The sequence below is a fragment of the Megalops cyprinoides genome, chromosome 24, assembly GCF_013368585.1.
Source record: "Megalops cyprinoides isolate fMegCyp1 chromosome 24, fMegCyp1.pri, whole genome shotgun sequence".
Taxonomy (NCBI): Eukaryota; Metazoa; Chordata; class Actinopteri; order Elopiformes; family Megalopidae; genus Megalops; species Megalops cyprinoides.
Window position 1 is genome coordinate 17,140,183 of NC_050606.1, and position 126,418 is coordinate 17,266,600.

At 42.4% G+C, this 126,418-nt stretch overlaps 1 protein-coding gene across 1 annotated transcript; it reads right to left on the bottom strand.

The window, feature by feature from the left end:
• Positions 1-48,165: 48,165 nt before the first annotated feature.
• On the bottom strand, positions 48,166-121,566 carry cdh7a (cadherin 7a). The gene is made up of 11 exons (XM_036519021.1): positions 121,333-121,566; positions 92,696-92,990; positions 86,911-87,030; positions 77,354-77,521; positions 75,944-76,131; positions 74,351-74,604; positions 71,967-72,103; positions 65,516-65,637; positions 57,912-58,029; positions 55,855-56,106; positions 48,166-48,671 (listed from the first exon to the last, which is right to left on the bottom strand). The coding sequence occupies exons 1-11, from the start codon at positions 121,564-121,566 to the stop codon at positions 48,166-48,168; spliced, it is 2,394 nt and encodes a 797-aa protein (XP_036374914.1).
• Positions 121,567-126,418: the final 4,852 nt, after the last annotated feature.

Sequence of the window (126,418 nt, forward strand, 5' to 3'; positions counted from 1 at the left end):
AAATCAGGCCAATTGCTCAAGAATGTAGAAGAAAACATACTTGCTCAAATTCATCGCTCAAAGATATGATATGTTTTCTACTCGCGTTTCATTTCTTTGGTATTATTTTCAGGGTATGGCTTTTTTCCAGAAGACATAGGCACCTTCTCATGCCCAACAATACCAGCCGTACAAAAAAAAAAGGGAAAAGAAACAATGAAAAATCACTGTGAACTGACATGACATTGTGCAAAGCCCCAAAAGGCGCTGTGGGCAGAGCATGGAACAAAGTCCCTACAGGGGAAATGCCAGCGAGAGCAGAGGCTTGCTGTTGTACACAAATCCGGCCCTGTCAGAGCAGGGATTATTGCATCCAGCTCCCATGATTCCAGTGTAATTGATGTATTCCAGGTACCGCTGGCTGCGCGCCTCCATTGGACGAGGCGCTCGCTGTGGTCCATCATGGTAAGCCAGTGTTGGCATCGCTTGTGTTGTGCAGGGTTAGACACCACCTCCCTTTTTAAAATACTTTCATACTCGTGATCTTAAACCTGTTTTCTTTGTCCACTTTTATTAAATATATTTCTTAAAATATGGAAATTTTAAAAAAATATATTTATTGCATTTATCCTGAATTGCAAAAGATGTCCCTGTTTTTTGCTATTTAAATGCTTGATTAAATAATAGGATCAATTATTAGCCCACATGAATGGTGGCAAAGGCCCAATGAGGGAGATAGAATCCTCTGGCAATGGCATACTGTCCTCTTGTCCATTATTCAAACCAAATATTTAACCATCCTCCATTATTAAATTACAAAGAGTACAGAAACGTCCAGCCCCCACAGGTCACCAGCCAGGATGGGTACCCAGAATGTTGGAGGGGGTGGGAAAAAATTCCTTTAAAAATCATCGTTACCATATCATCAGGGTTCTTTTATCTCTGTACTTGGGGAGAAGATTCATTAGTTCCTTTACTGTATTGAAGAGCCTATTTGTGAAACAGCGAAACGAAGTCTGAAACCTGCATTCATTGTCATACTCAGAAAGTACGACAATCGTTTTATTTCTACAGTCGGCAGCATTTATTTGGAATAGTGCTTGTTCAGGTTGTCAGGTCATGAAACCCAAACTGTTTGAAGTAACTTTGCTTCAAATATCCATACATTTAATTGTAGATAATTGCTTCGCAAGGGTTTATTTAGTGATTTATAGATAATATGTGCTTTGTACATGTAATTTACCATTGTTGTATTCTGGATATGGGTTGTTTATTATTGTATGGCTTGGCAGGACATAGCCAGCAAATGCACAGTACAAATACTTAAGACTCTTTTTTTGATTTTCCTACAGACATAACCACAGTGACAATGAGGTCTAAACCATTACAAATGTTAAGTAAACAAATGACCTTTTTTTCATCTTTTCCTGCTACATTACATCATCAGAAATATTTCAGAAATGCAACCCCAAATTATGATTTGGGGATACTTTCCTCATCGACACTGAGTTGCTACATCTCTTCTTTGTACCCAATTGCAAGACACTTAGTGTCCTTGGCAGATAATGGATGATGGCCTTCTTGGTTGTGAGCGAAAGCCAGCTAACAGCTCCAAACGAAAATACTAATTGTTCTGCTAATATAGAAATATACCATGTATAGGATCCATTGCTACCTACACAGAAACCAAGGCAACACTGAATCAATGTTTGTTAAGTGGGTCAGTTGTCATCAATCAATATTCATTGGTGGAGTCAACATTTATTTTATGATTGATATGGCAATGATGTCTTCGATTGAAAATGAAACATTTATTCTGTGCTGATTTCTGCTTGTTGAATGTTGAACCTGTCATTTGGAGCTTTCATCAGTGTATCGTGACATATATGCTCTTTATTATTTCAATGTTAAAGAAGGAATTCGCTCACCCTCAACGCCTTCACCCTTCTTGGACCTTCCAGGACTAAGTGTAAGTAACACTGCTTACCACTTCAAAGTGAACATTATAATGTATCCCCTCAGAGGTGTTCATCATTAGGAAGGGAAAAATAATTCATGTTGTTTTTGGTTAACTTGACGGTTATGTCTAAGCTACATATGTACCACAGTTGTATGTCTGGTGTTATCAAATCAAGGATCGGTCCCTTGACCTTTGCAACATGAGATTCAGTCAAATCACACTGCAGATGACCCAAGTTCGTTAAGATATTTGACTGCAGTAATTGTTGTCCGTAGAGGAATTTCTATGCTTGAAATCACTGAAGTGTATGAATTGCAAAAACGTGTTTAGATAATTTAAACGGTTCAGTAAGTTTTCACATATTTTCTGTGAGAATGTTTCAAATCGGTCTGATATTCTGATATGATCAGAGGATTTTCAAGGTAGTGAATACGCCATGACACTGCCTCTTTCCAACTCCTGCTTTTCACATTAGTTTTATCTCTTTTAACACAGTATGTTTCAGTGGTTTAATTATATATTTAATAGGTATGACTAACATATATCACTAATATATCAGGTGTTGAAAGAATCTCTGCAAAATCCAAAAAAGTTTATTTCACTGCTGCTCTGTTTTGACCTGCAAATTTACAGTAGGACCTGGTTTAACCAGGAAACTCTAAAATGTTGATCAAACATTCAAATACAACATTTAACCAGTAGTCAGCAGTTTAGAGTTCAGGTATCCTTCAAATGTGAACCCCCCCCCCCCCCCCCCCCCCCTTTCCCTAAAGTAGGTAATAAAATGATTTAAGTAAATCATTTGAAATGAATATCTCAATTAGTATCATATTCTAAGGAGTCATCCTTTTTCAGGGGCACAAATTGCTAATTGAATAGATCAACGAACCATTAGTCAACGTTATTGAATTAATCAATCAATACATGACACTGTTGTAGAACTGTTGTTGAAGTCAGAATATGTTTCTTAGCTACTGTAAATCCCTTTATAACCAGTGAGGTAGACAACTTTCCATTTTTGCGTGTTACTGCAGTTCTATGGAGGCATATGAAACAATTTTGTGTTTGGGCGGAAGATTTGCTTTTGTTAAACATAGGATAATATGTATCCAGGCTGATGGGAAATCTTTTATTTTTATTTAGGTTTACTCACAGATCAAAGGGGAAAAAACAGACAAAAATTGCTCAGCAAATCAAAGAGAGTATTGCAAAATGGGAAAAACGGGCATGTATGTAGCCGTCCAAATGTCACTGACGTTGCAGCTGGTAATCAAATTGTAACTCAAACAGCCGACAGGATAGATACGTTATTTTAGGCTTATGGTTAAGACAGCCTCCGCGGGCATTCACTTTAAACTGCACATCCCAGGATAATTAGGTTTTGAGTGAAGGACCCCTTTGTCTTTAAATGCAATTTAAGTGATGCAATGTCTCTTTGCTGGTGCACCCCAGAATACACACTATTAGTCTCCCTGTCGATTGCCCACGCCAAAACAAATGGATTCTGTGTACGCATCCCCCCCTTCAAATCATTCTAGATTCCAGGCTTTTTCCAAAGCAATTTGCTCTGAGTTAGGCATATGTTAATGCATTTGACTTCAATTCAGTAGCCTGATTTAGAGCGCTCAGGCTTGTCAAACGCCATTCCAGCTGCTTATTATTTTCAAGCCCCGGGAGATTAGGGTCAAGGTGGCTTGTGTTCGATACTGCAGACGCACTTAGGGAATGTAGATTTTGAGGAAGCTGAGTGCCCAGTTTTTTGAATGACTTTGGAGCGTTCTGTTGTCATCGAGGACAAAGACGGAGATACGAAACTCGCACGTTGTGGCCTGTCCTTAAATTTGACTAGCATTTCTTTGTTACCTGGTTTGTTACCTATTTTGATATTTTAATGTTTTTTATTATTAATTTTGTCTGTAAATTACTCACGCTTAATGCCGTATCACATTGAAACTTTCATCCTACTTGGCACTGAAACAAAGATGAAGCAAAACAGCCACTAAATATATTGTTTGTGTGGTTGGTTGCTTAATATTTGGCTTTATCACACATGTGATGATACTGTCTTGTGTTTTACCTTTAACATAGAATAGCGTTATTTACTTTATCACTTAATGCTTTTTACATTCTTTTCACTGACCCCCTGAGCTCATAATATTGTGCAAAAAAAGCTGGTTAAAAGTTTGGATCAAGCCAAACAGTAGGCCCATAAAAGTTCCATGATTATGCAGCAAGAAGGTAATAACATGCTGTGTTATGTGTGTCATATTATTTCACATTATCTAAAATCAACAGCCTCAGTTATACAGTCTAGAAAGCAATAATAACAACGATCTACTGTCTGAACAAGAACGTAAAAATGTTTCATTAGTTATTATTATAGTGAATTACGCTCATTATTTAGCCACAGGCTTTCAGTTTCAGATGTTTTCAGCAGAGTCTGTTAGGTACTAGGAAAGTACATTTGGCTGCTGTGTAGCAATTTGGCTGTAGCTTTTCTAAAAAATGCTGAGCTGCCCATGTAAACAGATGGATAGTTAACTGGGCATTTTGTGTAAACTTTGTTCAAGGGTACAGCAGCAACATTCTGGTTATTCTACAGAGGTCCTTGCAAATTCTGCATCCTCTTGCTGTGGTTGGTTAAAAAAGGTTGATAAAAAAGAACTGAACAGAGTGAGCTGAATCATGTTATGATGTTTGGTGGTAATACCCGACAGTGTACACCACCCAAAAACATTAAAATCTTTTCCTTATGTCAAACAACCCACAATATGAAAGAGAGATGAGTTTTTTAGGCAAACAAACAAAACTGGATTCTGATGGGGAAAAGTTAGCATTTTTTATTACTTATAATCCTTCTCTGAAGACAAATGTGTGAACATGCATATAATGAAGAGATTACTTTCTCCAAAGTGTTATGTTTACCAGATGAGCTTTATCTTATGAGTAATTGTACTCATACTTTCGTTTTTTAACACGTATTCAAAATAAGCTGATAGTTTCACAGTCACAAAGAGGTGGTGGTTTATTATGTTCTGTTTTATAATTAATCTATCATATTCATATTGAATTACCCTGAGAAAGTAATGTAAAGGTAATAAAATCAATGTAAATTTGTAAATTCTGTGATGCAAGATTGTGATGCTATGAGGTCTTGTTCAAATGGCCATGACCTGCAATGAACGGATCAATATTCATATCATAGAATGCAATGGCATGGATTGTAGAAATGAATCCTCTCTGATTCAACTTAAGGGTCATGGTATGGTATATGAGAAGGCAGGGGACATGAGGTTAGTCGTCATTGGCCCAATAAATATCCCATGGCACACATTGCAGAGAGTTGGGGGTCCCCTGGTGCCCTTGTGAGCTTAGCCCCCTGGCTAAATTTCCAATCAGTCCCTTTCAGCCTGGCCATCTATTACCCCCCATTTTAATAGGTTAAATAAATCCCTCCCTTGCCACGTTAGATGAATAGCAGCAAGTGTCCTACCAAAAAATGGCTGCCCTGCATTGCCCATGTGAGTTCTACACATTGGTGGTTGAGTTGACATGGTCCTCCATCACTGTGAAGCACTATAAGATCCTTAAAATGAAGTGTACAAATTCAGACCATCATCGTCATCATTTTTATCCATGATAGAGATATGTTGAAGAGGCGATTTGGCGCTGAAGGAGGAGGCAGATTGAAAACATAGAAGAAAGGATAAAGAATACAAGTGAAAAAAAAAATAGTGAACTGAACATTCCTGTGTATTTAGTTAACTCTATAACTACTGTTTATGAACCTCTTATTCATAGGTACTAATTATTCATGGGAAAAGCTGGTGGGTCTTTATAGTTTGTACATGAGTAACAGTCACAAATTTAATCATAAATGCAAAGTTTGCTTCCATTAGTTTCTTTAACATAAGTAAGAATTAGAGTCGCCAGTCATTCAGAAACAGTGACATTCTGACTTTTGAAAAAAGTCTACTTATTTCATTCCTTCACGTCCACATGTTATCTTTTTTTATAGATTCTATTATAGTGTTTATTACAGTTTATTATAGTAAAAGTGAAATAGGATTATAACATACAGTATTTATTATGATAATTATTTGTTATGGTCTCTATTACAGTTTATTATAGTATTGTAGTTTCTTTGTAAAATGTGCTGTGAGGCATCAGAACTTTGCAGGAGGGAAAATACACCTGCCTGTGCTGCTATGCTTTGAAACTATCTTCTGTGTCCTACACAAAGGCACAGGAACGTTACAGCTTGTTCCACCCACCTGTCTTTGTCATTTGTATCCATAACCTGGGGCTCCCTACTCTACCAAAGGCGCACATCCCCCACTTGAATTACATTATCTATTTGCCTAGCAGATGCCCTCATCTGTTTTTACATGGTATCTATTTATACAGCTGGATGTTTATTGAAGGGATTCAGGTGTGGTACTTCGCTGAAGGGTACAACAGAAGAGCCCCACTGGGGAACTGAGCCTGCAACCTTCTGGTTCGAAGCCGAGTTCCTTAAACGCCACTGCCCCACTGATAGCTGTCTGTCTGCTTAGCCTTAGGCCAGGTGTGCACACTCACCTGTGTCCTCACGATCTCACACTGCCTAAATGCTGCCCCCCACCACCCTGTCTCATTACGTCCCTCTCCATCTGTCTTGGCAAATGGCGGTAACATTTGCTCCTGGTTTGCCCTCAGCCAAGAGTGCATGCTGAGAGCTTTTGAAGAAGAGCAAATTGTGTGAGCTTGTGAGGGTCGTCCTGCAGTTTTCAAACGTGTAGACAGACACTGTCATTCAGACTGACTAGCTGGACTAAGCACTGAGGTTTTGGCCTCAACTTTGAACACAGAAAATACAGACTCGTTGCATTTATTTTTTCATTTTACTTTTTTGCTGTTGTTTCTTAGCATCATAAGTTTAGAAAGCAATGGGTGTAAAAATGTTCTGCAAATAATGACAAAAATATAACCTTGCGCTGAACAGAAATGGGCATGTCTCTGAGCAGGTAGTGATCATGTAGGTTAACATTTCTCTCACGATCATCTTTTTCCTCCTTGTTCTAAGTGGCTATATTTTGCTTCAAGACGGTAGATATTTTTTGCTCGTGATTTAACACATAGGCTTGTTGATAAGGTGCACAGCCTTCCTCCTTGTTTTGTCTCACCACACCTCCATATTTACATTCATCCTGTGGTCCAATTCGGGTTTTTCTTTGAGAGGGTATGTAGTTTGTGTCAGTGTCAAAACCCAGGGGCATGCTGATAAGGTGCAAGGTCTGCCACCTTGTTCCACGTCACCACATAAATCCACTCCATATTTACGTAGGAAACAGTTATGTAGCCAGCATATCCTTTTTCTTTTTGCCAGAAATTTTCACCTGCTCACCTGCTTTCACCTACTCTCACACTTCACCTACTGTTTGTATTAGCACATGAATGAAAGTGAGCCGTTACTGGGTATCTTAACATTGAAGATAAAATTTGTCAACGAAGCAGAATAAAATGACTTTGTGTTAAATTGCTCATTTCTCCCCAAATTAATATTTATATCGTTGTGTAATTTCCAGTGATTAGAAATAATCTCAATAACTCTCACTTATCTACTTTTGGAGTCAAAAATATTGAAATATTAAATATATATATATTAAAAGCTTTTACTACAGCCTACCACTGCTAAGCATTAGCTGTTCAGATTATTTTAATTCAATCAACCGTTGGCAAAGCTATGATAGATGTACAACCAGGAAGGTTTTGCTGGGAAATGTCAATCTTTTGATCTTGCAAGGGAGAAAGCTGTTGGTTTTGCAATTCTGGTGACCTTTGTCACCTAAAACATAGAACTTGAATATAACTCTGTGAACACTATTCAAATGTTAAAGACTTGCTGCCTGTTTTGACATCATTTTCTGCGCCTCAAATGATCATCCTTAGCTCCATTTTCAATCTTTACCGATGTGAATTCACAACCTGAAGAAAGTGGCAAATACCAGTACTATCTCTGTGTCTTGTTTATCTTGGGGGACATTGTGAATTGTTACATTTGTGGTAATTGAAATACACACATAAAACCAGGAGATATCTGTTTAGGATATACAAAGCAGGGGCTGTCAGTCACGTTTTAAAACTATGTGGTGTTATAATGGTTTATTACCTTTTTATTCCGCTGTCCCACTAAGCTTCTGTAAGGAACATATGCTGTTATTTTTAATACAAAACCACCGCTTTTGTTCTCTGCACCATGCCTCTTGTGTTCCACATGTTGTTTGTTGTTTCCATTTTCTTGTTTTTCACTTTGAAGGGGCTGCCTTTTCTGATTCTGCCTCCGTGTTGTGAAGCCTCACATACAGTGCTGCATAATCTCTCTCTCCCTCCTATCTTCATCTACATTTGCAGCGGCCCTCAGCTGCTTTATTTCTCCCTCTCTCTCTCTTTCTGCCCCTCTCTCTCTGCCTCTGTCTGTCTCTCCCATCTCTATTTGCGGTCCTCAGATGCCTCATATCCTCCATTCATTGTCAAGACAGAGATTGCTGATGAGCAGACAGGCACAACCACCGGAGACAAACAATTATCGCTTATTTCTCATCTGGTGCCACACAACCTCCATTTTCCTCTCTGTCCTCCCAAGACAAACCCGCTCAGCACAGGAGCGAGAGACCTAGAAAGTGTTTGAGAATCCCTCCCTCCCCGAACCCTCCTTGTGCTTTTTTTTTTTTTTTTTTTTTTTGGGAGGGGGAGGGAGGGAGGACGGTAATGACTCCAGGTGGGAGAGCCGCTCAGCTCAGACGAGCGTCTGTCATCGAATTTGCAGGGAACGCCGTGAGGGCGAGAGGGCCCTGCCCGCCTCCCGCCCCCACACACCTCAAAGGCAGGAGGCAGCAGGGGCAGAGATGGAGCCAGCCGGGGGCTTGACAGAGCCTGACATCCAGAGAGGCGACGCTTTCCTCCCCCACTCACCCCCTCCCCACGTACTGCGAGGTGAAGCAGCTCAGGTGTGCTTCTGAACTAGCCCAAATCAAAGCAAAGTGAGCTAAGTTTTCTTCCACTAGGGACTGCTGCCTGTACATACTCATAACATCAATTTGCAGGCATCTTCTGGCTCGGTGCTGGAGGAAGAAACTTTAAGGAATAAGAGTGAAATCAGGAAAATGAAGGGAACAGCTGTATCCCAGTCATTTGCATGCATTGTTCTGTGCGTATTATACTCTCCATAATGCACATTGATCTCTGCTGCATATTTTATCATTCCTCTACCTTACCAACATGATGTGGAGTTTTACTTTGAACAGATTTGTTCAGATTATAACTAATACCAGAGATATAATTGTCTTGCATTTCACACCAATTTCTGCGCTGACTGAAAACCTGAAACTCATTTTTATATCAGACCCGGTTTATTCAAATAGATGTGAAAATGTGTCAGCAATAGTATGATTCTGAGAAACTTCTCCACATGCTGCTGCGTGATTTTTGCCTTTTGCCATTTTTGAATCCATTTTCATTCTTTCAATGCCATTTTTATGTATTATGTCTTTTATTTTCCTGTTCATGTGGAACATTGGTGTAAGTGATTACCTTGAGGAAGCTTGTGGCTTAGAGATGCAGAGGGGCAAACTCTGTTTATGGCATATTGACAGTCCTTCATTTTGAAAGCCTGTTGTTTTGTTCCTGCTTTTCACGGTGAGCTAAAATTCACTAGCAGTTCAACTTAGACACCATGTGGTTGCCTGCATCCTGTACTGTTGAAAGTTGAATTTTTTTGCTATTTTCAAAGAAATTATTAAATATAAAATGAACATTTAAAATTAAGTCTGTACTGTTCAAGAAATGAGTCACATTAGAAAAAAAAAAATTTTTGATATGGCCTAGATTGCTCAATGCAGTACACTGTGCTGTAAAAGCTATGTGTCACACTGGAAGTTTGTTTCAACAGTTTTCATCTGCTGTTACAGAGTTCAGCATTCTGAAAACTAATGCTGGAACATGTAAATACAATATGTATAATTTAATGTTTGATAAAAAAGATAAATTGCCTCTTGAGGGCCTCTTGTGATTTCTGTCTACCACTGACATTTTAAAAGAAACACCAAAGGCCTCGTTCCCTTAAAGAAGCAGGATACTTATGTAAACAGCACTATGGACTTTGATTTTCTGGTATCCTCAAAGTTGTGTAAACATCTGCAGTTCTTTGACACAGATCAGAACCGCACCACTTTTTTTTCACTGTTTATGAAATTACTCGTTTAACCGTTTTACCTAACTATGCCCTCCATCAAGCTCAACAGAGGCACATAAATCGTGAGTCCTCTTCCAACGCAGTGGTCCATTATAAATGTGGCAGGTCAGGAATTAATCAAAGCCTTGACCCACGCTCCAACAAATTGTGGTGACAGAAGAGCCCCCCGGTAGGCGAAACAATCACTCACCGCTCCTTGGGCCTGCTTCCTGTCTCTCAGCAGTCAGAATCCATTAGGCGGCCTTTGTTGGAAGGCGTGATCAGCCGCTCATTAAACACCGGCATCCGCAGCAGGGACCTGGACCCATAACAGTGGAACGCTAACCTGCTCCTCACCTCAGTGTTCGGCCCCACTGAGAGCCGTACCTGTCTGCCCTGCTACGGTTTGAGGGGAGGCCGTGGGGGGGACTGACGCACTGTTGCTCTTACCTGTCAGCCCCGATTAGACAAGGACCAGCTTGCGTCTCATCTGCATCTCTGCCGGGTCCCCACGGCAACCCCTCACGCAGCCCGTGTCACCGGTGACTCAATGGCCACAAGGAAATGGGGGCGAAATAAACAGGTCCAGCAGGATGCCGCCGAGTTCCCAGAAGCCGTTATGTGTTTTTTTTTTTTTTGCTCCGGATGAAATGGGGTGGCATTTGAATTGCTGTGCATGCAGCCTTCCTGGAAATCACAGCTGTTCCTCTTTGTCTTTGGAGTCACCGTTGTTATAGAAACAGTCTGAACTTCATGCTTTTTTGTGTTTTAATAAGTCTTTGAACTTATTTGTTGAAAGATAAACAGAACAACTGTGTCCATTGTCTTGTATTGAAAAGGTACTATAGATAGCACTTTTGGTTAGCATTTCTGTGTGTGTGTGTGTGTGTGTGTGTGCGCACGTGTGTGCGAAAGAGAATATGAAAGAGGACACAAAAAAGCCTCCACAGAATCTGTACAGCTCACTTCATGCAAAGTTAAAATTGATCATTTAACATCTTTTCATGTAATTTCCAATATTACACATTACTGAATCCTTCCCCCTTGTTACACATGTTGTTTCCCCTTGTAGGCAGGTCACACTAAGACAAGCAATCAACAACACTGTATTGTGTATGTGATTCATGTGGGCAGAAAACATCACAACAGACATCTTCACTTCAGGGTCTGGCTCTTCATTTTTTGAGAACATTTGACACAAAAATGTGTCCAAAAGAAATGAACATTCCAGCTACCATTGTATTTAGCGGGTGATTGATACCCTTGAAACTGATATAAAATGTGTGAAAAATGTGAAAAGCTGTTTTGCACAACTATGTAGAGGGCAAATATCTACTGAGCCATTCTGGAATTCTCTGCGGAGGCTCTGAGGGCTGTGTTTCAAAACAAGTCTGACAATCGCAGGAGGGCACCTGAAATGCTTTTTGCCTCATGCAGAAAATTGCATCGCAATGCAGTCTGTGTTTTAATGACCCCATTACCACTCTTCCACTTAACTTGTCTCTGCATTGGAAAGTGCATTTTCCCTCAAAAGCGGGGAAAAGATGAGTGAAAATGTCAACATATGAAGTCATTACTAATTAATTCAATTCCACTTCATCAGTGGGTGTGCGGATCTATTTCTGAAAGCAGGAGTTTAATTTTTCATACTAGATAGACACCTCTGATAAATACATCTGATAAGCAGTCAGTCTGGTGGGGCATGAAGCAAGAAGATGGGAAACATTCCTTTGTCAGAGGAAAGGAACGTCAAGTGATCACCATTGCATTCATCCATATGAAACTCTCATGGTTGCCGTTCAACACTACCTGTGCATACTATGACCATTTCATTTGTTACATTTAATATTGCAGACTTTTTGTTTAGGTATTGAGAGTAATATCTCATTCTGTGTGATATACTGTGATGTTATAAAATCAGACCCCCATATACTCTGCAACATAACATGTCCTCACTGTATCTATGTGAGATATGTCCAAGGAACAGTAACTTCCTTCTGCAACTGTATTTTAATTGATATAATAAAATAAAGACAAGGAACAAAAAAGAACATCTGCACTGCCAGAATCATATTTCTGCATGTTGTTCTGAGCAACCAGCTTCTGCCCTGTGCATGTTTGGTGATATCTTAGAAATATCTAGGAAAAGAACCCAACTTAAAATGATTTGCCAATAGACTTGGATAGCATCAGCATTCGGATATGGTTACAGCTGTCATACAACTAAAGTAGGAGGACTGCAAACAGATTTAATTTGAGATAATACCCTGTTTCACTACAAATATAAATTGCCTGGACCTGCGGTAGAAAAAAGCACAGGAGAAACCAAAAAAAGAAAACAATGCGGAAATTGCAATTGACAGTTGCTGAGTCTTTAGCAATATTGTGTGATACAGCAGACTGTCTGCGTGAATCAGTGAGGTCCTGGAAAATAGAATATTGTGTGGAAATCTGCTAAAGGATACTATGCATTTTTACTTTGATTATTTAGTATACACCTAGCTGAGGGATACTCTCACTGCGTGTTTAAAAAAATAACGCTGGCATTATTGTAACGTCGTTGTGTTTGACTGGGCTTGAGGGCTTTACATAGCTCTCAGTGCTTTTCAAATGCAGATCAATATTCTTAAATGTGCCTATTGTCTAAATTATATGTCCAAGTTCACAATTCCTGCCAAAATGATGAATCCTAAATGAAAAAAAGTCCTTGTAAGTTTTTCAGTGTTTACAGCATCCAGATATTATAAGTACTTGAGTGTGTACAGCATGCAGTTATTGTTAGTACGTTAGTAGTTAGTAAGTGTGTGCTTTCAGGATTTTCCGCATGTGAATTTTGAGTGACACAGTGTCAATGTTTTCAAAACCCAATGCCTCATTCATATAGGCACTGCTCAGGATCATGTACACAATGATTCAATGAGAGGAAGGTTGCCTGTGTACCAGAGTATTGTGCATTTTAAGTTGTATTGACTGCATTTTCGGTACGTACATGTGTTTGGCTCATATGGATTTCCACATTCATGTTGCTCAAGCAGACAGCAATACATAGAGACCACACAGGGAAAAAAAAAAAAGAATATGGAATGCCATATTGGAGTGAAATACTTGGCATGGTGTCTTATACAACAATAGAATGAATGGCACTTTGCCATTGGTTAGCAGAATACAATGTAAAGATTTTGTACCATCTTTCATTGCCACGCACATAATTTCTCCCTGCATCCAATTAAGACAAACACTTTCTTCCTTTGTGATCTCAAGAGCACTTTATATAGTAATAAAAGCCTTTCACCCACCTACTGAATAAACAGTAGGATACAACCAAAAACAAAGACAAAGGTAGGATATGGTGGTGAGCAAAACTGAATGGGGACACAGTCCAACTGTATGTCGCTTACAAAAGAAAGAAGGTAATCCAAATATTTCATCCGGTCGTGCATAAAAATACAACGCGAATGCCATCGTCTGTGACATAAATTAGTTTGTAGGCATCTCATTTCGAGGCTTTTGGAGGCTTTGTTTTACCAGTCTGCAAAATCATAATTACAGTGCTGGCTGGGTCTTACATTTACATTTATTTATTTAGCAGACGCTTTTATCCAAAGCGACGTACAAAAGTCTTCTGTGTACACTGTATGCCGTTTAGCTTTGAATTCTTGCCTCAAAACAGCAAAATGTAGAAGTAGAATATGTCTATCAGTAAATGCAGGAAAAATATATATACAGAAGTAGCAATACGTACTTTTTAAGTATGTTTAAATATTTCTATGTATTTCTACCTTCTGTTTACAGGTACATGCATCATTTTTGTATACTCGTTTCTGAGCATTGATGTTAGAGTTATTATCTATGATGCTCTGGGGCAAAATAATATTAGTGTTAAATGGATACATCTCTGAGAAAGGGAAACTACTGCTTTGACTGGGAGCCAGACTTGGAAACTATTAAGTAACAAAGAAATTTTAATTTCCGTTGGGGAAAATCACCTTGAGAAATACAAAATCCATGAGATTCAGGCAAGATTTACCTCTAATATCTTTCCTTGTGATTTGATGCAAATACCCTTCACTGTGATCTGGATGGAGATCCTTGATTATTTTTAGACTTTGCACTGTTTGGAATTGGGTGAATTTGTGCTGCAGCTGCAGCAGTCTGTATGCGCTTCTCTGAGCAGACCTGTCGCTCTTTCAGCTGACATGAAGGCTCCAGGTTAAAGCTGGATGCATACAGCATAAGCACACAGCTGACATATTGCGATCTGATATTTGCAGAGATTATACCGTTTCTGTTGCACAGTAGCATGTTAGCCGTTATTGTATATATACCAAACTGGAATGGATTGGAGTGTTACACTCTATTTATGTTTCAACAGAAGGTTAATACATCACATTTAGGTCCGCTATTGTGGCAAACATCAAGCACCAGTAGCAAAGGTAAAATAACAGGGATGCAAACTGGTCACCAGGTTAACCACAGTTTTATAGTGAGGATTTTGTTATACACAGGTCACACTCACATTGACATGTGAAACAGGGAATCAATTACAGCACCCTATGCTTTTACACAGACCACAAGGAGTTGTCTTTTCCAATCTGCGATGACCAGGACCATAAGCCAGCAACATTAACATCCAGTTAGGAGATGCATTAACACTGAATGTTTTCCATTAGAATTGGTTTGTGTATATCACAATCTTTGATTAAATAGTTCATGGGTTTAACCCCGGGATAGGTTTCCTGTTTCATCTGGACCAATGGGCAGAGATTAGCTTCCTGTTTCATCCAAAGAGCAATGGTTGTTGAGTGACCTTTAGAAAGTTTTTTTTTTTCTTAAAAAAGCTTTTTTTTTTCTTCTTTTCTCTCTCATATTCCTCCCGCACCACTGGCTTCTTCACCTCTGAGACCACCTGAGCAGTCATGGAACTTGTGTCTCAGGGACAAGACAGGGCAAGACCCTCTCACAGCACCTGTGTGAGAAGAAAGAGCCACAGGGGTCTCTCTCCCTCTGCATCCAACAGGAGGAAATGACTGATGAAGAACCCCCAAGTCAAACAGAAACCCCTGAAACACACCAGAAAATCCTGAAATTTGGCCCACGTATCAAATTGTGTAGGCATCAGTGTCACGATTTACATAGACTATGTTCAAAGTGAGGATAATGCAATTATCTTTGGTGTTCATGCATTCGTTGAGAGATTCATTCCCTGACTTCCATCTTGACGCTCTGGATTTGATTGGTTTCACTGGATAAGCTAAAATAAGACTTTTTGGGTATGTGATGAATATGTTCTGGCTTTCCACATTTTCAAGTTACATGGTGCTAAAAACCAGACATCATGTGATTCCTCACTCAACAAAGAAAGCAGAAACTGAACCAGAAACTGAACAACCCTGAATGCAGTATTCTCATTAAAAACTGCATAACAACATATGGTCTTTGAATGGAAACTACATCTAATTTCTTTGACTCAGTAAGTGCAAACATTGTATATGTTGCAAGACATACTTATTAAATGTATATTTATGCTATCGATTGTTGAAAATGGATTTTCTTGGTGGTTGCAATTTCCTTAAATGTATATTCACTCTATGCCAAACAGATTATATTGCTGCCTCAATGGACAGGCACAAGGGGTTTAAACAGGATTAATTGGCATCTAAACATGCATGTGCACACTAATTCATTATTTACTTATTTGGATTTGGATTTTGATCCAAAACTGAGAAAAACAATTACATGATTGTGAGATTAATAAACTAATTGTCAGAGCCCCCACCATGCTACAGCGACCTGAATAATATTTTTTCTGTATTTATTTGACTAAATGTGTCCAGTGCAAAATCATATTGTTCACAATAAATTCTATTACAGAGGAAAGACAGTCAGATTTATTTAAAACTTTAAGTAAACTTTACTTTTAAATAAAAATTCAACAGAACAAATCTATAGCCAATTTTCTGATGTACAGTGGGGGCTTCTGGAAGAAGAAGAAATGCATTATTCACATGCATCGTCATGGTGAAGGCAAGGCCACTCTACAAAGGTAAAAGGTCTGCAGCTTCCCCACGTTCTTTTAAAATAATTTTTAAAAGCAGTATTTACCACTTTCTGTGGAATGTATTGTCCATTACTGAGAAATGAAAAGCTACTAGTACAGTACAGTGCAATGCTGCCAGGTTGAGGTTGTGTCTTGCCACCACATGCTGTGAGACAAGTTGTTCAGGAGACAACCACAAATAGAAAGGCATCAGTCTGAGATCGCTCACACAAACTAGCATTTTCATGGTACAATGTGTCAAAAAGTAAAGTTTGAAATATTGCAGGGGTTTATTATGCTTGGGGATGTTTTGTACCTGCAGGTCCCGGAGCTGTTAAGATAGAGTGAGTCACAAACTCGAAAATTATACCAGGACGTTTTGACAAAAACCTCTGCCAAGAACCTCGACCTTGGCCACAAACATGCATTTCAGTGTGACGAAACCCTAAAGCATTCATACAAAACTACAAAGGATAACTGGGCACAAACCAAATATTCTCAAATGATCTCGGTCCTATCTAAAAAAAAAAATCTAAAACTTGTGGTTTGAACTCATGAAAGCTGTTCGCAAAACCAAAAGATCTGAAGGACCTAGGGTGATTTTGCCTGAAGGAGTAGCTCTTCAGAAGTGTCAGAACTTCATAATACACTTCAGACAGCATCAGTGTTGTCCATGCCAGAGGAGGTTTTGCACAACACTAGCCACAGAGGTATGAATAAATCTGACCCTTAGGTTTCTAGAATGAAATTCATATAACAACATGACTTTGCCCTGTGCAATACTTTGACGATGAAAGGATGCATCTTTAAATGTATTATGCAGACATTTCTATAACACCATGTTTTGTTCCTGTTTGATCATGGGCATGACCAAATATGAATGGCACTGTATATTGGTACACACATTCACACTTGAATCTTTTAAACAATTTGATTTTGTGACAGTGTCTTTTTACAACCTTTAATTAAAATAAATATAATCTGACATACTGTATTAAAGACAAGTTTTCCTGTGGTCAGAATCTGCTGGATAATATTGTCCAAAAGCCCTTGAAAGTATGGCAACTCATATTGCGAAGTTGTTAATTGGTAGAAGGACAGACAGCACAGAGATATAATCAGGCTCACCTCATGCTGAATATAAGTAGTTGTAATGTTTAAAAAAAAAAAAACTAGTCTGCAAGTATTACATAAAAACTGGCTAACTCACACAGTGCAAGAACGCAGTGTACCGCAGTAAAAACGGGTAGTGACAGCTGGCTCTATCCATAAATTCCAGCAAGTATAAACACAGGCCATTTCTGAGTGAAACCTTCCTACTGCAGTGTCCTCTACTAATGTTGATTGGTGGCAAAAACAATCCAACAATTAAACTAGGTACTTTCTTCTGTGTTAGCGGCAATTAGAGGAGAATTTCACCTGTCAAATCTAAGCATTTAGTTATTCATCATGATTCTTGTCTAGTAAGGTTTTCCTCCAATACAATAACAATTGACAATAATCGTTTAGGGTCTGAAACGGTCTGAAATTTGGGTAAGGCCCTTTTTGTAGCCAACAGTCTTATATCATTTGATCCAGCTTAGCAGAATTGATTGACCTGCTATTTTTGGTGCACTCTATCATTCAACACCGTCACGTCTTCACAGCGATTGCTTTGTCCTGGCTGAACAGGGCTGTCCTTTAAAATTGTTTGTCTGCAGTATTTTATTGCCTGCCAGTGGGACAATTCCAGTTTGTCAAAATGAAAAGCAGACCCCTGTACATGGCAGCTGTTCTGCACCATGACTTATGCTCATTTATGCACACGTGAATATGTGAATTTACAACCCAGCTGGAAAAAAATTCTCTCCCATCCACACAATTTTGGCAACTTGCAGACTACTTCGGTTCTGAATGTTGAAATTTCACAATCAATGTGCAATAAAGTGAAGACAGTGACTGATTTAGTCAGTTGTAGAATGGGAAAAAAAAAAACAGGAACAAGAATGGAATTTAAATATCTCTGCTGCTCAATTTTGAACTGAGGTCCAATCATGCAATTATTTTCGCCTGCTATACGTGTACATGAACAATAAGTATATACTAATTGCAAAGCTTCATTCATTTTAATGGCATTTTTGTGAATAGCTCAATCTTGAAAATATAATTTCAAAACACCTGCTGTTCAGAACCTTTCAGCGTCAGATGCCATAGTCAGTACTATACATCCATTACCTTGTGAAATAATTTAATAAAGATGAAAAACCAGAGAACTTTCCACCTTGAGTTATTCTGTAAAATTCTCAAAGATCTTACATGTATGTCCGTTAAGTATACTACTGTTGCCCAACAACCCCAAAACAAAATGAGTATGCTGTATACATTTCAATTGCCTTGCCATTAAGTATGCTGTATAAATGTGGTTGGTATATGAAAATTTTACTATGGAATTAAAATACTGCTGAAATTGATTTTGGCTACTTCATTGTGTGTCTGTCTAAAGAAATGATTTTTGTTGCAACTGATTTTAGGGTAAAGATAGGCTTGCATGTAGTTATGGTAACCTAACTAAATGAACACAAATCAGGGATAATCTTCATCCCATATAAGTAGATGATCAAACTCAGGATGAAGAAGGTTTGTGATCACTGCCATTGGATATTACATGCTGAAAAAAGGATTAAATCACATGACTTTCCCAGCTAAAGATTCAGATTTTTCTACTGCAATTTTAATTAAAAAGGCTGAGCTCTTAAAATGCTATTTAATACTCACTGAGAAAATGCCTCTTCAACATGATTACCTGTTCACCTTGACATTATTATTTTAATTCACATGTATAATTCTTTTGAGGAATTTAAGAAGTATTTAAACAAGGAATGCCAAGGATAATGTGAGGTTGGAGTGTGAGTGAGTGAGTGAGTGAGTGAGTGAGTGAGTGAGTGAGTGTTAGTGAGTGAGCGAGTGACTGTGTGAGTGAGTGAGTGAGTGAGTAAGTGTGTAGGATGGTACCAAGCTCCAGTGAGATGAATACCATATGATTCACAATCTCTAAGTAATGATTAATACATTGAGGGCCCCATACCTGTTAGAGAACACATAAATGATGACTAATAGCCCTTTTTAAAATTATTTTAAAATTATTTTAAAAGTTCGTGTGCCATTTGAGAGGGTTTAATGATATGATTACTTCTGCAAATAAAACTGCTACTCAATGGTCATTGACGCTTTCAACATGACCAGTATTCATGACGTCAAGTCTTCATGTCAGAAATATAGAGAGACAATCTAAATCCCACAATTACACGTCTTGTTTCATCTATGAACAATTTATAATTTGATACTTTTGACATAGTTTAAATACAGTACCTTTAAAATGCCATTTGACACAAATATATTCGTAATTTCAAGGCCTATTATTCATAATAGAAAGGCATCATAACATATTTTCCTCATTTTCATTTTGAAGCTTTGCTTAGAAATCGTAAATTGTAAAATCTTGAAATAAAGAATGGGTACACAATGACTTGATGAGCTTCCAGCGCCTGAGAATGTATTGGACCACGTAGTGTCCCATTATGGTGATAAACCCAATATTTTCATGGGCAGATCATGACTGGAACAACTTTGATGACCTTAGATTGTATTAACTGTATCTCCTAAGGTACAACCTGGTTTAAGATAATCTGCCAGTAGGTGAGGGCAGATATTTGTTTCCCAGGGAGGACTTCATGCCTGCAGGGAAGATGTCAATCTCAGAAACATAAAGAATGAAATGCCTGCAAGGGAAATATTATCTTCAAGCTCCTGGAATGATCTTAGACCTTAATCATTAAAGACACCCTTGAAAGTCAAAACACCTTCATTAGACCAGTGTTGTTTGTTTATGTTGTTATTTGGGCAACTCTCATTGGGAATGTAATTTAAAAGCGAGTAGGTATATTAATTGTCCACTGAATAATGCAGCCAGGTAAATTACACTGGACAGCAGCTGGGAATTATATTTTGCCTTGTCTGATGTCTGAGTAAATCAGCTGCAGAATGCTTCCCATTGTTCTGGTTGACAGACTGCAACTGCCTGTCCATCTATCAAAGGAGCATATTTGATCATCGGAGGTATGCTGATCTTAATGTGTTTGCTGTTCTCATTTTAAGTAAAATTCACACAGTGACAGTACCTACTGAGAGGTTATAGGAGAATAATGGACGTACTACTGTATGTACTACTTTTTTTTGTGGTGTGTATGTGTAACGACCTCGCCTCCTCCCACTCTAGCTTCAGCCATTCAGTGCTCAGCGTTGCCGACCTGCTAATCACCAGTCTCATCAGCGATTATCTCCCTCACCTGTCTCCACCTCGTTAACTTTGTTCCCCTATTTAAACCCTTGTGTTTCGTTCTCCTGTGCGAAGTCTACTCTAAGGGTATGCTAAGCTTGGTTTCTTGAACTCTTGTTTTTGAATCCAACCAGTTCTTCGATTCCCGCCTGTCTCCCATCTGATCTTCTGTTCATGCCCTGTTTGTATCCTGCCCCATTCTAGAATAAAGTTCTGTGTTTCCGCACTTGCGTCCAGCTCTCATTGTAGTGTGTGACAGTATGCGTGCACATGTTTTGTTATATTAATAATATCAATAATCAAATCCGTTCTGAAAAGATATCTATAGTCCTGTGCAAGGCCAAAAAAAATGACAGTCCTGAAGTGCGAAGGTCACAAATTTTGTGTCCATGTCCGGTTATCTAAAGTTGTCTTGTTCACACTATGTAGTCGCAAAAATTGATCGTAGCATAAAATGAAGGAAATTTAATTCTGATGCCAAAGCAGAAGCAGCTGAAGTCATCCTTTGCGTAAGTTATTGTGTGCAAGTGCGCGTGTGTGCATTGGAAAAGGGGGGGGGGGGGAGGGGGATCTGAAACAAAGTGTAAAAAACATCGGGGGGGGTGGGATCTGAAACAAAGTGTAGAAAACATCAGGCTTCACAGAGCCAGAAGAAGAGGAAGCACGATCCTTTCATCATAATATGTACACCGGAATATATGAAAAGACACCGCCATGCTGTTGTCATGTTTGATTCATCTGCTCACTTGCCTTTCCGTGTCTGTTCGTTTATGGATTACCAGAAAGTGTTTGAGATGCGGTTTACAAGCTCTTTCACAACAAATTGAGGAAGGCTTTGTGAGGAAACATTAAAGCAGCAGAAAATGGCCGCAAAATCCTCACAGACACAGAAAGAGATCCTCAAGGATACTGACTGTTCTTATTAAAATAATCATTAGAGTCAGGTTTAAGGCTTCAGGCAGCATTAGGGAAAAATGGAAAAAAAAACAAGCCTGATGCCTTCAGACCTGGGAATTACCTTGATCTGTGGTTGAACTCAAACACTGTGGGGTGTAACGATTAGTATTTTATGGGTGTAATGAGTGAATTTTGTGTAAACAGGTGTCCACTGCCAATTCACAGTACATTGTTATTTGAACGTGAAGTTCTTAGTTAGAATACACATGATTAGTACCAAGAATATACAAATGATTGCAACAAGACATTTTACTGAATGCATTTGCAACAAATGTTTTTTTTTTGTGATAACACATTGCAGTTTACCAAATATGCCAACAGCAGTTTTGAAGCTTGACAAGGCCACACACTTTTCCTCCATCTATCGTATCCTCTTCTGCCGTCTACCACTCCCCTTTCACTCCATTCCCCTTCTTTTCATCCCTCTTTCCAGAATCCATTTCTTTTCTACCCAACTCTACCCTTCTTTCCATTCTTTCCTCCTTCCCCTTTCTTATCTTTGTCTCCTTTTATCCATCACTCCTTCCCTCTTTCGATCAGTCCACACCATTTGTCTATTAGTATGTTTTCCGTTTAGGAAGAGAAATTTTAACATAGGAATTTCTAATAATGCATTTTATTGCAATTCACTACAACATTTTCTTAGCAGATGTCCATATCAAGGGCTTGCATATCATTCATTTTATACATCTGGACATTTATTGTGGAAATTCAGTACCTTGCTCAAGGGTACTATAGTGTGCCACCTGGCAACTCTGAACTTTTTCGGTCATAAGCCTTGCTCCTTACCACCACACCATGCTGCTGCCCCGGCAATAAAATGTATAAAAGTCACGATGTTGACCGAGGCAGTGTGCACAAGAATGCACAAAGGGGCAAAAGCGAGAAAAACAAATAATATATTTTAGAAATGAAACAAAACAAGCACTTGGAAAGTGTCAGTGCTTTCTGCTATTCCCCGGATGCTTTCCAACTTTCTTTGGATGCCAAATGGTCATATTAATCAAAACCAAATCGATTAACTTTGCATAGCATAACTGAGAGCATACTTGAGATTTCAATGGAGCCATTCATAACAAAAATGCCTAAATCATGAAAGAAAAAAATTCTTCAGCTCTCCGGAAAATAGAGTAAAAGCCTTCAGTTTTGTCAGTGAAAGACCAATATCTGCAATGTAAAAGGAAAAAAATGCTGCAATTATGTTCAACATGTGGGGAGTATAGCAGTGGTCTGAAAACAGCAGAGAATTGCAGTCTGAATTGGCTTCTGGATGTACATTCCAGCTCGCACATGGCACTTATGCGCCAGCCACAAAGCAATGCCAATGCAGTAATATCACACGCACCAATGACCACCAACTACAGCTAAATGGCTTCTTCTGTTTTGATCATTCACTTTGTTCCAGGTTCATTTGTTCCTGTGTAATTCCTCTCCTGACTCATGTGATGTCCTATTAAGGCTGCAATTGGCTCTTATGTCAGACCTTCTCCAGGATGATTGGTTGAATGTCAATACATTCTGGTTGCTACTTCAGATGAGCCCATTCCCACCATGATATTTTTCATATTGAACACAAATCACATGGCTTGATCACAGGATGCTCATTATCATTACTAATTCTATGCATAAGCTGGGATATGTTAGTGCATGTCATGCTTAATAATTGTAGTTACAAACAAACAAAGCAAAAAAGGAGGAAATGCTAATTTGGGCCAAGCGATTTGGTCTTGTGTCTTCCTCTGAACTAATTATTATAAGAAGAATTTATGAGCAGTAATTATAACGTGAAAGTATATTAACGAAGGACAATGTGCTTGCATAGCAACACACAAAATAAATGTTCTCCTCGCCAATGACACCAAAGCCAAAAAGGTCATATGATATTTTGTCCTAAGTGCCAACTGAATATATATGTGATATGAATGAACATAATTTGACCACTTACCTAAACGTACAACATGTTCTGTGTTTCATAAAGTATTTTTGCTTCTGACCATAAGTTGTGTTCCATGTCACCGCAGCAAGCTGGTCTGGGACACATCGCCGCGTGGAGCACAGATGCCTCATTTGTGGCAGCCAAACACATTGTCCCTTTAATTTGAGCCGAATTTCCACGCAAGGCCCCTGGAACCTAAAAGTGTCCAGAAAAGCCAATAAACTCAGCCACTGCCACCAATGTCCATCTGACAGGTCTCCCTTAATGAGGAACAGGTGACTGTTCCCAATGAGCCTCAGAAAGCAAAGTGACATTGGACAGAGCCACTTCATTATTGATATGGACAGAAAGCATTGGTGCATCAGGCTCTCATCCTGTAAATGAATGTTCCAGAGGCACTAGCAGGGGTCAGAAATGGGACAGTGACAGGGGTCAAAGTGGGGATTTGAGAAGAACGTGACAAATAGGCCATTTGATATTGTTCATAACAGCAGTGCTGTTGTCCGCTCATATTTTCAAAATGTGTCAGTGATTCTGAAACGTGTGTAATAAGATGCCATGTTCAACTTGCCTTGTTTTCCCCAGAATATCACTTGTCATTTGTCTGTACATCCACTGAGACCCATTGCAGATGTACCCATCTTTTTTAGTGTATTAAACTGAGTCTATTAAATTTAGTCAAATTTAGAGGATATTCCGTCTCCATTTCTTACACAGTAGAATGAGTTTGGTGATTGCTAAAATGACCAAAAATGCATCACAAACAAAAAAAAAAAAAACAGATAATTTTTCCAAATTTTTTCCAAAGATAAGGAACCTTGCAATTAGTCAGAATCTGGGCTGTATTTTTAAGAAGTAATGAAAAATGTGGATGACCAGCATTTTGTCTTGTGGTTTCAGGAGATAATGAATTCTTACCAATGGCTCTGTACGTATCTGTCAGCCACAAGCAATTTCAGCTGAGATCACATCAACCAGTTATTAGCGCTAAATGTTTCACCATGTTTTGCTCACCCGAGTTCCCTCTGTACTTCCTCCCCTGTGTCCGGTGATACCTTGTTAGAGTTGCAGTCGTCTCTTAGCTCAGACCTTTCCTATAGTAAACTCCTTTCCAAACTCTGGGCCAAATAAGCTTCCTCCTACAATAATATGAGTAGATCTTACCAACACTTATTATAATCACCTGGGACATGACAACCACCATCATAGTTTGGTGCATTCTTTTCATCCCAAAACAACATGACCTGATTACAGAAACACTTTATTGTTACAAATATTCCACACGGATGCTGAGATATGCTTGTGTACGTTACACTTTACACTCTAAGTCATACATATTCAGAGTGAAAATTGAAGATACACCAGTTTAGACAAAGCCGATTGGTTCTTGCGTATGCCAGCAAAAAGTGATTATCAGAAGAATGCTGCAACTACAGACATAATTAAAAGTAGAATAATGAGGTACCCTTTTACACAATTGATAAAATATACAGCAAAAGTCAGTAATCATATAAATTAAACTTTAAATTACCCTGTTTCACTATTACACAATAATGTTTTGTTTGTTTATTTTTTCTGTCATCTTGAAACAAATATTTGCTCATTGTTTCAAGATAGAAAAAAAAATGCATTTAGTCATGAAAATGTTTCATTTCTCAAAGCCGCTTCTGTAAATTGCTTCTAAATGCAAATAATTTTCCAGAAAGGAGTTAAGATGCATTTTCTCACAAAAACAATTTAATGGATGAGAGCCTTCATCAAGTGTGTGAAAAGTTAATTAACTTTTCAAAGGTTAAAATTAGAAAAAGACCATTCAAAGGTCAGGGTGGGGTTGACATTTTGTGGACACAGCTTAACAAGACAAAGGTGGGCAGGACCATTAGTTGATATAACAGCTGAGTAGCAGTTCTTAGTTACACTGCGTATCTGAAGCGCATTATATTTGCTTAGCATACACACACTTATACAGAGTAGGCTATATGTCATATTCAACTTAAAAAAAAATAAATAAATAAAAATACCACATAGGCACAGCTGCCAGGAATGTGATGGAAAAGCTATAATTTGCAACTGGATAATTTTGCTTTTTATAAACATAACCACTGTTCTGCTCATCTGAACGTTCTCTGATTTAATGCAAGTTTTTGGTGTGACACCAAATTTCAAATGAATCTAACCAGTTGTTTCCTCTGATTTTTCAAGTAGCTTGACAGAGCTATTTTAATATGATAATGGTATTGTTACTGATGTAATTGTTCAGGCAAGAGTTTGTGTCTTGTTGGCATCTTACATTAATATGATATTAATGTCCTGTTTTGACATCAAAACTGAGCCACTAATATAGGTGGACGTCAGCATGTCATTTTAACACACACATACACAGCATGGTGAAAAAGCTCAGGTTAACCTGCCCCTATACTGGCCATTATAGCACTGAAAGGACAGGCAAATACTTCTTTTGAAAACCATTTAATAAAACCCTATGCACAGATAGTCTAAGCAGAGAGCAAAATAACTTGGCAGGAATAGGTCTTAGAGATACCGGAAATTTCCAAGGGTCTCTACCCAGCAAATGATGGTGACCATATGGATGCAACCTAATGGAGTGGATCTGTCTGACTAATGCCAGACTGGATCAATGGAGCCATGTTTCAACAAAGACAGAGAGAGAGATGGAAAAAAAAGAAAAAAAATGTGACCAATTACATTGTCCATGGTCCAAGATAGACCCTGTTAAGGCCATGCCATTGCTGTGGCAATCAGGGCCGGCGAGCTCTGAAGATTATTATTTACGCCGATGACACAACAGCGGCAGTCTGATTCCACTCTCAGTGGTAGAAGGACAATGGAGCGTTGATTGGCAGCACTTAATAATTCCATCTTTTGGAGTGGGAGCGGGAGACAAAAGGCAGGCCCAGTGCCTCCGAATCAATATTCATTCCCCCCTCCAAGTGCTAATAAAGGAATCATTGTAATGGGCCAAGCCAGGCTGCAATCATGGGGACCGCTCGCCTTTTGTTCTTGGCTGAATTTTAAAGTGTGCTGAAAAATTGAAAACAGTTCTTTTGGTGTGTTTCCGAGGCCACTCGTGCCGCACTCGGAATATTTCATTTGCAGGGGTACCTCTTTGGCCCTTGGAGCCGAGAGTTCGTGGGGGCAGGCAAAATGGAATATTTCAGCTCGGAGAGAGGACTTTCTCGAATAGTTCAGTGAGTTGAGAAATTCTAGAGAGAGGATATGAGTGGCATATTCCACATATTAGCCTGGACCCTGTGAGTCCTCACAGTACCCCAGGAACAGCCAGAGTCTGATCTCCATGTCAGTAGGTTTTCTGTGCCTTGGGCATTATTCAGCTCCCAGCTATATACTGTGACAGGTGACCCGTGAGCCAAAATATGACCTGGGCGTTGAACAATAACCCTTGGACTCAATCAAAATTTGCCATTAACTTTGACTCAAAATTAAAAACAGATGTTTTGTTTCCCTAAAATATATTCAGTGGCAAGTTCAGCAGTCATCAAAAGGGAAAAAATGCCTTTGTATTGGGAATAACTAACACTCTTTTATGTCAAAGTTAAGAACAAAATCGGCTGAAGTAGATCTACCAGAGGAACAGCGTGGCCGTGTCTCTAATGCACCAGTGACAACAGCCTCTGTTCAATCAAGCAACAATAGGCTTTGCTACTTCACTTTAAAAAACAAGATTGCAACTTTGCAGTCTGAAGTCACAGAACTTTAGAGGCCAGTTAAAAGGAACAATTTTCATTTTAAGTGATTTTCAGGTAGTCATTATATAGTGTTAGAAATGAAAAAAGTAACATGGGTATAAATGTATTAAGAACAAAAATTGCCCATTAAATAGTAAAAAAATGGAACTTTTCCTCTGGCTCACATTGAGGCCAGAAACATATAGCATCTAAGAAATATCAATATATAGCAAACAATTAACTTCAAAACAGTCATCAGTGATCAACATCTACATTCCAGGATTGTCTTCAAAACACTAACACTTCTTTTCTGAGGAAAAAAAGATTGAGTGGTGACATTCTGACAGTAACAAAAGCCTACAGATGCATTTGGTATGTGTGTGTACCTGAACACATTACCTTCTCTTGAATGTTCAATGGGGAAATTTCATCTTTCCTCCATGCATTTTCCTGACCGTGTTCACTTCAGATTTGCAGGCAAGTGTGAGCAAGGTGAACTGCCTTTTTAACATGTACAGTGTGCAGAGCGACCCCCTCTCCATCCACTCGTAAATAGAGGTGCACTCGAGGGCGATTAAAGCCAGCTGTTTATGTATTCCTGAAGGGTGCACTTATGCTGCTTAATCCATCAGCAGGCCTCCAGAAGCCTCACGTGTCTCTTACTCAATCAGAATGAATGATGCTGCTGTGATCTAGAACTTGGGTCAGTTTGTTTCCAAAGCGCATGTCAATGAAATCTCATGCCAGGGACTCATGCATCTTCAGCTACTGGCACGATCCACACAGTGGCATAAGCATCACTTGCCACTTGGCTTTGAGAACCCTACAGGACTGCCAGGACTGCAGTTCAACCAGAAGAGCCTTTTTGCATGACTGTGTATTGACCGATAAACCATACTAATAACTGTGTTGGGTTCCATTGACAGTAACATTTTACCTAAAAATGCCATCAGTGCACAAAAATGCCAAGTGACTTCACATGTACTAAATACTTACAGTAAGTATTTAGTCTGTACAAGTCTGTCGTAATACTTACAAACTGGGTCTGCCATTAAAAGTATTAACATGAAACTACATGAATCTACTAACATGAAGTTACACTAAACAAGCTGGGCGATATTACCTCACACAAACTTGAGAAGCACTATTTGAAAGCAAATTTGTCCAATGTTTCCAAAATGCTTCATCATAACCTGTTTTTTAGTGTTAGTACTGAGTCATAGAGAATATATGTAAGTATGTGTGAGTAATATTATATATACACACATATGCATACAAATATAAAATATTTAAATATATGTATATATTCATATTTATTGGTGTGCTTGATCCAAAACATGAATGTATTGTGATGGATGTTCTGCTAAAATCTGATTTCTTTTCTATATGTGCAGCCACTTCTATTTTTATTTATAATATCCATGCACAATATGTACATGACATATAACCAGACGTCGCAGTATAGTTTGCCTCTCCTGAGAATTTTACTTCCAGTAAGCACTTTAGCATTCCAGTGATATAGAACTTATTAGCATGGTGCTGACAGAACTGCTGACGAGCTGTATTCAGATCAGTGGAGAAAGAGAGGTTTTTGAATTATGAACACAGCCACAAAGGCACAATGACATGATTCAATAGATGTCCAAGATTCGCATCCCCGACACGAGGGGATCATTTTAATGAAGCCAGCCAAAAAACACAAGTCCAAATCGCCAAATGATGGCACACGCTCAGAGATAAAAGGCGTCTTTCAGCCGGATTTATTTGTTGTATAATTACTGCATCTCAAATGAGCAAGAGGTTTCTGAGACAGACCACTTAGCAAGGGCTGGAAGGGAGGGCAGCTCTTTGGAACAAACTACAAACGGCACCGTTGGCTATTTGTTGGTTTATTCATACACATACTTCTCAGGCGTGAACGCAAAGCACTGAGCTAAAACCTGTCTGACACTGAATTTTGAAAAATCTGGGGGCGTTGGGGGGGACTACAGTATATTTCTGTGACTGTAAATTACAGTCTTTTCCAATAATTGAAAGTTAATTGCCATCTTAATAAATAATATTCTGTTCATTTACTGACAGAGACCATCATTTCACAGAGACTGGCTTTTATGTCAAATTCAAATCTAGTTTACATAAAGATCTATCAATGGGTTAGCGTCCAGGTTTTTAATAAGAATGTAAGCTTTGCAAAACTTTCAAATCTAAATACCATTTTAAGATGGTTATTTGAGCTGGAAATTCAGATGAAATTTAGAGATTTATTCTGTAATTACATTGATTTTTTTTTTCAAATTATTAAACAGAATTTTAAAATTAAATGGTTGAAATGTTTTATTCCGCTTAATTATGCTAATGTACAAGTCAGAAATCAAGCCACATAATCAGCAGCACATGGAAGTAAAACCTACCTAAAACAGATGTGGTGAGTACTCCACCAAAAAGACAACATTTCACATGGACCAACCTGGTGAATTGCTTACACTTTTTACACATGAACACAGAACAAAGACTTGGACCAAGACGTAAAAATATTAATTGACAATACTCCAAAAGAGACAATGTATAGCCTTTGCCACACACTCAATGCCTGCTGGGAAAAAAAGTCAAATTTGACAGAAAAGTCTGCTCCACTGCTACAACATTATTTGAACTCAGTGTCATAACTGCATGAGGCTGCTGAACTTGACAAAATGCAAAACCCCTTTTACAATATAGCTTGTCATTCCAGATGCTGTAAATTGCACAACTGTTTAGAAACCAAATCGTAACAGCTCAAAGAACCCCAGATTGTGAGATGCAGATCTGCAGCTGTAACTCCACTTCAAGTTTGTATTGTTTGGCCTTGTGAAAACCCAATGAATGAATGCTGCCATTGTCCTAATTTTATCGTTTTGCAGTGCATTTATTCAGCTTTGTCCACAGTCACATTAATTAAATGAAAATGCATTGGTTTATAAGTGAAAACTTAGACCTGCTCTTGTATTTGATGGTGTTTGGCTTGAAATATTACAGTTATGACCTTTTAAAGAGGAGTAATAACCTTCAAACCTTTTATTTTGTATTTGTGGAAAATATGTCCGGTTGCATTATAAGATGGATGTTTAAATAAGACTTGCTTCTGTAATTTCTGTAACCTTTCACCTTATTAATAATATACTGTTCCATATTTTTCTTCAACCAGTATCTCAGGTAGACTTGGCTTCGTAGTGAAACTGTATACACATCAGCATCATCCATTACAGGTAATGGTACAAGTGAAATGCACTTGCTCTGAATGCCACTGTTATCCCACCATAATGGTATTTGTGTATGTGTGATGAAATGACTATTTGTGACAAAGCAATTTAAATGTGAATAATGACAGAAACTGGTGAGATTTGCATTTACTGAACAACAGAGGACATGTGATCATCATCATTGTTGGGAACAGGAATAAAACCATATATTCTGCATTGTGAAAGCATGCAGGGATAGTATACACCACTTCAGAGATGTTCAAGTGGTGGAAAAATAAATATCAGTGAATAATGGGACTTGACTGTTTATTTTTTAATGAAATGGGTGTCTAGTTCTTTGTAAGACCCTCACCAACTTGTTGATTTTATTCATAGCTACAAGGTAAAGCAGATTGTGGTATTGTAGCAGGATAGGGTTCAATAAATGCAATGGAAAGCTCTTTTAGACCATTTTATTGACCCACTGCATACAAGAATATGTCAGGGACAACACTCTCTCCCTCCCTAACACACCTGACCCCACTCACACTCAGCACTTTCACGATCACAGTCAAATAACTCAGCTGACTCCCTCACACTGCCATTCATCCTCTAAGTCATAAAAGCCAGAACTTAGAACTTAACGACAATAAATTAACATTATTAACACAGAACCTTATAAAAGTATTTCACAACACCCGATAAACCAATTTCCCACAATCTCCCTCTGTCATCAGCGGCTGTCATTTGCTACAGTATGTTCTCGATAAATCAGCATGCATAAAATGGCTAATGGACATACAGAATGGGATTTCTGCTTCTTTGATTTTCACTTGATGCCTTTCGCCAAACAAATTCCTTATAACCAATGTAGAAGCTGCTCTCATTCTAAGTGATTGAATTTCCAGGGAGAATTCAATCAATGATCATCTTGCAACACAAGTGTGCCAGTTGATTTTTATCATTAGTCAGGTGAATATTCAACTTTATCCAGGTAGATTTACACAGATACGTTTTAAACAGTGAAATGGCTGAATGTCAATCAAATCTTCCGTTGCCTTGATAAAGATTACAACAGCCAGCTTGGGCCTAAAACATGTAACCTTCCAGTTGCAAGGTGGGACATGAAAATCGATAGCAGTGGGATCTGGTTTTTCACTTATGATCAGAGCCTTGGTGGAGTAACATGTTTTTCAACTTATAATAGCTGAGAATTTTCATTTCTTTCACACTCCCTTGCTGCATCAGTGCCCTTGGCTTGCTTCACATCCCAGGCTCAGGAAAGTGAGCAATTTTGACAGCTGTTCACAAGAGAAATGTTATACATTGAAAAGGTCTGGAATAAGATACAGTACATTTGGGTGCAAATGAATACATCTCTTGTATAAAACTAGAACTGCGGAAGGGTGGAACGTCAAATGTGCCACAAAATATGTCCTTAACCTTGGTGTAAGACGCTTATGCAAGTGTTACTCTCATCATTTTGTTGCCTTGACAGTAACAGAAATTTAGCAATGTTTTGAAGAGAAATAATAATAAAAAAAAAAAAAAACTTGCAATGAAGGACAAAGTACATTTATACGATCCCTTCGATTAAACAGAGGTCAGCAAATATAACATGACAATGCAAGGTTTTTTTTTTTCTTTCCAAAGATGATGTGCTTGAAAACTGACTTGAAAAATCATTTTCTGTTCCCACCCAATTGGTGCTCACAGAAGCACTCCCAGTGATGTCTGGAAAAGGTTTTTCATGGAGTACAGCTGAATTTCCATCTTGTTTTGTTTCAAGGTGAATAACCCTGGATATAAATTGCCACTTGTATATATAGATAAGTGAAGACCATTTCCCTGGATGACCTCTGAGTATAAATTCGAGTCTTCTCCTTGGTGGACTTGTCAAAGCTTTTCTGGAAATTGCCATTTGTGGAGAGAGAGGGGCGCTCAGCACTTTTGACGCACCAAGAGATATTTATTTTCTTGAAGGTCATTTCGAACACACGCAGCGGCGACCCTACGATATTAAAAGGATACGGCCGGTGGGGAAGTGGTCTGCAAAAGAGCGACAGGGTGTTTTGCTGTTCGTCTTTCTCAAAATGATGGGTTTTGAGATGAGAGGTGCTCTCTCTCTCTCTCTCTCTCTCTCTCTCTCTTTCTCTCCAACAAAAAAAGAAACACTGTTTGGCTTCTCCTCCTCCTGCAAATGATAGGGTTCATTCACTCTACATTCATTACAGTAAAATGCAAAAGGGAAGGAGAAACACAGGGAGCCTGTCTTTTTAATGCATGGGGAAAGATAGAAAGAGGCTCTTTGGAAAGCGTAGGTAATGTCTCTTAAACACAAACAGATAAACATCTCCATGCACATGAGGAAATTTTGTGGTTTCCCCTCCTGCTCTAAGCCCCCTTTGCTGCGCATGGGTGCCATGTCAATTAGTGAGACCCAGCTTGTGAGTATAGTTGTATATACACAGTCCTTGAGGTGTTGTAGTCCTTGAGGGTTGCAGTGGGACAAGTCCAGCATGCATTTTGAGCTTCCAAATTAGGATGGAAAAGGGAGAAAATATGTAAAGAAACATATATACACACACACACACATATACTATATATAAATGTGTGTGTGCGTGTGTGTATTTTCTGAATTGACCCCATAGTGTGAATGGTATATATATTTTGCCATGCTGCCAGTTTACCTCCATGTCACATTGATGTGGGGCTGGATTATGATACTGTAAAGCTGTCACACTGTATTACAACCGTTCAGTGGCTTAGTGTCCCCCTTTCTGTATCTGTTTTGCTGAATGTTGTTTTGGCTGTTGATTGTTGAAAAAAATAAATAGATAAATAAATAAAAATAAATTACAATAGTGTTTTGTCGCAGCTAATTTCTCTTCAGCTTAATTTTCAGTTCATCTTAATTATGAGAGATACCAAATTGCCAGGTTGTTCATAAAGTTTACCTTTGGTTTGTCTTTGTCATAGCACCAGTCTGAGTTAAGGAGAGCAATCTGAGGTACACTGGTTGACCAATAAGTTTCTGCTGTATGGAGGCCCCACAGCAAACCCCTGTGGTGACAAAGCTTTTTAAGTACTCAAATGTTGTATTCAAAGTGAGTATAAATACCAACCCTGCTAACATACAAGATGCATTTTGTGCAGTATTTACGACCAAAAGTCCCGTATTTACAGCCCACAGGCCAAAATAGGAAATACACAGAAATATGAACAAAAAGGGGGGAACATTCCAAAAGGGAAAGCAATGAAACCAAATACCAAATGAGTGGATAACACCTGCAACTTGTAGCCTGCCATGAAGATCTTGGGCTTGGGTTCTTGGACTTGTTTGAAGAAGGCCTTCCAACCAATCACCAAATAACTGATTTTTTGTTGAATTTTTTTCGTCTTTTGGTTTTCCTTTACATTAAAATTTTCAACACCAAATCATCAGTGGTTGAATTGACCATCGTATTTGACTCAGTGACACATCAATGGTTTAGGAGTTTTGTCAGGTTGCTCTCATCAGGCCATAAATAAGGAATGGGAATTGTCTCTTTTCCTGTCATTCTAGGGGGCACCCAGGACTCTTGCCTACACCTCCAGGCAGGTGAAGGTGCTTAGAGGGGATGTGCCATAAAAGTTGAATGTAAATGGTCCTTTTGACACTTTATCAACTGGTAATTACATATAAGCATATATTGTTATGAAACATTTTGCAAGAAGACAGGTTTAACCTTGCAAGGGTTTTATATTAAATCATGTTTGTGCTCTAGGGAAAAAAAGACACCTTCATGTGGAACTGAGGGGAAATTTTTGTACATATTTACCAGTTCTGGTTTAAATGGTAAAATTGTCTGATTAATTGTTTATATTTACATTGATGTATTTCTCAGATATACTACTAAAATATTTGGGACAAGTTATATCTCATCGATGTGTTATTATCAAAAAAACTGAATGTAATATAAAATTTAGGAAACGATGGGACTATGTAACTGAAAGCAAAGGCTGGCACTAGAACCATATGCACAAGCAGCCCATTACAGAAGCCTGCCACCTCTTTTATTGATGTCTTTGCTGGGGGTACACAGTCTGATGGAGCCACCCCAGGTTCAAGGCACGGACCCACACTGTGAGATCATTTTCAGGAGGGTGGCAGTCAATAGCAATTTCAGACCGAAGGTCACATCATCCCAAACCTTTGTCATCCTCCTTAATTCACTGTTTACAAACTGATAGCAAATGGTGGGTTAAAAGCAAGACTTTTCCATTAGATATACTGTGAGTCAAAGCCTATCTAACCATCAAAAGCTAATCAAAACGCCTGTACTCATTGTTCACTTGTCAAAGAGAACTCCAGAGTATGGGTGAGTGAGCAAACTTTAATTCTGTCAGATAGGATATTGCTCCTCTTCATAAACCGGCCATCAGCACAGACTGATACTCCCCCCTGCCAGATTTTCAGATGATTGAAACAATTTGTCAGGTTCAGGGCAAGAGTCCCGCTGTCTACCACACCCAGAACCTCTCCTGTGTGATGTCAGTGCAAACATTGATTTTGAAGACTCAAAAGTGTAAGAATTGCGCGTGTGAGGTGACATGCTGGAGACCTCGGTCACCAAACTTAAACTGTTTCCAAAGTGGGTTTACGTCCCTCATAATGACTCCTCCCTGATTGCTCTTGAGCTTCCTTGAAGGCTGAACTCCACTTCCTGCCATCACCTCAGTGTTTTCTGCAGGCCAATTGGTTGTTGGATCCATCCTACTTTTTCCATAATGGGCATAATAAGTTGATCATTTTGTCAGATTGTCAGCAAAGGTCTCCATGCCTTTATCTCATTGGCTATCTCAGGCACTCCTCAGCCAATGGAAATAGTAGTTTTGCATTTAATTTGATTTAAATCTACAGATTGCAGTGGCCTATAAAGGATGTGGCACTGTTTATCTTTAAGCACCTGTCTCTTGTCACCATTCATTTTTTTTCTTTCTCCGGTCTGTCATAATTACTTTGTCTTTAGAATACATGTGTCTTTCTAGGAGTTGAGAATCTGCCACTGTTTGCACATCTGCCTGGTATGAGTATAGGTACAGAAAAAGCTGCCTGTATGAATGCTCAACACTATTAACACTTAATTCTTAAAAGAGATTTAGTCATCAGCCACTGACAGTGGATCAAAACATTATACATTGGGTTCAAAATGCTAATATTAAACAAGATACATTTTTATTTTTAAAAAAAAATTAAAACTGTCACTAAAACTTTTCTACTAAAACTGTTACTTAAACTCTTACTTTCACCTGTTTCTAGTTACAAAGACACTCAACATACCAAACTTTATAAGGCCACATACAGGCTCGTTGACTGGGTGCATGCTCCAAGTTAATCATTGCCCTTGTGTTCATATCACAGTGCATTTAGTCTGAAAAACCATTAAATCAACTTCAAGCTCCAATCTGACATATGTTCATTATAAGGTATCTGATATCTCAGTTCTGCTCTTTGATGTAAATAAAATGCACCACATTTTTTCATGTCTTGTATTTTTTCTGTCATACTGTATACATTAACAATGTTGATACATTAACATGCACTAAAGTACATTTTCATAAGAACAGCCATGCGTATATCTGAATATGTTTTCACACAATGTAAAAACAATTCTTACCTCATAAACAAATTATATCAGATGGACAAGTATATGGTCTTTAATTAACTTATTTACCTGGCATTTACCAGTATATTTGTGTTTGTGCAACAGATGTACACTATAAATAGTAAGGGCTATTGAAGGTAGCGGGGAATGTTTTCCCAGCTGCGGCACCTTGCCGTATCTGACCCCCTGTAGGGGTGGGAGAGATTGTGCTTAATGATTCCTTCATCTGCCTCGGAGTCACAGCTGGGCAGAAGCACACACAGGTGGGCCTGCCTCCGGACTCTGTGCCTTGCATCCAATAGGATGAGTGGCTTTGATTGGATGAATCCCCTGTCACTCTGAACACAGGTGATATAACCGTGCTGTTGAGAAAAAGTAATTAAAATCCCTAATGATGGTAATTTACAGGCTGAATATTGAGATCTTCAGCTGTTAATTATCTTTTAACTACTCTGATCCAGAAATAAAGATAACCTGAAACCTTCATTTTCAGCTGTAGTGTATGCTTACTACTCAGATCAGGTACCACACTTTGAAACTCTAAAACATTCCAACTTCTTAACATCACATCTCATTAAATTCCGTTAATAAGTCCTTTATTTTATTCTTGATGGTCTACAGAGCTACTGTGTTCTACGGCCTTAGACAATATTCTTTCCGTTCATTTTAATATAAATAATTCTTATCAAAGACCGGGAAGAACAGGACATACATCAATAATTTATTGGACAACCTGGGTTACACGTGTCAGCTACAGATGGGCTTTGTCTGATGGCATTTGATAGCAAGGCTGCCATCGGAGTGGCTGTGTAAACAGGTGTGGCTAATCAAACACTGTTGCCGGTAGCAAGAGCCGTGTGCACGCGGGCGAGTGGGATTAAGATCTGAATAAACATAAGAAAACAGGCGTCTTCTGAAACAGCCCTCTCTCCCCCTGCGGTGCCTCTCATTATTCACCTCTGGGCCCCTTTTGTCCTCGAGCGCTCCAGGTAGCTCGTTTTCTGCGAGGAAATGCAAAATCCTGTTTTTCAGTCCAACTTGTCATTTCCAGAAGATGGAGGCACTTGAGACGAAGGCGCAGTAGTCTCTTGCTCTACCGAATGATTCCGTAATAAATACACAAAACACCTATAGTTATCAACAAGGAGGCTACATCGGAGTCACAGGTTTACAATCCCTGCTTGAGAAAAAGGAGAGGTTCAGCAAGAGAATGTTGTTTATGTAAATAATATTCCATACACTTGTGCTGCAGACTTGCTGGTTTTTAATCCAAGGGATGTCTCGGTATCTGAAAACAACCCGGAGGAGACCTGATTTTCCCCCAAAAAATGTCTTGATGCCTCATGTCATAGATATTTATTCATTGATCCAGTTCCTCCAAATAACTCCCTTATGTGATGCATATCTTAAGAAACAAACACCTGTGCTTCGGGACCTCTGCTGTTTGCAGGTTTAGTGCATTGTGGGAGCTGCTTTTTTTTTTAGCTTGCTCACAGCGTCTTATAACGTAAGTTTCTCAGAGCTCCCAGAGAGGAAGAGTAGCTCACCTCACCTAGGGATCAATGCGCTCTGTGTGTGTGTGTGTGTGTGTGTGTGTGTGTCTGCATGTGCGCCTGTAAATGCCTGTGTATGTGTGTCTGTGAGTGAGCAAGTGTGTGTGTGTGCGTGTCCTGAGTGTTTGTGTGAATATATGTATACCTTTGTGCGTGCACATGAGTGTATGCACACATGAGTATATGTGTGTATGTGTGTCTATGTGTAAACGTGTATGCCTGTGTGTGCATCTAAATATATGCATACCTTAATTGTGTGACCGTGTGTGCTTTATCACTCCAAAGCTCAGCACTACACGCATGTCGAGGGGTAGACGTGTGTTCTGCATGTCCATGCATGTCCTGCATGTCTTGGCACATGGCACATGCACAGACGTACAGTATTTGCCCTAACATGTTACTGAACAGGCGCCATAACACACGTACAGGTAGGGGCCAACAAGGGTTTCTGGGGCTGCCCCACTCACTCTGATGGCTGATGGCCTTGTGACAGATATGCACCCGAAAACATCATGATCTTAATTCACTTGCTAGGTAGATGTCCTTATATTTCACTTAAACAATGCAGCTCTAGCACGTTTCTCAAGAACAAGGTAGCAACAGCAACAGTACTGACTTGTGGGAGAATTCAAACCTGTGCCTGTCTGGTTAAAATCCTAGTTCCACTCCCCTGATATGAATAGTAAGCACCTTTTCAAAGAAGGAGTAATAGTTGTAATTTGTAATACTTCCACATGCCACATATATCGTTTCTTTCATGATTTGCCTGTTAATGAAATCTTGGGCAGCAGTAAGGACTTCGCTGAATTTAGCTATGGTTCATGACAAAACTAAATATTGCCATCTGAAAACATTGCAAATGGGTCATTGCTACAGGAAGCTGAATGAGACACAAAGGTCTTTGTTATTATCTGTATTACTTTTTCACTTCCGCATGTAAAGATTTCTGTTTGCCAGGGCTCTTATGCGGCTTGAACTAATGTGATCTTACACAAGCTATCTCTGTATCAGTTCAAGACAGTGTGAAATCCTTTCAAGTTTCATACACATTGGTATTCATATTAATCAGATTGAATGCATTTTTTTTTACACCTCCTCACTTCTTAATACCTTGTGTGAGTGCTACTCTTGTGATAGCTGTGTGCAAGTATGGAATGAGAGTAGGTGCCAATACAGAGACAAGAATGGCTGCATAATATGGTATTCAGCCTTAAAGCTGAAAGTGGGCATGGAGCCTTACACCGGCTAAAAACAGAGCAGTGGGTTTATAAATTCCCAAGAAATTCTTGAGCATATTCATACTATGTGTGCCCGAAACTAGTAAATTAATTTGACACAATTAATCAATTTAATTCAAGATAATGTTAAGAAGTAAGGAGCATCATTGCATCTTCGAGAAATGCAACGCATGTGTCCATGTGTGAAGTGGAGGTACAGCACAATGATCGATCTTCCTTCAGCGGAGGCTCCTTCACCCCTTTGCCATATAACCCACCTGCTACGAAAGGTTCAAGTAAGACTGGAATCAGTCATGTCCTTCCTCCCATCTCTACGGGAACATGCCTCCCAAGACACAAACACATGGATAAATGATTACAGAGAGACCCATGGTAAAGCGATATTTGTAATTGCTTTTTATAAGTCATTGGTCCCTAAGGACTGGTGGTAAATGGTGGGTGGGTCATCCTGTTACAACTTGTCTCAAAGGTTTCCACCATAACAACAAAAGCCTGTTGGATTAACACGGAGTGCATTTTCTAAAGGGTCAGCCCTTTTGCAGTGTTCTCTACCTCGACACAAAAGGGCCACCGCTCGCATGATAATTACAGGATTTTAATGAGTTTTTCCCAAGCTTGTGCGGGGATAATTGGATTTTTCTTACAGCTATTTTGTTAAATGTATGAAATCCTATATTTAATTCTGCAAGAAAATCGATCGCTTTGCAAAAATCGCTGGCGTGGAGAATGACTTAACTGCGGCGCGGAACAAACAGACATAGGAGAGGGAGAGGAGGGGCGTTCAGGCCTCGGGAGCACGGCGTGCGAGACACAAAAAGGTTGCGTTTTCATGCTTCGAATGTGTGCGGGAGGCCTTTGTATGAGCCTGCTGAAGTGGGATGTATCAAGGATAATGATGCGCTGTCAGGGTGATCGATCACCAGAGACAGACTGGAGAGCCTGTACCGGAGAGAACGCTGTAAAGCTTTAATTGTCCGCCGTTGCCGCGGGTCATGGTGCGAGGCTTGGAATAGCCTCACGCTGCGGGGGCATCGCTGTTTTGCCTCCCTGGAGAACGTCAGCAAGACACTGACGCAGCTCTGACCCTCTGTTGCATTGGGTCAAAGCATCAGCATCTGTGTGGCTATTATGTGATGATCTACCCGTTTGTACTGGTACATCCAGTGCACTTAAAGAAGGGGCTTTGCATTATTTACACAATGGAAGCACATTGTGGGTAGAGAAGACATGTCCACTAGAATGAATAAACACTCAAAAAGATTTCAAGGATATTTTATCAAATGACTCAATCGTAATCTGTAATTGCAAGATGTAGTCATTTCTAAGAAGAGAAAATTGTTCCTCCATATCATATCAAGTTGAGACATTTTCCATAAAAAAAATGCTGCACGCTGTGTGTGCTAGTAAGGACGACAAGCATTTCAATTTTCTTTCAGCAAAGCTCAGCTCCCACGCTACGACAACTTTCTTGCTAGCTTACTATCCTTACCATCACATCTTCATGTAGCTAACATCTTAGCGCATGGTTAGCTGTCAGGTAAGGTAGTAACTGGCATGTTTTTGTTCTATGGTCCTCTTTACCTCCATCATGGTTCACCCCTCATCGGACTCTGCTGTGATTGGATTCTTGATGTTTGCTTATCATGCCACAGTAAATAAAACACAAAAATGTTTTATTGTAGACATTGTATAGACTGCTTTCATTGACAGCCTAACACCTCTGTGTTTTCAAATGGTGCCATATGCCCTTTCTACAGTCTTGCTGTGGTGTAGACTCTAATGTTGACCAGATGCAGATATTTTTAAGGCACACGCTTCAAATGACTTCAAAATGGCTATGGCAGGCAAAAGCTCTCACAAGACTTTTCGAGAGCTGTTGTCCATAGCCAATATGGCTTCTACAAGGTTAACACACAAACAGACGTTTATACATATATTGGGGCCCATCTCATTCCATTTGACAATCTTTAAACAGAACCAATTGTAGACAGATTAAACTGCTTCCCAGCTGAGCAATTACTATTTAAACAGTATTGTGGCTTGTGTGAGGTGTGGCTGTGTACTGACATCCTCAAGTTATTTATTGTGTTAATTTGCCAACTCTAGTGTCTAATCAGGCATCATTGCCTGTTTAAATGCATTTCCAAGAGGAGCCACTGGCTGTGCTTTCTGAGTCTCAGTCTTAGGAGGCTTCCAGCAATGTACCGTCTCCAGCAGTTAAAGTGATCCAGCTTTAAAGCCAGCAAATTGCCATGTTTTGCCTTCTTTTCCCATTCTCAGTAACAAACTTAACACAGAAAACTGTGTTAGGTGACAGCAGGCAAGTGTAGGTGTGAAAGCAAAAGCACTTTGCGTACGGCTCATGCTGGGCTTCTGTTAAGACCACTGGATCAGGTCATCTCTTCTGCCCCCTGTTGTCCTCTTGAAAGGCTCCACAGGACCTGCAAAGGAGAACTTTCCTCGCTGCCTACCTTAGCATTTTACTTCCTTATTGTGGAGCAACACACTAAATAATGTCAAGCAAGAAAGGACCATCAGTGTATGTTCCTATAAAGCTGTGATGACACGGTCCTTTTGCTGTAAGTTAAAGCTTCTAGTAGGCCTATTACTGATAAAAATCAACGATGTTAGTTCTGTTGCTAGCTACCAACCTCACCAGCAGGGGCAAATACAGAACTGAAGAAATCTGGAATCCTTTATTTAGCATGCAGTTTTTATTGTATTTCTTGTCAGACTTCAATCTTCAGGCTTCATGCTCCCTTGCATAGGCAGAAGTGACAGGTAATTAGCTAGCCATATGATGTGATTAAATAGCTTTGAGACAAACCACTGCAAAATGTATGTTTTGAAGTAGAAGACAATTAATAGCGAGCTAACTAATAAAAAAATAATAAAAAAAAAACATTAAAAGGGTGGTAAATCAACAGCAAAAGCTAATTAGTCAGCTAGCTAGATGGTAAACAAGCTAACAGTTGTGACCCCTGCATTTTTTTGTGCATCAAAATCCATCTTCACTATACAGATCTATACAGTATTTTCTGTAAACTGATTCTACATTACGCTTAATTTGTTCATTTGTCATTGTTTTTTCAGAAGGTAAAATTAGCTAGCTTACTTTTAGTACGGCATTTTTCTAAGAGTTTCAGGAACTACTGTCTGCCCATAACTTCCTAAGGTCACGGCCAGGGAAAAATTCCAAAGTCTGATGAAAAGACTTCAATTACCAGCAGTGTTACTGCTATCGATTTTTGGGTTGCTGGATTTTTATACAAGCCCATTATCCTCCAGAGTGGCAAAAGAGTCTTTTCTTTTTCTTGTGATATAAAACAGTATGAGACAGAGAGGCTAAGTGGCATCTCACCTAGAACATTGTGTATTCTCCCAAGTCATCTTACGCTGGAACAAATGAGAAAGCAACCACAAATTGCTTCACATAATCCATTGCTCCACCTTATACATGATTTTTGGGTGCAGCTTTGTCATATTTCCTCTCTCCTGGAAGATAACCACTGTGCACCCAAAAGTGATGAATGTGAAAGTAATCATTTCTGCCAGTTCCCTGATGCTAAGTAAAGGGAAGCATCCAAAAATCAAGTACTCGGATACAATGAGCAAAGCCTAAAACAGAATGCCAAGTTTCCCAGATTCCAACATGTAAAAAGTGATCTGAAAGACAGTTGTTTAAAGGGTGATAAATGCTACAAATTTTGCTCATTCATAAAACAAATATATAAAAAAATGAAAAATTAGTTTATAAATATTTTTTTGAAATAGATACATTATCTCTGTTCTGGAACATCATTTGACACATCAAATGGAAGGGTCTAATGCCCTCAAATTACTGGACAAATAATCAATAATTCACACAACACAATTTGACAGAAAGACGCAGGACTCTGAATGAAACCATTTTTACCTCTTTATTGAAAATTATACACATGACTTCAAGTCAAGAGCAATTTTGAAATTTCCAATACAAAACTCAGCAGATTACATTTCTATGTACAAATGAACAGAGATAGCTGTGAAACATGAATCTGTGATTGTCTACCAGACTGCATGGGGCTTGGCATGTTATCAGCCGATTAAGCTCGATTTTGTTCTCTCTCGGTACAAGGAAGGCCACTTGGATATCGACAACATCCTACTCAAGCTGTCAGAATGTAAACAGGTCTGTCATTTCATCAGACATGTTCTATAGTTTCGATGCTCTCTCCCTAAAAGACTTGTCTCAAGTTAATTGGCTACACACGGTAAACGTCAGCTGAAAAATCAATGAGAAAGACAGCATCCAGGTAATATCTGCTCATCGAGTAGTTTATCAGAGATTACTGTTAGTTGTTGATATACTGTATATCACGGGGAGGCGCAGAGTAGACTTCAGTTGTGCATGGAATAATATCTACCGGAAAGCTCGCTCATGGTGATTTTGATATTTCATACTTTGAACCGCGCTGTACTTCTGGGTTATATAACCCTTGCCTTGGAATGCCAATGACCTTTGCGGTTGTTATTCTAACTGAACCCTTAATTGCTGTCATTTTTAGGGTGAATGTGCATGTCATTCTGACTTTCACCGTACAACAAGACACGAGTTGCCTTCTTGTGCCGCTGATCAACTAAAGACCACAGCAATATTGCTCCACATGAAGGGATGTGACCGCAACTGTAAAACAACTGTCACACAGAATCTGTTCTCAGATTTATTTTCAAAGACTGCATGTCATATGCTAATGTCGCTATCAGTACGTGTGTCTTAAAATAAAAGCCTACTTGTAATTGCAATAAAAAAGCTGTTTCTGCTACAAAGCACATGTGATCTTTGTTCACATGCCAAAGCCTATATATTTCATATTGTATTCATGTCATAAAGTCCACTGTAGAAAGGGTGACTGTTTTTTTTTCTTTATTTCTTTTTCTGATGCTTGGCCTCCTTCACTAGTGACTAGCTGGACTCGCCAAGAAGAAGTAGAATGACACCTTGGCGCAGAAGTAACAAAATGTACTCCTGTAGCAGACTCAGGAATGCCTGTTGTAACTCTCACCTGCATCTTCCCTCACAACCCTGTGACTACAACCAAGCCACAAGTTTGTCTTGTGTAACACGCAGCACTTCCCAGAGAGCTTTTGAATGTATGGCACAATGTGTGTAGAGCAGTCTACACACCAGAACAGTGCACAGCAAGAATGCTGCTAAATTGAAATTCTACATATTGAGAACCGCTGACTTAATATTGCTCCTTTAATCTGAAGCGATTAATGACACCCACAGAAAATTCGCCCCTCCCTTGCTCTGGAAGAGAGAGAGAGAGAGAGAGATATGACATGAGACCTCCTGGTCTGTGTCCCGTGTCTTAATTAGCCACTCTCATTTCTGTCTGCAAAACTGGCAACAAAAACAGTGGGGTTTTTTTGGTGTCGACTGGAAAGGGTTACAAAAAGACCCCAGACTGCGTACTCCCCGTGCCGAAATGGAAATCATCACGCTCATCAATCCATGTAAGTGTTCAGTCGATCTGCCCCACACTGTGACATCCCCAAGTGTTAGCCACCAGGTGAAATGGCCTGCACTCGAGTTGCCAGCCTTCAGAGCCTTCACTTACATGATCTTGCTTCAGAGCTGCCATAGACTGCAGAGTTTTTTTGGCCGCTCTAAGTGGTTCAGAAAAAAAGTATTTTATAATTTGGAACTTTGGTTTATTTCCAACCTACCCTTAATCTTTAGGGTAGCCACCTGCAGCCCTGCTGGAAAGATCGACTGCAGTGCAGCATGGATTTAAGTCTAGAACATCATCCTGATGGTACACAATCTCAGCAGCTATGAGAGATACAATATCACTGTCAATTACTTTTGAAGCATGTGTACATATGAACAAATATATCCCAGATCTTATCCCATATATACCATATATACCTGTCTTATTTCTGTGACTGTGACTATAATAATACTGGATAGCATGTGTTTAGTTTGTTTGATGAACAGTTCTGTTTATGATTGCATACTAAAAGTGTCTAGGTATATCTGAGTATGTTACGTAATATTAAATTGATTTTAAAAAAAAAGCTCCACAAATGCTTTGTGGAATGCATATTATGTATTTTTATATGTTTTTGACCTTCTTTAAAATGTCACTTCTAGAGTTATGTACCAAGGAAGTCAAAAACTTCTCCTTGAAGTTCCTCCCCTTCTAAGCTCCTGTATGCCTATCACAGCTCATCCCTGCTAATTCTCTTAATTAAAATGGTATTTATTAGGACTTAGTGCCAAGGCGAATGAGATTTCGATTGCCCTTTTAGATTTCGTTTAGCAAACCAGTTAACAAATAATTAGATTTGCTTTACGACGGCAGCGGTTCTCAGACAATATTCTCAATCTTCATTATCTCCCCTTTGCAGCAAAATGACTAAATTATTCTTTGAGGTAATTAAGAAATCGCATTAGCAACGGGGTAAAATGCATGTCTTCAAAACAGAAAAGGGTACTGGAGACAAGATGGACACATTTGCAAAAGTGATTATGACTCTTTTTTTTTTCACCTTTCCATTTTTTTAATGTTGCGGGGGCGGGGGGATGGGGGCTGGGAGGCCAAAAAAAAAAATCTTTGAAGCCCCATAATTTACAGTGTGGAACAGGCTGTGGCAGAGAATTCCAAGAACCAATCTTGCTCGACAGGCAGCCGATGCACATTAACTGAACACACGTCCTACAGAGGCAGTTTTATTACGTGACAGTGGCCATAAATTGACAGTAAACTGTGAACAGAAATACACCCCGGCGTTTGCAGCTTTTTGAAAGCAATGGGTCATGGCCTTTCCGATACCATACCGCTCCGCCTGTGATGGACATGAGAGGTGTGCTATTATTTAACTGTCGCAGGAACCGGCTCTGCTCTGACAGCACTGCTGCAGGCACTGAGCAGTGGCATGATGGGAAAAGTACCTGACAAGGTAGGAACAAAAAGAGTGACAAAGGATGGGCAGCCACCGCCTATTATGTTCCTGCAGGACTCGAGACGATTCGCCCGCACAGGCTGTCTGTGTGTCATGCCGAATCCATTACGTCTCTCTCGTCTCTGTTGGCTTATGTTAAAGTTTGGGAAAATGAGAAGGAGCCTGAGAGCCCGACTGGGCACACTCGGGAGGATGACGTGATGACACTCTGCGAGTTCTGCTCTCTGTTGCTACGGATTTTTCCCTCACGACGGTAACATCAGATGAAAGATCAAGGGTGGCACCATTTCCCATAGTTACGGCAGGAAAGAACAGAATTGAAGGTATTTAAACAGATCAACAAAGCGTGTGCCCAAAGTACTCTCTCTGAAAAAAGAAACGGCAACAGATCCTTAGTTATTCTTAATTGATATTTCACTGCAGCCCACCAGTTTCAGAGGGGAATCAGCTGTGCAATGTGTGCTTCTTTTAAGGAGTTTGCTTCTGCGTGTGTGTATGTGCGCACGTACTGCGAAACGACAGTCTCATCCTTCATGGTGAAGCGGCTGGCTTATTTGCAAAGGCTTTCTTAACCAGTCTGATACGGCGGGCGCCATTTATCACGAGGGGCGTCTGCTGCTTGAGGAGCCTCAGATAATTCAAGCGCGGGGCTCCTTCCGGAGGAGAGGAACAGACGCACTGCCGCGCCCGCCAGCGAGCTCGCCACAGGGGAGGCTTCCACCCTGCGGGCAGCGACCTCGCCTCCCTCCTCTGTGCGAAAGGAGCGCTCCCTTCCTTCAAGGAGAACCTGCCACTCCTCTGTAAAGAAAGCCATCAGAATATTTCTCTTCTTTTTCCAAATAGTTGAAATAAATGTCATCTTCCTTCTGAAGAACCTTGAACGAAAAAGCCGTTGTTAAAGTAATACTTTAACAGAGGTAATCTGTCTTCTGTCTTTGCGGGGTATGAAGCGTGAGCTGGTTATGAGCAACTCATCGATGTACTTCACCTGCCCTGGTCTCTCTCTAAAACAGTCATTTTTTTGCCAAGCTTTGTTGTGTCTCCTTGAAATCAAGGACTTCATTGTGCAGACTGCTGATAGTCTGTGTCTGGTAGCCATGTGTACAAGTTATTATGAGTGCAGCCCAGGTAGAACAATAGCACCCAGCGGAACCTTGAGTTCAAGGACCATTTACCCTCACTACAAATAACAGTGTTAAGATCTACCCACCTGCTATAACAGCACAGAAAATATGAGATTTTTTAAATGAGGGGGCTTCAACTCTTTAAAAATCATTAAAAAAGATGGAAGCCTAAAGACTCCTGCCTGTACAGCATCCGTCAATGCTCAACTTCCCACAATGCACCACTTTCAGTTACCTTTATGATTCCGTATCAGGACTAAGCAATCTCAAAGGGCACAGACTCCCAGGGATGCTATCCTGTTCCATACGCAAAACAAATGCTGCACTCAGATTCTTCAAATCCAGCATCAATTTCTTTTACCAAAATAATTAAGGAAAATGTTTATTCTCTGTAAGCAATCACACGGGAGGGGAGGGGATGGGAGGGGGGTGCCCAGGTCCCTTTCCTCAGCTAGCGGATCATAATTTGACAGCAGATTTCAGGGAGGATGTACAAAGCCTTTTACATAGTAATGGAGCCGTGTCTGGCAGACACATCTTTGACAGCAAACATTGATCAAATTCAGCTTGTTCTTTCGTTTTTTTTTTTTTTTTTCCCTTTTCCCCTCCTCTTACGGAATGCTCTCAGCTGTATGTCCATATGGTGATGCACTCCAACAAGGTTTCCAGAAAAATCCTTAAACAAAAACAAACAAACAAAAAAAGAACATCGATACTGATCGAGGTGTACACAGCAAATGACCACTGGGCTAGTTAAAATGCAGCTGTACTGACTAATCACTACAGATAAAGTTCCTACAAAAAAGGGGGTTTCGATTCTGACTGGGGACAAATGCGGCTGGAGTGTTTGGTGGACGCATCTGCATTGGGACGTTTGCCCAGCAGTCAATAAGTCATTGCAGCGCCAGGTGCTCCGCCGTTCGTCCAGTAGGCCTCTCCGCTGGGCCCAGCTCCCATCGTTTTTGCTAGAGTTTAGCTAATCCAAACAATGTCCTCTGTATGATTATTAAGACCCTCTCAAAAAACTCCCAAAGTTTATCTTCTTTGCAATTGCTATCCAGGGTATCAATGCAAAAAAGCCGTCAATGTTACTGTGTCTCATTTTATTTTTTTTTTAATTGGACTTCTCATATTCTTATATTCTTTTATGTTATCGTATTCTCATATTCGTACAGCTGTCCATAATGACATCATTTTCACTCAATTCAAAAAGTCTCTTCAGTAACCTCTTGTTCCTTTTTTAATTTTTTTCTTCCTTTTCAGCAATTTGAGAAATTTCTTCCCTTAGGTTTGTATTCCACAGTCAGGCCGAGCTGGAGCAGGAGCAAGGCTATGAGAATATGCTGCTGGCCTCGTTTTGGCCGTAAAGGTCGGCCAGCTTCTTAAAGCGGGGCCCCCAGTCACTCAGGTAGTCGTAGTTCTGGTCGGAATCCGTGCTCAGCGACTCCAGCGAGCTGAGCGACTCGGCCACTGAGCCGCTGCCCTCGAAGGCGTAGGTCTGCAGGGAGTCGTAGGGGGGCGCCGACGGGTCCACGTCCGCGTCCTTTAGCCGGTCCCATATGAACTCCCGGAAGATGCCGTTGTCCGGGACGCTCTTGTACGGCGGGGGCCGGGAGGAGAAGAGGGTGGGCACCTCGGGGGTGACGTCCCTCCTGGCCTTGTGGTCCCGGATGACGTTGAGGTTTCGGAGGGCCACCATGTCGAAGGCCTCGGTGTCCTCCTCCCCGCCGCCCTCGTCGTCGTAGCGCACGATGTTCTCCCGCACGTCGCGCTCCTCGTCCAGGATCAGAGGCTCCTTCTTCCTCCGCCGCATGGTGACGATGAGGAGAACCAGCACTGCGGGTCGGGGGGCAAAAAGGGAGACAGGGACAGCGTTACACAAAGGGAGCAACACTCACCACAAACAAAGATGCAATACTTCTTCCTAAGATCGGCAACCGCCAACACTTCATCACTTTCACAAGGGTGATTAAACACCAGCAGGTCCTCTCGCTCAAATAAAAAAAAAACATCTCCCACAGAGTTACCCTCAATGAGGCAACCAGGTGCTCGGCAGCCCCTGTGGTCTGCTGGCTCGCGGTACGTCGGACCTCAATTAGGCTTCCAAATGAGAGAGACAGTGCAGGGGCATGTCTTTATGTAACACAAGCAGGCTTTTATGGTGCTTTTATAATCACACCGCAACATACAGGGGGAGAACACCTTTGAACACCACCTGTGCTCTTCTGGAGCCCTGAGGCACTTCTCCACTGCCTCTGGGGCATGTTTGCAGTGGAGAAAGAATTTGATGGAGAGATAAAAAAGGCAGAGAGGGAGCACTGAATTGCAGAGAGCCAGGGCAAGGTAGCGTCTACATTATAGATAGGGCTTCAGCTCAGCAGGTTTTTTTTCTATTATTTAAGAAAGTAGAAAACAGGATGCAGCCGAATTTCTGCTTTACTTTGTTTGGGATTGGTGAAGCCAGACGACGTAGGAGAACCACCTGCTGAGAATAAAATATTATTGGGAAGACTCAATTTGTGTGGAAAAAAGTTACATTAGGACAGCTTCATTAAGACATGAACTCTTATCAGGGTTTAGGTATTTTCTTGGGCAGTTGTCAGGCAGCTATCATGTACCACTGCCACAACTAGGAGTGGTCAATATCCAGTGTTAGTGCTAATGTAATGGCTCTAGCAGGAACGACTTGTAATTACCTGTTCTCCACAATGGACTTTTGCTTTGCTGCATTGGTGAACTTCCCTGCACCCACCTCCTGACCCCCCAGGGGTTCCACAGTAACTATGTGAGATATCACCTAACTCATTTGTCAGTCACACAAAATTATGAATACCCTGTAACTCTTTTGATGTACAGTACAAGTCAAAAGTTTGGACATACCTAATCATAGAAGGGTTTTTTTCACAAATTTTCCACATTTTAGAATAATAGTAATGAATTTTATGAAATAACACAAATGGAATTATGCAGTGACCAAAAAATATTTTAGATTCTTCAAAGTAGTCAAAACATATCTTTAAAAATTGGGGGGATAGAAATTCATACGTAAGCATGAACTTCACTATTTATATTTTGAGAAACAAATTTCAAGCATTTAAGCATAAGTCTTTAGATCGAAATGTCTTCGAATGCACGGTTCCCATTATATCTTGATCAGGTGTGTCCTAACCTTTGACTGGTACTGTACGTCTTTACCAAGAAGTGAAAACAGGAGATAAACGGAGCCACACCAGCACAGAGATTTAGAGCAGCCAAATATGCTGTAAATAACAGGGTTTAACAGTGAGTCGCTTCACTCTGCTGCTCACACAAGCTGCTTACCCCGGACAGGGCAACGCTAAATCCTTTTTTATGGGAAGAGCATATGGCTATTCCCAAAAAATAAGACTGGATTATGCCAGTCACAAAATAACACCATGCTTTAAAATCACTGCCCAACACAACTGCTGCAGACCCATGTGTGCAATAGGTTATGTTTGATTCATGTTCACTTCACTGAATATGTATTCCCACACGTTTGTAATAAAAACACAACAATGGCAAATAGATTTTGTTTGTTTAGTTTTTTGTTTGTTTTGATGTCAAAACATTTTTACTTCTCATGCTCAGAAGTATATATAGATCCCTGACATGACAAACACAAAAAAGACCCTCTGTCATTTGTCTAAATGGACTGTTAACCAGAAAAAAATTGCATTATACATTTACAAAGCTGGATAATTCATGGAACAGTTCTGGGGAAGTACCTGTTGAAGAATGCAACAGAAATACCCTGTCTGGGACTCCAACTGGCAACGCCCTTGTTATGAGCTCATTTCCCTCATCACTATCCCCGCTATGCCATTCTGAATGTTGCCATGAGCAGGACGTGGTGGTCACCGCCAGGCCTGCTGCTCTTTGCCCAGGCGAGAGAGTGCCAGGGGACACCGGGACTTGGAGAGAGCGCACCTCAGGCGCAAGTCTTCAGCAGCTCTCTGAGCGGCTCGCGTTCAACTTTTGGTCCGAAAATAACTTCTCCTGCCGGAGCATGGAGGCGAACGTCTAATGATCCATCCGTCAGCGCTGCCACAGCGAGAGTGAAATATCGCTCCACAGACCCATATTTCTTCTCTCGGACGCGTACAGTATGCTTTCCTTGGGCATGACATGCTGGGGGGGGGGCACTCCATTCCACATAATGAAAAGGCAAACAGAGGAGGGGATAGAGGAGAATGGTGGTTGGGGGGGGGGGGGGGGGGGTATTCGTTTCTTTATTCCGCCGTAAATTGCGGAACATAGGTCCTATTCGCCGCAATTTGGATGTTTTTGTGTCTTACTGCCCCAAAGGAAAGCCTCAATCTTTCCGATTGGCTGGTTCAGAGGAGGGGCTATTAGGTGTTTTTCGATGACGTGGATGAAGGAGAAGCAGACTGTACCCCACACTCTCTGTGCTGGTGGTTACTGCCGTGCTATAGTCCTGTTCATTAGTTTAAATGAGATTGTGTTCCTGGAGTTGGGGGAGTTGGGGGGGAAGCGTGCTTCAGTCATCCTTCCAACAAATTGCTTCAATTTCTACAGTAATAAGACCAATACTGAATGACTGGAACAAGAATAACATTCTATTTTATTCACTGAAGCATTGTAAAGAAAAAATGCATATTTGAAAGCCACTGTCCCTTTTCATGGTGGGAGAAGCCAAATGAACTCCAATCAGTCCTTTATTGAACTCCGCTCAGAGACGGTATGGTATACATGTGTATAAAGGCTTGATTTAGCTGCAGAGCTATGCTTTGAAACAAGATGGATGAAGAGAGAGGAAAATGGATCAATTTAACATTATCCTCAATTTGCCGTAATTGAATAGCCAAAACAATCCATCATGCACAATCGATGCAAAACGAGCGGGATATCTTGTGGTGCCTCATTCTCATTGCCACAGTTACAACAATCCAGTGTTGTTAGATTACCCCCCACCGCTCTCTCCTGCTCTATCTCTCTCTCTTCTTCTCTTAGTGTGTGACCTAACTATCAGTCAAATACATGGCTTAAAGAATCCAAGCTGGTAATTCAGAGAGCAGCACCACTCTGCTGTACGAGCCCGCTTTCTGACATCAGTGTACCCTGAAATTCCACAGCAACTTGTTTTGCTGTGGCACCATTGGCTGGTATACGGAAGAACTGACCAATGAGAGGTCTGCTGTATATTCAAGCCTAAACCTGCAGTTCCCCCCCTCCCACACACACACTTTCATCCATGTACCATTTGGTTCTACACTGCTGTGAGTCTGTGGCCATTAGCACTAGGGCAGTTCTGCCATGGTTGAAAAGGCAAGGACTAAAAATGTTGCCCCACACACTCATGCACCTGTATAGTGCAGATTTATAGGCTGTTTTAGTCTGGTGTGGTCTAGTCTAGGAGAGACTAGGCTGTTTTTCAGTTCCAGGGCTGTGATCAACACCAATGTAATGCTGCTGGTGAAGGAAAAGCCTTTCTGCTGAGCGCAAAACCATCTCCACTTTGCAGAGACCTGATCACACAGATTCCTCTTGTCAGGTTCACAACCTGAGGGAGAACGCAAAGGAATTTTAAGTAAGTGTAAGATTGTGTGCCTATTTATTACAGGTCAAAGATAACAACGTCTTAAATGAGGTATGGTTAGACATACTTCATACCCAATGAGGGAGATATTAAATGATTAAAAAGGCAAAGGTTAAATTTCTCATCTGATTTTTTACAGTACCTCAACAACAGTAATGTATGGGCCAAATGGTTGCATTAATGTTGGGTTCAGTTCGCACAGAACGATCCTCACAGGAGATATGGCAGCAGAGGAGATATGGAGATCCAACCCAAAAATAAATTCCCTGTTAGCTCTGAGGCCGGCGACAGTGACGGCAATGGCGTGATAGCGGTTTGCGCTCGAGTGTGCAGTTTCCGTGAGCTCGCCTGGGCTCGGCGGGAGAGGAGCCGGCGGCGGTCAAATCCCCCCCTCGCTGTGGACATCCTCAGGAAGGGGGCCGCGGCGCCGTGAGTCACATGTTCCGGACCCCAGGTGTGCTGGAGCGGAATGAAGGGAACGGCTCGACCTCACAGGCCGCTGTAATTACATTATATGTCGCGCCGCGGGGCGGGGGGGGATGACCAAGTCGGACGAGGAAACAAAGAACGGGGGAGAGGGGGGGATGGGGGCTGAGGTGCGGAGACAGGCACGCAAGGAACAGGCACAGCTTCCTAGCCATGTGCTCTGTGTCAACTTTGAGTACAGTCTCCTCGCTGGCCCCACTCTGCTATATCTTAGCTGTCAAACCAGGAGCTCGATTTGCATCACAGATACACGCTACACACTAGATGAGGTGTCTTCACTCAATATACACTCAATATTCACTCTGGCGCTCAATATATTTCAAGACTTACCTTTGTATATGTTCAAATAAGGCTTTTATCTGAAGACATCCAAGACATGCTAGACATGGTTAAAAGTATATGAACACACAAAGAGTGCACTCTGTCTATTTCAAAACTTATTTGTCTGGGGAATCACTTGAAGGTGTCAAGGAAATGCCAGATATGGTTAAAACATGCAAATGCAAAACAACAAAAAAGGACTATAATGAAATACTGCCACATAGCAGTTGCGTTAAATTTGTGGTTTTCAGGTTGACCTCTCCTATTTGTTTGCACCACGAGTGAGCTCCCCATCCGTCCCCAGCCCAGAACAATGGACAGACGGAGGGAGGGTGATCTGCAAATGATGGAAAAACAGTAACTTTTGCAGAAGCTGTCAGAGCATGAGGCGTGCATACAAAATTCTTTAGATTGCCTCCGAGCACATTGCGGCAAACCCCGCCGCGACTACTCACCTGGCAACGCAGAGCCACTGTCACAAATGCAGCGCACCGCACTTGATGCATCTGCACAGCCTCGTCACATAATGAGCTCTGTAACCCTCTGTAAGCTCTGTAATGGTTAACTCTCCATGCTGATTGCAGAGGACAGTGAGGCTGGCCGGGGCGGAGGGGTGGCCCTAGATAGGACAACTTTGATTACCTGTAGAGGGTCATTCCCATTTACAGCTCTTACTTGACGAGTGCCTCTTATAAAAGATCACGACCAGTCTTTTTTCATTAAGATACACCTTTTATAGGTCAACTTTGATTACGTGCAACCTCTTCAAAGGGTGCATTCCTGGGCATGCAGTTTCTAGGATGCATCTGGCATGTTTTTTGTTGATTGCTACACGATGCATATTAATTTGTTATTAAGTGGATCTGTTCCCATCCGCATCTCTGTCCCCTACCCTCCCTCTACTACCACGATGGAATGGCATGAACCCCTGGGGACAGGATTAACCAGACCTAAAATAACTCTGGACAAATTCGCCTGCGCGGGGGCCTAATCCGAGTGTCCCGGGATGATCCAAACCGGGGAGAGAAATAACGGGGGCGAGCTCTTCGGCGACTAAGTGACCAAGAGGCCGCAAAATTCGCACTCGAGCAGCGGCGGGGCGGAGGACGCTCCGCCGTCTCCGCTATCTCTCTGTGACACAGCTCAGCTTCGGCTGTGGCGGGAGAAACCGGCACGCGTCACGCCCCTCTGTTACGCCGCAGGCCCCTCGCTGAGGCGCTAATCACAAACCGCTTCAGCAATCACCCGCTACTTTTAATGACTACAATTTTACGAACCGAGGACCTTCCAAGAAAAATCAACGCTTCGCAAAACAGCTTCTCCAATCTCCAAACATCTTCCTCTCAATCTCTCCGGGCGGCGCTCGCTGAAAGCGATCGTTGAGGGCCCGGATAATGCATTTTAATGGAAATGGAAATCGCTCCCGGGGCCGGCTCCCGCTCGTGGGCACTGCCGCGGCGACCGCGGCGAAGGGTCTGGAGTCCTAGAGAAGCGCCGTCTTGACAGTAACAAGGACAGCTCCCCTCGTCCCCCCTCCCCCCCCCCCCCCCCCCCCCCCCCCCCCGCCTTGTCCCGCCGAACGATGCAATCACACCGCAATCTGCTGATTGATTGAGGACTTGTTAGGGAGAGATTAGGCGTAGGAGCAGGAGGGATGAGGGGATAGGTTACGTGTGCAGTTTTAATGAGAGAGAGAGAGAGAGAGAGAGACAGAGAGAGAAAGAAAGCAAATGCAGTGTAATGCCTTCCAATCTGAAGATCTGAGTCTCCATAGTTGGAGCTGAACTGAAACTCATTGACCATCGTACAGCTATAATGATTAACTAGAACCAGCTTCATACCGCTGTTCCAATTACCATCAATTCATTCCTAAATGAAAGCAAAATTTAAAAAGTAAAATCATATTGAAAACTTTCAGACAGAGGAACTTGCAACAGAATTATAAATTACAACAGAACAAAGTAAACTTGATAGTCATGCTGCAAAAATGATCAGAGCGTCTTTTCATGGTCACAGCTGCAAAATACAGACTAGATCAAAGATCAAAGTTTAGCCACTGAAACAGGTAAAACTGGAAAAAAAAAAAACCTGGCACTCCAAAAAGAACCAATAACTGAATGACCAAGTTCCAAGCTAGCATTCCCCACTATTGACAGAAGGGTTTCTCTGAAGGAGTCTACTATGATTTTACCTGGTTGCTTAGTCTTGACTTCATATTTAACACTTTTATTTTGTAACAACAATACAATAAAGCCAATCCCATGGCAATATCCCTGCGCTACATTAACCAGCATGTAAAAGCACTCAAAGCAGATTACCCCTAGCCTGATCACACTGCTACACTCAAGCAACCAATCAATCAATCAGCCACTCATAAAGCGCGGCCTCGCGGTGACCCACTTCAGCGGCACTCCTGGGACAAACAATCAACCAATCAGCGCAAATGAACAGCGCCGGCGAGGCGTCGGAGGACACTCGTCGGCCAATCAACTAACAAGTCGGCAAATAAAACAATCGCCCTCTTGGAGCCACAAAGGCTACAATCAGTGGCGGCAGGCGCCATCGGGCAATCAGTGTGCCAGTCTCGGGACGTACGCGGTGGAGGCGGGGGGCGGGAGGAGGGGGGCTCCTTACCCAGGAGAGTGAGGACACAGGCCAGGATGGCGATGAGGGCGCCGGTGCTGAGCCCGGCGGGGAGCGTGTAGGCCTCTGCGCTGCAGGACTGGGCCACGCCGTCCGAGTCGCAGTCGCACACGCGGATGGAGAGGGTGTTGGTGCTGCTGAGGGATGGGGTGCCGCTGTCCACGATCAGGATGGGCAGCCGGTACAGCGACTGCTCCCGGCGCCGGAAACCCCCGCGCTTCGTCAGGATGGAGGCCGTGTTGTCTGAAGGAAAGAAGGAGGCACAGCAGGTATTTGTAAATCAGCTTCTAAAATTTGTATGTGACGTACACTACTACTGTAAGAAAACCTGGACAAAGATACGCAAGGCGCTGGCCAGCGATGTGTTGATTTGTGATTTGTAGCCACAGGTTTTGATGCTCAAAATTGCTTGTGATGGCTTCATGCCACAACTTAAAAGCACAATCTTCAAATAAGTTACTCTACTGTTAGCTCTGCAACAGTAATAACGATATCCGCAAACCTTCACGACCACAATTATGTGTTTTAATGAGGAAAAAAAATCTGCAGATGGATAGTAACTGTAATTAGCATTAATCTAGAGAACATTCTATTTTGAAACACCGGGAGCCTTGTCACAGGATTCATCAATGTCACACGTTTTCATAATTCATACTTCTTCACATCGCTTCTATCGTGCAATATGACAAAACGAAAAGCGCTAGACTTGATGAGAAGTCTTAGACTGACAGCGCCCCAAATTCATACTTTGTTCAGCATTGAAACAAGCAAGAAAAGGCTCACAGCACCCTTGTGACATGCCACTTTACTGCCTCTAGGCATGCAGCAGTGGCAAGGGTCCCAACTGTGGCCCCCCCTTGTCCAGTGTTTGTGGCCCACTGGTCATTTCAGGGGAGCCTGAAAGCTTGCACTTCATAAGACTTTCCGGGACCCTGAATTCAAATATTCATACTCAACTCTGCAAGAGGGAAGAGTGTAGTGACTCGCACTGAACTCAAAGAAAAGTGTAGCAGTGGCGGCAGTGTAGCGTTGTGGTTAAGGAGTAGGACTCGTAACCGAAAGGTTGCCGGTTCAATCCTCACTGGTACACTGCTGCTGTACCCTTGGGCAAGGTACTTAACCCACAATTGCCTCAGTAAATATCCAGCTGTATAAAAGGATAACATTGTAAAGAGCTGTAACCTATGTAAGTCGCTTTGGATAAAAGCGTCTGCCAAATGAATAAATGTAAATGTAAATGTAAAAGTATAGTGACTCCTGAATTCAAAGAGCGGGAAAGGTGTAGTGACACGCTGAACTCAGGGAGAAAAAAAGAGTGCGGTGACTCACACCCAATTCAGAGAGAAAGAAGAGTGTAGTGACTCACAAAGAACTCGGGGAGAAAGAAGAGTGTAGTGACTCGAAAATAACTCAGGGAGAAAGGACTCACACCAAACTCAGAGATAGAATAGTGTATCCACTTCTGTTGCCTCTGCTTTTTAACCTCCCCTCGAGTTTGTTTGGTTGTTGTCTCCTGCAGGTGTGTCGACCCTGACAGTTTCACGGAATCTATTCCAAGCCCTGACAGTTAATTAGGGTGATAAAAAATGATTTGGACGCTGATTGGAGCCCCCCCCCACACACACCTCTTCGTGGGCTGCTGGCCTGCCTAGGTGGATTTTGCCAACCGACAGATGCTGATTGACTGCAAGCGAAGGACAGCTATTCCAATCCTTCCACCTCATTTCTCCCTTCATCTCAACTCCTACTCCTTTTGCTCTACAGGGATATGGACGCATACATTTATAGTAAAAATATTCTAAAAACACACACTTGCTTTGTTTAAGAATTTCAAGTGACACCTAAGGCAATCAATTATTTCAATTAACAATCAAGATAAATCAAGATATGAAAAAAAATGAAAGAAAACCAGTAGTACGTTAATCTGCCAGGCAATAAATCAGTTAGTAAATCATTAAATGAAACAATAATTACATATGCAAACAAAAGAATATAACCTGATACTGAGAAGCAAAATAAATGCCCCTGGATGAGTGACAGTTACACACCTTTGTTGTCTCTGAGGGTGAAGTTGAGATTGCCGGCTGCCTCGGCGGTCAGGGCAAAGAAGAAGCGGTGTCCGCTCGGGGGCTCATCCTTGTCGACCGCACTGATGGTCTGGATAACCTGGAGGGGCAGTTGAGCAGTTTCAACCACAGCAAAATGGACCTGAGACCATAATAACTTCACATCATTTTCAAGTTCATTATGATAATTTGGCATTTGGAACTTCATTTGGATAGATTCCCATAATTCACCCCTTTGCACACTTTTATGTTTCTATTGTGTCAACAGTTCAGAGCATGAGATTAGACAGAAACAGGACAAAAAACCTCTGTGAACATTAGCACCTAAACTTCAAAGCTTTTCACAGGGATGTGTGCTCAAGAAAGCGATATACAGATAAAGTGGAAAAGACATACAATATATGAAAACTGTGTTTTAATGGTGATTATCCCGTGAAACACCAGGTGCTGGTATAAGAAGATTCCATTTCAGTAGTGGCATAATCTCTAGGCATTGGCTGGGTTAAATACTCAGCTCAAAGCCCTGTCTCCTGTGCTGGACTCAGCACAAACTCAATCTGCCATAAAATCTCTCTTTGCTAGGAGTCGACAGAGAGGGAGAGGCGGCAGTAAATAGACTTATCCAATATATATTTTCATGAGCGATAGAAATATGACCTTGTGGCTATCCAGATTTATTTTGTATTCGGTTTATTTATTCAATGATGGGTTTATACCCTGCACTTACAGTAAGTGATTATTTGGCAACGGGAGGGAAAGAGGTTTTGGAATACTTTATTTCTCCCCAATACCAAAATCGCACATAAATATCATTGAGGATTTATTTTGTTTATATGACCGATGTGAGCCTTTCTTTCCCTGTGTCACTATTCTGAAATGTGCAAGGCAAATGGCGCTGTACTCTAAACTTCAGCTGTCATAGATGGATTACACAGTTGCGTGCATTTGGGGAAAATGGCACTACCGGCGCATACAGAACTTGTCTCCAAATGTTCCAACATGATTTCAATAATCGATTGATATACAGCAAACTGCTACAGGCCAATCGATAAATAGCAAATAGCTGCAGGTGATGCCGGATATGGGATTTGCAGTGCTGGAGGTGTGCGGGAATCAAGCATCCTAGCCTGCAAGGTGGCGCAGAGAGTGAAAACGCAAAAAAGGGGAATGCAAAAAAGGAAGAAGGGTGGGGGAATGGAAGCAAGAGAATTCAAGCTGAGGAACGGAGCGAGTCGCCCAATCCTGGGAGGAGGTATATTTCCCACAGCTTCTCCCGCCTGACTGAGAGGAAGCGTGGGCATTCGTGTTGCCACACTTGCTCTGGTCAGCGTCCGCCCGGCCTCTTCGAACCCAGGGCGAAGCTTCCGCTCCGTGCGCGAGTTAGCCCCCGCCATCCCACCCCGGAGGTTGTGCGGTCACGCGGAATCGGAGGGTCGCTGTGCTGGAATCGGAAGGGCGGTTTGCGGAGGCGGGGGGAGGGCCGAGTTGAGCCGGGCCACTGGTCAGAGAGTGAAAGCGATTTGGGAAGGCACCTCGCTTCATAAAAAATTCTGTTGCCCTGGGTGAACAAATACTTTGACTATTCAAATCAGCCTTTTGTATTTTCTGCACAAATACTCCCTTTCTCTGTGGACTCTATTTTTCTTCTCTTTATACAGCTGAATAAAACTAGCTCTTGTGCGGGCTGTGCCATGTGTGCAAATCACCTTCAGCACCTCCAGACTCTACATCACATTGAAAACAATATAACCACTAGAAAACCACAACTGAAAAGACTCAGAAGGAATACTGTCATTCCATGCCAGCAAGGTAAACGGCATCTCATAGCAGAGAACAATCTCCAAAAAGTAATCACCGACGACAAATTATTCATATAAAATCCATCAGCTGTCTGATGGGGGGTGTTAACTTGTCAGTTCATTATTTACATGTACCACTGGATTGAACTGCCCCGATATTGACACGACACATCAGAAGACAAAGCACTCCAAAATCTATAGTGTGACTTACAGCACGCTTAGGTGTTAATGGCTATCCAAACATAGCACAGACCTAGTAAAAGGGCCATGGTGAAGCAAAAGAACATAAACAGCCTGCTTAAATTGACCATTCCCCACGTTTTCCATCTCAGGGAAGGCATTAAAGGTCGGGAAGTTTGCACAGGACATAAATTAAGGCCGTGGCAAGCGCTTGGCAAAGCGCGGCGCCGTTCATTAGCGAAACACTGATGTGCTTTGCCGTTTCATTAGCTGCGGCGGCTCTTCCGAGATTAATTTTCCGACGGATTTTACGGGAGGCGCGGCGAAAGGAGAATTGCGCCGAGACGTAAAAATTTACCACTCGCGCGGGGCGCCACCACCCCCCCCCCGGCCGGAACGAGCCTCGCGAGCCAGACCAATCACGGCTTTAATGGGGCCCGTTGTGTGCGTGCGCCGCGCGGAGCACAAAAGGCGGCCGTGGGCGCGGTTTATGGGTGCGTAATGCGGTAGACGGAGAGGGAGCGGCCGCGCCACCTCGCGCCTTACGGTGACGGGTTTTGTCGGTGCTAAACAGTGGCGGAGAGGAGCAGCCAGAGCAGGCCCTGATCAGAATGCATAGACAATGGGTGCTGCGCAGCTGAGGGTGTTAGTTTCCTCACGCTTCGGGGGACTCACTCTGCAAGCCTCTCCATCTGCTTCTCTTCACATTACTTCCAACAATCCCCGCTTATTCAAACATTAAGTAAGCCTTCGCCGAGACTTCACACCATTCGTGTAATTATAACCAGGTAGACAGAGAGGTGGTAAATCGGGGGAGGGAGGGGGCTGGCAAAGAAATCGACGCCTTTCCTTTTCCTCAATGCTCACAGCTCACACAAATAACCCCGATGCAAAGCGGTGCTCAAGAGCCTCCTATGGCCGCTTTTCAAAAGCAGATTCCTGCATTTATATGACGCGGGCTCCCCTTGAACGCACGCCGGGGGAGCAAAAGCTTCAAGCAATTGAAAAAATATTGACCACCTTCACGTCAGGCACACCTGAGTGGCTGTAAGGAACTGTCGTCTGGGTAGCATTGCCATGGGAAGCAGGCAGAGGGAGGACGATCACACGTCTCCCTCTGGTCCTAATCCTCACCGTGCACGGAGCCAAACGTGTGGGGAACGCCCTCGTCCAAAAACGACAATCAATAATTAAAAAAAAAAAAGGAATTTTTCAATGCAGGCGAGCTGGCCCCTTCAAATTTCTTCTGAGTGGGTGTTATTTCAATTTTAAGGCCAATGCGTTTGATTATCCGCGCTTCAATGATTCTCCAAACCAACTTTTAATTTGATCTTCGCGTGCAGCCTCCCCCTCAGCTCCACTGAGAGAGCAGGGGGGAGAGAGCCGAGCTCGTATTCACTAGCCACCAGCCTGTAAAGAAGCATGAGCTTTTTACTGATATTGGCTGAGGCTCGCTCTCACCAGGGTAACATGCCAATTATAATGCTCAACTACTGCCTTGGTCAAAGACATCAGAGAGGCCAATAATCGCTTGGGAAGAGGACAGCGCAACTCAAACAGTTACACATATATGGAGTAATTTCCATTTCAGAGCGGGCACTAGAGAGGCACCTGTGTCCACCGGGTGCCACTGTGACGGGAAAGCAATTTGGCCTGTAATATAAAAGACAGCCTTTGAAAGTCAGGGAGGACGGGACCCCGGGAGGGACAAAAGGAATGGAACGTGTAGCCCCCGTGCAGCATGCTCCACGGAGCTGTCATGGTGTTTATTTTATTATTATGATTATTTCAAAGGCCAAGATGTGTCTTGTTTGATGAGCCCATGGGCACCATGGCTCTGGTGAAAAACAAATCAAGATTCCTCTGACGTGGCGGCTGGAACAGACTCGGCCTAATTTCTGCCACACAAACAGTGCAGTATCCCACGGAGACTTTTTCCCTCTCTCTCTCTCTCTCTCTCTATCTCTCCCTCCTTCTCTTTTTTCTATCTCGCCCTTTCATTCTTCTATTTTTTTTTTTTTTTTTGCGGGGAGAGATGAGGGCCCTGATGAGAGAAGTGGATTGCTTTTAAGCCTCTTTACAACCATTTTCACAGCCTTCCAATCAGGGACACAATCAAGTTGTTTGTTTTTCGCGGAGTCGACCTCGTTATCCAATTAGAATCAGATGGCGGGGCAATTTTCAACTCCGCAAGCAGGGAGCGGAGGAAGGAGCGAAGGGAATAAATGGGCTCGCAGGGAGAGAGCCGCGATGCTCAGAACGTACAGAGATATATGCATTTTTCATGCTATGATTTCTGAACATTTACGGATTCTTAGAGAGCTGAGAATACATTTCACGGAGGGATTAAGAGAGACGGCTTTCGCGCTGGATAAAGATCTGCTATCTCTGCCTGCGACTTCTTTTCTCAGCTACAGCAGTACGGTGGTGCTGGTTGTGCATTGGTGACCTGCAGGCTGATGGTGCTAATCTCAGATGTGGAATGTCACACCTGGTGACTGCAAAATAATGATAGCCTCTGGAATATCATTTCATGGAATATATTCAATATCGGGCAAAGGTGTTGTATTAGGGTCAATATATCGGTCCATCTGCCTGTTGACATTGAAGGGTCACAGTAATATAATATTCTCTTTTCCTGTGGGGGTCAAAGTTCATTCAAAGGGTTCTGTAATAAGCTTTGCAATCGTGTCACTATGCAAACAGCAATGGTCAGCTGACAGCTTGTGTTCCCCGTTCATAAGAAGGTGTGTGTGTGTGTGTGTGTGTGTGTGTGTGTGTTGGTCATCCAACGCCAAACTCCACAGAGTGAAACTCTGATCCAGCTACAAAGATAGACTCAAGCTACAAGCTGCAGCTGCCTTAACAGGGTTACTGAGCAAAAAACCTCTTAAGTCTTCCGTGTCTACCACATCACCACGTGGCTACACTCAAACTTCAAATCCCCCCTCAAGTAAGACAGGGAGACTGCCATTAGTATGTAGATGGAATTATGTTTTGGGATTTAACTACTAGTCAAAAAGTCATGTTGACACTGTATAAAGAACACCCAGCCTACCTACAGTGACCTGTAGTTCATTCTGCTATATTCAAATTCTATTTCAGTACTCCTTTGTACTTTGCAGTCAGTGTGAACATAGGGACCAATTAAGGACCAGGTTTGTATGTTTCAGCGGTGAAAAGTTATGCATATCACAGACGGAAGAACACAAGTAACCCCTGGATTTAATCGAAACTGCCAGGCCATTTTAAGGGAAATCAAAAGTGAATCGAATCAATCAAAGTCAGCAAAGGCACACCCGCCCAGGAAATACTATGCAGAGCTACAGTTGAGGGAGGGAGTTCCGGCGGGGAGTTCCGCAAGGGGAAGTCCGCTCGTGTAAATAACGGCTACATCTGTGGGAATTACTGAGGCGCGGCCACATAATGAATTAAAAGGAGAGCAGACGACAGCGACGCCAACAATCCGCAAACGCATCATGCCCCCCCCCCCTATGGAGGCTGCCGAGTGGCTTAATGAAAGTGTTAGGTGACAGGTTATTAAACCAACACCCCTGACCAGTCAGTGTCAGGGAGGCAGTAGTCAGCATGTGATGTTACTATTTCACAAGACTGCATTATGTGGACACCTAAATCGCTTCCACGCATCTGTGGGAGGGTCAAAATAACCAAGCCAAAATAACCAAGTCAGAAGCGTCCTCCTGATAACCCTGCACCCATCAAGACTGATGCGGTAGCACGTTTCCGTACACAGCAATCATCATCAGCAATCACACAGCGTGTGGAAACGCCCTGCAGTCCCGTAATCGCCCGGGAAATATCAGATGGTTCACACAGTACCGTTTCATGTGCCGGTTTGAAGGCGAGGCGCTCTCAAAGTCCACCTGATGCACTTACCGCTGCCTCACTCTACAGCACTGAAGCAGACAGAGGCGGACGCTGACAAGAGCAACCACCGGGCTGAGCCGCCTTAATATTTCATTCCAAGCGCGTGCGGAGGTGAACAGGGCTCTGTGTAAACACAAACCTAATTTCGGCCCGTATGATGATTTGCCAAGGACAAATGAAGAGCGTTTATACGACGGTTTAAGGTCCTTATCGCAAATAGACTTCTGATGTGAATCTGGCCCCCTCCTGTTTAAAGGCTGGCCGCGTTCGTGTAAAAGGTGCGCCTCTCGTCGGCGAAGCCTGTGAGTCAGACCGAGATGACACAGAGAGTCGACAACCACAGCTCAGACAGAAACGGAGCCTTTTTCTGTGTTTTGACACGTCTCTGTCCTCAAACGCAATTTACATATTATTCACTTTTAGCAACTCTCCAAGTAAAAGCGCTCATTCCAGCTAAATTACAGCCGATAATTGTGCTTTGCTGGGTGAGCACTTGAGGACAGAAACTGACAGATAGTTATGGAAAATGGCAAATAAATTGGGCTCAGACAGAGCAGTAAAAAGAGGGGCCATTCTGTGCTCGCAAACACTCAAGTACATTTTCCTCTGGTACAACAAAACACGTCCACACTTCTTTTATAATTAGGAAAACACACAAGCTTTGTATACATGCATGTGCCTGTGTCAATAAATATGTATAACTATTAATGTGGTTTAATCATATTAGTGTGTTTTAATATTCTTTCGCACCACTTGTTAAATGGTTGTCTGGGAGAACTAATCATTTTGACACTACTTGACACATCATTTCAAGGAAATACAGCACATTAAACTGAACTGAATGCAAAACAACAGATTTGACTGTGTCAGCCTTTTGCTCATCTGCTTTTGCATCAGCACTGCAGAGCTCTCTTCTGACCGGCCCGGTGCTACTGAGTCACCACTGTGGGTGGTGTCCACAAGGAGACCTTGCCCTCGCCATGCCCTGCCCAGCCCATGCCAAGTCTCCATGGCCCAATGCCAAGCCACGATCACCTCCTTCAGTCGGCATGGCGTCCGGACGCATTCCGGAGTTCTGATCCTCCGGGTTGCAATGACCCTGGGCGTCATACACCGCACGTCCTGAACTGCACCACGTTCCCATGTATTCAATCATGCATTCACCGGCAATGCAAGGCCAATGCAATGCAGGGCGGTCTTCCAGCTGCACTGCTGCGATGGACACTGCTGACCCGCAACAGAAAGGCGTCTGCTTTTCTATGCTCGATGACATCAAGGCAAAGAAAGATGAGGAAATTTCAGCGGACTTGTAGGTCACAATGAAGGATGGATGAAAAGAACATTTGTCCTACCAACTGTTTTGATGACCTGAAATGTACAGTATACACTAAATACATATTTATATTGTTGAATCAGTGTTGGATCGGTCCATTTGTTTTAATGTGTGCTGAAAAATGCACGACAATGTATTAACATAAGAAACTGTACATTATATTGCGCAATTCCATGTTTAATACATATTATATTAGAATTGGAATACGGAATTGCACAATATAATGTACAGTTTCTTATGTTAATACACACACATCTAAAGGAATATGTATGAAAGTGTCTCACAGTTACAGTATATATACTGTATATATATATATATATATATATATATATATATATATATATATATATATACAAATACACACACAGTATTAGCTCTCGCCTTACCTGTCCTGGACTGGCACTTTCACAGAGGAAGGTCTCGTACTCTATGGCGAAGACAGGGGCGTTGTCATTGATGTCCATAACTGTGATGATGGCGATTCCCTTCCCCACTTGGGATGGGTCTTCTGCAGAGGGACAGATTAAGAGGGGGAGATTACAAGCCCGGCTAAGACGAATCGGGCTAAATCAACCTCTATTGATCGCTCAATCAATCAGGCGAGTTCACACACCGGCTTCTGCAGCAGGACTGTCACACAGGCAGTACAGAGAGATGTGATCGCCAGAAATCAGATGTGATCAGCGTTACTCTGTGATACCGCAGTGTTACACAACAGACCAGAAAAGATGCAATCCGGATGAAAGTGACAGAGAGAGGGTGGCACAAATAATCAGTGAGAAACTCAGACAGGCCCAGATTCAATCTAGCTGCTATGGTGCCTCATCCTTAACTTTGATTACTGGAATTCAACAGGTGCTACAACAACTGTTTTTTTTTTTTCAGTTCTCTTGTCTTATCAGGAGTTTGCTGGTCACTGAGATTCACAAAGTATAGCTGTGGGAGACTGGAAATAAGGGGATGCTGGCTTAAATCTGCTTCCCCAAAGATGGAGATAAAGAACCACTGAAGTTAGACAGAATGTGGGCTAAAGCAAACATTCTAAAATAGAATTCATTCACTCATTTTCAGAGTTCACTCTACACACAGGAAGCAGGAAGCTGTGGTGTCTTGCAGCACCAGAGGCAGTCCAGTAATTAAGATGGTATTAAAGCAGGCATTGTGCGCCGCTTTGCAAAGTTCCTCAAAATCGTCTGCGCTTTCCTTTTTAACAAGCTCATTTCCTGCTTGTTTGCATCTTCTCTCTGCTTGAGATTAATCGTACGAGGGAGGTCACAAGCCGGACGAGTTTTCCCTCCTAAATTCTTGGCTTTGTCTTTTTTTTTTTTTTTTAACTCTTTGCTAAGGGACCCGATGTTTTGTGGCGATAAACAAACGCACATGACCGGGGAGTTTTTAAAAAGTCACACGCAGCGCTGCAAAAGAGCGCTTCACAAGTTTATTTTTCGTGAGGAGCACTCTAGGGGTGGTCGTGGGGAGACGGGATGGTGGCTGTTATGATGTGATTGATGCCAGCACACTGAACAACATCGGATGCGTTCTTCTCAGCTGGCCTGTCGCTGATGACTGCTGTCAGCAGCAGTCCATCTGGAGAATTGTCAGAAAGATCTTGCTTTTTTTCCCCAGTCTGTCTTAAACAGAAGCACATGGATTTCATCAGCTTCCCTGAATGGACTTAATTACATAAGGGCTGCAACCACCATTAGAGATGCATCATCCCCCCTTTGGTGGGGAGAAATTATTAGCAGATGCCGTGGACCTCCTTCATGTCAAAGAGGGTAACTTTGGGCAGCAAGAGGTTGGTTTATTTTATCTTTTCACTGTAAAACATCTTGATATCCTTGGATGAAAGACACTATATAAATGATGGTCATTACTGCTGTTGCTGAACTTTCTTGGCCTGTTGTCAGTGTGAGGATGAGGTGAGCTGCCCTATCTCTGTTAAGCATTTTGCAATATTGCAACTATTTCTCATATGGACAGTAGTGACTCAACCCCAGAGGCCACAGCTGACCGAAAAGCATCTCTTATAAAAAACTAATACGTCACCATTGCCACTTCACGTATCGTAGAACTGAAATAATTCCCAGTGCATTCGACATCATATCAATCAATATGCATTTCCTAGTCAGTCACAGGCCCTGGGTTAAAATACAAGACTACCAGGCTCCCAATTAGCTCAGTCAGTAAAGGTGGTCACTCCAAGCATAAACTGGGCCCTAAAACTTTGCAAGTTTGAGGCAGTTGTTGGGTGACAATGACAACAACAATGACTGGGAGTTCACAGGAGAGCACAACTGGCAACATCAGGCAGTAGGGTGGGTTATGTCAGCCAGGGTTATGTCACCCTCCAGAGACTTGTCAGGTGCCGGAAAACTACTTGGATGATGTCAGTGGAGATATGTCTATCATCCATCTGACGTGTGCTCCACTGTAGTGTATTGTAAAAACAGCCATTAGCTGCTCTGTGTATTAGGGGATTTCATTCATCATGTGTAGACCATGTTGTGGTGAGGTAAGCTGGAATGTTCAACTGGTAATTCTAAAGTAGGGTGAAAATGCAAGGGAAAGCACAAATGCAATAAACAAACAAAAATATATTTATTCTTGACTTGACTTGAGATGTTGAGGTGTTTGTGCTCAAAATCACAGATCATTGCATTGATACTCTGCAGGTAATCTGTACCAGATGCTAGACATCTATGGGTAATCCAATCCGATAGTATTGGTACATTATAGGTAAACTGCGTGATCAGTGTGATCAGACCAATGCATAGTTATGGTTCAGACCATTCAGCTTCAGTGGCCACCGTGTCCCATGAGCATGCTGATTAACTTGTTCTGTAAAATGGCACTTTTTTCACTGAGTTTATTTTACAGTCCCTCCCTACACCTGCAAGGCGACGGTTGCCAGGTCCACTAGAGAGGGAACATCTGATTGCATTTTCTGTTTACCACCACGAGTCCCATCCCACCCCATCCCCCACCCCCCGCCCCCCTACACCCAACCCCCATTTAACGTTCTCCATTGGAGTTCTCCCGCTCTCAACTTTGGCAGCTACCGTCTGCAGCAAGCGCAGCGAAAGGCAATAACATCACAGTCGTCTCTCGTCTGTGCCAATATTGCAGCTCTCTCTCCCTCCGCAGACAAAGACGCCAATCCAACAAAACACTCAGGGACGCACACTGCCAGACTCACCCGCTTTCTGTTGTGCACACAGCTCTCACAGTTTAAATATAAATATGATCCATAAAAAAGCACAAAACAAAACACACACACACACACACACACACAAACTCATACATAATAATTATACATGGCTCAAGTAAAAGAGGAAATATGTCCACGGCTTTCTCTAACTCGCTATTGCTGATTGCAAAAAGGGCTGGAAATAGACTATGCACATCTGCCAGATATTCCTGCACACCTGCTGTTGGTTTAGTGAGGTGAAAAGGCTGGAAGAGGAGGAGGAGGAGATGCGGCCGTTAATTAGGCTCTTCTCCCTCTAAGGCGCAGGGGGTGGGTGGGTGGATATTGGGGGGGCTCAGCGTTGCCCTCTGTGGCTGTGACAGTGACATCGCTGCCTAGCACCACCCACACAGCAGTGGACATCATTTACCCCAGACAATAGGCTGACATATGGGTCCCTACTTACTTCTTTGTTATTTCCTCCTTTTTAACAGCCCCATGAAGCAAAAGCCATTTGCGAGCTGAAAGCACAGACATTCTATCACCACTGTACTGTGTGACTCATAAGCAAATAAAACTGAAATGACCAGAAAATTCAATACAAATCATCTTTGACTACATTTGACCAGATGCTTTTTCCTCCCATTTCCGCCTTGAGTTTGGAATTGCAAATTGCAGGCTCATCTCATCCCAATATCTTCTCCACTCTTGCAAGAGCATGGATGCACAGCAAATCCAATTCTCTGACACTGGAAGGTTATTTGGACACTCGCTGTCACACTACAAGTCCCATAATTCACTAGGTGAACAGAGGATAGGTGAATGCCCCGACATCATCTGTGGGACTCACAGGCACCTGACGAGCTGCTAAAGGTTGCTAATGAGGTGCAAAGAGCCTGACCCCAATAAATTGAGCCCCACCCTGATGGAATGAAGCTAATTGTTTCCCACTGCTATGAACTCAAGTTATTCACAGTTAATGACAAAGCCCAGGCCTGGGCCTTAGGGCTCAGCCTACTCTCAGAATAAGTGCCTTAACCACTCAGGAGCCGCTAAATGGACTGCTTTTAACATTGAATGGAAGGAGTGAGGGATAATTTTAACACGTAATACATCAAGTCATGAATGGCACATATGCTATTAAAAATGGAGCAAAGCTATATACAGAAAAAAAAATGTATGTTCTGGACAACAATGACAAGTAAAAGAAAATATATTTTAAAAGTTTGAGCTACAGTTTCAGAGACAAAGCAAACTAAATAAACTAGCTAATTAACTAATTAACCGTCTAAGTGCAGTATACACATGCTTGCATTTTCTAAAAGAGACAGTGGATGGGTATTTCTGCAGGAAAGCTACTCTACAAATATTTCTTAGAGTTAGTGCATACTCACTGAGTTTAGATTTACAATGATATGACACCCAAAAAACATGTAACCACACAAAAATGCAGACAGTGCAGTTCTCAGACAGTACAGCTTCAGTCAGTGTGTTTCCTTGTGCAGATCCACCCATTTTCATTGTATTTGCTCCACTTTGCATTTCTCTGAAAGTTTGATGTTATCTATCTCAGTGAGTATGCTCTAACTAGCTCAACTAAATGTCTGTCTGTATAGATATGGGTGCCCATCACCTCTGGATCCTTTGAGCCCTCTGAGTACACTGATACTCTGTACTTGCATGTTGCTGTTTGAACCAATCCAGTGTAGTGAGGATATCTGTCATTCTGCTTGAATGGAATCATTGTAAGTGTGTTTTATTGCAAGGCAAGCTGCAAGCGCAAGCCGAAAAGGCGTACAGACGTTTGAAATTGACAGTTGAAAGAGAGGCAAAATGGTTTGTCAAGCTAAACTTTGTAGATCTTATATCCCCTGATGTTCCTTCATGTAAGGAGCTTGCCTAAGATCTGCAAAAAAAAAAAAAAAAAACTCAAGTATTTTTTTTTTCACTTTACCACACCTTAAATCAAACAATCACCTCTTAAATTCACTTTCCAGCCTGTGCCACGGCAGTCTCATTACCCCATGTAGATGTGTTCTCCACACGTCTAAATACAGAGGTTCCAGAGCTCACTCTGCTGTCTCTGTGAGCTCCCACTCTCTCAAAGACAAATGGAAGAAGACATTTCAATCTTCTCTACCACAACGCCTTTCACTGCAGCAGGGCTCCACTGACAATGATCTATAGAGCTGGAGAGAGAGCAAACAGTTGCAGAGCGTGCATGGCCACGGAAGTGCGGGTAAAAAATAACAATGGCGCACACTCGTCCCCTCCCGCCATCCACACCGGTGTCCCATTCTTTCCCCTATCCCCCACCTTCAGCGACAGCTGGAGGGACTTCAGCAAGACGTCTGGTGGAAGTGGGGGGAAAATCTGCTTCTACATTGGGGTGAGGAAGGACAAAGCTGGGACTACAGGTCAGAATTTAGGGGGTGCTCCATCAAACCTCCAGGGTCATAGAGACGTGGATGCCCTCCAGACACATATGCTGAAAGACGACATCTCTGCCTTTGTGGGCTGAGGGTCCCTCCTAGCTAAGTTAGTGAACACACCAACTTTGCTCTGAGTAAAATATCAGCTTGGCGTCCCTCTAAATCAACTAAAGCTAATTTATTAGCGTCAAGGCCCCTTCACCTGAAGGACATGACAACTTAAGAAAAGCGGAGGTAAGAACTACAGAAAGAAGAGCAAGAAGAGTGGGAGCTCACGGGGGCGGCAGTGTAGCAAGTGGTAAGGAGCAGGACCCGTAACCGAAATGTTGCTGGTTCGATTCCCCCTGGGAAACTGTTGTTGTACCCTTTGGCAAGGTACTTAACCCACAATTGCCTCAGTCATATATCTAACTGTATAAATGGATAAAATTGTAAAAATTGTAACCGATGTAAGTCACTCTGGGTAAGAGCATCTGCTAAATGCCAATAATGTAATGTAAGCTCAAAATGAAAAAAAGAAAAAGTAAACAACAAACAGGGTATTCTCTCGTGGTGCCTTTAAATACAGTAAAAAATGAAATATAATGAGAAAACATTCAATATATTTAGTATTTACGCTGGCTTTATGGTGTCATCGTTGGAGAACTGAATCTTCAGAAATATAAATCACAGTGATATCTATGCAAACTCAAATGCCAGGTGGGGTATCCCTGTTGTATACTGAGAAATCCATACGTAACATGGATTGCTTCAGCAAAGAGGCAGCTATCTGAGGGTCGTCCTGAGTACGGACCGCAGCCAAGCAGAAGCAAAAGTAACATGAAAATGTTGAAAGCAACAGCACACACAGTGAAGGATTTAAGAACAAGAGCATCCAAACCGGAAGGACTTTTTGTCTGATGTGGTGCATGTCTCTCGTCCGTAGCCTCCAGACATGTACTTGGGTACCAGAGCAAAGGTCTCTTCCTTACACCCCTTTTGTGTTTTAACCTAATTTCTGAGCCTCTGTGTAATACGACATTCCTACGTGTCTTGTTCACATGCACTTGGTCCCTCTCTTCCCTCTCCTCCTCAAGGTGAAAACACCTGGCCTGACGCCGTGAGACCACGGCCGACCCGGGTAGTCCTGGTGACATTTAAATGCTAAGACCAGGGGTCGGAGATAGAGGAGACCGTGTCCCGGAGGCATGATGGGGGCGCGGTTATGCTACTCACGGCTCTCCATGGCGAGGATGGTGATGTTGTGGACGGCGTTGGCCTCTCTGTCCAGCTGCTTGGCCGTGCTGATGATGCCCGTCATGGCGTCGATGTTGAAGAAGCGCTCCAGGTCTGTGTTGCGGTCTATAGAGTACCTGCAAAGAGGCAAGAACTGCATCAGACCGTGGAGAGGTTTAACTGCTTTTCTCGTAAGACTTTGAAAGTATTCATCAGTTTTGCCAGTAAGTGCTAATCAGCCGGGAAAGATACCTGAACGCTATTACCAGCTGATTCACTAAAGCAGCATCTGAATGATTTTTATAATGCTGCCTTGAAGTTCATAGCAACCAATAAAATGCAGTGGATAAATGTAATGGAATCTATATATAACACAACTCACGGAGCTATGGGGCCTGTTAACAGAGCCTAGATTCCTTTGGTGCTAATGCTCTGTGCTCCCCACAGCTGCTGTATCTGCTATTATTCTGGGCTCATTCAGCTGACTGTGATTGGATGCATCTCATTACAAGCATGGAACGATGGCATTGCAAATCCTTAATCACACAGCAAAAACTCAATCATCACCCCTCTTGCCCTGGCAAAATGCATCACAATAATAATTATGTAATCATTGAAGTATTTTTTTTATATCGCCACTTATTTAAAACTGCATCGGAGAAAGGGCTATTTCCTGTTCTTTCTCCCTTTGAGATTTAGTTTAATGATTCAAAGTAATGGTATGCAAATGAGAAAAGGGGGTGGACTCCAGGATATTTCCGACATTCCTGATAATGACAGCATTCCTGAGATATTAACTTGTTATGAATCACGAACACGACACTATCAGTCTCTATCTTTGTGTAAAATTTGACTGCAGTTTTTATGACCAACCAAAGTGTGGGGCTCATGTTGCTCCAGTTATATTGAACAGAGGCCTATATAATATTACAGGTGCTTGAACATAGGTTGACATTTCAACAAGTTTGACATTTCACCTCTTCATATCTATAGTCAGAAGATACTGTATAGACCACACTCCCATGAACTTTTTTACAAAAATAATGAGTCATGAAGATTAATTGGAGGCTCTTCCGTTGCTGCATTCTTCTTCCATTCCTAGGACAAAGTCTTGGAAACATGATGAATTAGGTGGATATTATGATATGTCAGTGGCTTGTCTTGTCACTGGCTTCACAGGTAACAGTGGCTGTCCAATTAGCCTAGTAGACACCCACTGTCTGTGTCATCTTAAGCCAGTTAAACTGACAAAAAATGACAGTATTTTTGCAGGGAATGAAATACAACAAAAATAGTTTAGTGAAGTTCAGTTTTCATAAAATGTCCAAGATATGCAAGTCTTAAAAGGCGAGGTTTCTTACAACCTGATGATTTAAGCTATACCTGCAGAGTTTGTACCTGCAGAGTTTCTAACAAACAAATACCAAAACAAAAAAAATCTTCTTGTGAATACCCTGGATTTCGTATATATTGCCAGTCCTAATAATAGAATGTTCTCCCAATTGTTATACAAAATTTTCTTTTATGTCTCACTAGTGTTAGTCTAACACTACGTGCACACGCACGCACGTGGGCGCACACACACACACACACACACACACACACACACACCTCTGGGCCCGGTTTCAACATTACGGCTTCGACTTTGGTCTGTATAACAGCTTAGAGGATCAGGTTTGGATTTGCATGAACCAAGCACTTTCCTGCTCTGTGTGTTCATTGAAACGATTAACCATTTTTAGAAGATGTGCATTTATTTTCAAAATCGTGAACTGATGTTTTCTCCAGTGAAACTGGAGTCCATGCTACTGTATAAGCATAGTAGAAACATTATAATGATGCCCTAAATATTAATTACAAAAGCAATTCAAGAGTTACTTGTACAACTGCATTAGAAATACAGTTACTCTTTTAGTACTGAATTTATATGAAGAGTTGCCAGGATTAGTTCTTGAGAGATGTAGTTCTTTTAATGCCTAGAGATGCATTTTGATCAGTGTTTCATGAGTCCCTGGGATAAACAAGTGATTCAAGTTCCCATTAAGTAGATGATTCAAATGACTAAATCAAGAAGTAGACTGGATTAAAATATGAACCCTCCCTGGTTCCCCAGGGCGAATGTGGTCAACACTGGTTTATGGCAATACAGAGAGGTATTTTTACTTCAATGGTAACATTGAGCATATTGTACCATTCAAACCCCATTCAACTGCATTCTGTTTCCTGCTCAGGTAGAACTAGTGAAATAAAATACAAGCTTGCTTCACATTCCTCTACAAGACGATGGGCGTAAAGGGAGACTTTTTAATCAGTCTCAAACCACTGCTCTAAACAGCAGGTATTAAACAAAAGGTTTTTAGAAAGTGGAGTGCAGCCAGCCCTACCTGATAGCGCTGTTGGAGGTGTCGGGATCGTGGGCTGAGACGGTGCCGATGATGGTGCCCACCTTGGCAGCCTCGGACACCACCATGCGGCTGAGGGGCGAGGAGAAGACAGGAGGCTCGTCTACGTCCTCCACCGTCACGCGCACCGTCGCCGTGTCGCTGAAAGGGCCCAGGCTCAGGAACCGCGGGTCGATGTTGCGGTTGGTCGCCTCGATCCTCAGCGTGTAGGTGGCCTTCGTCTCGTAGTCTAGCCCCTGCCGGGGGGGGGGGGGGGGGGGGGGGGAGAGGGGGTTAAAAAAGTAGGAGGTTCACAGTTAAAGTAACCACCGCAAAAGACCGAGCAAGATGAGAGAACAAACAGACTGGCCCACCCGGCCGCTCTGCACAACATGAACCAACCGCGACCTTGCAATATTCCGGTGCTTCTCTAGCTCAAATAAAACCACCTTTCAACCCATTGTACTAACTTACAATACACTTACCTACAGTACACTCACTGTGCCTGCATAAAGGAAAAATACTGTTTAGAACAGAAACATGAGTCTCCAAACACTCATCTTCAAGTACCTTTCCAAATTCAGTACATTTCTTGTCTCTGCTTGTGAGAAACAGGAATAACTGCACCGAAGGCTACTATTGTGACAATTAAATACAGTGTTAATAGCAACATGATTTTCCTCCCCACAAGTTGCTAACGAGTAGCTGCTTCGGAGTTTGGGCATTTTGACTTCACAGGTATCACGCACAACAAAAACATGGAAACACGGCATCCACCACCCCCACCGCAATTAATTATGGAAGCCTTGTTTGCAGCCTTCAGCCACCAAACAAAGACAGGCCAGAGGAGTCAATGGCTCTGGCTCTGTTTCAGAGATGAAGGCCATAGATTTTCCAGACGTGGCCGCATTAATTAACCTCGTTTGTTTCTATGGGAATGATTAACGCGGTGTGTGTGATCCAGCAAGACATTTTCATCAGTTTAACACCTCCAGAAATAAACACTGTGGACGTGTGACAGCACAGGCATATTTCCACCTTCAAGTGAGTTCTTTTTTTTGGCACAATCTCTTATTTGTCTTGGTGTTACACATCTAATTGACTACCAGATGCAGCCAATGGGTTGCACAGAATACTACGCAAAAAAAAAAACATGACTTGTGTAGGTGTAGTTCGGGCCTTACTGCTAAGTACTAGCCGAAACAAAAACTAGGCTTTCAAAATAAATATTTGTTCAACTTTCAAAAAAATCATTACAAACTGTACTGTAATATAAACATCATTCTTTGGAACTTTGTTCTTCTATTAATTCAAACCTGTAATAGCTTATTATTTATTATTATTATTTCTGTTATACAGCCCAAATTACGTATGATGTCATTCCTATATGCAGCTGTATGTTGAAGTGGAGCAGAATCAGTTCACTGCACAAAGGAACAGTGGCAACTTGATTTGAACCATTTTGTGACAAGTCCAGCTTCCACAGCCACCACACCACAGCCCTGTCAACTATTGTGGTTTCCAGGTGAAATCTTAGGAGGTACAGCCATGTGTGTGGGCCGGAATGCACCTGATTCTCTGTCCAAAGGTCCGTACCTTCTGCAGGGTTATGACTCCTTCCTGCGTGTCTTTGTCGGGCGTAACCCTGAACAGCCCCAGACCGTCCCCATCTATAATCCTGTACTCCATTTCGGCGTTGGGTCCCACGTCGGGGTCGGCCGCTTTTATCTTGGCAACCACTGAAGCCACTGGCAGGGACTCCGGAACGGTGAATTGGTAGGATTCTGCAGAGGCCCAACACAGTTATTGATGAGACCATTTTCTCACTCTTATCACCTGGGCTTGCTAGATCTCCCCCCCCCCAACTTGTGGATTAAACTTGGCCAGGCTCTGCCGGCCGCTCCCAACGTGAACTGTGATTGCATTCCCGCCACGGTCACATGTCACTTTGTCACCAACAGGAGAAACACAGTGGGATTTACGGCTCTGCCCTTCTAGCTGTCCATGAGCTGATCGTGAATATCGATGTTCTTTCTGAACGGAAAATGCCCACATGCTAAAATCAATGTGGGAGACAACGCAAGCCTTCATGTGACCATGTCATGCTCCAATTAGACGCCCAAACTGATGTGCGGTCTATGGATTACAGATGTTTGTTTTTCTGCACTAGAGTCCTATGTTGCTAAAATTCAGCAGCACTGGAACCAGCGCACCTGAATGGATGCTAAATCACCTAAGAATCTTTTTTTTTTTTTGTCATGACATACACAGCAGTATGCTAGACTCGGAGAATAGAGAATGTTGCTTGCATGCACACTGTTCAAAATATTGAAAAAATATATACTATCCATACAGGAACAAAAATTGTCTTTACAGATTGAACAGACAACAATCTCCACTGTCACACAAAATCACACAAAAAGTCTCCACTGATTTCCAGCATGCAAAATTACAACAACCCACTTTCACTCATAGTGTAATTCCAATGAGAACAGCAAGTTCTCAAGGTTGGACACAAACATGCACATTATGTTCTATTAAGTAACTGATTCTGTCACAAACAGTACTTTGATTGCAATTGTGTTTTTTTTTTTTTTTGCGGTAATTATGAACTCAGCAAAATCCTTTTGGCTCAGCAATGCTGCTTTTCAAGGTGACTCACGAAAAGTGACAGCCACAGAGACGCAGTCTCCTGTTCTGCTGTGGTGTTAATTGTGAACTGTGAGTAAAAATGGGGATGCTGTTCACCACCACTCTGTTTGGGTGTGGTGTAGAGAATGGTATAGAAGCACAGTTGCAAAGGCTTAGCTGGCGGGACAGGAGCTGCTGTATGCTCTCAGATTTGTGCTCCGCGACGAAAAGCACATGCTGTGACAATAATTGGAGATAAAACATAATAAAAAGAACTGACAACAAGATTTATGTCCAGATGCTACGGTGAGGAGGTGCGGAGGATGGGCAGAGTGCATTGTGGGTAAGGCGCCGGAGCAGGGGAGCGGGACTCACTGCGAGAGAAGCGGGGCGGGTTGTCGTTCACGTCCGTGAGCGTGACGGTGACGGAGGTGGTGCCCGAGAGGCCGCCCATCTGGCCCACCATGTCCTTGGCCATGATGACCAGCAGGTACTGGTCCCGCGCCTCCCGGTCCATGTTGGGGAGAGCTGTCCTGATGATACCTGCAGGCAGGGAGAGAGAGAGAGAGCGGGTGGAAGGAAGGGAGAGAGAGAGAGATGGAGGGTGGGTGGTAGTGAGACGGAGAGGGAGAAAGAGAGATGATGAGTGAATGGGAGACAGAGAGAAAGAAAGAGGAATGATGGAGGGAGAGACAGGGAGTGGGGTAAAGAGAGAGATGGAGGGTTGGAAGGAGAGAAGGAAGAGAAAACACGAGAGATGGCAGAAGCAAAAGAGAGGGAGAGAAAAAAAGAAGGAGGGTAAGAGGGAGAGGAGAGACACTGCAGGGAGAAAGTGTATGACTTAATGTTAGCATGTGAAAGGGCTTGCTAGTGAACCCCTGCAGGAAAAGAAGCCACCGCTAAAATAATTTCTATTCTTACGTTTTTCGTTTTCATTCAGTTTCAAATAATGCATACAGTCATTTAAAGTATTTCAGATATACTATTATTATTCAGAATAAAAATAACCTATTTCAAATCCATACTTTAGTTGTACTCTGCTCTGATGAACACCACTTCAGACTCAAAAAGTTCCCTTATGGCTTAGCTGAGAAGCCAGTAAGGATGGTCATGTAATAGAAAGTTTGAACGGATATATCATGAACTGACTGATGTTAATCACACTGCAGGAGGCCATTACGGACAGCTTCATCATGGGTTTAACCCTTTCACCACCGGTCATGCCAGTGCGTAGACTGACTATACTTCTGGGCGATAAACAACGATGAACCGTGACCGTAAAACTGCGTTCTTTGGCAGGAGCTGCTGCAGGTTTTAATGTCAAAACTGCCACCCCCTAGGAAAGTGCAATTTACTGGCTTGTGTATCATTTCAACACCTTAAAATGCAACAAATTACCCACATGGCGCAAAAAGAGTGATCTTTGAGGTCTCATGAGGGCAAACCTTAATTTGGATCGGCTGTCAGAATTCACAGACCTCTACTGATATGTGTGGAAATGGAACCCCGTCAAGCTTTTGTTTCATGTATTTTCCTCCTTCCATTTTTTAATCTGTATGTCCATCCATCTGTATCTATGCTGATCTGTTTCATTCTTTTTGTTATTTTTATACTCACAGAGGAAAGAAACGCTAATTAAGAGAAATTATGTCAAAGGGAAAGTATAACAAACAAGTAATGAACAGAAATGTACTTGGCAGGGAAACTTTACGGATTTTTTTATACCATTAGAGCTTCGCAACAAAGATAAATTGAGCACCAAACTTTGAGACAGACACATAACTGTGCTAAACATAACTGTGCTAAATTCTATAGACAGTCTTTCCAGAGCACTGAATCTGAAAATAGAAACAAGTCTGCCTCCCCCCCCCCCCCCCCCCCAAAAAAAAAAAAAAAAAGATCAAATCCACAGAGGTGGTCAAGATCTGTTAGCAGTTGGAAAAGCAGTTTTGGAGCCAGCACTGCAGGAAGAGAAAAGGGATGGATCGAATCAAATGTGTGCAATGACGCTCGGTGTGTGCAATGGAGCTCGAATACCAGCTCTCCAGTGGGGGACTGGAAGGATCGGTGCACACCCCCCCACAATGATCACCAAACCCCCCCAATGCACACCCATCACCCCAGAGATGGAGCGATTGCATTTCCAGTAGCCACAGCATGGTTCTGCTCCATGCTGTTCTGCACCACCTGCAGGCAGAGAAAGATGCATCACACTCCCCAATGTATCCAAGCAGCCCAGCATCCCCTGCCTGCATTTACACTAACCCTTCTTCCCAGAAGCACACAGTCCTTGGCATTTGCCTTAGAAGAGAAGCAAAGAGTGTGAATCTCTTAAGGGATAATGCACAGCTCTTTATGAACATAGTCGCATGGGGGGAGCGCTTTCTTGCATGCCACAAAGGTTGCAGGGTTGAATCCAGATGTAGACACTCTTAGCAGGCATTGTGTGGCTTTCTGCTACCGTGATCATGTGGAGGGCCATTTTGAGTCTTTGAATACAGCACAATTATTGCGGGGTTGGATTTTGGAAAAGATGCTGTTTTTTGTCCTCTTGAACAATGCACTTGATTGTACAGTAAATATGAATTGTAAGATCTATCTGTGATTGCAAGGCTTTATGAATTGGTAAGTCATATCTGTGAAAAGGAACAATTTCGTGTCAGTCCTGGGGCATCTATTAAATGTATTTTCAAGAATGTGTATCTGAAGCTGAATTCTACTGGATGTATACTTTGGCCTGCTGCTGTGCATATTTGCATCAATTAAAAATTCATAATTTTATTCATATTAATAATCATTGCATGTAGTGCAAACTGTGCAGAGACATTTTATTCATTATTATGTCCCTAAATTCTTTACCTGAAGAGTTAACTTGCTTGGGTGAGATTCTAATCAGAAGTGATATGGGTGGAATTACTGCAAGTGCTAATGAATCACAGTTCAAATGAGTTCAGTTTTTATACTCATGAACAAGGCTATAGAAAGCAGTCAGCACTGGAACTTTTTTAAGACATGGCTCAAAATGGACAGGAGGAAAGACTGAGCATGTGATCTCCCTGGTAATTAATTATCTTTGATCATTTGATCATTAGGTCTTTATTGTGGTATGTTTTCAGCTGTGAATGACATTTCCCCATTACTGCCAAATGTCTCTCTCCCAGTGCAGAAAGAGGCATGATAGATGTGTGCAAACTTTGCATTAGTACATTAAAAAAACAATATTTATTGAATAAATATATACCATATTACTATACAATAGCTTATTCTATGCAGTGTCATATCATATGTGCACTGTAATTCTCTTGAAGACCTCTGAGATTTAATCACCATGCATGTATTTAATCATAACTTGTGAGCGTATTTATATATATGTATGTATATACACTGATGAGCCAAAACATTATGACCACTCACAGGTGAACCGAATAACGTTGATCATCTCCAAACAAGGGCACATGTCAAGGTCTGGGTAGATTAGATGGTAAGCAAACAATCAGTTCTTGTAGTCAACATGTTGGATGCAGGAGAAATGAGCAGGAGTAAAGACCTGAGCGACTTTGACAAGGGCCAAATTGTTATGGCCAGACGACTGGATCAGAGCATCTCTGAAACGGCAAGGCTTGTGTGCTCCCGGTCAGCTGTGGTGAATACCTACCGACAGTGGTCCGAGGAGGGACAAACCACAAACCGGTGACAGGGTCTTGGGTGCTCAAGGCTCATTGATGCGCAAGGGCAACAAAGGCTATCCCGTCTGGTCTGAACCGACAGCAGGTCTACTGTGGCACAAGTCACAGAAAATTTTAATGATGGTTATGGGAGGAATGTGTCACAACACACAGCGCGTTGCACCCTGCTGCGTATGAGGCTGCGTAGCCGCAAACTGGTCAGAGTGCCCATGATGACCCCTGTCGACCGTCGAAAGCACCTACAATGGGAACGCGAGCTTCAGAACTCGACCTTGGAGCAGTGGAAGAAGGTCGCCTGGTCTGATGAGTCCCGTTTTCTTTTAGATCACATTGATGGCCGTGTACGTGTGCGCTGTTTACCTGGGGAACTGACGGCATCAGGATGCACTGTGGGAAGATGAGGGAGTGTGATGCTCTGGGCAATGTTCTGCTGGGAAACCCTGGGTCCAGCTATTCATGTGGATGTCAATTTGACACCTGCCATCTACCTAAACATACTTGCAGACCAGGTACACCCCTTCATGGCAATGGTTTTCCCTGATGGCAGTGGCCTCTTTCAGCAGGATAATGAGCCCGGCTACACTGCACACATTGTGCAGTAATGGTTTGAGGAACATGATGAAGTGTTCAAGGTGTTGCTCTGGCCTCCAAATTCTCCAGATCTCAATCCAATTGAGCATCTGTGGGATGTGCTGGACTGACAAGTCCGATCCACGGCGGCTCCACCTCGCCACTTACAGGACTTGAAGGATCTGCTGCAAATGTTTTGGTGCCAGATACCACAGGACACCTTCAGGGGTCTTGTAGAGTCCATGCCTCGGTGGGTCGGCGCTGTTTTGGTGGCACACAGAGGACCAACAGCATATTAGGCAGGTGGTCATAATGTTTTGGCTCATCAATGTGTATGTGTGTGTGTATATATGTATATATATATATATATATATATATATATATATATATATATATTATGTATGAATAGGTAGATACATATTCTTATTGAATTAAACTCGAGATCCTTGAGATCCTTGTAAGGCTGCATATGCCATCAATTGCCTCTTGACCTTTCTATGTTTAACGTGCAATGGATTACAACCCCCAGTCAAGAGCCGGAAAGGGCATAGGTACATCTTAATTATAACTAGACTATTTTTACTGAAGTCTCGCCAGATGGGTATCCTCTAATCTCTTTCGTTTGCTTTTCAGTGATACAATCGGTGCACCGACCCATTTGATGATGGGGGGGGGGGTGTAGCTAATCAAGACCGCCCGGTTCACTTACTAGGGTCCTTTTTTTTCATCTCCTTTTTGTCTTTGTTGGTTTTTAGCGTGATCCTTATCTGACACTTTCACATTCAATTAAACGATTCCTTTCTCCGTGACCAGAGCCGGTGGAGATGAATCTGAATCATTAAGCGCTGCCATTTTAGAAATATCAGGTGTGTCAAATTGAAAATGCATGAGTTCCCCCTTCCTCTTCAGTATCCCTTTAAACATAATTTGTTCTTTCAGAACTGGCTGGCCTTTCTTCAAGCTCCTTTCATTAAAGGCATGAAAGAGTGTGGTAATTGGGGACGGCTGTGTGACTTAAACATCCCGATTCTCTGCAAATGACAGCCGGCGCTGGGCATTCCAGGGGTTTTGGTTTGGGAAAGCCGAGTGGAACGGGGAGAGGGGCATCGCGTAGTTGGTTGTGAGAATCAAAGTCATAGATCTCATATAAACATTCTGCTTAAGACTCTCTTCAGAAGTGGTCTGCCTTTGAAGAGCTTCTGACATCAAAGCGTTGCTATTAAAAGAAGTGAAACCATATGCAGATTTCGGAGGGACATTCTTGCATTGGAACAAATTAAAAATTATATTATTGAGGGATTATGAAACAACCAACAGGAAATGGATAAGCTCTGTCGGCCGTTTCTAGCTGAGTGATCCAGCACCAGTTTGGTAAGCAAAAAGTCTAACCCAGCACTGTCTTTGGGATCCTGTAAATTAAACCTTAATGGAAAACAGGTGAAAAGTATTGAGTGAAAATGCTGAGCGCTAGCCATGCAACATATTGAAAAACCATATAAATTCTACTTTTTTCTGTACTGAAGTATAATTTTAACTGAAATGATTCATTCAGTCAAGTCAGTCAACACCCTCTATAAAGCGCACTTCACTCACCCTGAAAGTTCTAAATAACTACTACTCAGTTATTTTTGTACACCACTTAAATGTTCTCAATTAAGGCTTGCTGTTTTAATTAGCGTACACTTCTGTAAATGCATCTGTGCAGTGGGTAGTGGGTCTAGATTTCAGAAACATATTAACTTGAGTTTCAGGGGTTCTGTCTCGTCTTAATCAGATTAAGCTGTTTGTCTTGATTACGACTGATGTTTCGCCATGCCATTTGTTGCCAATTGTTGCCATGGTGTTTTGTTTCTTTTTTTTTTAGGACGAGGGGGTCTACTACATGGGCCCTTTCTTGTGATCTAATTCACTTCAAAAGTGTACTGGAGGCAATCAGTATGAACCACAGGTTTTTAAAGGAGGAAAATGAAGGATTTCCCATGACGGGCCGATGCAGTGTCGTGTGAGCGTTAATCAAGACACGGCAGCTGTTGCAGCATTTCCACAAGGCCTGCTATGTTTGATCAGCCTTGATAACTGAATTGGTTGTAAAACGAGTGTGGAAATAATGTCACTAATAAGAGATTTAGTATTCATTTATTATTTCTCATCTTCGAAATGCAAACGCCGTAAAAGCCACGCGCTCAAATCGTAGATAATTGCGATATTCCAAGATACTGCATTACTGAGATGAACACTGAAGGAGATCTTGAAGGTTATGTTGAATTTGCACATTGCCCTAAGAGGAAGTCCAGGTACCTCAAGAACCATAGTGCTGTATGTATCTGAAATAACTAAAGGGAGATCAATAGGTTATCCCTTTTTAGACATCGCCCTTCAGTTCTGAAATATTGTGATGGAAACAGCAGGTTGCTCCCTGTCGACCCTGTATACCCTCCGATGTAAGGATGTACACTTGATCACGTCACCAATCTCACTCAAGTACACTCTAACCCCATAGCCTCTGAAGAGAAGTGGATGGTTTGTTGTCTGCACAGGATTTTATTGAAACAAGAGTATGGATTCAGAGTGAAACACCCCCTGTGTCAGCTAGCATCAGGATATAAGGGTCAGCTATGATTTTATGGGACAACTTCTCTGAGGGTAGATTTATGAGGGTCATTTTATGCAGGAGCGCTTGTTATCTGTGAAGGACAGTGTGAAAGCTGTGGTGCTTAAGAAGAGCCGGTTTACACCCTGATCCTGTATGCTCCCTAGGATATGTCTTGCGGGAGCTTGACTAGCAGTTGGCATTCTCAGTGTCCTGCCATATTTTTTGTGTACATTGCCACGTACATCATTACTGCTAATGTTATAGGCTATGCATTTGCTAACGTGTCACTGAAACAACTGGTGATGAGTGAGTCTTCATGAGCGCAACAGTGCATAAAGTTACAGCCCCATCAGTGCTGTCATAGTCTTGCATTAAGCAATCAGGGCTTTGCTCTCTGCAGAAAAGTTCAAATCAGTGAGTTGGTGATTAAGTGATAGCTCCACTCATGTTGGTGTTCACGAAGAAATGGCCTCAGCTCAGTTAAAAAACTCAATTCGATTGCATGAGCAAAGCGTTGTCCATGGAGAAACTAAACACAAAAGCCGAAGGGCAGTGTAACTGAAAGTGGTGTAGATTATCATGGCTGTGTTTGAGATGACCTCGCAATGGGAACCAAAGGAACACAGAGAAATAACCTTGGTTATAATTCTTGAGAAAAGTCCTTAGTCTGGTTGATTACCTCTACTTTTTTAGTAGTTAAAAGACTCAGGTACATTTGCATATATAGCCCAGCTCTTATATTGGTATGGACACATACCCATTTTGAGGAAAGTGAAGAAGGTGCCACTTGATGTATACAAGACTAAAGTCACAATCCGGTTGATCCTTTCCGAGGGCGCAACGGTAAAAATATAATGACGCGACAGAGGATACAACACACAGGGTATACATGTGTTATCTCCAAACAGGATGATGAGTAAATGTACATTACACCAAAGCTCCTGATAATTCTGCACTGTCCTTTTCTTGACGTCTTCCTGCTGCAAGTGCCTTGTGGCCACTATGTGGATTTAAATCCCAAGTGAGATGTTTATTTAGATTACTCTAGAGATTTGTCTTCTCTGAAATTTGGATTGTAAGTTTCAATTACTTTAAAAATGGGAAGTCTACGTGTTTTACACGCATCCTCAGGGGCTAATGCATGTGAGAGACACACCTCTGGGCTGTGGTCACATGTGCAAACTGTTTCAAAGGGAACTTTGATTATCGTCAATCTGTGGCATATGTGTGCAACAAATGCTGTTTTCTTCTAAGAGGAAACACGGCAATTTGCCTCCTTCTGCGGGAAGGATTGAGAGCACTTGTGTACGTGACAAATGAACCGAGAACGTGAGCTCTATATTTTTTTTTGTCTTCTACCAGACAAAGAAATCACACATACAAGTTCAATCCATTTCCTTCTGTTGTTTGTGACTGATATTCGCCAAAAGTCAGCTTCTGCCTGTGGCATATCATACTGGAGCACATTTCTGAAATATTAAATAAACAATAAATCGATGGTCACTCATAAAGCGATAGAAATTTTGCCTCTCCCCTTTCTCTTCCTCTGTTCATCCTCTGGATTCTGTGTGTACTGTCGAGGTCATGCACTACATAAACACTGCATGAGGAAAATACAGCACAGCTAACGGGCACCATCACATTCTGTTTTGTATTGTTACATTACATTGATATTGTTATACATTCAGGTGTTAAAAAAAAATTGACCCAAGTGCTCCCTCTGAGTGACAAAATGTTGCCTGTAACCTTCACCTGTTTACTGTATGTGAAAACTGCCTATTTTAGCAAAGAAAGTGACATATGAGTGTTCCTAACACATTTATTTTGATTGTAAGTTGATCTTTTTGTAATCTGTTATTTCATTAATTAGTAACACTGCAAATTATTTGTCCAAACTTTGAGTCCTCATCTACACTCTCACCATAGTTTTAATATTTACAGCAGCTTACTGAAAACTTGATAATTTTACATAGAAACATCAGAAATTAGCTGAAATGTGATGACATGAGAGAACTTACATTTACATTTACTAATTTAGCAGATACTCTTAGAGCAATTTCAGAGTGAGTGCATTTAATAGGGATAGGCAATTAGCTGCATAGACACTGAATCATTAGTGCCATCCTTGAAATACAGTGCCACTGTGGGAGGCAGTGTGTCATCAGTGCTGTCATAGGCCCCGCAACCTGAAATTACTTCCAATTCCCAGCCATCAGGCTTGTACTGCCACAAGTCTGTGTCACCACAATGAGTTCACCACTGAGAATGCTTGACATACCACCAAGCTTTTATCTGCTATGCTTACATCATGACCCATTTTACAACTGCTATCTATCTGTTATAATAGTGTTGGACGGGATCGGAGTTCAAAGACCGCATGTGCGGTCTGAATAGAGGGGTTTGTAGTCCGTGCCAGAAAATGGACAGTGATCCTGCTGTTCTGACAGTTTTGGGGACCTCATAGCAGGTAACCAGTATAGAGCAATGAGGACAGGTGTGACAAGACCGTGTTTTTGTTGGCTGTAGTTCAGTCAAACAGCATTCTGAGTCAGCTGGAGAGGCCTGATGGCACCTGCCAGAAGACCAGTCAGAAGAGAGTTGCGGTAGTCTAATCTGCAGAGTACCGTATCTTAAACAAAGAGTTGTGTAGAACTGGTAACTGGGATGTTGTGCTGCTATCCAGCACCGCCCACAGGTTCTTGGCACTCTGGAATTTCAAAGACATATTTACAAACTAAAGGAATGTGTGAATTGGCTTGAAGGATTTTCCTGAAAAAGTCTAAAATATTATGCTGGCTTCATGTGTGAAAGACAAAGATCCTATGAAGGAATGAGAACAATTTGATGTGATTAAAAAAAAAAAAAACTAAAATGTGGGTTGTTGAACTTTCCAAGCCTCCTAAGGTCTACCTGAATTAACTGCAGTCTCCTGTGCCAGCTATGTTTTGTTATTGTCTGCACAGTCACAGACTGTATCCTCTCCACGTAATAACACTGTAGTGTAATGATTTCTTTAAAAACCACAAAAGGAGAGTGACATTTATGTAAGAGCCATTTGATTTTCCTTCATTTGGTTTGCTTACCTGTCTTTGGTTCGACTGAGAAGTAGGGTTGCCCCTCCAGTATGCTGTACACCACCCTGGCGCTGTTTCCGTATGTGGGATCGTCCGCATCCGTCGCCGCCACCTGAACCACTGAGGTCCCTGCAAAAACGGACGCACATCATCACCATGACAACGCAAAGCACCATTGATGCCGTAGCAATGACAATTTAGCCAGGGCTTATCCTTGACTATGACAGCAACATTAAACATCCAAACATAACAATAGACACTGTCACAATCCACCGTATATGAAGACCAGAGGTGCTGCCATTTGTGTCTCAAATTGTTTGGACCAGAGAAACAATATTCTTCCCTTGACCATGGTGCTTTTTGTCTCACCAACCAAAGCAAGCAGTCATGTAATATGTAAGCATTCAATTTCTTCTGGAATGGGGAGTACGCTCAACAAAAATGCAATCGTATAATTACTCATATAAAATCAATGATGTGGATTAAAAAAAAAATGATGACAGCCAAAAAAACTGGAAACCATTTACACAGAAATGCATTCAGCCTCTGTTGTTCCGTACAGTGCTCCTTTGCATCTTTATTGCACAAATGTGTTTAATCAATATCCACATGCAACACCTAATAAGTGCATTCATTTCAGATGTGTGTGCCATTTAAAATTGCAACCTGTATTTAAAATCATGTTGTTTTGCCTTTGCCCTTTTTCGGAAAGAGCATTTTTTTTTTACTGTTTTGAAATCTCTTACTTACCGGCAAACCCCGCTAATGAAATTCATAGGCAATCTCAATGCAATTTGTAGGATTTAGCATTCGGATGATGCATAATTCAGAGAAAAGGATCACATAACTAAAAAAGCACATGGTCTTTTCCATCCTGAAAGCCTTAGCTCAAAATGTTAAAAAGTCTAAGATGTGATGCGTATGTATCCATTTCCCTGCTCAGTTTTGCTTGTCAAAGAAAAATGCTGCGCATTCAATTACAGTTCCTCACCTCTTTTAAATGCACATTCACATTAGCTTGTTTTACAGCAAGGCATTCCGCTTCCAAATATTAACAATCTTATGAATGCTATTTGATAAACGATACAAGCATTGACTAGATATCCTTGTTATTTATGTAATTAGATGGCACTTGTCTGCTTTACTATGCTAATAATATTCATAACTACATCTAGAACATCACACATTGCACATGCATATGAATGGCATATATTTCCTCCAGTGTCACAAGTAGAAAATATGTTGAAACAAACACAACACCCTTTCAGAGTGAGAGGAAAAAACATCTAACTTTCACACCTGAAATACATCTTAGTACATTTAAAAGCACCTCGGTTTGTTCTTTGAGAATCTGAAACCCAGGGCAAGTGTTTAGTTGGAAGCGTTTATAAATTGGTCTTGCAAGGGCCATTGGCCTGATGGGATATGCCTAACTGAACACTTCCCTTGAGGTTCATTTCAAAATGTTTATTTACTTTTTTCCCCAGACAGCATTAAGATTAGCCTCCAGCACCCGTTAGGTACAAACACTTAATAACACATGCAACTGAAGTAATGGGTTTTCAGAGTCTTGCCCGAGGTGCTCTTTTAACACATTCTAGCCCACAGATCCAAGCCACTGGCTGCAACATACAATCCTCCTTGTGCAGGTTTTGGAGGTCACTCTCACATGAGCCACCGTCACGGAATGTTCAAGAAATGTTCACCTCTGTCCAAATAAGAAGGTGTTTCTGTCAGCAAATTTACACTTAATTGTCTGAAATCCACAGACCCTGCCAAATGACTGCATGAAAGACAGCTTGCAATAGAATAACGGGGATCTTGGTTGAAATTGAAATTGGTTTCGAAGGGTGAAGCCCTTCAGGACCAGGGTTTGAAACCCCTGCCAAAAATTCATTTCCACTTGGACATCACTCTGATTTAGGATGGTGGTGAGTAATCCAGGTTAAACTGGGCACATTTGGTCTGTGATGACACAGCTGATGACCAAATTATTATTATTATTACTCTTTTTTACTGCTTGCATTTACCAACTCAACTAAAATCACAACAGTTCCTAGTGGACCCACCCTAGTGGCTGTCATGGTCCCACAGCTGGAGTGCATTTTCTGTGTTGGTAAAGGTGCAATTCAAAATTTTAACTGATAAAAGCAATGACAACAAAAAAATCTGCCTTTTAATGCCTTAATCCCCCTTTGATGTCCAATATGATCACATAAAACATGCCTGGGTGTTAACATATTTCTTTTAAAATGAGTACTCAGCTCTCACTGTTGCCATGTAAAGGAAAGGAACTCACAGTGAGGCCATATTTTACTTTAACAGTAAAGGGCTTTATAAGAACCGGCCAGTCCCTTGCAAGAGCCATATTTATAGGCCTCTGCAGAATTCAATGCTCGCAGAAAATGGAGATTAGAGCTCCCCACTTTCAGTCATAAAGCAGAATTAAGAGCTCAGGGACCTTCCTGGTTTGTGTCACCTCTTAGGCGTGGCACCTGGGGACCTATTTTTTTCAGCTGAGGATTTGTACCAAGTTTGTTGAATAAAAGAATAAAACCAGGCAGCCTGTCACATCTATGTAGAAGCAGACCATAAACTGAAGGTGAATTCAATAGTTACAGAGCAGTGTGACCCACAAACTTTAAAGGTCTTACAAGTGTGTAATGTTTTGCAGCTCATGGTTGGGTTGTGCCTTAACATCATCTACAAAGCCATGAGGAATATTTCACTTCACTGTCACTTATCATGTTTATGATCCATACACATTCAGATTCGCCAGCCAAGAACCCACTTCTCCATGTACATGGTATATGTTACTGAGCATAGCAGAGCATAAATGTGCTTTCAATTACATATATACTGTCCATTAGCATCCCTCTGGCATTGACCATAAGTAATGGTCAAAGTACCAGTTTTGTAAGGCATAAACATTATAATATAATATATAAGCTGATAATATGACACCTCAGCTGTAATTTTACAGTAAAACAGATGGCTCAGGCACAGACCTGCCTTCAAGACCCTCTTGCTACAAATCTCACAGGGATCACATCAGATCAAACTATGTCAAACAAAAATCAATTTCACAACAGCTCAGAAATTGACAGCGAGACATCGCCGTGGCAATGGCAGGAACTTTTGGTCCTACAGCTTGAGGCTGGCGCAGAAGCTGCAGAACTTGCACATCAATTCAAGATTCGTGGGTTTTCATCACATGACTCATGGATGATGTGTAAAGGCACTCCCTCCTTGGAGACAGGGCAATGGGTGGGGGTGGAGTGCCTTAGGCCGCAAGCTCTCCACGTTTATGTGCCAGCTCTACTCGTAATTATCCAATTAAACGTGACATTTTCTCCTAATTGAACCCATTCATCACTCGCTTTGCACAGGTCTTTGGCTGTTAATGATTTAAAACACATCTATAAAACATTCATTGAGGACGAGAGTTACGTACCTTCCTGTAGTTTACGGCACTGTAAATTGCTTTACACAGATACTTACAAGAAGCAGATGAATTATTTACTGACCTAATCATGAGACAAAATGATAATACAGAAGGCGGGACTTGGTTTGTAGGTTAAATACTAAGCCAACAGGGTTAAATTCATCAGTGAAATGTAACTGTCAATAAACGAGTAAAATAACATCGGCCAATGTGTGTAAAACAGTAGCACAGCCTAACAATGTAAATGTCGTTCATAAACATTAATGAGAAATTATTTAGAAATGGTAAGCCCTGGAAACTCAATAAATTCACACCAATAAATCCAGATGCATCACATAATATAATGAAGAACATTTCTGGAGAACAATATGAGAAAATGATTCATATGATTTCATTACAACAGAATGTACTGTAGCCAGAACCATTCATTTTGAAGTGCTTATTTATTTGTTTGTTTGTTTTTTTTTTAATAACAGTCTTGTAAGTTTTTATATTAAAGCCAAGGAAAAGCTCTGTGAATTTCCATGTTGCAACCGCAAAAGAAGTCTGTCTATATCCCCATGTCCAAATAAACAGCCTTGGAGCACTCTCAATGGGTATTGATGTTTCTATTATTCAAACCATTTCTGTGAAGTACATACAGCTCCTTCCACCTCTGGCCAGAAGCAATCTTCACATGTGCAAAGCAGAACTCTGCTGTAGTGTTGTGTTACGTACGTATTTGTGCATTGTCATACAATGGGAGAGAACACCCTGTCACAGAGGGCCAAGGAGAAATTTGCGTGTTCCTTTACAGGAATGGTTTCATTCATCTCTGTATCGGAGGACTGGCTACCCACAACTGCCCCAGAACTTCATCATGGGAAACCATTTTAAAAACCTGAATTTGTGCTCCTTGACTGCTGGCACCTGAAATCTATTTGACAGGCCTATGATCACTTAGAATTTTCCAGTGACACACGGGGTTGAGTTGATATGAAATGTGCCCAGGTTGCACCTGGGCTGGCTCTGTTTGGCTCCCCTCCTGCAACACACCCTTTACCCTTCTATTCAATCCCTACGGATCCCGCTGGCCCCCGTCCATCCCCAGGCTTGTAATCCTTATTAGAGCTCGGCTCTTGCTCGGGATCTGCTCGAGGAAATGACTCAGTTCCCAGAGCCAGCGCACCAGCGTGTCATACAATTGGACTTTACGTTATTCGATCCAAACCTCAAAGTCGTCACCTGTTTCTCTCCCCTCCTCTACCATTTACAGCCCTTTCCAATGGGATCCTCTGACAAACAGGAATTGTGCAAACTGATCTGTTTGCCTCACCGTAGGCCTTTTATTTAGACCATTAGGTATAATGTCACAGTGACTTTTATTTTACTTTGTCCTCCGATTGGCAAACTTTGTCTACCTTTTTGCTGGCGGTGTGCATTGTTCCATTCTCTGGCAGGCAGTTACATAAATTTTAAATGAAAGCTTAATCCTCCCTTCCCATTCAGACAGAATTGGCTGCGGGTGTTACAGCGGGGTAAGCTTAGCTTCTTTTTCTTCCATGAATACCTCTGGAAGTGTTACCTTCCTCGTCCTGTTTGGATTTAAGCCGGCTATCTGAGCGCGGGCACCTTCGCCTCCCCCTTTTGTTTCTGGGGCTTGTCGTTTCACCACTTCGCTGTCCTTGTACCTGTTTCATTTGACGCAAATTTTTGTCGCCGCACAAAAGAGCTTTCGCCAGGCTGTTTTTGAGCACAATGACCGAGCGCTGCGTCCGCTGTAAGTGTCCATGTGAGAATGGACCGCGTACAACCTGCCTGTTGCAGTGACATCAGCCCCTTAATTTAGAGGATCCATTCAATCCTTTTGTCTTCTACAGCCTTGTGTAGCAAACTGATATACAGGGACTGTGAGGGTTTCTATATGCTTTAAAATGCAGACTATGGACATTAAGACATTAGAGGGGAAAAAAAATAATCTCATGGGCAATAACATGAACAGTTTTCCCCAAAATGTGTAATTAATTTACTGTGTAGCTTGCGCCTCTTAAGTATAAAAGGACCATTGATTAATAATTGCTTCTGTATAATGAGATGAGTGTGGACTCCCATTTTTCCATTCTAGACAAAACTGTTCTCATTACCTAGCATGGTCCATCAATGACTGATTCCAACATGCATGTAATAATATAGGAACAGTGTTCTGCTACAAATTTCAAACTAGCACTATTACAATAAATACTAATAACTCTGCTATTTCTCCCACTACAGCTACAGTGATGCTAGTTACTAACTGATTCTTCCTCTGCTACCATCAGTGCTATTACTTCTGATGATTCCACAGACGCAAAGCAATAGCGTTAGACTCACCGACGGGGGACATCTCAGGAACCCCTGCGGTGTAAGGCCCATCCAGGAACTTGGGCTCATTGTCGTTGATATCCTGGACCTTGATGATGAACTCGGACTCGGGTTCGACGGGCCGGTTGGAGGCCCGATCCACAGCCTGGGCCCTGAGGGTGTAGTAGGCCTGCTCCTCCCGGTCCAGGCGCTTGGTGGCATGGATGTCCCCCGTGTTCTCGTCTATGATGAAGATGGAGGAGGCACCCTCTCCGGACAGGACATACTTCACGCGGCCTTCTCCTTTATCTACGTCAGAGTGCAGCTGTGCAACAGGGAGCGAAAGAGAGAGACGTTTTTACACTTTTAACACAGAGGGAGAGAGAGACATTCTTAGACTTCTAAAAGAGAGGGGGGAGAGAGAGAGAGGGATAGAAGAGAGAGAAAGAGAGAGAGACTTTTTTTGGACTTCTTATCAAACACTTTATCAAACAGCTATGGCATTTATAATAAATTGAAGCATTAATACCATTGATGGAGCATTAATACAAATGGAAGAAAAACATACAAAATTGAACCCCAAAAATAACCACACAAATACTCCGAATAAATGAATAAACAAACATAGCTAACACTTCCTTCTACACTTCAGCATGTTCCCATTAAAATTCACACTGCCCAGAGGAGAAAAAAAAGAAGAAAGACAGAGAAGAGGAGAATGTGAGACAGGAGGAGAGTGTGAGAGAAAAAAGACTGCAGGTTAATGTAAGTGATCAAACACGAATCGCCCATTGGGACAGGAAGGTGATGGTAGGAAGCTTTCCCCTTATCTACATCTATCGAAACGTATCAATCACTTTCTTAATTGTTGTCCATTTTTAATGAAAAATATCTGTCATTTATTGCTGCTAAGTGTGCACTCAGCAACAGCACACACAACACAGCATTACTAGACTGGATCCTGTAGAATGCAAGCAAACCCAGGGGATTGATGGACAGGGAAACTGGACGGAAGCCAAATGCTCCATTTGCATGGCAAGTTTAACATGGAAGAGTATGCTAGTAGACAGCATACAGTCATAGGTGTGAGAGGAAAGGTAATTAGCATGGGGCTCTTGCTGGGCTCTGCCAGGACCATTGGAATAACTTGTCTCTTCTGCCGCCTTTAAAGACATGATGGAATTTTGCTGCCTGCCTGCTTTTGCTATCTAATGTTTGAAAGGTGGTAATGTAGCATAGCGATAAGGTGCAGGGCTTGTAACCAAAATGTTGCCGGTTCTCCTGCTGTATCTTTAGGCATAGTACTTAACCCAGAACTGCCTCAGTAAATATCCAGCTGTATGAATGGATAGAACTGTAATCTATGTAAGCCGCTCTGGAAAAAGAGTGTTTGCTAAATGATAATAATGTTATGTAATGAAAGGGTGATAGAAGAACAACAACTGTTTGCTCACAGCTTCAAAAGATCAAGGCCTGGAAGACTTCAGTTACAGGTGGGATGCCACTTTCCAGGCCACTGCATTTTTACAGAAACACATCATCTCTGCGAGTGATGAGAAAGAATCACTGCAACACCTTCATTCTCTAATTAGGAACAGTGAGAAATGGAAAGCCTGAGTGAAATCCCAGCTGAAAGGATATGTATTTGTTCCAATAATCTGATACCGGATGAAATGAGACAGGACATTACATTATTGTCATTTAGCTAGTCCTGTTATCCAGAGAGACTTACATAGGTTACAATTTTGCGTGTTATCCATTCATACAGCTGGATATTTACTGAGGCAATTCTGGGTTAAGTACCTTGCCCAAGAGAACAACAGCAGTGCCCCAACAGGGAATTGAGCCAGCAACCTTTTTGGTTACAAGCCCCGCTCCTTACCACTATGCCACACTGCTGCCCATTGTGGCTCAAGAGCATAGCCCCGACACGCTTCTCATACACAGTACACAGAGACACTAAGCATTGTCAGGCAGGAAAACAGTACAATAAATGTGAAAGAAACAAAACACTTGACATATTTAAAGAAGGTATTTTTCAAAATAGCAATGACACCATTAAAGGTATTCTACCACAACAAAGTGGTTTGGGTGTTTGCACGCTTAATATGTTTCCACTGCTCTTGTAGCACCTGGCTTTTGCAGCTATTATTAAAACTTACTGTCACTGTAACCATGAAGTGTTGCTTTTACCTGACGGAACATTTTATTTGAAAGGATAGTCATCTCCATATGATAACTCCGCAAAGATGACAGGTCACAGCAGCTGTGGGCATGCAAATTGAGCTAGTGATTTTTCTTTACATCTACCATGCTGGATATATGCGCTATGAGATTCCCTTTACATGAAGGGGTTTTATGAATACTCTACATCAACGGTAACAGAAGCCAGCAGATATCAGGTGAGCAGTGAAAGCTGCATTTGCTTAATTTAAAACAAGATAAAAGTTTGAGGAGGGATTGTTGTGTTTTGTCAAGGGTCTGACAGGGATTATAAGCACAGGTGTTTTGTTTTATTTATGAACTCACGTAGCAATAAACAGTGCATGCAAAAAAGATGAGGATGGAAGTAGCATCTGCAGGAAAAGTTGCTATGAGTCAATCAAAATTCTTTAACTTGAAAACCACAGCAGGCTAATCCTTGTAGTATGTGCATGTCTCCTCTGTGGTGAAACACAATAATAAAATGCATTTCTGTAACGAAGTACTGAAAATGGACTATGCAAAAATCATGGTGTTGCTACACAACTGTATCAGGCAGGCGCATGTAGTATTGCTTTCTTGACATGGGAAATCTCCTCTTTAAAGAATGGACAGGAAAAACCAAGATGGTTTGATGACACAGCTACCCTCTCAGGTTCAGGGCTGAAAGTTTCTTGTTAAACTTTTTTGTTAAAATAATAGATACTGAAAGATGAGTACCGAACAGAGTCAACAACAAAAGTAGTACTAGCTGGGGATATATAAAACTGTTTCAGAGAGGAAAAAAAAATGCATATACTCTCTTCTCCGATAAGGCCGGGTTTTTGAAAGTGTGGCACACAGCAACGTTTCTGCTTGGTGCTTAAAACTTCAGCTTCTATTACGGAGGGCGTTCATCAACGGCTTCGGTTGCCTCTGCAGCAAAATGCAAATACCGCCCTGCCGGTCTCCCGGCGGTTTCCCCTGAGGTGTGCGAGCAGTCCGCGCGCAGGTTTTGCCGCGTAGCGTCGCGTCGCCGAAAACGCTCCGGGAAGGTGCGGGGAGAGGTGACCGAAGCGAGATCGTGCTGAATCAACCCTGACTCTGATTAAGCGCAGCAGACAATGCACGGCTTAATGGCTGTGCTTAGCCTTAGCCGCGACTGCACCGCGCTCCACGCTTTGAGCTCCTCTTTTAAATCGCGTGGGTGTTTTGTCAAATGCGTTGCACTGTTTTTCGCTTGAAGGGGAGCCAGTTCTTTCTCAAAAGTGCATAAATAACAACATTCTCTGTGGGTCCGCTGCGCTAAATAAAGGATAAATAAGATGTATCCAGAACTCCAGGGGGAAACAGTCACGTGTAAATATGTTTGTTTGTTTGTTGATTTGTTTTCTATTCTGTGTACAATATGGGTGAAGTTTTTAGAACAAACACAATTGTTTAACCTAGCCAAGTGGAAGCATAGTACAGTAAGGGTGAGAGTACAGTAAGAGAACTCCAGTAGCCTATATCGGCACTGAGGTGCATTATCAGACATTTAGGGCTCATTTTGAGTACCATGCACCAGGGCAGGAGGAGGGGGTGAGTGAGAGTTTTTGTCCCAAGATTCTGCCATCCAGAATCCCATATCCTCTCTCCCCCTCTTTCTTTCTAAAACTTCCCCACTAGCTTCCAAGCTTTATTTAATATAGGTCCCTTGAGGTTTCCTTGCTGCAAATAAGACTGAAGGCCTAAAAAAAATATCTCAGCTAAGTCTTGCACATTCTGGTCTCAAGAGGAGGTCTTTTCTTTTGTTCAGTGAGCTGTGCATACGGTGTGGAGCCAAAGTCAAAACGCTAGAAAAGTCCATACCCACCAGCATCCTATAAGAAAAGCTGGCAGCCCTGTCCCTCAGTACTGCTCAATGCCCCTAATGAAAAACTGCCTGCCAAAACACTCACACACACATATACACTGTATCTACTACTACTACTACACACACACACACACACACACACTTTGAATATATTTGCGATTTTTACATCCAACTGGGAATGAGGGTAGCAGACAGGCAAACTCTGAACACAGCCAACTGGTTAATGCGCGCGAGAGAAACAGGCGGTATGGGGGCAATTCCTGCAACGTATGGCGAGGGAAGAGGGCGGTACAGAACAGCGCCAAGCTTCGTCTGACACACACTGCTTATTTTCAGTTTGCACCGGGAGACAGAATATCACACTACTGTTAATCAAGGGAAGAGGAGCAGCACCACTGGCTTCACGAGATAGCAGTCCGTATGTCTGCGTAACTGACCGCAGAGTGCTTTGCACTTCATTTTGAATAACAAATTAGAAATGAGAGATCAGGGTAATTACTTCATTTGTAATGAGATTTCAGCAGTGGCAAAACAGCTGTTTGAGGAAACATGATATTATGCTACTAAACGACTGTGTAATGGAAACATTTCAATATATCAATTTTTAAGACATGCTGTGGATTTGGAGCAAACACATTATTATAACATATTATGCATTATTTAGATTGATTAAGTAGAGGGGTTACACCAATGTCCTAATGATGCAATATCATCCAGTGGGTCATGGGTTGTCTACCTGGGAGCAAACACGTTATTATAACATATTATGCATATTGCACTTTCATAACTGTGCAACAGAAAGAGACAGCAAGGAATTGGAATGCAAGGTGCGAAGACAAAGTTTCCTCAGGCAAAGGTGCCGGCTAGCGAAATGAATAGCGACCTGACAAAACAAAAAAAAAAAAGATGAAATGTCTGCGGCGGGCGAAGTCGGCGCTGTGCGGACGTGTTTGTATGTGGTGTTTTTTTTCCCCCGTCTGCCCCTTTGGTGCGGGGGCTGGGCTGCGGAACAAGTTTATTGTCGGGAGGACAATAGGCTGAAGCCTTTATCTCCCCTTTTCATCGCCTGAAACCCCGCAGGACGGACGGAAGCCGTGTATCGGATTTTCGCATCAGGGGATGCGCGGCATATCTCTCCATCTGCTTACAAATAAGGAGGTGGAAGGAGGAGGGGAGGCAGGGCAGGACTAAAGAGCAGGACGCCTTTAGATCACATCAGATAGAGCGTCTCGTTTGTTAGGATGCAGGGCAGTAGTTTGTTGCAGTTATCAGCACTTTGATTCAAGCCTTTGACATACGGACCTGCTCTTCAAGCACAAGGCATCTGACAAAAATAAAAAAAAATCTCTCAGCGCTCACCGCAGGCCTGAAAACAGCTCTCACTGCCTCATAAATCGACCGGAATTTCACAATCATCTTTAGAATCTCAGATGGGCAGTCCGTGCATTGTCAGTGAATCACATTAATAAATGTCATATTGTCAACAGCAACACGCAGTGACTGAGGGCCGCCTCCCGAAGACATGAAAAATGATCCAGAAGTAAAAGTCGCTGTTGTATCTCTACTGTAATTTGACGTTTTCTGAGAGAAGTGCACAAGTATTTATCACAGCAAGTAAATCACCCTTATAAGGCAGATTTACACGTTTGGTACATCCAACCAAAAATTTCCCTGGATTTCATTCTGCTATGCAGCCACCGTTCAGTGACTTTCAAAAGGAAAGACAGACAGCCCAGTGTATGCAAACAGAACAGCTCTTTTCCCATCATGCAGTGCTTCCACCACCCTGCTGTTTCTCCCAGCCCAGGGTGGTGTCAGTATGCAGAAATACAGACAGAGAGAGAGAGAGAAAGGGGGAGGTGTCTAGCTGACAGAAGCTTCGAACACCCAATCTCTTGATCTCTCCACCTCTGTCCTGCCCTAGTGCAAGTCACCTGAAACAGGAGTACCCTCCCCCCTCCCATACATAGGACTCAATTATCAGACCTCCAGGCAGGCTCACCATCCGCCTGTTCCTGCCGCTCTAAGTGGCCTCTTGGCTGTAGCACTTTAGTCTGTTGCTTTCACTTTTGAAGACGGGGGCAGGGGTAGTGACGGTCTATCATGCCCTACATTGCTCCAAATGTACACTGGGGTCTCTGGCAACCATCAAGAAGCATAAATGATACCATACACTGAACAGGCACAAAGGCAAAAAAAAGAAATGCTAAAGAAAGAAACGTGGCAATTATGAAACGGCAAAGCCATTTGCTCGAGCAGTCTGTTCTGAGAGGTGACACGAAGTACGACTGAAATGAGCTCCTGCCACAAAAGAGGGAACAACCCTGGCGATTTCATTCCTTTCTTTGTGTTCCTCCTGTATGAAATCTCATATTACCTGTCAATTTAACCGCATAAAGTCAACCCCATCCGCTACGTTCGCTGGAACCCACAGGTTCACCGGTCGAATGAGAACAGAATGGAGAACAGAGCCGGAGGAGCCTGCCTTCCCCTCAGACCCCATCCCCAGGAAAGCAGCCATGTCATCACGAGGATCGCATTGTGCCGCCGTAAATGAAACAAATTATGGCTGTCATTATAGCCCCTGTCTTGGACGCGGTGTCCTTTGTCGCTGACGGTCTGGAAGACCAATTACGCTGAGAAATGACAAACAGCGTTTGTTTTGTATTCCACTAATTTAGCGCTCATCTCCCTCCCCCCTATCACTGAGGCTAGCTCTCTGTGCAAGGGCCCCCCCAGCAAATGGCTTTCGATTATGAATGCTCAGTTGTGTGTTGCCTTCCACTGCACATCAATTACCCCGCAATAAACGTCTCTCATACTGGACAAAATTTAAACCTGAATGGCAATCAGCGATTTGCTGCTGTATTCAGTTAAAGTAACTGCACATCAAATTGACGCATCGTGTGCTGAATGCTCCTCTATTAATTGGCTATGCTAACTCAAAAATTGAAGATGTTGTATATCTCTCATTTGAAGTGGAATAAGAACAGGCCGGAAAGGGAAAGGGTGGAAGTTTCTTTACATCAGCTGAAAGTGCGGGCTTTATCTGACATTCCCTCAGATAATGCCCGAGTTATCAGTCATGTACATTGACTAGGAAAGTGCAAACTGGTGCGATCGTGTAAGGAAATATGCATAACAGTACAGCTGTCAATTACACATGCTTCTGCCAGACTTCAGTCAAATTGGCGTTGTGTCTGACAGAGAACCGATGGTAAATGACATCCCTATGAGACCTTTCTGCACTGCTCCTGATCCTCTGAGCTATTACTTTAAAGAACAGGAAGTAGAGACTCAGCTTCCTTTCCCAGAATCACAAACTCCCCGACCCTCCCATCAGCTGCCACCTAATACAAAGAATGACCAGATGAGTGGAATAAAACCATTTGAACTCCTTTGCCCTGTTTCTTCCCAGGAGCTGAGTTACATTTTACAGTACAATTTACAATTACAGTAACTCCTATCCCTTTGTACAACAAACTTGTATTCAAATTCAAATTAAAGAGTTTACTCAAACTTGGCAAATATGTTCTAACCCCTCCAACACATTTGGCTGCAACCAGGTACCAAGTCCTTGGTGATCCAAAATCACATTACGTGCAGTTGTATTCCTGTAATGCATGACATAGTTTAATGAAAAAAGGAAAACTGGAAATGCTTACATAGTTTAATGAAAACGTAATATTGGAAATATTTTTCAAAAGGATGCCAAGGATACTTTTAAAAATAGGTTTAGAGTTTAGGTTTAGAGAGACTTTTGATAGGCAGACATATTTCAGGATTCAAACATCCGCAAGATGTTTACCTCTTTTGGCATTTAAATGTCGTCATTACATTTTACTATCTCATTTGTTTAATGAGCATTGTCATCTGTCAAGGTTTATGGATCAAACCATTTTTTCCATTCCGCTCCTAAATTTCAAGGTTTAAAAACAGCTTTGTCTGCATGTGGTACAGGAATCTCTAATTCATTATTAGGTGGTGGATATTTCAGGAGGTATAGTTTAGAGATATAAAACTTCAAGGCTTTAAGAGAGCATGGCAGAGAAAGGGGGGGTAACTAATTTTCACAAAAATGGCAAACGGTGCTCTGTAATTCACATTAGCTACCTGACTCATATGTACATCAGTCATGCACAACCCACCTTTCAAACTACCCAGTTGCAAATCGTGTTTCTTGACCGCTGTTGCTGTTTACAGCACTTTTGTTTCTGTGTCTGGGCTTAGCTGGACTCTTAGTGTGATTGACAGTGTGTCAATCTAAACAGAGACACAACTTTTAGAACACAGATCTCACAGTCTGATCAAACGACTAACCAGCCTAAACATATGCAGCTCTGCCTCTCAGTTTCAGGTTGCTATGGGTGCCACTGTTTAGAGTCGGTCTGGCCCCAGTCTAGGCAAACAACGCTGAAGTCATTTCCTAATCAGGCCCAAATTACAGTATGTGATAAATAGCCCACAAAGCACAAGAACACTCATGAATGTAATTAAAGAGGCATAGTGGTTATTTGGGTGCATTTTTTAAAAACCTGCGTAATGCGTATATTGTGCCATAAGTTTCTGCCTCAGCAGCTGGAACTTTCCATCAATTTATTTTCAGTAGGCTGGTTAAATGAAACAGACATTTAAAAATTAGCTTTGGGGCTGTGACACAGCCTACAATTCAGGAATTAAAATGACTGAATCGGAATCTCCTAATTCAACATTATGGCACAAAAGGACAGTGGTGTAAAATTTAATATTTTATGCTTATGGTTTGCATAATCTGCGCTGTATTTATAATCATTGGGGCTAAACAGTTTCCAGCAGCTCTAAACAGACTAGCAATTTCACAGGGACTGAGGCCGAGCAGCTCTGTATATACCTTTTGCCCTGTAATGACCTGTCAGAACCACAGCTCATCAATTCACATGAAGCAGAGATTGGATGAGCAACACTGTGCTCCTCAATTACATTTGCAAACTGGCACAGACATACTGGGACTTAGTCAGGGTAAGAATGAATAGCATTTTTAGCAAATAGCCGCAGCTTAATACCTACTCGGCTGCGCTTGCACTTTCGAAGCAAACAAAGGTTTGACTGTGCAGAAAGTTTGGGCGATAATTGCAAAACAAGCAACCGGACAATTCCCCGTCCGTGGCCGTGCTGCGTTTCGGCTGGTCAATTTGTAAATTGAGCTCAGCGGATCACGAGGATACCCCTTTGGCCCAAACTGGTGCGTCAGGCTTAATTTCCTGAACAGGTCAAACAGAGGCCACAGTCAGCAGGCATGTCAATGTACCTCATATTCAAGAGAGCCCATTATTGGTAAAAGTAGTCATCCAATGACCAACCAATCGCTTTCCCTGGGTTTTGTTTTCTTTCTAGGTTAACTAGGACAAATCATGTTCTGTGAGATGAACATTTGCTGGAGGCAGTGGAAGATTCTTTTTTTTCCATTTGACTAAACTCCTACAAAGATAAAGTACTGAATGGAGGTTGGGGGATACACTGGCTCTGTATGGTACCGCTCTGTATGTGTGTAATAGCTTGATAACAGCTACAATGTGTCAGGAGGGGGGTAATCCTTCTTGAGGATGAATGGCTGTAGATACACAGGCAGCCGCCAAAATACAGTAGGCTCCTCTGATCCTCAGCTCTCACATTAGCCCATTCGTTTTCTATCAAAATCGGGATTGATTTTCAAAGTCGTGCTGGTTATACAGTCTCTCTCTCTCTGACACACACTCACACAGGTCTAGGAGTTCATATTCCACAATAGCAACCAGAATTCCTCACAATTCCAAAATGTGGGTCCTGCACTCTCAGGGGAGTGGTGTGGAGAGCGAGGGGGGAAAAAAAAAAGTTGTTCCATACAACTGCGTAGGCTGTAGTCAATCTCCTCTCTGTCTGTAAAATCCGAGGGGAAAAGAGAGATTTGCCCGGGCAGGTTTCGCGCTGCTTCCCACTGCTGTAAGTCTGAGCGACCTTTGTTTCCAAAGCAGACAAAACACATATAGATTGAGCTGTCCCCGGCTCTCAAGAGCTCGGTCCGGATTTGGAGCACGAGCCCGGACACAGTTGGATCTTGTTACGAAACCGTATGCATGTTTGTTTTACACTGGCTCATTTTTTCTTCCTCAAATTGGATTGATTACCCTCTGCTGTTCAGCTTCCATCACAGCACGATAGCTTTTCCCCCGCACTATTATACCCTGAGGTGAATCGAGGAATGAAGAGCGCTATATAAATGCAAATGCGTTGCACCGCATTGTGGAGCTCAGCCGCTCTTCAAAATCTATGTCCCCCCATTTTTTTAAGATAGCCCTTTTTTTCCCCTTCTTCTTCTTCAGTCAGTGGAATCAGAGATGTCAGCTCGTATCATTCTCCGCTAAAAAAAAGGAAAAAAAATGTAAAAAGACGGGCAGATTGTATCAAAGGAGGCTGTCTAAGAACGAGCCGCGATTCCTGTTCCTTAATTATCTGAAAAAGGGGCCTATTCATGTTCTCCATTTGTAGGTGTGTGCGGGAGGCTGCTCCGCGCAGTGCCAAGCGAGGCGGGGAGAAAAGGCTCCGTGATTGCCAACCTGATGACTTTCATTTGCGCTGATGACAAATGGCCGTGGTGGCGCATCGCGCCAAAACGGAGAGGGGGGGGGGGTGAGGGTGGGGGGAGACGAGATTAAAAGGCGCTCCCTCCGCCGCCTCTGCATCTCATTAACAGACACATGTTGCAAGCGGCTCGGAGGAGTAAGGCGAACAGCGCACGAGTCGCACGGAACATGTGGTTTTTCTCCCCCTCCGATTTCCTTTAATTCCATTTCTGGCTCCATTGATGTGGGGTCTCAGAGGAAGGGGAGAGGGATCCGGAGCATGTCTGTGACGGGCTGGCTGACACATGTCTGTCCCCCTCCCTGCACCTCGGCGTGCTCAGGGGCAGGGCAGGGAGGGGGCGCCCCTGCCTGTTCCTCATTAAACGCACGTTTTAGGGGGTGAGGTGCAAGTTGGTTTTGGCAGCGCGGCAAGGAAATGTAAATGGTTTCCAGCAGCCTGGCTGATTGGCTGAAGTTCGACGGAAGGCTCTGAAGGAGGACCCGTGCCAATTAGGGGGAATTCAAAGGCTTTCCTCCAGGGAGGCGCCCAAGAAGCAGCAGAAATAGGATGGACAGCTTTCCAGCTCTCAGTGGAGATGCTCCTATGGATGGACAGATGAAGACGGACAGATGGCAGGTTAGATAGATGGACTGACAGAGGTAAGCAGTTAGACAGGCAGACAGACAGACAGACGGTTGACAAGGCAGACGGAAAAGGCCCAGAGTCTTCAGCAGCCTACCAGAGCATGACTCTACAATAAAAATTACATCCAATTATACTGGCAGGTCTTTAATGCCTATGGGCAACACAGCAAACAGAGAACGAAACCAAACGTACGCACGGAACCAGAAGGTGAACCACCAAGCTGGTCTCAGCCATTAAACCGAGAGAGAGAGGCCGTCTCCTGAGGCACACGCTCCGCTGCTCGTTACGCCCCTAATGAAGACGTGCTGGTAGCGGGGATGCTGTGGCCATCCATAATAATTGTTGACATAACTAAACTAACCCCGGAGACCGAAGCGCATGCATAATTCATCTTCTCCATGTGCCCTTCAAGAAATCCAGACCGGATTCTCTCCTGTTGTACGAGCCCTGTTTCCAGGAATGTCCTTCAAGCATGTTCATCAGTGCCTGTGAAGATTGTGATATGGCTACTTACACTAGATGATGCCGTTGAGATTTGCAAAAAAAAAAAAAAAAATCCAGTCCTAACCTGTTCAGCATAATACCTCTGCCATGCTAAAATCATCACCATAAATAAAGCTGTAATACTCCTCCAGTATTTCTGTTAGCCACACTGTTAAACTTCATCATAAAATCATAACAACAGTATCTTATCCAGCGCAACATACACAGCCTGCAATTCACATTAATTTGCACTAAAAGAAATCCGCCCTCAAGGGTACATGCTGCCCTCGGGTCCAACCAGGATTCTTACCTACAGCTCTCTGGTTTTCCACTTGCTCTTTTGCCCCTAACACACACCGTTACCCTTATACCTGATTATACACCTAGCTTTAAAGAATGAATGGTGGGCATAAACAATCCGTGGTATACAAGGCTCAGAGATGTTTAAGTACCATAGATAAAACACCTGCCTATGTATGTGACTCAAGGCTCATGGACTGTGAATGTAATTAAGAGTGAATACAAATCCACCGCAGGGGCTACACAAAGCCTGTTTTTCCCCGGCTTCAGTGTAATCCAGCCAGCACGCTCAGAGGCCTACAGGGCTTAGATAGTCTCTCTCTCTCTCTTAGCAGGGCAAAACCCTCCCCTGTGTCTACTTCAACCAGCACTTTAGCCAGTATTTAATGAAGAGAGCCATTATTCCCAGGTTACTGATGTAGTTGCACTGAAAGACCAAAAAAAAAGAGAAAAAACAGCAGGAGATGTAATTTGGAGTGATGCGCTTAACCACACGCGAGCCCCATTCAGCCCGCGTGTTTTAAATCAGATCGACTCTGACGCGCATTAGCCAGGGTTTAAAGGCCCATTACCATTTGGTCACACTGCATTCACATCATTATGACTTTTCTCCTGTGGGTATTTGACAGTGGTGAATTCAATTCTTTTTTCCTGTCTTGAATTTTTTTTTTTTTTTTTTTTTTTACAGTACCAGCTGATCCCAGGACCATCCCTCTTTTGGAGAAAAACAGTGGACGAGTGGACACAGCAGGAGACTTTGGACCTGTGTCCAGGAGTTCAGGTTGCTGGGTGGTCACTGCTGTTGCCCCCTTTGATGTTAATTTTGGCATCTTTTACAGATTTAGTTTTAGTCTTAGCCTTTTGACTGAAAATACATATTAGACTTAGTCACAGTTTCTTCATTTCACCCTTCTTAGTTTTAGTTGGCAAAAATTTCAGGCATTTAACCTAATTTTAGTCATATCCTCTTTATTCACATTTAGACAGATTTTTTGTTTTTCATTATATTCTTATAAACCTTAAACTTTCATCAAGCACACACAGATGGGCTTAGACTAGTTTCCTATATGTATACGAATGATGTCTTGCTTATTAGTTGAGAGGTTGAAACAACTTTGCTAATACTTGAATAGATTTAGCATATGGAATGATTGCGGTCAGCTCTTAAATGAGTTAATGAATGCAGGAAAAAAGAGTCAACATATCAATTAATATTCTAATTTAGACGTTTATGAAGTATATAAAATTCCACTTAAATTATACCTTGAGAACAGTTACTTCTGCCTAATATCATCTTGCCTTCATTAAAAGAAAATGTCAAGTTTATATTTTGTGGGAATAATAGTGTTGTTATAAAATATTATATTGTGCCTATCCTCTAAAGCCAACTGATAAATTATGCTCCCAAATGAATATATTTAAACACAGCTAGCAGGAATGAATATAAGGAAATTAAACCAGCGAGGAAAGTATGCAGCATTGATTGTTTGTAAAACACCTTTCTCTCCATACTCAATTGCCACTGCTGTGCATTTCCCCTATCAATTATTGCGTCATCATAATACCTCATAGTAACTCTTCCACAACCATATCAACCCTAGATGTGCTTGCAATCTATGAAAATATCAAAGTAAGCTTACATTAGAAAATAGTCTCTGAGCAGCATAGCGTAGAACCTGGATTGCCATGCAATGTGCTTTATTTTATGAAAACCTGCACACATCTTTTGACCACAACCTTTGAATCATGGCAATGAAAAGCAAATACATTATTTTGTGTTTATTTTTCATACAAAGTAGGATGTAATGTCAGCCCTATGATGGAGGCAATGCAGAAATTTGCTGATTTGTCGCACAGAGAAACAACTAGTATCGTCGGAAAGGGTAAGTTCTGCTGTTTATTTTGATATGCGGTACGCTGTGAAGCGATAGGGACTTCGTGACGTATTCAACTGAGAAGCAGGAGTGTGAAAATGGGTGAAGAAATTAGTAAAGATATTTGCGGAAGTTTGATTTGTCTTCATAACATGATTACTTCGGTATGTACAGATATGTGATTAGCATCATTACAAAGCTCTGGTTCCGCTCTTTCGTGTGATATGTGTTCCATATCTATGCAATGAGTTCATGAGCAATTCAAACAAGAGTAATGGGTGTGGAGATGGACACAGAGCTGTATGCAGATTTGATGTAAATTCAAAATTATTTTCTCGCCAACACTTTGTTGCATAGAGTCAGACAAGCAACTAGCATCGTTAGCGATGACTACTTCGTAGTGTGCTGCATCTGAGCCTGCATCTGTCAGGCTTTAAGGGTTAAAAGACATTTTTAGTGACAATTGCAAGTGACAAATTTTTTTTTTTTTTTTTTAAGATTTTTCCAGAGACCCCGCCCCCCCATCCCCCCCCTAAAATTTTGCTGTTGAGGCATTCAGGGGGTTTCAAGTGTGAATCAAGGGGTCTCAGACCCCCCTGAGACCCCCCGTATTTCGCACCCTGACTGAGGCTGATACTGACACCTGAAACACAGCAAAGCGGCACTGGTGGCCACGCCCCCAACTCTGAAAAGCAATGCCTGTTTCCTTAATAGGTACCGCATTAAGAAAGAAGCCAATTCTCTGTCCTCAACCCTGAGGATGGCATCACCCGAAGATACTCCCAAAGGTTTCCTCCCCAGCTTTGTAGCAATTACCCACAATCCCTTGAGAACCCAAATCCACTGTATCTTCTGTGCAGCCTGTGTAATCAGTTGCTGATACAGTCTCTCAGCTCTCAATAATGGCTGCAGGACACTAAATCACAGAAGAATGAGATAGAGGGGAAGGCAGCCACACTAATAACATACCCCCTACTCAAAAGCACGCATGTCTGCTCTTTATCTACACATGTTTAATCATGTATCTGCCGGAGTTCCAAAATTGAACGCCCTAATCTTAAATTGCTCATTCAAAAGGAATAATTACAGCTCTCCAAAGGTAAGTTTTTGTATAACATAAAACAAACGTAGGGGTTATCATAGGATATAAAGGTGTGTGTGGTCGTAATACTGCAACTGTGTAAATTATTGGAAATTGCCTTGCAGTTTAAACACAGACACATTACTATCACAAAATCAGCATGAACCTGCTACAGTCCAGCTTGCAATTGGCTGTCAAGGCCCTTCTTTTGCTATGTGAGTAGAAACCCAAGACATTCATTTCACATTAAAACATTCAATTTGAAATGGGCCATTTTTCAAAAGAAATACAAACATGGCCAGTGATGACAAGAATAAAACTCCAGCCCTTATTAAACCAATGTCATAAAAGCCACCTGAAAGATCACCCATTGTTTTTTTTTTTTTTTTCCTCATTTCAGGAACAGAAGAAATACACCATTGTGGCCTTGTTTTTTCTGCAGGATTACCTTGCAAGGAAATGCACAGAGAATGACAGTTTTTTTTCTTCTTTCTTAAACAGAGCATGGCTTTCATTTTTAAAAGCTGCGGATACTTTATATGCCCCTCATCTCTAATGAGTACTCCATAAACAAAAAGTATCAATATCCCAAAATGAAAATCACAGCCAAATGCTCAGATCCAAGCTTTTTCCATTATAAAACAGATCCCCATTTAAATTGTTTCAACATAAATGTTCAGAGGTTAAAACAGCTTGAAAAAGGGCAGATGGACAATATATATTACTTAAAAAATGCAACAATGCTTCTCTCTAGAACATGCCTAAGTTTATGGAACACCTGCTCCAAGTGCACTAAAAATGTTATCTGCCAAAATCACAGACTACTCTAAGATGCAGATTCAGTCGAACCGTGATGTGATTTGCCTCCAACTTTAGGTTACACATTTAAAAATAACTCCAGTTTAGACTTGCTCGTCTAAGTGAAGTCAGGATCCGGGCCTGAGACGAGATTTCAGACAAGCGGAAAGAGGGAGTTGCGTGTAACAATCAACAAACATGGCAGCCCTCTGCCGCAGATCAGTTTGACTGCAAGTCAAAAAAGGAACTTCAAATGGAGCGGCGCTCCCAGCCTCCAAACTCTGCCTCACAAACAGACCGCAATCCCACCGCACGGCATCCGGCCCAGCCAATCATCCGCCACCGAAATGGAGGGGACCGTTATTTGCTTGGAAAATGTTGCAGATTTGAGGCTATACAGACATGTGAATAGGTGATCTGAAATCCTTTTCAAGGGAGCAATTTCTTTTTTTCAAGGAGAGGTAATGTTGGCCTCGGTGGGCCTGCTCTGAAAGCCTCTTTGTTGCACCCCCCCCCCCAATATTCTGACGGTCTCTGAGGCACGAGTCAATCAGGCTTATTCTTCGCCTCCCATTTTCAATTTTCCCCTCTCCACGTGAATGGCGCTCCTCTCCATTGTTGCCGAGTGCAGCGATGCTCACCTCACGCGGGGTGATTGCTCTGTCAGAGCTCAAAGAAATCTATGACAAAAAAAGAGATGTGCAGAAAGGAGCCTATTCCGTGCCTTGAGGTTTCATTAAAGTGACAAAGCGACTTGTTGCGGCAGAACTATTTCGAACAGACCTTTGGGTGACAAAAGAGCGCCGCATTTGAACGCTTGCGTTTGTATGTGGGTTTTTTTTTTTACCACATTCGCAAGGTTGTCCCTGTGTCTAATTGCAAACAGATCTCATTCATCAGCATCTCTGTATTTAAGCATATCAGACAAAGAGCACAATTAGACTCTTAAATAGCAGGTTTGCCATTTCCAAGGTTTGCTTATCAAACTTTGACCAGAACCCTCTGAGATGAATGACAATCAGCTGAGGGTGCAAAGGCATTAAAAGCTTAAATAGATTGTTGAAACTGAATACACATACTAAAGTTTCCTGTTAGCAGAGACAAGAGTTAAAGCTCTGAAAAAACTACTGGAATTTGTCCACATTTACAGCTCTTAACAGCAGGGGGGCTGTGAAACACGTGAAGCCAAATCAGGCACTGCAACATAACACATTGTACCAGGCCTCCAGAAATGCAGTCAGCACAAGAACTCAGAGGGACAAACAGTGGTAGTTCAAAAAAATGATGAGGGAAGCAGGTGGCAAGTGATATAAAAATGCCTTGCCATCCTTTAAACATATATCATCATTTCTGCGTGTTCACATCCGCTATATCTTCATAGTGTACAGATACTGAGGAGATAATGAAGCCGATCATTGTCTCTGAGGAAGCCACTGTCCGCCGAGCACATCGGAGATCCACCCCTTTGGCTGAGACGTGCCCCGCGGGCAATGGGAAACTGCACACTGGAACGTGAATGGGGTTGTAGGTCAGAGATGGATGCCGGATTGGGCAGACAGCCGTGCAAGAAGCACATCTCTCCATTGTCTTCAGAGAGATGGTGCAGAACCTTGCACAGATCTGTCTTAGAGTTCACAGGTACTCATTGGATACAGAATGAAGTAGTTCAGCTTCGAGTTTAGCATCGCCAAAAGGTAGTCATGGTTGCTACCTTTCCTTTGCTTCCCCTATAGGTTGTAGACACTTTCTATAAACTGAAACCACTACCTGCCTGTTTTGCATGGCACAGTGTGGTTGCTGGTTTCCACATATGCTCAGTAATACTCAGAATTTATGCTATTATCTGTCCAGAAGCTGGAAAAAATATTAATTCACTTGAGTTCCACAAACTCTGGAACAGATGGGTGTACACAACCTTCCATGTACGCCATCTGGCGGACTGAACGGCGTCCCTCCAGTCTGCAGACTCTGGGCCGCCCCCTGGGGAGGGCAAACGCAGCCAGGTCGAATCAGGTAAAAACGGAACACACCCGGGTAGGGTCACGTGTTCGCGACTGGCACGGCGGTATTTCCCCTGGGAGACCAGAAAAGCTTCACCCTGACTGGCAGCCGCGATTTCTCGCCGAGCGCTGGCGTCCGCTCAGGAGCGGGAGAGTGACAGGAGAATAAGCGCCCAGCTGAGCGACACATGAACACGTGACCACTCTCAGAGAGGGGAGGAAACTCCAGGCAGAACGAACAGGTGGCATGACTGAATTAGCATCCCGCTTCTAATGGGGAGAAGCTGTACAAACACGGCTGCTTTTGGGTGTGACAACGGGACCTTAGAAATGAGGGTGTCCTTCATTGTGCAATTGCCAGCTCCCCCAAAGAAATGGCAGTACTTTCGTTCTACCACTAGAGTGTAAACAGTCATTAACAAAGGGCAAAGTAGTTTCCCTCCCAGAATGGCGCCTTTTCTTCCATTCTATTTTACTATTCTATTTTGAGATATAAATATACTGTCTCAACATATCTTAACAATATGTTACATTTGGAATTCAATTTTGAATCTTGATGGACAACTAGGCGTTTTCTAAATGTCCATATGAGTTTGTGTGTTTTATTTCAGTTTCCACTAATCACTCATCATATTTTGGATGGTGACACCCAGCCTTAGAGGTCACATGCATCTACAAAAATGGTGAGGCTTGCATGAGAGGTAAGATAGATATCTATTTAGCCACATTACATTTTCACTCCAAAATGACCTCTGACTTCCACTGTGTTGGACAGATGAAGTAGCAGGGATGGCAATGGCACAAAAAAAATAAAAGGAGAAATCTGCAGAAAGCAAATAAATCAGCATATGAAGGAGATGCCTTATCATTGTTCCAGTGTGTACACCACAGGGATTTCCCCTGACTGAGTAAAAGCTGCTCTTCATTATTCATGGATCCCAGTTCTGTAATTAAGCACAAAGCAAGGACTAGACGCTGGCCCTACCTTACACACTAGTGACTCAACCCGGGGTATCTCTGCATTCCCTGGGTGTGGAGTTATAATGTGGCTGTATGTGTAAGCAGGGGAGGGGGAAAAGATGTTCTATTCTCGACTTCCTCCTGGGAGGCAGTCGCGACTTCTAAAGAGGGAAGAAGTTTTTCTTTACCTCACCTATGGAACGCTGGCATGTCCGGCATCCGCAGGGGCTTTGAGAACCAAAGTCAGTGACATCCCCTCCTCAACACCAGACGGCACCCAGGAGAGGCGACAGGAATTTTGGGGTCTATGGCTACAGAAGGATGAAGAGGCTGACCACCCCTACACTCAGTGTCCCTGCCTCAACCTTTTCCCTAGGAGAAAGGCAAGGAGAACCCCATGGCCACCATCTGACTTCATAAACAACCCCTAAAAAAAGACACTATCTATCTGTATTCCTCATGTCAACACTAGTACTTTTTGAATGAGGAAGATATAATCCATTATTAACCTTAAAAGGGATTGTGTGTTTCACTGATGTATATGGGCTATTTTTAGAATTTAACATGCATCTTGGATCAATCGCCTCATTTTTGAAAGACAATATGTTCCTCAGTCGCATTTTGCATAATTATTTAATCCGTCACATTATGTAGGAATGAGCAGTCAGCTACAGACACAGTCGAGTTCTGAATCTTCAAAGAACATCAGACGAAATGCCTGAACATGTTTTAGAGAATTCAATCAAACCTGGACAAAATAACATCAGGTATTCGCAGCAATATTGACTGTTCTGGGTGGCTGTATTCTCTCCTTCATCGCATAGATATTCATAGATTATATGTCAACCTCTTCAGCGTGCGGCTGTGGAGTAATTTTACCTGCATATATGCATTAGTCACTGGCTTCTAAAATAAAACATTATGGTGATGCTAAATTTGGTATCAGTGGTTTTTACAGGTTATACTAATGTTTTTGTGCTTTCAAACGTCCTCCACGTATAATAAACACACTGCAACACAAACGGCAGAGACAGCAATGTGTCTTAAAAGCTGCTCTGTACATTTTGGTTGTTAACTCTCAGCCTCATAGCTTTTTTTTGTTGTTGTTATTTTTCTTTATCATTGACTTCCATCACAGAAGTTCATCTTGAAACCCCCGGAAGCCAGGAGTATCCCTGGACACTGCAAGTAGGAAGAAGAAAGCCTTTTACCTCTTCAGAAACAAATTCCTGCAAGGTAGCGGAAGAACAAAAAAACCCATCTCTTTTAGTATTATATATATATATATATATATATATATATATATAAATATATATATATATATATATATATGTGTGTGTGTGTGTGTGTGTGTGTGTATGTATAAATGCAGTTACCTTGACTAACATCACAGATTCACACACACACTCACACAGCCAACAGCACAATCACACAGCCAAACTTTCCTTAAAAGAGGCGCGTTAATGGACAACTGCTCCTCCAGCTGCATCTAATATGGATTCCTGAGGCCTCTTACGGTGACAATGATATGATTTAATTAGTCTAATGTCTTTATTCAGAATAATTCGGAAGATTATCTCCTAAATGGTAGAGATTACGATGGGGCGGTCCAGTTCCAAACCCATGACTACTCCATTACCGCTGCCCTGGGCTATGACCTGGAGAAACAAGTGGATTCAGAGTGAAATCCAATAAAAAAAGGCAGCACTGAGGTATCGCTCCAATGCATTGCTTTGCCTGAGAGTCTACCCTGGACCTTTTGCTCAAATTCGTTTATCTGGGGTCGCTAATGTAAAATTTAAGCGGTATCAGAGAGACATGTTTAACCTTTCGTCCGGGCGCTCCGCAGCTCACACGTGTGGAGTGAATACCAATTCCCACTGACACTGTACAGATAAGGGAGGCCTCGATCGCTTTGAAATATTGCGCAGACGTCGACTCCGTTGCGCCGCCGGGGCTACGGGACCTATCGAGTGAGCGCAGATGTAAGCCTATACAGGGAGGCTATTTGGTTTTGTGCGGGCCGTTGCAATCCTTTATGACATTCAGAACATTAACGGAACAAAAGGGGAAAAAAAAAACGTTAAGAAGACTTACTTCTTCCAGAGGCTCTTCAGCTTATCGTTATTTAGCCGAATCAAGGCCACAGATAAGTTCCTCGGATAAAGCTCGGTTGGTCAGCGCGATTATCATGATAAATGGGGCTCTTCTCACCAAGCATTCCCCATTCGCTGGTACCGTCTACGACGTGATTTGTTGATCGTACCTGCAAAAACCTACCAACCGTTGCAGATAAATCGGTGAAAAAAAATATCAGCCAGGGAGTATCAGGGATTTGTGAACAATGGTACTTTTCATCCTGGGTTTGGCAGGTAGTCTAAACTAGAGTCAAAGCAACACATTCAAGTGACAGATCCCATTGTGGACCTGCACCTTGTAATTATTTAAACGATTTCCTTTAAAAAGCTGCACATCAATTTAAAGAACCATCTAGAAACAAAAGAAACTACTAAGCAGCCAAGTGCTACAGATTTCTGTGCCATTCTTACTCTCTTAATCCCTCATTATCTCACAGTCCTGTGTGCAACAATGGAACCATATCTTAATGCAGGGACATTTCCTCCATGCAGTTGATTTCCTCCAATGCAGTTGATTTCCTCCATCGAAGTTTCTGTTTTGGGGGTAATTACACGGCCTCCATTGTACATGTCTTGATGGAGTCATATTCTTCACTTAGGTGATTCAAGAGCCTTTAGTCAAAGGTAAAACAGCACACCTTTGACCTCATGACACTGTTGTAACATGGGTACAATTTGACTGTGGTCACCACAACGCCACACAATTGCCCTCAATAAGCAACAAACTGGACAGTAAATGTATACTGAGTGGACTATGCCTCCATCTGGTCATCTCCTGTATCCTCTGCGCAATTATGGTAGGTTTACTCCCAGAATGCTGTGCTACGAGCCACGCCAGGTCCTGAAAGGGGGACTGCGCTGGAACAAACCACGCACACAAAGCGACAATGGAGTAAACGCATGAGTCAACTCGATTAGCGCTGATGCACTCGGATGGCCGTGACCCACGCGGAGCGTCGGAAGGTCCCCACGGTGACATTTACACAATCGGCACCGGCAACGGGGGCCCGCCCCGACGGGTCCGGGTGCCTCGCTCTCCCCGGCGCCCGGCGGTCAGGGCTCATCAGGATGGCGGGGCATGACGCGGCGTGCCCTCACCTTGGGCGCGGCCCAGGCCACGGACTGTGTGTTTTTGTTATTTCCTTTTCGAAGGGAGCGTATGAGACAGCTCCTGTTGCTCGTGGGCATGTGGGGCAGCACCCAAAATAAACATGCCGGATCTGTTAGCCGGCTGGTGGCAGATGCACCCTGGTGCCACCGTAGGATACCTGCACCCACAGGGTATATGCCCTCGTGCCATTATCTTAACCCAGCTGAGGAGGTGCCCGGGAGGACCCTGCCCTTGGACAAGCAAGCCTGAGAGGAGTGGAGTCCCCAGGGGTGAAAGCGAGCTACAGCATAACAGTAAGAGAAAATCAGCTGGTGCACCACACTGGCAAGACATCCTGACTCCTGCATTAATTCCATTGTTGTTTAAAAAATACTAGGACCTATTTATGATGGAAAAAAAAATCTTTTTTAATATCATTACGTTGTTTTGCCAGTAAACACAGTTCCAAATGAAAACATTCAGCTAAATTAAGTAGCTGACATTTTGAGCCGGCATTTTCATATCCTTTTGTGCTTGCTGTATAACACAGACTTGCATCAGTCTCCTCAGCGAAATCATGTTTCCCCTGTTGGGTGCTATCCCAGAGTTCATCTTTCAGTGGGTCATTTTGCTTGTTTGTAACAAAACAAAACAGCTGACAAAAAAACAACAGTAACATTTTTGATTGACAAGCTGATTTTGAGCTGCGTGCTTCTTGACTGGAAGCTTGTAAATAAGTGCAAAGACTGACCGGCATCTTAACTTTTCGACAGTGCCCTCTGGGGAACATATGAATTTGTCAGGGAATCAAATCCTATGCAGCAGAAGGCAGACTGTTTCCGGCATACTGGGAATGTCTACTTAAGTGCAGTGATGCAGGCAGATCTGAGAGTCACACATTTTATCATTTATGGCAGCTAGGTATGACCCTACCATCATCATTTTTGTTTCAAGATCAGCTTATTATCTAACAATTATTAGTTGCTACAAAAGGGCAAAGATGTAGAAAGCCATAGCTAGTGAAAAAGGTTATTCATTCAACAATGTAGCATGGTAGCTAACTTTTTTTGGTAGATTTGGCCATTAACTGAACATTTTCTGCATTAACCTCATAAAATGTGAAAAAGGGTGTATTGTGGTTAGCTAGCCAGGTAGATAGAAACTATGTGTTCAGTCAATGTAGAGTATTACTGCTTTACCTGCACTGACGTGAAGTGACACTTGAGAACCAGAATTAGAGCAAAAGGAAATTGATACTTTAGGATACTCTGAAATCCATAATACTGAAATACATAAATGCTGGTGTGCTGGTATAATAATGCAGGTTGTAATCAAGCAGTCCACAGCAGGCTGAGTAGCAAATATTTTGTATAACAGTGTAGGCCTATTGCATCGTTTAACTATTCATGCCAAGATCATTACGAAAGAATACTACAGACTAACACCATGAAATGAAGTCATTGGAATTAAAGGGGCGCTATGTTACACCCTGTGATATTTTGCCATTAGCTATTGGAGTCCAGTACATTCACATGCATACAGATGGCCACCATCTATCCCAGAGGCCCCTGATGAATTGAAAAAAAGCAAATCAGAGGGTCTCTCACCCTCCAGAAGTTTATAACAGTTCAACAATTCCACCATGATTCCAGGCCCTAGCTGGGGTAATTATCCCAGTGGCGCAGCACAATACGCTCTCAGAGACTTTCTAGTGAAAAAGAAAAGCCACAGCCTGTTTTCCAAAAGGGGGGGGGGGGGGGGTCTTTGTAAAATGCACACTGAGTTTTTTTTTTCTCTGTAATTCATTGTACTGAGTGGGGTAAACATAGCTGCAAAGTCACCATGTGCGGCCACAATCCATAAGATCACACCGTAAGATGCAAGATGCCTACCTGCACGAGCTGTAATTAAACATTGTTGCCATTATCATAATTACAGCAATTAGCAGCAGTAACAGAACCAGAAGCAGCAGTTGCAGTAACAGTAATTAGTGTACAATTATTAGTATTTTCCATATAAGGGAGGGGGGTTTAAGCAAAGCTATTTTGCAGTGCAGTGTTGAAAAATATAAATAGCAGTCTTATAAAAACAGAATTTCTTTATTTTTCATCACAGCATGAAGCAATGTGCAAATTTAAGGCCAGCAAGCCACACAAGTCCTTCTCCAGGCTAGGCCACTGCGAGCAGCCACAGTGCCTGACTCCACATCTGTCTTCATTTAAACACAAATCAAACACTTGATATAGACATCAGCTTCGTTCAATACTCTATCTAGCCATGGCCCCCTGTGACACACTGTACCACCTAGAGACAGCAAGCTGTGGTCAGATAACATGGAGAGAGCCAAACAGAGAGAGAGAGAGGAAGGGAGAGAGAGAGAGAGAGGGAGAGAGAGAGAGAGAGAGAGGAAGGGAAAGAGAGAGAGAGAGAGAGAGGAAGGGAGAGAGAGGGAGGGAGAGAGAGAGAGAGGGAAGGAGTGAGGGAGAGAGAGAAAGTGAGAGGGAGTGAGAAACAGAGAGAGGAATTTCTACTGCAAGAGAGCTGTAAATACCAAGATAGTGCGGAAGGCAGGGAGCAAGACAGTTGCACATACTCAGTGCATCTGCATTCTGCGCAACTCTGAGCACATGCTAGTGAACCAACCCCCGGCTCTGCTGGCCATTATTCAAAATAGGCTTTCTATGCATTTGCTGAACCGAATAGCAGCCTCTTTAGCCTGACCTCAGAAATGCAGTCCATTTCAAATTGGTTGCTCAGTTCCAAAGCTATCTCCATGTTCCACCCTCTCCGAAATGAAAAGACTGTTAAAAGGACTTGCCTGGCATTTGGACATTTGTTAGGGGGTTTATAAGAAACTTGAGGTTGAGGAAGTGAACTCAGATTAAACAACATGGACAGTGTATATAAGACAGGGTCACTGAAACTACAGATATAATAGACAAGCTCTCCAAAAATGCTATTCATAATTAATATTCTAAGCTTTGGCTCAGGACACCTTTGACACCAGGCATAGCAGCCTCACAGAGTTCAGAGAGTTCTAGGGGAGCTGTCCGTTTTCATGGTGGTGCTGAAATGGATAGCTCCACGTACAGTAGCTCTACCTGGGCTGCACTGCATTATGTTGTATTTCATTAATGATAAAGTTACGTAACATTACTTTTCTTTTTTTTTATTTTTGTTCTCTCACTGCTCTTTCAGCCCTTTACACAACCCTGTTTTGGAATGGGCAACTGTATGCTAAGCTTGTCTCACCCTGACAACCGCTCCACTCAACGCAGGAGCACTGAGGTGAGACGAATGTAATCCTCCGATACTCAGCCAACAGCTAATTTCTGCATTACAAGTCACACAGTGCAATACAGTGGAGTGGGGGCTCATTGTAGGATAGGTGCTACTCCACTGATATCATCCCAGCAACTTGCAGGCGCCTGACAAATTGCAAGTTGCCTGAGAGAAGTGAGATGAGGAAACCCTGGCTGACCTCTATATATTTGTCTCTGTGTGTATGTATATATATTATATATACTATACTATACTATATATTATATATACTATATTATATTTATATATATATATATATATATATATATATATATATATATATATATATATATATATATATATACTCGTCCACACACGCACACACACACACAAGCAAATACAATCGCAAATATTCCATGCACAGTCTGTCTGGACAAAATCATTGTTAAATGCTAAATTCATAAATCATTTCATGTTTGATAAGCTTAAAAGGGTCTCAATGATAACTGCAATTATGAAAAAATTATCTCTAGCAAAATAACAGCAAGTGGCAGATACCTTTCGACCTTTACTACCTGTCCCCTTGAGGAGCCAGACACAGTCAAGCCAATTAAAATTATCAGCTTTGTCCTACCGGAAAGATAATTTTCCAACATCTCAGCTGAGTTTAGCTCTTCAGGAATAAGTTAGCAAGAGCCACAGGCTTCATGGAACAGCTATAGAACGTGAATTTTCAATTTCAGTTTTTGATGAACGGTTTCATTTAAGATGATAAATGCTTTCAAACACTGCATTTGCCTCAGCCAACCAATCACATACTGCATGTTGGGAATTTCATTTGCAATGTGTGTGCTTCAACACAGCAATTCAGATGAAACAGGCTAACAAATGGCCTGGCAAAGGCTTCATTTTTGAATGTATACCTCATTAAAACATCTGGTAAATAAAAATAATGATAGCAATAATAATAATAATAATAATAAACAACTGGCAAGTCAGACAGGAATGGGTGGAATATTGACCAGCTTCAAACCAAATCATGAAAACATGCTGAAATAATTTTGTCCGTGTGACTAATAAACACTTATTTCCTCTGTAATTATTTTATTTGAGACTGAAAAGACTGACATGCGCAGGGTCAGTTTACAACCCAAACCACAGCACAATATTCCCTAGAAAAATATATACTCAGAAGCTGCAGAACTTACCACTTCTGGTAAGCAGTGCCTTTCCTATTATCATTATGCATTAGATTACATTGTGTTTACATTACATTACATTACTTCATTTAGCAGACGCTCTTACCCAGAGCGACTCACAAATAAGTGCATCACTATGCTAAGAGTAATTATCACAAAGTATTACAAGAGGTCAGTAAGATACTGATGTGTTGTATCAGTAGATCCACCTTTAGTGGAGAGGATCCATTGTGGTTCACATAAGAAAGGTCAACAGACACCGGCAACCGAAAATGAGTTATGGCTAACGTTTCCCTCTGAAACATCAAATCAGGACTCTGACTCATGGATCTTGTTAGCCTGTCATTTGACAAAAACAATGTGAAAGAACAATGGCGGTCCTTGTTCGCGGTGCTCGCTGTCCATGCGCAAATCACCCCCCACCCCCATATAAACACACTGAGGTCAGGGCACAGAGGTAACACGGGCTGACAACACAATGTCACAATCAATCAGCCTCTCTCAGTCTGGGGTCAAGCTCCACACCCCCACCGCATGGCCCTGCCACTGTTCTGAGATCAGCCTTCGAGCTCTGATGAAATGCTAACTGCAACTTGCGCACAGACACTTTTGTTTCAGAATGGAGGAAATACATAAACACATCCAGACGCTGTCACGAATGCCTGGCAAATGGTCCACTGAGTAAAATAATGTCACCTTGAAAATGTTGGTGGACACTTGTACAGCTATTTTTTCCCCAGACAATTTTCATGTCTCCTGCTCAGGTGAATAAAATCTTGCCACAGCGAAAGGTTTTAAAACATACAGGTTCTCAAAGGTTGACTTCACTGCAACAAACGAGGGCTGCTATTTAACTCATGCGTTCCTCAATTACGCAAACCTTTGTTTCTAATCGCCAGCTCTTACCGCAGCAACCTGTACACTCTTGCAAGAGCACTGACGCCAGCAGCTGCTTTTCTCATACATATCACACAATATCGCAGCAAGTGAGCACTGCAGGACAGGCACTACTCCATTGATGTCATCCCGACACCACACAGACGCCTGAAATATCTCAACGTGCCTGAGAATGGCAAGACGAGGAGACCCCAGTTACCCGCCCGCCCCTACTTCTCACTGGCCAAATCAAATCTATTCCGTCGCTGTGTGCTCCTGGTCACTGGCAAAAGGCACAGCAGGTTTTGAACCCTGCATTCAAGACAAGCCCTTTGCGGACACCTCAGGAGGGCTTCTGTCCTGTTCTCTCCTCAGGCCTATTTTTGCAGGGGAACCCAGCAGCTCCTCTGGGGCGTCCGGTGAAATCTTGAGGTTTTTTTGATAGACAAAAAACATGTCTCTTTCCTAACAACAGTAGTCATTTCCCAATGTCATGAAAATTGCTCCCATTGAAAACATCTCCCATTCAGCAATTTGAATTCGCAGTAAATGGATCATAATGAATAAAGCCAAAGTGCACAAAGTGCACTCCTTTCAGTTCCTTGGTTGCTAAAATGTTACAGGGACTGATGCCACTGCTAGATTTTGTTTAATCATTTTCAAGAAGACTAATTTGTTTTAACACATTATATGCAGGGCTTTGACTGCTTGCATCGGCGCTGATAATTAACGTGACAGCGATTTAATTCATAAATGGAAAGTGTGATGTGATTGATTCTGCTATGTGCTAAACAAAATAAATCAGGGCACTTCCCCTTAATGAATTCTCTGAACGTATTTTCCACACGTCTACTCCGAGACAGGTCTGTACTTTATTTGTCAAATTCATAGCCTACGCATATTCCATGGAATAAATCTCAATTATCTCGATTTTAAGCGTTCCGTATATCATGCAGAAACGTTTAAAAGATATCCAGTTGATTTTTCCTGCCTGATACAACAGGGGTGACAACAGACAAAGTGCTATGTAATAAGAATGTTATGGTCCAGAGAGGTGCTGCTGGGAAATGAAGTCCAGAGGTCCCTTAAGGGTACTTCTCAACAGTAACTAATGACTTCACATCCAGTTAGCGCCACTGTCATTCAACATTTTCCTTTCAGATGCTTCTACCCCCAATGACAGAATGCCATCTGCTACTGGCCTCATTCACAAATCCTATTGAACACTTTTTGCTTGAATTGCATGACCAAAAGAAAGTGGCCTGAATTAAACAGAAGCATTTACAGCATTACCCCAAATGGCACGGCTTGATTAAGTTATTTGAAAAAGCGAGGGTGTGGCCTTACCTTGCCCACATAGAGGGGGTCGTCGCCTGTGTACTCCTCCAACACGAAGAACTGGTTCCACACCCAGCTTCGTTTCTGCCTGTGGTGGGCTGACCCGGGGCCCCTGGGAGCCCCCGGGGGTCTGGGAGGGGGCCCAGCTTCGGCGCTCAGTCCTGAGCACCCGGCCTCCCACAGACTCAGCACCAGAGTCGCCACGCCCACTGAAATCCACACCTGGGGGCCGCTCAGCCTCATCTGGGACACGGCTGAGTACTCCTCACTGCAGCGAAGACGACGCGCCCCTTTCCTGCCTGCCAAGGCCCGGGAGAGACCGGGACTGCTCTGTACGGGCCGGTGCTCTGCTCCTGTCTGCGTGCTCGCTCGGAGGCGCGCTCTGAGGAGAAATCCCGGTCCCTCTGTGGACAGAGCAGCAGTCACTTAAAGGAGCCCCGGCGCAAGGAGGAGAGGATGACTGCAGAGACGACTTCTTTACAAGCGAGGTAGCGTGCGGGGCACCTATCAGGATAGAGAGAGAGAGAGGAAAAGGGAGGGAGGGGGAGACAGACAGAGGGAGGGAGGGAGGGTAGGAGAGAGAGAGGGAGCGAGAAATGGAAGGGAGGGAGAGATGGAGAAAGAGAGAGTGAGGGAGAGATTGAGAGACAGAAAGAGAGATGGAGAAATAGAGAGAGGGAGGGAGAGGTTGGGAGAAAGAGATGGAGGGAGGGAGAGATGGAAAAACAAAGGGAGAGGGAGAGATAGAGAAGGGGTGAGAGAGGAGGGAAGGAAAGGCAGAGAGAGGTGGAGGAGTGAGACCATTGTCAGCAAAATATTCTCAGTGACAGCAATCATTTTTATATAGCAAGTGATGTGACAACCTTCAGCTGATGCAAAAATACTGTCTTTTTTAATAATTAAAAGGCAGCAACCAAATATTCCATTTTACATATGACATAGGCATTTATGCAAGGCAAGTATAACTCTAGAATGGTACGGTACTTTCTGTGAATGAGAAACATTAAAAGTAAGGTCAACAAAGTGCAAATCTAAAGCAAGCAGAATAGGGTTAGTAATGTAATTAACAGACAGTCTAATGTATACCAGTAATGTGATTTCTTAAAAAAAGAATAGAGCAGGTCTACAGGATTATTTGTGCTCAGAAATGCTGCCACCCTGTGCTGCATAATGTCCATTAACCTTTCAAGGTTATCAGCATTGCCACTGCAATGTTGCCCTCCATCACCCAGCTCCAAAGGCACTGGGTACAGTGGTCTGTGAGGAACAACCTTCAGGTTATTACCTGAGTGATTCAGGGGTGAGCCCCACAGACAGCAACGCAGCACATTCTGCAAAAGTGACCACCTGGAAAGCGCACCCTTAATCCTGCTCTTTCAGCCACTGAAAACAAATTTCCCAAATGTTGTTGAGCACCATACTTCCACAGTCTCGGATCTGAACTGAGACCCAAGAACTCTGTGACACATTCAAAAGCAGCCACCAGCCCCTCATCTTTCATTGGCAGGAGTGTATCAATTTATTAACACTAATCAAGGGAATAATGGTTGTATATACTAAAGGCTGTTTCCACGAAAAGATAGAGCTCAATACATCAGCCCCTTTAAATCAAGGTGATATGTAGGAAACCATTGAAGGTATCCCTAGCTATCTGCGGTCTATTCTTAAGTTAGGCACAGCTGTTTGGATCCAATTCATTGCCTGATAATGTGCTGTCATGCAGAGAAACTGTACACTCATTCTCTTTCTCTTCTTTCTTTGTCAGGCGGTCTTTCTCTCACTCTCATCTTTCTTCTTCTGCTCTATGACATTGAGTGTCTCTGCAGTCTAGCATGATAGGGTTTTAAATTAGTCAAAAATTAATTAGGATCATAGGAAAACACTTGAATCCTTTTGCTAGACAGTAGGTTAAGCAACTAATTTTTGAAGCATGTTAAAACATACATAGGTGTAATAACCAAGTATGTTATAATATGTTATATGATATGATGTGACATTCATTGATAAACAATTTGTCATTGTTTTATGCCTTGGTTAGTTTTGCAAATACATTTAAACTGCTGGACTACTAGTCTGCCAGTCAGCAGACTGTGTAGATTCCCCTCTCAGCTGGCTGCTCATCTGCTTGTTAACTGAGCAGGGGAGCATTGGTTGTTTCTGCGCTGAAGCTGCAGTTTCTCAGGATATGTGTTGGAATGGTACACTCCCATCAGGTAAATTGCGATGCACCTTTTGGCCCAGGTGCACATTAGCGGTCTCAGCCTTGCATCTTTGACATTGGCTCTTGTGTGTGGAAGGAGGCGTACTTGTTTGTGTAACTTCTCAAGTCACTTTGTTGAACGCACTTGTGCTTGACCTCGGGAGTAAAAAATTGAAGTGTAACATTAAATGTACTCATCCTGAAAGGAGCTGCTGCTAAATCACAAAATGTAAATGTAAATGTATGCGGGTCGTGAAAATTTGAAGGGGCTTGATGTCTTAAAACTATTCCGTCTGCAGACAGAGCCCCGTAGATCTAACTCTGATATACCCCTGACATTAACGCATTGCACTTCCTTTGTTTTTCCTCCCCTAAGCTTGGGAAAACAAGCCTGCAGCAATGGGTCTCTGGATCTCCTCTTTGCGCTAATAAAGTGGATGCCAAGCACCATTAATTACCCCAGAGAGCTCAGCCTAAATCATCACCACCACGGGAGCGCCTGTGTCAAACCGTTCCCATCAGCGGCTGTAATGCAGGAGGGGCCGGGGAGAAAAAAAAAAAAAACGCGAACAGATTACAGGCTGATGAGGTTTCCGCAGGCGTAGCGGCTGAAACGATCGGTGTGCCCCGAGACGTTGCCCCGACGGGCGCGACACGGGTCCGTGCCCGCCATCTGCGCGCCCCCCTAACTCGTCTAACCGACGAGAGCTTGCAGCGGCGGTCTGCTTGCTCACAGCCTCCCATTATCTGGCGAGAGGGACTGGGCCGCGCCGTGACTCCGCCCTCGGAGCCGGGGCTGATGGGGGGCGCGTTTCAAGCCCTCCTCAGAGTGCTCACCCTGCCACCATATCCCATCAGCCCTCTGCAGTGGGAGGAGATGTACAACACCTGCATGACAAACACGCCCACGCTCCTCCTCGCACCATTCAGTCCCTCCTCGCCATTGTGATTTTGATTATAGACCTGGTGCTCTTTTTCGTTTTATTTGCCTCAGTCCTTCGCTGTGGCACAGTCAGTTTGTTGTAAGCACAACCAAACAGCGCAAGCCAAGTTTTTGGCCGTCAATTTACCGCTAATTCAATTGCGTTCAGTAGATTGCCTCTCCCTATAGGTGTCCCACGTTTGATGTCAGCGAAAGTGTGAATCCCAACACTCTTTCTACATTGGCTTTAATTGATCAGCTTCTGATGAATAGGGAGCTATTGTGACACACAGCTCAAGGAGGAGAGAATCGTAGGGGCGATCCTTTTACAGAATGCTATGTGCGTTCCACAGCTCACAGCCAGATCTGAGCAAATCACAAGCATGTCATTTTACAAGCATTGCAGTTAACCAACGGCAAACATATAACACGACTCCTGCCTACCAATACCTATGATTCCCAGTGACTTACTGTAGGAGTCAAAGCAAAGTAACCCTCCCCCTCCCCACAACCCTTAGTTCACACACCTTGCAAATCTAAAAATTGTTTTCAGACACCTGCATCACTTCCAAGGAGTGTGATCCACCCAGGAAAGAACAAGAGAGAGGCTAGGCTAGGCTGCGGGCATGTAAAACACACTAAACCACTCTCAGATATATGTTTGACGCCGGCGTGGGAAAGTCGAGCGGATTTGTCTTGGGGGCAGAGAGCAGTGGAGGATGTGGAACACAGTTACTTTGTCAGAGGGCAGCCTGGTTGGTTTGGATGTCAGGGGGGTTGTGGGTTTGGGGGGGGGGGGGGGGGGTTGAAATTAATTCCTCTTATTTGGAGTAACCCAGGGCTCCCCCACCGAACTGAACGAGAGGCCCACAGATGTATTATGCATCAAAACAAAAGAAGTGGGAATACAGGCACCCGCGACCTTGGGCTTTAAACAGATGCTGTTTCACTCGGCAGGCAATGATGTGGAGAGAGGGGGGGCAAGTAAATAAAACCAGCCTGGTACAGAATGGGGCTTGTTCTCTTTTTATACGTGTGTGCATGAGACGATGAGACCAGAGTGCACTCAGCGCGAACGTGCATTTTTTTCCGGCAGAGTAGGCCCGATTTCCACCAGAAACGACCCCAAGTTTAAGTGGCACACGTTTCCATTGCAAAAATCCTCCTATAAGGGGTCCCAGGGGCTCTTACTGCTGTGGCAAAACCTTTTAGGTGTTTCCAAGAGTCTTTTTAGTCAATAGTTATAGACAAAGAAGAAAGGCTAGTGTTACAAAAAAGAAAATCTGCCAAGGAACACTTGAGGTCCCCAGAGAAGCAATCCAAGAAAATCTCCTTCCTTGAGTTCCGGGGCGATTGTTGCAAGACACAAATATATCTGCCAATCTTAACGCTTAGAAGTACCTCCAGTTCTCACTCCCTGACTTGCTTGAGCAAGTGTCTGTGTGATGCACCTGCTGATATAATTGAAATTTGCATAGAGAAAATACTCTGAACGCAAAGAGCAAAGGCAGTGACAGGTTAAACACTATAACATTCTGAACTGATTGAAAAAAACACCTCTGATCATGGGAGAGCACTGACCATTACTGTTCAGAATGTTGTTCAGATTGCCTGTGGTCCACAAAAATGTCCTTACAAAATCTTCTACACCAAGGCTAGTAATTTTATTCAATTCAAAATCACTATAAAACTCTCAAGTCTACTTACAGTCTTCTGAAAGTTATGACAAGTTATGTAAAGGAACAATAATTAGTCCATAAAACCGGGACTCTGTGTTCTGCAATTATTAAAGTTAGTATGAATATATTTGTAAAATATTTGTTTTTGATAATATTTATTAATTATATGAAAAGGAGAGCAACACATTTATATGTCTACGGGTAATGCGGATTTAGCTTACTGGTGTGCTGGGTGAATATACATAAAATCTAAAAGCAGGGTTGAAAGTTAATGCTTATTTAATTAAATGTCAG

What these genes read in the sequence shown, in the direction of transcription:
- cdh7a (XM_036519021.1), bottom strand. Translation starts at nt 121,566, where the DNA reads ATGAGGCTGAGCGGCCCCCAGGTGTGGATTTCAGTGGGCGTGGCGACT. An exon ending in CTCAGTCGAACCAAAGACAG is followed by an intron (nt 77,522 to 86,910) that starts GTAAGCAAACCA and finishes CCCTGCCTGCAG; the next exon opens with GTATCATCAGGACAGCTCTC. An exon ending in GAGTCATAACCCTGCAGAAG is followed by an intron (nt 74,605 to 75,943) that starts GTACGGACCTTT and finishes CCCCCCCGGCAG; the next exon opens with GGGCTAGACTACGAGACGAA.